The sequence below is a fragment of the Marmota flaviventris genome, chromosome 9 (genome assembly GCF_047511675.1).
Source record: "Marmota flaviventris isolate mMarFla1 chromosome 9, mMarFla1.hap1, whole genome shotgun sequence".
Lineage (NCBI taxonomy): Eukaryota > Metazoa > Chordata > Mammalia > Rodentia > Sciuridae > Marmota > Marmota flaviventris.
Genome location: NC_092506.1, coordinates 109,311,054 through 109,455,232, shown reverse-complemented (window position 1 = coordinate 109,455,232; position 144,179 = coordinate 109,311,054). Strand labels below are relative to the sequence as shown.

The following is a 144,179-nucleotide window of genomic DNA, read 5'->3' as shown; positions in this document are numbered from 1 at the left end:
TAAAAATGCTTACTATAGTTTGTTTAGTATCAGACACTTGTGAGAAGGAAACTGGCAATCACTGGCCTTTTTACCCATCAAATACCAGTTCCTACTGCTAGCAAGTTTCATTGACCACACATGACTTTTTGGATAGCCAGTTAGGTTAGATGTTTAGGTTCTTTTGGATATTGAAAAAAAAAATCTTTGTTTTTTCAGAGGTACAAAAGGACCTGAATGCTTAAGAAAATTTATAAGAACATGTTGGGAGAATAAGCTACCAAGCAAGAGAAACCCAAAATTTCACCACACACACATACATCAATATTTGAACACAATTACCTCCTCCTACTCATTTTTTTGTGATAGAATAAAAGTGATTAAAGGAGTAGGAGTTGGGATATTAGGGGAAATTTGGATGAAACTTCCCCCTGCCCCAGTACTGGGAATTGAACACAGGGATACTTTACCACTTGATGGACATCCCAGCCCGCCCCCCCCCCCCCCCCGCCTTTTTTTAGAAAACATCCACTCTTTTAAAAAAAATTTTTAGTTGTAGACAGACACAATACCTTTATTTTATTTATTTGTTTTTATGTGGTGCTGAGGATGGAACCCAGTGCCTCACACATGCAAGTCAAACGCTCTACCAACTGAGCTACAATGCCAGCCCCTTAAGCCCTTTTTGAAAAATATAAAAATTAAAAAAATATATATCTTTTTTTTTTTGACAGAGTCCAAGTTGCTGAGGCTGACCTAGAACTTGTGATCTTCCTGCCTCAGTCTCTCATGTAGCTGGCATTACAGCCATGAGCCACAGCACCTGTGGTATTCCATCTTTTGAAGATTCAATTTCTTATTACATCTTTTCATTGAGGCAAAGTGGTACACTGAGAAGAACTTGTACTTGGAGTCAGAACCAATTCTGGAACCAATTCAAAACCCTTTGTTAGATTTCCAGACGAAGATGGAATAGATAGATTTCTTCCTATCCTAACTACTTCTCTGAACCTTAGTTCCTTTGTCTATAAAATGCAGATAATAACACGTATCTTGCAAGGTAGCTGTAAGAATGAAAAAATATGCATATAAAAGTATTAATCATGTCGGTTATACTAAATAGGTTTGGTAAGTGAAGCAATTATTATGTGTGAATGAGCTTATATACTGTATTAGGATCAGATAGTGACTACAACTGAGAAAAATCAATGACCATAATAAATGAGAACAAAATAGAGGGATTAAAGTATTGGAGTCTTTAAAAAGATTCAATGATATAACAGAATAGGTTTGACCTGCAAAATACTTAATAACATGTGCTTTATGTGTTAAGTTTATATGTTAAGTTGTACAACTTAAGTCACTGATACTATAAGCATTGTAATAACACATGTTGAATCATTTTGTGTCAATAAGGATATATGTATAGACTGAATATCAGAAAAACAAAAAAGCTATTATTATCTTAAATGTCAGATGCCAAAATCTCATAAGAGTTACTGTTAAATTCTTCCCAGTCAACACAATTAAAAGGTGATCATAAATCCAAAAGGATTTTGTTTCTTAACAAAAGCTAAAGTTCTGGAATGCTTGGCAAAGAAAATGTCAGGCTTGATATAACTAGTCAAAAATAAGGGTTTAAGGGCTGGGGATGTGGCTCAAGCGGTAGCACGCTTGCCTGGCATGCGTGCAGCCCGGGTTCGATCCTCAGCACCACATACAAACAAAGATGTTGTGTCCGCCGAAAACTAAAAAATAAATATTAAAATTCTCTCTCTCTCTCTCTCTTAAAAAAAAAAAAAAAAAAAAAAAGACTGGATCAATGGCTAATGATGACCTGGAGATGGGCTTTGGAGACCTTATCAACCAGTGAACAGGGCAGCCTTGCTCTCAAAGGGTCAGCTCCTTAGGATACCAGTGGCAGCAGCAGGTTTATGAAAGCAGGCAGTCCTTAAGGAAGGAACAGGATGGGGAAATGATTATATTAGTACATTTCTCGAAGTCATTTTGTTTAGAGGAAAAATAACAAAAATGAGTTAGTCTCAGGTAGCCTAGTCATAAAGCTGGGGACAATTTTTGGTTGCTTTAGTAACTAAGAATGATAATTCATTCATTTACTCATTTAATAAACATTTGTTGAGTGTCAACCATGTGCCAGGTACAGTGTTATGTGCTAAGGACACATTGATGAATAAGATAGGCGCAGTCCCTAACCTTAAAGAATTTATAGTTGAGTCAGACAAAATGGCTCACACCTATAATCCCAGCAACTCAGAAGACTGAGGCAGAAGGTTGATCACAAGTTCAAGGCCAGCTTGGGAAATTTAGTTAGACCCTAAGCAACTTAGGGAGACCCTGTTGCAAAATAAAAATAAATAAATTTTAAAAAGGGGGTAGAGATGTAGCTCAGTGGTAAAGTGCCCCTGGGATCAATCCTGGTACCCCCGCCCCCCCCGCAAAAGGACTCATGGTTGTATGGATGAAATCAACACAAACAAGAAGTAAGTTATGGAGGTATGTTCATACTGCTATGGTAGCATTGAGAAAGGATCAAATAGCTCTGGGAGAGTCTCAGTCAGCTTCCCTATTATATAAGAACTAGGTTTGAGAATAGTTAGGTGCCTGCCAAATGAAGAAGAGGAGAAAGGTGGGACCAACAGTGCACATACATCAGTGTGTACAAAACAACCATGGAAAAGCATGGTATTGAAGAAATGGTGCATGGGAAATTCTGTATGGCTGGTTAAGTACATGTACACAGTGGAGAGCTACTGAAAAATATGGCTATTATTTGTGGAGAGAGAGTGAAGGATCCTAATTGTCCACATTAAGAGGTTAGAATTTTATCCTTTGCACAGTGGGGTGCTAGACAAGAAGGTTTTTAAGAAGGGTGGACACATGATCTGATTTATGTTTTCAGAAGAGAATGAACATTCAAAACCCTCTGTCAGATTTCCAGATGAAGATGAAATAGATTTCTTCCTATCCTTCTTGCTATGCACACTAACCCCCCTTGGAATTACATATAACATCAACATAAGAAAACTGAAATGTGAAGAAAAGGCAGACTAGCTAGGGACCTTGAGATCTGAGGAAAGGCACAGCAATTAGTTATCTGGGTGTAATTTTTGTTTCATGTATGTTGAACTGAATGGAGAAATCCACAATCCAGAAGCAGCAAGAGCACAGACCAAGAAAAAGAAAAGAAAAGAAAGAAAGAAAACCACCAGGAGAAGCTGGCTCTATCCAGACAAAGGACTAAGAAATAGGCAGCTTAACAATAACCTGCCTACTCCAACAAATACCACAGAAAACACTACAGCCCCCCACCTACTTCTGTCGGCCAAGGCCAAGTGCAGAACCCAGACCCCTACCTGCACTTGGCTATAATGAAATGTCCCCTGCCCTACCCCTAGGGTAGCATCAGAGAACTCCAAGTGAAAAGCGAGGATTTTCATCCCCTTCTAGCGCTTATGAGCATACTCCCATCACTAAGGTGTTATTGGAGGTCACCTGGGGAGCAATAGGGCACTTTCTCCCTCTCATGTAGGTATCAATAGAGGCCTAGCCAGAAATCCCATCCATCCAAACAGTAATGAGGTGCCCTTGTCTCCACTCTCCTCCAACCATCCAGGGCTTCAATGGAGGCAAAGTGGGAAGCCTACACTGTTACCCACCCCCACACACCTAGCAGAGTGAGTCAAAAATATGATCCAAAGGCATTTGGTCACTTTCCTAAAAAACTAAAATACACTTACCATACCATATCTCCATTCTGGACATTTATCCAGATAATTGAATATTTCTACCCATACAAAAACCAGTATACAAATGTCCACAGTAGCTTTATCTAAATAACAAAAAACTGGAAATGTCCCTCAATAAGTGAATGATTATCTCAAAAGGCCACATATTGTACAATTTCATTCATATAACATCCTCAAAGTGGCAAAATTATAAAAAAATGATTAATGATGGACTAGAGTTAGAGATGGTGGGGTGGGGAAAGGTAACATGAGAAGTTTGTGGCAATGAAACACAGTCCTATATCTGGACTGTGGTGGTGATTATCTGAATCAACACAGGTGATAAACTGCCACACACAATCTATATGTACTTGTTGAACCAATGTCCCCTTTCTGGTTTTGGTATTATACTATAGGTTATATCAGATGTAACGAATAGGAAAAACTGGGTTGAGGGGTGCCCAGACTCTCTAAACTACTTAAAAAATTTTTTTTTCTTTAGTTATAGTTGGACATAATACTTTTATTTATTTTATTTTTATGTGGTGTTGAGGATCGAACCCAGTGCCTCACACATGCTAGGCGAGCACTCTTCCACTGAGCCACAACCCTGGCCCCTCTCTAAACTACTTTTGCAACTCGCCATGAATGTATTCTTATTTTATAAAACATTTTTGTAAAACTCAGGAAAAAAATTTCTCTTTGTCAATTTTTAATTTCCTTCTAGTAAATCTCAATTTGGTAACTTTAGAAACAGCATGGCAGAAAAAAATAGGAGTATGCTATGGCGCAGAGTGGTTAACTCAAGTTAATATCTGACTTCTGTCCTTGACATGGCATTCAGTACTGTGCCTTAAGAAAAGATTCCAAGTTATTACAACTCTATTTTTTAAAAAAATTATTTATTGGTGCATATTACAGAGTAGTGGGTTTCATTGTGTTATATTTATACATGCATATAACACAATTTGGTCAATATTACCCCCCAAACCTCCCCTTACCCTTCCCATTTTCCTCCTACTGTTCCCCTCCAATTCCTCCTTTTTTATTTGATTCCCCTTTACCTTCCACATGGGAGAAAACATATTTGTCTTTTTGGGTTTGGCTTATTTTACTTAACATGATGCTCTCCAGTTCCATTCATTTTTCATTCATTTTCAATTACAAATGGCATAATTTCATTTGTCTTTATGGCTGAATAAGACTACATTGTGTACACATACATTTTCTTTATCCATTCATCTTCGACAGACAACAACTCTATTCTTCTCCAATAGAGTTATACTTTCCCCTTCCTCTGTACCTCTGAGATAATACTCCTCCCCATTCCTCAGATAAGGGAATTTAACTTGCCAGGGAAAAAGGTACGCCAGAATCACACAACCTATGTGATAGAAAGATACTAGCTTTCCCCAGGGGCCACTCCATTTGTAGAATCAGACTTCTTCTGAGCACCTGGGATCAACTTCTGTCACTATGGCCCATTAAGCTTCAGATGTTGTGGGCTTGCTTCTCTGCCTTACACTGCCCCAGTCATGTGTCTACAATAGGGAATACAGTCTGATTGTAATGTTGTGAGGCAAAAAGAAGGCAACAGGGAGAACAGGATGAACAAATGAAAACTGGAAATTGGGTTTAAAACTCAAAAGCATGCATGCGACTCTCTTTCACAAGCAAAAATTGGGAGGTCTTCCAGGGAGAGTTTTACTAGTAAGATTAAAGGTCTGAATAGCAAACCAGCCTTCAAAATAAAAACTGAAAATATTTCTGCTGCCCCTAGATACCTGTGGCAGCAAAGGCAGGCAAGGCAGGATGAAGATCTGGGAAAACTCTGACCCTATCATTTTGTATGGCTCAGCAAAATCTTCATCCCAGAATTGTTCCACAAAACTCTAGCATGGGCTTCAGATACCTGGCTCCTTGCACAATGTTGACAATCCTTGCTGTACACTACATAAAGGTTGCAAGACTTAGGAATTAAGTGCATGACTGAAATTCCTGGATCAAGATTCCTGATTCTAGGTCTACCTTCTTAGAAACTCTTATTTTGGGGCCTAATTATTCCCTTCTTTAGAATTAAATTAAACATTTCAGTGTTTGCGGTATGCTAAAGTGTGCAAAATATGCCCTAGTAATTTCTTTTTTCAGAGCACTTTTATTTGATCCTTTTTCCTGGTTCCTATTAATGAATAGAAACAGATTCTTTCCAGTTTATAACAACAGACTTCAGCCAGAGAGAGACAGATAGGCCTAGGCAACTCTAAAATAACAGAAAATACAACAGTTTCTTTCGAAGTTCTTATCAAGTCATTGTCTATTGCACAGAATGAGATTTAAGGTGCAAAAACATCTCAAGTTTAAAAATCTAGTCAGATTGAAATCATATGAACTATGAGTGAATACAGTCCAATTTACAAGTATATTAAAATCAAAGCTGAAGCCAGGTGTGATGGCACACACCTATAAACCCAGCTACTTCCAACAAAAGACACTTTAACTGCACCTATAGAAATAATCAGGTCCAACCTAAGGAGACCAGCCTTACTTTGTGATTAAGAGTAGTCTCTTCTTTTCTTTTTTTATTGAAACACAGTCTTGCTATGCTGCCCAGGGTCATCTAGAACCCAAGATCCTCCTGCATCAGCCTCCCAAGTAGTTGGGGCTATAAGTGTGTATCACCATACCTGGCTGTAAGAGGAGTAATTATTTTTAATCAAAAAGGGGAGGCTGCAGAAAAGTTTTGTTTCTGTGAAAAATTATGCACTGTCTAGAGGACACTCCTCCAAAGCCATCTGACTTTAGCCTGTATTCTCTTTGAACTATTTTACAAACCTGAAAATTTTAGAAACCTGTAGAAAAGACCAGTTTCGCTTCTAGTTGCACATTCAACATTCCTTTATCCATAAAATTTTTCTTTTTCTTGAAATCAGTTATAATATCTACTTATTGTTTTTCTCATGAACTAAACTCTTTTAACACATGTTCATTTTGTTTGTTTGTTTGGTACTGGAGATTGAACTACTGAGCCACATCCCCAGCCCTTTTTATTTAGAAGCAGGATTTTGCTAAATTGCTTAGAGCCTCACTAAGATGGTGAAGCTGAACTTGAGATCCTCCTGCCTCAGCCTCCAAATCACTGGGAATCCTGGTGTGCACCATCATGCTCAGCTTAATACATGTTCTTTTACTGTGTCGTAATATTTAACCTTTTCCTGAAAATTATCTTCTAACATTTATGATCAATTATCATGTAGGGCAGAAAACCTATGTGCTAAATTATTACAAGTAGAATACTATGATTGGACAGAAATAATTGCTTCTGATCTAGAAAATCCAGGTGAATTTACATAGAGATGGCAGTCGTAGTACTTTGCTTTAAGGGTGAGTAGGCTTTTAAGACTAAGAATTCCAAGGAATTTAAGGCAAATAAAAGCCCTGTTAATCCTAATGGGACACTACTGCCAACTGACCTAAATGCTGTCACCCTGCTCCCTGGCATCCCAAATGAGGCTACAATTCTTTTGTAGGGGCCATACCCAACTGTAGCCAATCAGCTATATGTCTTTCTACCTGGGCTTATGTCCCAACTATCCAGTTGAGTAAAGGCTCCTGGCAAACACAGAAGCATGAGGTGAGACAGTAACTGGGACAAGTGGTTCATCAACTCAAAGCAATATGTCCTGAGATGAGCATCACAATCTACTTCCTGTATATCATATAGCAGAACCGTACCACAGCCTAAACAAATCCCTTCCTCTGCTGCCTCAGTGGGCCAGGTATGTAGTGATATAGATTCAATTGCATCTTACTTTTGGACTCAAACTGAAATTGACAGCTCTTCCTCTATATATTTACATTTCATCAGTGGTCAAGAAGTAGGTAAGGGATTCAGAAAATGGAAAACAGAAAAATACATATTTACAGATCATCAACAAAGTCTCCAGCTATCACTGTTTACCTGTGTCAGACCACATTCCTTAATGAAAAGGATTTTCTATTCTGAGTCACTATACATTAATCTTCTAGACTAATAACAAACACCACCAATGCTTTCAGAGACCCATGCTTAGCTAAACTGCTGATTCTACTTCTTCTTTGATCTTATTTGTTTTTTGTGGGGGGGGGAGGGGGTTAGTCAGGGATTGATCAGGGTTAATCAGTTAATTCAGTGGCACTTTACCACTGAACTATATCCCTGTACCTTTTTTTTTCTTTTTAAGTTTTGAGTTTGTTTGTTTGTTTTTAAGTTTTGTTAAGAATTCTGTGTAGAGTCAAATTGCTAAATTGCTGAGACTGGCCTAGAACCTGCAATCTTCCTGCCTTGTCCTCCCAAGCTTCTAGAATTATAGGCATGAACCACCGTGTCTAGCTTTCCTTTGATTTTCTATTGTTAATCTCAGTCTCAGTTCTGCTCCTTGCCTTGTGTCTGTGTTATCCCCCTCCCAGTCTCAGCTGTTTCTGGTCCCCCTTCACCTACTATTCCTAACCAAAGTTACTTATAAGGTGAGAACAAGGTATTGTAGCTCTGTGGAAAAACACTACCTGGGCACAAGCCCTAAAATACGGCTGTACCATAGTCAAGTTTTATGTGTAGGATATAAAGTCCTAATCAGTGATAGAAAAAATGTACTGGTTAGAGAAAACACTGTGCCCACCTGGGAAAACAGGGCAGGCAGAACTTACCTTTGGGCAATGATAAGGTGGGTGGATCTTACCAGATGAGGGTATCTACAGCGTTGAACCAGGAAGGATTTAAACATAGGCATCATCTAACCCTTAGATTGAGCAACAGAGAAATCATACTGATTTGCAATTTAAGTAGCACACCCATCTATTCCGCAAACTTTCTCTTCCCTTTATCTTCCACCTTCAAAAAAACCTGGTTTTAGTAGTCTAGTGTAGGATGAAACAATGAATAAAATTAATTAACAAAATGCAAATCAAATATGTCATCATAACCTAGGGAAACTAAGAAAACTTCTCTTAGGTAGTACTATGACGAGAGGCCAAATGGTGTCTCTATGCTTACTTGGCTCATTACCAGCAAAAATAACTGAAATGTCAAAAATTCTGTGTAGAGTCAATATAAGGGAAGAAGGCCTTGTCTCTTGAATTCTTAAAGAACAACTAAAAAGAACAAATTATGAATATTCACATGTATATAAAAGAGGATATACAATGTGGTGATGATGATAATGAAGATGGTAATTCTGATGTTAGCATCTAACATTGACTGTACTTACCATGTGCTAGGCACTATGCAAACCACTGTATCCACACTCTCACTGAATTCTTTTTTTTTTTTTTTAATTTTTTATTGTGGGTTGTTCAAAACATTACAAATTTCTTGACATATCATATTCCACACTTTGATTCAAGTGGGTTATGAACTCCCACCTTCACCCCATACACAGATTGCAGAATCACATCAGTTACACATCCATTGATTTACATATTGCCATACTAGTGTCTGTTGTGCTCCGCTGCCTTTCCCATCCTCCCCCCTCCCCCCCTCTCCCCTCCCCTCCCCTCCTCTCTCTCTACCCCCTCCACTGTAAAACCCTGAGGGTCTCCTTCCATTACCATGCAATTTCCCTTCTCTCTCCCTTTCCCTCCCACCTCTCATCCCTGTTAAACGTTAATCTTCTTCTCCTGCTCTTCGTCCCTACTCTGATCTTAGTTACTCTCCTTATATCAAAGAAGACATTTGGCATTTGTTTTTTAGGGATTGGCTAGCTTCACTTAGCATAATCTGCTCTAATGCCATCCATTTCCCTGTAAATTCTATGATTTTGTCATTTTTTAATGCAGAGTAATACTCCATTGTGTATAAATGCCACATTTTTTTATCCATTCGTCTATTGAAGGGCATCTAGGTTGGTTCCACAGTCTTGCTATTGTGAACTGTGCTGCTATGAACATCGATGTAGCAGTGTCCCTGTAGCATGCTCTTTTTAGGTCTTTAGGGAATAGACCAAGAAGGGGAATAGCTGGGTCAAATGGTGGCTCCATTCCCAGCTTTCCAAGAAATCTCCATACTGCTTTCCAAATTGGCTGCACCAATCTGCAGTCCCACCAGCAATGTACAAGTGTACCCTTTTCCCCACATCCTCGCCAGCACTTGTTGTTGTTTGACTTCATAATGGCTGCCAATCTTACTGGAGTGAGATGGTATCTTAGGGTGGTTTTGATTTGCATTTCTCTGACAGCTAGAGATGTTGAGCATTTTTTCATGTACTTGTTGATTGACTGTATGTCCTCCTCTGAGAAGTGTCTGTTCAGGTCCTTGGCCCATTTGTTGATTGGGTTGTTTGTTCTCTTATTGTCTAATTTTTGGAGTTCTTTGTATACTCTGGATATTAGGGCTCTATCTGAAGTGTGAGGAGTAAAGATTTGTTCCCAGGATGTAGGCTCTCTATTTACCTCTCTTATTGTATCTTTTGCTGAGAAAAAACTTTTTAGTTTGAGTAAGTCCCATTTGTTGATTCTAGTTATTAACTTTTGTGCTATGGGTGTCCTATTGAGGAATTTGGAGCCCGACCCCACCGAATGTAGATCGTAGCCAACTTTTTCTTCTATCAGACGGCGTGTCTCTGATTTGATATCAAGCTCCTTGATCCATTTTGAATTCACTTTTGTGCATGGCGAGAGAAAGGGATTCAGTTTCATTTTGTTGCATATGGATTTCCAGTTTTCCCAGCACCATTTGTTGAAGATGCTATCCTTCCTCCATTGCATGCTTTTAGCCCCTTTATCAAATATAAGATAGTTGTAGTTTTGTGGATTGGTTTCTGTGTCCTCTATTCTGTACCATTGGTCCACCCGCCTGTTTTGGTACCAGTACCATGCTGTTTTTATTACTATTGCTCTGTAGTATAGTTTGAAGTCTGGTATCGCTATACCGCCTGATTCACACTTCCTGCTTAGCATTGTTTTTGCTATTCTGGGTCTTTTATTTTTCCATATGAATTTCATGATTGCTTTCTCTATTTCTACAAGAAATGCCGTTGGGATTTTGATTGGCATTGCATTAAACCTATAGAGAACTTTTGGTAATATCGCCAATTTGATGATGTTAGTTCTGCCTATCCATGAACAGGGTATATTTTTCCATCTTCTAAGATCTTCTTCTATTTCTCTCTTTAGGGTTCTGTACTTTTCATTGTATAAGTCTTTCACCTCTTTTGTTAGGTTGATTCCCAAGTATTTTATTTTTTTTGAAGATATTTTGAATGGAGTGGTTGTCCTCATTTCCATTTCAGAGGATTTGTCGCTGATATACAGGAATGCCTTTGATTTATGCGTGTTGATTTTATATCCTGCCACTTTGCTGAATTCATTTATTAGCTCTAATAGTTTCTTTGTAGAGCCTTTTGGGTCTGCTAGGTGTAGAATCATATCATCTGCAAATAGTGATAATTTAAGTTCTTCTTTTCCTATTTTTATGCCTTTAATTTCTTTCGTCTGTCTAATTGCTCTGGCCAGTGTTTCGAGAACTATGTTGAACAGAAGTGGAGAGAGACGGCATCCCTGTCTTGTTCCAGATTTTAGAGGGAATGCCTTCAGTTTTTCTCCATTCAGAATGATGCTAGCCTGAGGCTTAGCATAGACTGCTTTTACAATATTGAGGTATGTTCCTGTTATCCCTAGTTTTTCTAGAGTTTTGAACATAAAGGGATGCTGTACTTTGTCGGATGCTTTTTCCGCATCTATCGAGATGATCATATGGTTCTTATTTTTAAGTCTATTGATGTGGTGAATAACATTTATTGATTTCCGTATATTGAACCAGCCTTGCATCCCAGGGATGAATCCTACTTGATCATGGTGTACAATTTTTTTGATATGTTTTTGTATCCGATTCGCCAGAATTTTGTTGAGGATTTTTCCATCTAGGTTCATTAGAGATATTGGTCTGTAGTTTTCTTTCTTTGAAGTGTCTTTGTCTGGTTTAGGTATCAGGGTGATGTTGGCCTCATAGAATGAATTTGGAAGTTCTCCCTCTTTTTCTATTTCCTGAAGTAGCTTGAAAAGTATTGGTATTAGTTCTTCTTTAAAGGTTTTGTAAAATTCTGCTGTATACCCATCCGGTCCTGGGCTTTTCTTAGTTGGTAGTCTTTTGATGGTTTCTTCTATTTCCTCAATTGATATTGGTCTGTTTAGGTTTTCTATATCCTCCTGACTCAATCTGGGCAGATCATATGACTTAAGAAATTTATCTATGCCTTCACTATCTTCTAATTTATTGGAGTATAAGGATTCAAAATAGTTTTTGATTATCTTCTGTATTTCTGAAGTGTCTGTTGTGATATTGCCTTTTTCATCCCGTATGCTAGTAATTTGAGTTCTCTCTTCTTCTCTTCGCTAGCATCGCTAAGGGTCTGTCGATTTTGTTTATTTTTTCAAAGAACCAACTTTTAGTTTTGTCAATTTTTTCAATTGTTTCTTTTGTTTAGATTTCATTAATTTCAGCTCTGATTTTAATTATTTCTTGCCTTCTACTTCTTTTGCTGTTGTTTTGCTCTTCTTTTTCAAGGATTTTGAGATGAAGTATGAGATCATTTATTTGTTGGTTTTTTCTTTTTTTAAGGAATGAACTCCAAGCAATGAATTTTCCTCTTAGAACTGCTTTCAATGTGTCCCATAGATTCCGATATGTTGTGTCTGTGTTTTCATTTATCTCTAAGAATTTTTTAATTTCCTCCTTGATGTCTTCTATAACCCATTGATCATTCAGTAACCTATTGTTCATTCTCCAAGTGATGTATGCTTTTTCCTTCTTTTATCGTTGATTTTCAGTTTCATTCCATTATGATCAGATAAGATGCATGGTATTATCTCTACTCCTTTATATTGTCTAAGAGTTGCCCTGTGACATAATATATGATCTATTTTTGAGAAGGATCCATGTGCTGCTGAGAAAAAAGTGTAACTGCTTGATGTTGGGTGGTATACTCTATATATGTCAATTAGGTCTAGGTTATTAATTGTGTTATTGAGTTCTATAGTTTCCTTATTCAACTTTTGTTTGGAAGATCTGTCCAGTGGCGAGAGAGGTGTGTTGAAGTCTCCCATGATTATGGTATGGTGGTCTATTAGACTCTTGAACTTGAGAAGAGTTTGTTTGACGAACATAGCTGCACCATTGTTTGGGGCATAAATATTTATGATTGTTATGTCTTGTTAGTGTATGGTTCCCTTAAGCAGTATGTAGTGTCCCTCTTTATCCCTTTTGATTAACTTTGGCTTGAAATCTATTTTATTTGATATGAGTATGGACACTCCTGCTTGTTTCCGAAGTCCATATGAGTGATATGATTTTTCCCAACCTTTCACCTTCAGCCTATGTATGTCTTTTCCTATCAAATGCGTCTCCTGTAGGCAGCATATTGTTGGGTCTTGTTTTGTGATCCATTCTACTAGCCTGTGTCTCTTAATTGGTGAGTTTAAGCCATTAACATTTAGGGTTATTATTGAGATATGGGTTGTTCTTCCAGCCATATTTGTTTATTTCTGTTACTAAACATGGTTTGTTTTCCTCTTTGATTATTTTCTCCCCCTTTACTGTCCTACCTCCCACTGTTGGTTTTCATTGTTATTTTCCATTTCCTCTTCCTGTAATGTTTTGGCGAGGATGTTTTGAAGAGATGGTTTTCTAGCTGCGAATTCTTTAAACTTTTGTTTATCGTGGAAGGTTTTAATTTCATCTTCCATCCTGAAGCTTAATTTCGCTGGATACACAATTCTTGGTTGGAACCCATTTTCTTTCAGTGTTTGAAATATGTTATTCCAGGATCTTCTAGCTTTCATAGTCTGTGTTGAAAGATCAGCTGTTATCCTGATTGGCTTACCCCTAAATGTAATCTGCTTCCTTTCTCTTGTAGCTTTTAAAATTCTCTCCTTATTCTGTATGTTGGGCATCTTCATTATAATGTGTCTAGGTGTGGATCTCTTATGATTTTGCACATTCGGCGTCCTGTAGTCCTTCTAGGATTTGGGATTCTGTCTCATTCTTCAAGTCTGGGAAGTTTTCTTGTATTATTTCATTGAATAGACTGCTCATTCCTTTGGTTTGGAGCTCTGTACCTTCCTGTATCCCAATGACTCTTAAGTTTGGTCTCTTAATGTTATCCCATATTTCTTGGATGTTCTGCTCATGGTTTCTTAACAGTCTTGCTGAGCTGTCTATGTTCTTTTCCAGTTGAAATACTTTGTCTTCATTGTCTGATGTTCTATCTTCTAAGTGTTCTACTCTGCTGGTAGTATTCTCCATTGAGTTTTTAAGTTGGTTTATTGCTTCCTGCATTTCTAGGATTTCTGTTTGTTTTTTATAACCTCTATCTCCCTGTATAGTTGATCCTTTGCTTCCTGGATTTGTTTGCGTAATTCATTGTCGAAGTGATCTTTCATTGTCTGATTTTGCTGTTTAATGTCTTCCTTGATACTCCAGATCGTCTGAAGCATGTATATCCTGAATTCTTTATCTGACATTCCATCTGCTGCAGCTGTTACCTCTTCTAAAGTTGCGTTGACCTGCATTGCTTGTGGTCCTTTCTTTCCTTGTCTTTTCATACTGCTTGCGTATCTTTCCTGCAGGCGCGGGCGGAGGCTCTGCTCTCTCCTTATTCCAATTGGGGTGTCGTGGCTACCACGCCGGCAGGTCACTGGGCCTGTTATGGGCGCTGGCGGCGGCTCTGTTCTGCCCCTACTCCAATTGGGGTGACGAGTGTACCACGCCGGCAGGCCACCTGGCCTGATCCGCCGGTTGGTTGCAGGTTTGCCTACCCTGCAGGCGCGGGCGGCGGCTCTACTCTGCCCCTACTCCAAATGGGGTGACGTGTCTGTCGTACCGGCAGGCCACTGGGCCTGTCCCGCTGGTCGGTCACAGATCTGCCCACCTTTCGGGCACGGGTGGAGGCTCTGCTCTGCCCCTACTCCAATTGGGGTGTCATGACTACCCCGCCTGCAGGACGCTGGGCCTGTTCCTGGCACGGGCGGCGACTCTGCTCTGCCCCTACTCCAATTAGGGTGATGTGTGTACCACGCCGGCAGGCTCCTGGGCCTGATCTGCCGGTCTGTTGCAGGTCTGCCTACCTTGGAGGCGCGGGCGGCGGATCTGCCCTGCCCCTCCTACCACGCCTGCGGACCCCTGGGCCTGATCTGCAGGTTGGTCACAGGTCTGCTCACCCTGCGGGCACGGGTGGCAGTTCCGCTCCGCCCCCACTCCAATTGGGGTCACGTGGCCACCACACCGGCAGGGCCTGATCCGGGCGTGGGAGAAGGATCTGCTCTGCCCCTACTCCAGTTGGGGTGACGTGTGTACCACACTGGCAGGCCACTGGGCGTGACCCGCCAGGCTGTCACAGGTCTGTTTACCTTGCAAGGGCGAACGGCGGCTCTGCCCTGCCCCTCCTACCACGCCCATGTACCACTGGGTCGCGGGTCTGCCCACCTTGCGGGTGCGGGTGGCGGCTCCGCTCTGCCCCCTCTCCAATTGGGGTCACGCGGTCACCACGCTGGCGAGCCGCTGGGCCTGCTCTGGGCGCTGGCGGCGGCCCGGCTCCTCCCCTCTGGCTCAACGACAAATTGAGGAGACTCGGGTGTCTGTGCCTCACCCCCCCTACCAGGAGACCAACTCTCACTGAATTCTTATAATCTATAAAAGACTATTATTTTGCCCATTTTGCAGATGATGTAACTGAGTTGAGAACTTCAATAACTGGCTTAAAGTCGCACAGCTAATATATGGTTGAGACAAGGTTTTAACTGTGACCACTGCATAAAGTAGTGCACATAGCAGTAGAGCCTTTGAAGGCAGAACAAGAAAAAACTTTGATTTGAAAGAACAATTTTTCAATCTCTGGTGACTCTATTCAGAGGGAAGACAGAAATGTAAATGATTTTTACCTCCCCTCAATTGAACCACAAAAATATTCTCTCTTACTTCTATTTCATCCAAATTATTTCAAAGCTGCCTTTACTAAATTATCATGTTATCTTTTTCATCATTTCTCCCTTAATGTTCTCCATGATGTTGCATCTCTTGATTTCTCAACTTTTATAGGCCTGGGAAGTATATCACCAGATATACTTCATAAAACCAGGTGACAGAGTGCCTACCTGATTACTTAGGGTGTGATCTATGACAGGCAGCCTTGGTACAGACCTGATCTCTGGAATGAAACTAATTTCTATTTTTAATTAGTCTATTTCGTAGAAAGGCCACAAAATGTTGTAATCTCTAGATTCTACTTACTGCCTAACTATGTCAGAAGTTCCAGAACAGAGGGAAACTATTTCCCCATCTAAACCTCCTATTTGGGGGAATGGAGAAAGGAACAATCACAATGGTAATTTTAGGCTTAAGGGCTTTAAATTTTTTTTTTTTTTTTTTTAGTTATACATGACAGTAGAATCCATTTTGATATGATTATGTAAGCATGGAACATATCTTAGTCTAATTAAGAACCCATTTTTGTGTATATACAGGATGATGGGATTCACTGTGATGTATTCATATATATGTACATAGGAAACTTATGTCAAATTCATTGAGACCTGGCTTCATTTTTTTTTTTTTTTTTTTAAGGAAATTACTTTAAAAAATTCAAACATGGGGCTGGGGTTGTAGCTCAGTGGTAAAGCACTTGCCTCGAAAGTATGAGGCCCTGGTTCAATCCTCAGCACCACATAAATAAATAAATGAAAAATAAAAATATTGTGCCCATCTACAACTAAAAAATATATATAAAAAAATTCAAACACACACAAAATAAAGTGAATAGTATCCCCACAAAACTTCCATCAGGATTCGTTATTATCAAACCTTGGCTATACTTACTATATATCTTTTTTATTTCATTTTATTGAATTAAAGGAAATCTTAAGACATAATTTTATTGTAGTTCTATATACTGTAATATCTATCTTTATAAAGATCTTTTCTTATACATAACTGTAATGCCATCACCACAACTAACAAAATGAATAATGTAGAGATGCTACTCAAATTTCCCTGATTGCTTCAAAGTTACCTTTTTCAGGCTGCTCACATCAGGATCCAAGCAAGGTCCATATGTTATATTTTCTGGTCATCATCTTTATAAATCTGTTTTATTCTAGAACCATCTACCCATTTTTAAAATTCAAGCCATTAGCTTGCTGAAGAAACTGTCAGTTTTCCTACCGAATGATCCATGTTTTGGATTTCTGTATCCTTATGGTATAAATGGGATCCTCAAGGTGGCTTTTCTCTTTACATATTGTCAACACCCAGACCAGAAAATGATGTGAGTGAATATTTTCTCAATCGACTCAAGGAACGGTACATAACTAGTGCCATTCTAGATGAATAGAAGAAAAGTTAATTTACAACATAAACTGGACTCCCTAGAGCATTAGGGCTTAATTTTCTCCCAGGATCAAGATGAGAAAGGCTCAAAGGCTTGATAACATTTAGTTACAACTTCTTTTTGGCAAAAATATTTCTTCGAAGGAATTGCATGATTGACATTGTGTCATGTCAGCAGGCACACAACATCTGCTTCTCTCTTTAAGTGATGCTATAATGGATTGCTGGGTTCCAATAATTTCTTAGTCTAATAGGTTCATCCATTAATGATCACTGGGGGTGGACCTAGGGCATGAATAACTTCTAGTCAGAGTGATCTCATCCTGAGGCCTGGAAAGGGTGACTTAAGTGGTATAACACTAAACTGCCTTTCAAAAAGAATCGATCTTTCTTCTCCTTGGCATATCCCTCTAAAAATGGTCAGCAATACTGAGCAGACCAGAGTTGAACCATTCATTCCTACTTTAAGTTAGATTTTAAAAATATGAACCAACATATTTAAAGTCTGTGAAAAAGCATAAAGGGTTCAGCATGCCTGGAGAACATTTGTTTTTATCTTCCTTTATAATATTTCCAAATCTCTCAAATCCTTTTTGTCTGAGAACAATGAAAAAAATGCTTATGATCAGACACAAAGCAAATTATGTTTACTATTCTTAAGAGATAAACTACAGGAAATATTCTACTCTAAAAGCAAAATATAAGTAAATATAGAAAAATAACACACACTACTGTATCTTATCTCAACTGGATAGAAAATATGAAAGCAGCAGTTTCTAGACTTAGCATGTAGTCAATAAAGTTGTTGACAATCTTATTCCTGCCCATCATAAAAGAACTAAACAGGTAAGGGTGAGGCCTAGATAATTAAGTAATATACTGAAACAATGCAAGGGAGAGGACATGGAAGTTTCCTAAATCAAAGCAACTAGAACAAGCTCATTCAGGTTGGACTAGCTAGAAGAACATGTCATATATGTATCTGATGGTTGTTATTACAGGAAAATTGGTACATGAATATCCCGTTACTGCTATACTACTGAATTTGCCTCTATCACATATAGAGTTTCATGTCTTAGAATGGAATTTGGAAATTAATTTTCTGGGTAAGAGTTTGAGCTATATTTTCATGGGGTTGTTTCTTTCTTGCTAGCTTCATGCCTATACCCTTCCATACTCTTCTGCTCTGCCTTCCTTTCCACTTTCTCCTATAGAACTTGCATCTACTCTCCACTATCACTGTTGAAGTCACAGTAGAGAAGAATGAACTTTTTCTATTCTTTTTTCACTATCCACAAGTAAAACCTACTAGTAGTCCATACTTTAGAAAAAGCAAATGAACTGAAAACACCTTAGCATGAGGTCAAAAGTATGAAACATAGCTAATAAATTCATAGGATGTTAGAACTTTATGGGAAATGGAGGTTGCTTGGTATAAGCCTCTTATTTAGGAGAAACTGTTGCCCAGAGAAATTATTTGCCCCAAATCACATGGCAATGAGGGAATGAAAAACAAAAGCAAAATTATTTCTAATGACTTTTCAGAGGATCACAAACATTAGGAGAAACTACTAGTCATACAGAATTATTTAGAATTTTTGAAGACAAATTTGTTCATAGTAACCAAAAGAATCATGTAGAATAGTTAACTGTAGAATATTTATTAAATTGTCTTTGTCCTAGACAGATCATGTCTACAGAGTGTTAGAGAAGGCTCTAGGAAAGAGCCTCGTGATCACATTGACCACTGGCACCCCGATTCCATGTATTGATTACTAGGAGGGTCCACAAGCAAGACAGGTCCACTGGAAAGGCAGCTCTGCTATGCAGACCTAGAGTTCAGACCCTGGTGGGAACTGAGTTGTGTTCAAGTATTTACTTAAAACAAAAGAATCATGTCTCCCATTTGTACTTAAGCACTAGCTCCTCTTATCACACAGCTCAATATTTGTAATTATGTTCCACATTGGGCATCATGCTGTAAAAGAATGAAACAAGAAATGGTGGGGGAACAACTTTGTTATTTCAGTTAAGTAAAACAAATAGTACGCTACACAGCTATAAGTATCATGAAAAAAAAAGTAAGAAAAGGAATAGGGAGTACCTGTATAAGGTAGGTGAATGGAAAGACTGCATTTTAAAATAGGATGGTTAAGGGTGCTGGGGGTATAGCTCAGTTGGAAGAGTGCTTGTCTCTCAAGCCCAAGGCCCTGGGTTCAATCCCCAGCACCAAAAAAAAAAAAAAAAAAAAAAAAAAAATAGGATGGTTAGGGAGGCCTTCTGAAGTACATTCAAGCAAAAACTTGGAGGAGGAAGAAGGTCAAATATTATCTCTGGGAGAAACATCTTCAGGCATAGCAAACAGCAAATGGGAAAGCCTTGAGGCAAAAGTGTCCCCAGAATGTGATACAACTGAGCAAGCAAGGAAGAAAGCACTAGGAGACAAGGCCTCAGGAGTAATCAGGATTAGACTTTGTAGGGCATTGTGTGACATTGTAAAGACTACAGCTTTTTCTTAGTAAAATGAGTAGCCAAAGCAGTCTTTGAGCAGAGGAATGCCATAATCTTACTTATTTTGAAAGAACTACTCTGGCTCCTGGGCTTAGAACTATCTATATGGGGCAAGTATAGAAAACAAGAAAATGAACTATGAGGCTCCTGAAATAACTACTCAGGTGAGACACAATGACTTAGACCAAAGCTGTAGATGGGCAAGCACCAAAAAGTTGTATTTTGAGTCTTTTCAAGGTAGAGTCAATAAGGACTGAATAAGAGTTGCATAAGAAAGTCAAGAATGCGGCTTACTTCACATTTTTTTGACCAAAAGAAATAGAGGATAAGGTTGTCATTTACTCAATGGAAAGACTACAGTAAAAAACATGTTTTGTTAATTCATTTGATTGATGCCATGTGTGTAAAGGGTAGAAGTTGTTTTTTGATGTACTAAGTTTAGCTGCTGTATTGAGAAAATGTGCAATATGCAAGCAGGGAGATTACTTAGAAAATTCTTACAATAACGCATGAGAGAAATGATGGTGGTTTGAATGAGGCATCTGTCAGTAGAAATAATATTAATTTCAGATATACTTTGAAGGTATTGCTGACATAATTTGCTGATGGAGTGACGAAGAAAGAAGGAAAGAAAAAGAAGTCAATAATTTCCACAAGGTTTGGGGCCTCAATAACTAGAAAGATAAAGTTGCTATTTACTGATTTAGGGAAGAGCAAATCCGAGGAAAACCAACCATGTGGAAATATCAACTAGGTAGTAAGGATTATGAATCTGGATTTAGGAGAGAAGTTAGAACCACAGAAATAAATTTCAGAGTTATCAGTATGTAGATGATATTTATGATTAAGAATAGAAAAGATGACCAAAAGAGCAAAGGAAAAGGAAAACAGAAAAGAAGTCCAAGGACTGACCCCTGAGACACTCTAATACTGAAAGAGAGGAGACGGAGGGAAAAACACCAAAGGAAACTAAGAAGCAATGCCCAGTTGAATTTGGGGGGAAAAAAAAAAAACCAAAAAAACCAAAGCTTTGGTGGTAGAGAAAACAGGTGAAAAAGGATACATAAAAAAGAAAAGATGGATGAAGTAGGGATGATTCTGTTGAAAGGTCAAGTTATATGAGGCATGAAAAATGACCACTGGATTTAGCAATGTGGAAGTCACTGGTGACTTTGTAAAGAATATTTTCAGTACAGAGATAAAGGTTAATGTCTTAAGAAAATGTATTCATGACAGAACGTAAGGAAAATAGGAGCAGTAAGTATAGACACTCAAGGAGTTTTTTAAAACATTGGATTGGATTTATTTTTATGTGGTGCTGAGGATCAAACTCACACGTGCTAGGCAAGTGCTCTACCACTGAGCCATAACCCCACCCCCAAGAAGTTTTGTTATAACAGGGAGCACAAAAGTTTGGTGGTAGCTGAAAGGGGCTATGGGATAACAAATGGTTGTTGTTGTTTCTTTCTCTCTCTCTCTTTTAGTTGGCTGGTTTTTAAGATGGCAGAAATTACAACAGTCTTATGTACTGATAGGAATATTCTAATGGGGAAAAATTAATGATGCGTAAAAAAGAAAAAATGCTGAGGCAATGTCCTTGAATAGGTAGGAACTAGATCTAGCCACAAGTTAGGGCAGACTTAAGACTGAAGAACAAACAATTCCCCACATTAATAGGAATACATGCAAGTAAGTGGGTAGATAATTATGATGGTGGGAGCTTGTGGAAATTCTTTTTACTACTTGTTTTTTCAGTATAGAGAAAGAATGCATCTTCACCAATTGAGAATGAGGATGAGGGAAAGTCTATGGGAAATTTAAGGAAAATAAAGAAATGAAACAGTTATATAGTGTAAAATGTTCATTCTTATTCAATAATTTTTCAATTGAAATGCCTGCCATCTACTCTATTTTTTTTTTTTTTCATTTATTTACTTTTATGGTTCTGGGATCAAATCCAGAACCTCACACATACTAGGCAAGCACTCTATAGTTGAGTTACATCCCTGGCCCTACTTTATTTTAAATTCTAGGCTCAAGTTTAATCCTCTTCCCCACACCCTCAACCTCTGCCCTAGATATCAAAATCTATCTCTTTATGGCTCTATTCTTTAGGCCTCTTCTTCTTCTTCAGAGGTCCATGTTAATCTAGTAAACTGGTATAATTTGTCCTTCCAATTCTGATTTCATAAACTTATAAATTCAGGAAAACTCTTATTAGATTCCAGGCTCCTTTTCAAAGCATTCATCTAACCCCGATAGGATTCACCATTCTACCATCAACACAGGGCGTCAAGAGGCTTTTCCTCTTTGGTAAATGCTAGCTAACCAGCATTGTTTAACCATATAAAGACAAATCATTAGACACTCTCTATTTATGACCAAATTACAATGCAAGAACACATTCATTCTTAGTTGAAATTTGTATTCACAGGCTGAATCTAGAAAACTTGGAAATTTCTTAATCCTCTCTGATCCCATGATCATTCTACAACTAATTTGACATCAGACAAGTTGATTCACTTGTTTCAGAAAACCAAACAAAACAAGCAAAAAACAAACAAAAAAACAAAACAAGCAAAAAAAGCCAATATAACTCATTCTAGGAGAGCAAAGTTGATTTAACATCTGAAAACCAATTTAATATAATACCTCATATTATGGAAAAAGAGACAAAGAACACACACAATCATAGATGCAGAAAAAGCATTTGGCAAAATCCAACATCTTTCTAAGATAAAAATACAGAATAAACTATGAATAGAAGGGAGCTTCATCAACCTGATAAACAGCATAAAAACTGAATGTTTTCTCCTTAAAATGAGAAATAAGAAAAGCATATTCACCCTATCATTTCTATAAAACTTTGTACTAGATGTTCTAGCCAGGGCAATTAGGTAAGAAAAAGACCTAAAAGGTTGAGTTGAAAGAAAGTTAAATTATCTCTATTTGAAGATAAGATCTTACACAGAAAAACATGCTGTTAATTTATCCTCTACAAAATATTAGAATAAATGAAAGAAATCAACTGTACCTCTATACACTTTTGACAAATCTTCTGATAGTGCAATTAAGAAAACAATTCCATTTCTGACAGTATCAATAAAATTCTTAGGAATGAATGTAGCAATGTGAGAGTTTGTGTTCTGAAAATTGTAAAACATTGTTGAACAAAATTAAAGAAGACTTAGAACAAATGGGATGACATCATATATGTTCATGGATCAAATGGCAGTAGTCCCCAAATTCATCAATAAATTTAATGCATCACCTATCAGAATCCCAGCTGGCTTTCTGGTGTAAAGGTGAACTTAAAATTCATATGAAAATGCAAGAGACTCGGAAGAGTAAAACAATCTTGGAAAAAAACATAACAGAAAAAAAGTTGTAGGACTCAAACTTGCCAATTTCAAAAGTTACCACAAAGCTACAGTGCTCAAGACAGATTTATTAGCATTGGGACAGACATATATATCAGTCAAACAGAACTAAGAGTTCAGAAATAAACACTCATATTTATGGCTACTTCAATGTCTGAACTGAGAATTCAGAAATAAGCTCTTTCATTTGTGGCCAGTTCAATGTCTTTTTAACAAATGATGCTGAGACACTGGTTATCAACATATAAAAGAATGAAGTTGGACCCCTACCTAACACTATACACAAAAATTAGCTCAAAATGGATAACAGGCTAACTATAAGAACTAACTATAAGAACTAACAGTTCTAAGACTCTTAGAACACATAGGAGTAAATCTTTGTGACCCTGGATGATGTAATGGTTTCTTAAGATTAAAACAAAAGCACAAACCACAAAAGAAAAGGTAGATAAATTAGACTGCATCAAACCTAAAAAGTGAATGAAGAAAGGAAACCTCCAAGAAAGTGAAAAGACAGTACCTGGAATGAGAAAAAGCAACCATACATCAGATAAAGAATTTACATGCAGAATATATGAAAAATTTCTATAACTCAACAATAAAAAAACCAACTATGAAATGGGTAAAGGATGTAAAAAAAGTTCTCCAAAAGGGATACGAGAAATGGTCATAAGCACATAAAAAATTAAACAAAATCAACAGCCATCAGGAAAATGCAAATTAAAGTCACAATGAGATACCACTATACAACCAGTAAGATGGTTATAGTCAAAGAAAAAAATAAGGACAAGTGTTGAAGATGTGAAGAAATTTGAGCCCTCATACACTATTGGTGCAGCCACTTTAGAAAAATAGTTTGCATTTCACAAAAGGTTAAACATGGAGCTACCACAGGACCCAGCAATTCTGCTGGGCATATACCCAAGAAAAATATAAGCATGTACTTACAGAAAAACCTGTAAACAACTGTCCATAGCAGTCTTCATAATTAGCCAAGAAGTGGAAAAATCCAAGTGTTCATAAACTGATAAATGGATAAATAAAACGTGGTTTATCCATAGAATGAAATATTATTCAAAAATAAAAAGCAATGAAGTATGCTATATGAACTACAACATGGATAAACCTTGAAAACATTAGCCTAAATGAAAAAACCCAGCCACAAAAGATCACATATCCTATTTATAATAAAGTCAAGAATAGGTCAATCTATAGAAATAGAAAACAGATTAGTGGCTGCCTATGATTTCAGGGAGTTTGGGGGATGGGGCAATGGCAAGTGATTTCTAATGAGTATGGAGGATGCTTTTTCTATTTTTAATTTAAAAGTTTTCAACTGGATGAAAAACACATAATATAAAATTAGCTATTGTAACCGGCTTTTAAAAATATTTATTTTTTAGTTGTAATTGGACACAATACCTTTATTTCACTTTTTTATTTTTATGTGGTGCTGAGGATTGAACCCAGGGTCTCACACATGCAAGGTGAGCACTCTACTGCTGAGCCACAACCCCAGCCCCCATTGTAACCAAATTTTTGTTTTGTTTTTAAATATTTAGTTTTAGATGGACACAGTATCTTTTTTATTTTTATATGGTGCTGAGGATGGAACTCAGTGCCTCATGCATGCTAGGCAAGCACTCTACCACTGAGCCACAGCCCGAGCCCCATTGTAACCATTGTTAAGTGCATGGTTCACTGGTGTTAAGTATGTTCACACTGCTATGAAACAGATTTCTAGAACTTTTTCACCCAGTAATACTGAAACTAAATTACCCACTAAATGATAACTCTTCATTTGCTCCTAACCACAGCTCCTGGCAACCACTATTTTAATTTTTGTCTCTATGAATCTGACTACTTTAGGGATCTCACGTAAGTGGAATCCTATAGTATTTGTCTTTATTACACTTAGTACAATATTGCAGTATGTGAAAAGATCTTCCTTTTTAAGCCTGTTATTAATTAGATGCCACATTTTGTTTATCCATTCATCCATTGATAGACACTTGGGTTGCTTCTACCTATTGGCTATTGTGAATAATGCTACTATTAAGATGGGTGTGCAAATACCTGTTTCAGATATTCCTTTTAATTCTTTTGGACATATACCCAGAAATGGGATTGCAAAATCACAGGGGTTTTTAAGTGATACAAATGCTCTAAAATTTAATACTGTGGTGGTTGTATAGTCCTGTGAATACACTAAAAAATAATGAAGTACACTTTAAATTTGTGAATTATGTATGATATATGAATTATATTTCAACAGTGCTGCTAAAAAATACAACCATTAAAGGCTTAATCAAGCCAGGCTCAATTGCACATACCTGTAATGTGGGGACAGGTGCATGGAGTACTGTGTCTGAGTGACAGGCCACTCCCCTCCTGCTAGGTGCGTGAGCGGCAGGCCACTTACCTGGTAGGTAAGTGTTGCGCACTCTCTTAGATACTTAGATATTCAGGTTTAACCCTGAATAAGAGAGAAGTCTAAAAGTTCTGAAATGCTGTGATTGATACAAGCCCATGGATAAGTGCTACTGCTGTTTCTGATCCTAAGATATGAGATAAGATAATGGCAAATGTGCGCAAGCTGAAGTGAGACAAGGATATAATTTACCGCTACTTTTTTTTCCTATTGTGATAGCTATTCAGCAAAGTTTAGGGGGCCCTACAACAGACCCTTGCCATATAATGATGGCCCTGAGGGAAGATGAGGCTGTGAAAAACAGACAAGCAGAAAAAAGCGGGGGCGACAATCTACCTCAAAGCAAGCAACTGCACTGTAATCCCAGTGGCTTGGGAGACTAAGGCAAGATGATCATAAATTCGAAACCAGCCTCAGAAACTTAGCAAGGCCCTAAGCAACTTAGCAAGATCCTGTCTCAAAATAAAAAAAAAAAAGGTCTGGTTGAGTCCCCCTGGGTTAAATCTCCAGTACTCCAAAAGAAAGGGAAAAAAGGGGCTGGTGTTGTGCCTAACATGGGTAAGGCACTGGGTTCAATCCTCAACACCACATAAAAATAAATAAAAATAAAGGTATTATGTCCACCTATAACTACAACATTTAAAAAAAAAAAAGACTGAATCAAGCATATAATTACTTCAAAGATTCTGACTGAACTGGATAATTAATCTTGTTAAATAAATAACCAGTCAGTCTTGTCATTCAGATAATTTTGACTCTTATTTTCAATGGCCTGGATAGAAGATCAGGCATTTTTAGAGATAAAAAGGATTTCTTCAGCACTGCAAAAAAGAGAAAGCAAGAAAAATAATTTTTTAAATTTAGATCATTAAACATTCTCATATTTTGTGTCAAGAAATAGTATGAAAAAATAACAAATTCATAACAACTATGGCAATTTTTACTTTGTTTGCCTAGGCATATCATTTACCAGATATCTAAAGATAGGAAAATAAGGCAGGATTGAAGTTACTTTGCCTTCAGATTCACATTTTGAAATGTCACTCATAATTATTTCACATAAAAGATATTCAAAAGATAGTTTATTTGACTTCTTTTGCAATACAAAATATAACTAAAAAACACCCATGTCCATTGTCACTGAATGGGGAAAGAGGTAATAATTCAAAACAAAAAACTAGGAGAGAGAAAATTCTGAGAAGAAAACGTGCATAAAATTCAGACTATTCTCATATCTACTTGCTATACACAACTAGAAAAGCCAATGGTATAGATGGCCACTGGTGCTCAGATGCTCATTTCATTCTTTTCTGCCTCATTCAGACATTTGCAATATTGTCAAAACTCAAAGATACATTTTTTGAAAGATCATAAATAAGATAATCTCGAAGATTTCTCACACTCTCGAAGACTCTGCTCTGATCAGAGCAGAGTAAACAAAGAGACCTTCCTTGTCTGATCATTTTTTAAAATCATAGTTTCTCTGGCTCACACCAAAGAAGAGACAAGTTTAGAAGTCAACTTTCAACCTTGGTCCCAAGGCACATATCTAATTATAGAGACAGTTATTATGCAGAATATTATTTCTTTCCAGACAATTCAGCTGATACAATTTAATGGTTTTTCCTAAACAATTTCTCAAGGTTGATTTTAAATGAAGATTCAAATACCACCAGTTGATTCAGCTGATTTCAAATTCATATTACAGATTTTTCAAAGCCCGTCTGTGTGCAGAAGCAAAATTATGAATGGCACTTCGAAGAGTTGAATTTCCCTCGGAGATATCAGAGGAACTGATGACTGAATGCAGTGCCCGATGATATGCTACAATAAAGGTGTGCACAGCAGTGAATAAAGTCAAATTTTAAACAACTCTCCCACTCCCTGTTCTTTTAGTACTGCTTCTCTACCCAGAGTCTCGTAAGTATTAATTTTTTCCACTGAGTAAATATTAACATTAATAATGTATACATATTAATAAAATATTTAAATATGTTTTGAGTATTTAATACATGGTGAGAACAGAAAAAAGAGCAGATGAACACAAAAATAATTAAATAGTAATGTAATATTTCTAAACCAGTGGCTTATATAAAATGTCATCACAGAATGAATAACTTTCTAGGGAGGATCGAAAAGATTTCCAGAGGTTGTACCACTTAAGATGGTCTTAAGGATTAACAGGAGTAAAGAAGAGTGTATGCAATGTAAAAGGTATAAAAAATACGTAATATTGGAAATAGTAAATAGGAGTGTGATCTGAGGCCAGAGAGAAAATATGCAAAATACGCCATGCATTTTCTACTGTCACAGGAGCCCTAGAGGTTTCAGAATAGGAATGCATTATCAGATCTGTTTTTGAAAATATAACAGATTTGATAATAAGCTCTTAACACACATATGAGACACACTAGTATTACAAATACTAGCATATTTTTTAGTGCCTATGTGAGACCTACATAATCTCTATACTATGTAAATCAATATATTTAAGGACAGACAAGAAACAGAAACATTATTGTTACAGGAATGATGCCACTTTATCTAACAGGAACTCTTGTTAGCGTTCATCATTTTCTGAAATTCAACAGGACAGAGTCCTAACTTGGACATAAAACACAAATTCAAATTCTAATAGTCTTCAGTTAAAGAAGGACCTGGAATCCAAGTCCCTTTACAGTGGAATGAACTGGAAATATTTCCCCACCATGACAGAGAGAAAGAAGATAATAAACTTCACAGAGAAATAAAAACTCACTATAATTATTTTCATCACCTTTGTTTTGTAAAGGTGTTATAATGTTTTCAATAAATATTAAATTACTACTATTACTACTTTTATTGGGTTTTTTAAATTGCTAATTGCTACTAGGCCCCATTTAAATATTCCTTTAAGAAACTTACCTCTGTGGTTTTTATAGAAAATACAATTGTTGGCACAGGTATCAGGATGAGCATCCCAAAAATTAGGACCACAACAGCACAAAGGAGGTAAAGTAATATTATACAGCTGCATTTTCTCCTGGACCTGGGCACGTAATGCTTCCACATATCTATAAAACAGTATGATCAGGCAAGGTGAACTACTGAGAAAAAAGTAAGAATGAATCCTGATTTTACAACCAGCTTTAACTGTTAAAATTATTTCATATCTCTATACCTTGATTCTTCATCGTTGTACTGGGAAATAGCACTAGGAAAACTATATGGCTATTCACAAGCGGTATTAGCCAATTAAGATATTTAGTGAAGTTATGTACCCTAAATAGGGACAAGTATTAGAAAACACAGTCCATTTTCTTTAATGAAAAAGAGAACTAACTTCCTACTAAGTCTCCTCTAGAATCAGAATTTCATGCAAAACTTTTCAAATTACCTTATGTGTTCTTTTTCTCTCTGTTGTTGTTTTTCTCTAGTTTCTTTCAGTTCTTCAAGTTGTAACTGGGCTAACATACCACTCATTTTTTCCCCTGAACATGGTTCTTCATTAAAGTTCATTCTTACGATCTTCTGCTCTTCAGCATAACGTTGTTGCTCTTTCTTTTTCTTAATTCTGAGAATAAAATCATAATGTAATTTGGAATTTCATAAATTTGTTATTTAAAGTTAGGTTCCACATCCGAATAACTCAAGAAACTCCCAGAAACAAGAATCAGGAAATCAGTTTAATAATCAGTATCTTCAAGATATTGCTGATTTGAGTTTATCCTACAGTCATCGGTATACACAGCTTTTCAAAGGGAAATGAAAAGTGGCTATTATTAAATTATTTTCTGTAAGAATTATAGCACAAGAGACCTCTCAAGTTAAAACTACAAGTAGACAAGACTTTTGCTTCTGGTTAGAGTGAAGTAATAGGGACTGGATTTCTCTTCCCACCTTAAATGACCAAAGAAACTGAAAAAGCAAAAAAGTAAACAAACCAAAAAAGAGGCCCTGAAAGTAGAAGAGTGACTATTAGGAACTGAGATGGGGGAGTGTAGAGAGGTGAGGGTGAGAAAGGGTAGAGGGATATTGGACATGATCAACGCATAATATATGCATGTATGGAAATGTCATGGTGAAACCCATTAATTTGTATAATTAATGCATGTTAATAAAAATCAATACTGCATTGAGTTGTGAAAATCAAATGACATAACGTTTGTAAAGTCTTTTTGAAGTTGAAAGCTCTGTAAGAATGGTCCATGAGAATGTTACTATTATCAGTATAGCGTAACCATGAAAATTTTGTTATATAAGAATGGGGAGAGGGAGAAAACCAGACAAATACAAGAAACAATGAATTATAAGATTCTAGACATCTGCCGGGCATTTCTGCCTTGAAAGTTTCCAGACAGTGGTACTAGACAGGAGAATTCAAATGGAGCCTCGTAAATTCCCTGAGTTAAGAAGATGGAGCTCAGAATGTAGACAAAGACAACTAGGGCTTACCGGACAAAATACCAGAGGGGACAGAGCTGCTCAGAGAAACCCAGAGATAGTCGCCTAATATATAGCAGAGTACTGGCTAGTGCATGCATGTGAGGAAATGACCTGAGGCTAGGGAAATAACCATTCAAAACAATAAGAGAGAACAGTGCTTAGGGTTTGCACAATGCCTTTTCCTACCAGTCAGACTTGAAAAACTCATAATTCAGGAAGATCTTAATTCAATAATGGGCAATAATATTTAGTCCTAGACTGAGTATTGCTTTAGACCCACTTAACAAATTGTAAAAATGAATCCTCAAAGTACTTTAACTGCCTCTCAAAACAAAACTCAAGAAATTTTATAGGAATAAAAAGATAGCCAGTGCTATTGTCTGGATCTAGAAGGTTCCCCATAGACCCAATGTGTTAAAGGTGAGAAACTGATGTGAATCCCATTTTTGAGAAGCCAGCTTCTACCTCAAGGCCTGTCCAGAGGAGGGGGCATGACCCTTGTCCTTGGAAAAACCCACAGAGCACTCCCAGGCACATAGCCACCCTGCTGAGTTGTTTCTCTGTAAATAACAGAAGAGATCTGTGCGGCCAGGTGTCCCTGACTCAGTTATGCTAGTTCCTGGAAAGACCAAAGAATGGGGCCTAATGCCTGACCGTGACCCATAGCAACCCCCTGGCAACCACCAATCAGCATGAGACAGGGAAAATACCTGAAATGCCAGGGGACCCTCCCAGTTGTTTCGGTGATTGACAACATGTTAGGAAACCATGTAGTTTAGCACATATACCCCTTGTGGCTTAAACCAAACAGTTCAAATGTATCCACCTCTTGAACTAAGCAATCACCCTTACCCAACTTGTTCCTGCCAGTGAATGTGCTAATCAATGTCAGAGTTGTTGTTTGATTTTCCCACGGTGTGGAATGATTTGCTGTGTGATGCTTAGAGTATCCCCCAAAACCTGTAAAAACTCACTGAACAAAGGACGGGGACCCACTCCCGGGACTGCTGCGTCGGAAATGATTGTGAGTCCAGGCTCAAGCTTGCAATAAAGACTCTTGTGTGACTGCATAGGATTCAGCTCCTGGAGGTCTATTGGGGTACCATAAATGTGGTATTACATCTGGGGGCTCATCTGGGATCTCCCAGACCCCAGGACCGCCAAACCAGAGTCTAACACCCGTGAGTCTTATTATTGGTGTGTCTGTTGTCTGCTTTGTTCTGACTACGGCCCATAGAATCTGTATTCTGGGCTGGCAACTGGCCTTGGCAGACTTGCTATAGGGTCGCCAGCTGGGGCTACTGGAAGACATCCAAGGCCCCCATCAGAGAGTCTTCCAACTCAATCAGAGGGGGATATAGAATCCCCAAATCTGTTCCTCTGATTTTAGGGGAAGGCGAGTTGCTCCCGCCACAGTTAGCTTGTGGCCAGCACCCTACTTCCGTATTTGTCTGCAATCTGAAAAGGGAATCTGTGTTTTGGCTTTTTGTCTGTGTCTCTGTTAAGTGTAATGGCATTGTTTTACTTTGGACTGATGCAGTGTCCCGAGTTCTGATCTACTTTAGATGTGTGGAGGTAACTTTAGCCAAATTTTAGCCTAAAAATGTCCCTAGTATGCTTCTCTAGCTTCCCTGTAAATCAAAATGTCAATTTTCTGTTCCCACCTCTTACACCCCTTTGAGTTGTGTTTTAAAGAACTTTGATAAACTTTAACCCCTTTTGTTAAGCGGGATTAGGGAAGCAATGTTTTCTTTTCTTCCCCTAGTTGGCTGCCTTGAGTACACCCACTGCAGAGGGAAATGCCTGCTGGGGATCTAAGAACTGTATATCTTCCAAATTAACAAGTGAAACTCCTTTAAAACTCCCTTGTCCCTCCAGATCAAGAGAGTCACAACCTTTGGGATGGAGTCCCCTGTGTTTCTCCTTTGTTAGCAAAGCAATAAATCTCCCTTTTTCTTTTTCTCAAAATCCTGTCCTCATTATTAAATTGGCATTAATTGGCTTGAGGGCAGGAACCAAACTTTCAGTTACAAATTTTGACACCCCAGGGGGGACTCTAGAGGAGCCCCCGCTCCGCTTTCTTGGGGAAGCCTAGCACTCCAAACAACTGCATGCTGAGGATGTAAGATGAACTTTTTGAGAGCTGACTACTGGAAAGTTAAGAGATATGCGAGTGTACCTGGGGTTGAACCAAACCAGAGGAGCTAATCCTGTAAATAAAAGGAAGGACTGAGGGACTCCCAGCAGCTGCCAAAGCCCCTTTTGCTTCGGGGGAACTCCCACCTTCCTTTCTTGCACTGTAAGGATTACTCCACCTCTGTCTACTTAAAAAAAGGGGGATACTAAATGCAGTAATGTCGTCACACCGAGATCCTTGATTTTACACTTCTGATTGCCCCTCTGTGAGAACATCTATGGTGCCACTGGTGTAGGAGTCATAATTAAATGGGAGTTGGAAACTTGGGGAGATTTTTCTCTTATCTAGTCTGTTTTAAAGGTTCCTATCTATCAGCAATAGTCTGGAGCTCCTTTCTGTCTGTCATTTTGTCTTTGTTTGTATCTGTTTCTGGCCCTTTAAGACATGGGCAATAATGTGTTGATATTATAAATTGTTTCTTGGGAATGATCTTGGCTGAATGGGCTACCTACAAATGTAAATGTGTCTAAAAGATGATGTTTTACTAACAATCTGGTATCTGAATGGGTTTTTGAAGCATTGCAGTTAACAGTTGGGTTGTCAGAGATAAAATAATAAGGAGTGCATGGTAGAAAATAAGGTATCATAGTTTTCAACATCCAAACCTGTCTAATTACGGACTAAAAATGGTTAAAATGCCTTAGGCATGAGGTTTCCCCTCAGAATAGCAGTTTTTCCTGCTCCTTCCAGACCTCAGCCAAGACTTAAATTGAAATGCAAATGGAAGAAGCCTGCAAGCTCAGTAGGAGACTGATCTGAGGCCCAAGGGGAAAAAAAGTGTCTTTTACCTGAACTCAAACTAGACTAAACCAAAAAGTAAATTGTATGCTATATACTAATTACTGGCCAGTCATTTTTTCCAGGACTCTTGCTTTTTCTTAGATTCTGTTTTTTTTTTGAGCTCATGATTTTGATACTACAGACTTAGGTTAATGTTTTTCTGATAAGTTCTATGTTTATTCAAATGTGGAGTTTTTAAACATCGCAATGGAGATTTCACCTGTGAAAAGCTACAAGGCCTTTACTATTGTGTTATGTGTGCACACTTGTGTTATGTGTTATATGTCTGGATGTGCGTATGTCCATATATCATGTACATGATATGAAAATTGGCAGATATATAAGGAATGATCATAAAATTTTTTAAAAAATGGATCCAAATATCTTAATTCACGTGATTTAAACAGTTCGATTTAAATTGGGTGAACAGATAAAAATAAAACGTCTTTAAAATTAAGCTTACAAGTTTTTCTAGGTGTTCAAAAAAAAATTAATAAAATGTTGATGTCTATGAAATTCCTGATATGCCTTGGTTCTAGGACTTTCCTTCAACAAGGAAAAAATGGCTAAAAAACTGTTCAATACACTTGTCTGATATTTTGATAAAATAAGTAAAAGTAGATTTGACATGGGATTATTCATTTATGAGTAATTTTGTTAGATATCTGATTGATTTACAAGGTTAAAATGCTAAATGTTAAATATACCATCGAGTACTCTTAACTCCTTGAATTGCACTGGGTAACGTTATTGATGTTTTCATAGGTTGGTAAATAAGAAAAAAGGTTTAAAGTTGCTTTGTCATCACTGAAAAGATTATTGAAATTTAAAGTCGCAACAGGTTCTATATACTTAGACATTGTGTTTTCATGAAATGGTAAACAGACATGATTTTATATACAAAAGTTTATAGAAGATTTCTATATACAAAGGCCCAAAAGTTAAGTTTTGTTTCTTTTTTTCTAGAGCAAGTAATCTTAAAGAAATTAAACAGCTGGGTAAACAAGAACTGTTATTTTAGAGCATTGTACTGTCATTTCTTTAAAAGCTAAACTTGGTTAATATAAAAACATCAATGTAATTGTGGTGCTATTAATGTGCTCATATATTCCAGGTATACAAGTCTGTAAGGGAGAAGCTTTAAAAGAGCGTTGTATCAAACTGGTGTTCTAAAGTTGTATGGTAATTTTAGGCTTAAAAGAAAAACATATTGGAGATTTACTTATATCATTGAATGTTCTATAACTGGACCTGTTATCAATAAGATATATAAAGTTTTATGTTACTTTTTACACTGAGGTACAATTTATTTGTTTTTTTAAGTTAATTAGAGCCTAATCTATGTAAAGGTTAATATTGTAAAACACAAAAGTACTTTGCTACTTTTCCACAGAAGGTTAAAAGCTTCAGCCTTTCTTTAATTCATGTTTTAAATGTGATATCATATTGTGTTAGCTAATATTCATGTGACCTCAAACAATTTATGTAAACTTTGTAAAATGATATTTAAGAAGCAAAGATCAGCTTCAGAATTAGAGCATTTAAGATTTATGAAGAGCCCCGCCTTACCTGAGATAAGGCTCTGTGTCCCATCTTACTACATGTAAGAATGACTACGAAAGAAGTAGGCCAGATTTCAGTTTATTTAAACTTGTGTTCAAAAGTTGTTTTTTGTCAAGATTACTAGGATATCAAAAAGGGGATATAATGTATAACTCAGCCAAAATTCAAGGTAGCTATTACATGAACTAAATATGTTTTTACTCTTGTTAATTTTATTTTGTAGTTTTCTTATAAACGGTCTAAAGATTGCCTGTTAATATTTACAGAGGTATTGCTTTAAGAACACACAACCTGGGTTAATTTAAGATAATAAGTCATCACCTACAGGATAGAGAGACATTAAAGCCCAGTACTTAATTTAAGACTAGTGAGACTGATTTGCTAGATGTTTAAGATCAAGACTTAAAAATTAAAGTTAAATTAAAAGGGCCAAGAAAATCAATATTTGGCTCTTGCCCTCCGAGTCAGTCTGAATCTAGGGAAGAGAGGAATTCTCTAAAGAGCTTTGCATTTTTGGGCCACATAACCTCCTGATCAGGGAGACTAATGGGATCCTTGGAGAACAGAAAGCCATCAGTACATTTGCTATAAAGAGGAAGGTCATTAGAGAAGGGAGACATCCCTGATGCTTCCAAGGGAAGTCACATGGTCAAGCAAGACCTGGACCCATCCTAGCGCAAATGGCACTAGCAGAACTAAGAAGCTGCTCTAAAGTTCCCCCAGGAATGACTCCCCTGGAAACTCAGCTGACTATTAACAATAGACAGAAACAAAAGTCAGTTTGACTACTTCATCTTAAACACCTAGCAAAAACAGTTAAAACCAAAACACAGCCATTTTTGGGCATTTAAAAATAATAATAGTTAAATGTAACTTAAGGTATATACCTTGTGTTAGCCCCTAAGAAGTAAGACTGGAGGCTACAAAAGAGATTCTTAGGCAGAAATGCCTGATAACTATCAAAAACAAAACAAAACAAAACAAAAAAACTATCAAGAGGAACTGCCAGAGTATTTTTTAGTTTAAGGCTTACAGATATTCCTAACCTATACAGGTAGGCGTGGTGTTTGCTAGTATGATTATCAAGCCCTAAGAAACAGAATTAAAGGTTTCTCTATTAGACACAGAGGTCATACTAGTAAAAGGATTTTGCAAGATCAGATGACATTAAATTATTTAACTATATCTTATGGGGATGGACATCTGTAACACTAAAAGTTAAATGTTAAAGGTCTATTGGGGTCCCATGAATCTGGTATTACAAAAGCTTGGTTCCCAGCTTGGTGCTCTTGGAAGGTGACACTTGAGGAAATGAGGCCTAATAGGAGGTCCTTAGTTCTTTGGGGACTGTGAAATTTTAACCCCTTTCTTATTTTCTCTTTCTACTCTCTAGCCATGAGGTAAGCATTCCACCATAAGCCTTCTGCCATAATGTGGTGCTTTGCCACAAGTCCAAAGTAGCAGGGTCAACCAATCATGGTCTAGAGTTTCTGAAACCATTAGCCAAAATAAACCTTTTCTCTTTGTTAAGTAAATTATCTCAGTTATTTTATACAGCAACAGAAGTTGACCAACACATCTAGCAACCAATAAAATAAAATTCACAATGTCATATATCCCATCAATGATCCACCAGGCACGTAAAACTCATAATGAGGAAAATAATCAATCAATAAAGAGATGCTCAATATCACTAATTATCAAGAAAATGCAAACCAAAGTCACAATGAAATGATCACTGCCTATCTACCAGCATGGCTACTATCAAAACAAATATGGTGGCACACACTTGTAATCCCAGCCATGCAGGAGGCGGGGGCAGGAGAACTGCAAGTTCAAGGCCAAACAGTGAGAACCAGTCTCAAAAAATAAAAGGCTGGGCAAGCTCTAGTGGTAGAGCCCCCTGAGGGTTTAATTCCCAATCCCACCCAAAAAAAAAAAAAAAAAAAAGGAAAAGAAAAGAAACAAACAAACAAATAAAAAAATGAGGATATGAGAGATTAAAACCCTTGTGCATGGTTGGGATTATAAAGTAGTGTACCATTATGAAAAACAACTATATGATCCAGTAACCTCACTTTTATGTACATATCCAAAAGAATTAAAGAATTAAAAGGAATGTCTCAAAAACATGCTTGTACTTTCATTTCCAGAGAAGCACTAATTCATAATAACTAAGAGGTGGACAGAACCCAAATGTAAGTTGACAGATCAATGGATAAACAAATTTTGATATATAGATATAATGGAATATTATTCAGCCTTTAAAAAAAGAAGCAAATCTTATCACATGCAACAACATGGATGAGCTTTAAGGACAGTATGCTAAGTGAAATAAGCCAGGCAAAAAAGACAAATAGTATATGATGTCATTTATAGTAAGGTTTAACGTCAAATTCACAGAGACACAAAGCAGAATGCTGGTTACTGGGGGCTGAGGAAAAGGAGAAAAGAGAAGTTGTTTCAAGAGAACAGATTTCAAATCTTCAGGATCTGCAGATCTGTTTCACCATAGTGTAAGTATACTTAACACTCCTATGTGGTTAAAAATGGTTAAAATGGTAAATTTTATTTTATGTTTTTTTTTACCATAATTTTAAAAACGTGTCACATAAATAAATGAATAAGTTTTAAAAGATTAAAATAAGTAACACTAAAAGTTACTTTTGTATTCAGACATACAAAAGTTGAAATAAATTTCATCTCCAGTAGACTCACAACTTTAAGCAATGTTAAAAGCTATCTTTCAGGAAGAAGAAAACGATACTATGCGTTTATATATTTATGATATTTATCACTATTTAAATCTCTTTAAAATTGGTTGCTTAAGCCAAAAAAAAAATAACAGTGCATTTTATGTGTAAAAAGTAAAATGCATGAAAATATGAATATAAAGGATAGAATGGGAAAAATGGAAAAATATATTATTATATACATGAAGTGGCACAATACCATTTTAAAGCAGACAGTGAAAAGTTGGTGATGTATAGTATAAACTCTAGAATATTCAATGAAATAACATAACAAAGAGTTACAACTACTATAGATTGAGTTACAACAACAAAGGAGATTAAATGGAATCATAAAAATTGAAAAGTAATTCAAAACAAGGCAGAAAAAGAAAACAAAGAACAGGTAAAACAATAGAAAAAAATAGCAAATGATATACTCATTTCTAACACTATCGATAATCCTATTAAATGTAAAATGGTCTGAACAACTTAATTAAAGGCAGAGATTGTCACTTATGGCAAAAATTTGAGACCTGACTACATGTTGTGAACAAAAAATGTATTTTAAATGTAAAGGTACAAATAATTTAAAATAAAAGGGTAGAAGAAAAGATATATTATGCCATACTAGTTAAAAGGCTAGAATCACACACATACACCAGACATATACACACACATCAGACACGTATATATACATACATATATTATGCATATATATGTATATATGTATGTAATATAAAATATGTATGTAATATAAATGTGTACGTATATATGTACGTGTGTGTATGTGTATATATATACATACACACACACACAACACACATACATACACACACACACACCAGAAATGCAGATTTCAACCAGAAACAACTATCAGGGATAAAGAAAAGAGACATAACAACCCCAACACTTATGTACCTGAAAACAGCTTCAAAATAAAGGAAAGACTGAGAGAGCTATAAGGAGATACAAACAAATTCAGTTACAGTCATAACTTTCAATACCTTCCACAAATTACTAAAAGAGTTAAGTAGGCAGAAAATGGTGAGGCTATAATAAAGTTGACTAACATTACCCAACTCAATCTAAGGGACATTTATGTAACACTATATTTATAGAAGAGCAGGATGTACATTATTCTATTGTAACGCTCTTGAACTTGGAACATTTACCAAGATGGACAATATTCTGGGCCATAAATCAAACGTCAATAAATTTGAAAGAATTCAACTCATAGCATAGTACTCTCTAACCACATGGAATTAAATAAGAAATCAATAACAAACAGATACTTGTAAAATTGCCATGTATTTGAAAATTAAATAAAAATCCCCATGTGCTTAGAATCTAAGTAACATACTCTAAATAACCCATGATCAGAGAAGAAATAAAAAGCATAAATTAGAAGAAATTTTGAACTAAATGAAAATGAATTTATTAGATGCTGCTCAAGAATATTTAGTGGAAAATTTATAGTACTAAATGCTTCTGCTAAAAAACATAAAAAGAAGGGTCTCAAATCAAAGATCTTAGTTTTTATCTTAAGAAATTTAAAAGAGGAAGAAATCAAGCCCAAGGTAATCAGAAGAAATAACAGATTTAAAACTGAAATCAGTGAATCAGAAAACAGAAAAATGATACAAGAAAATTAATGAAACCCAAAAAAACATTATAATAAGATTAATAAAATTTATAAATCTTGAGTTAGTTGGACTATGGAAGGATAAAAATTATTAATATAAAAAATAAGAGTTGATATTACTTCAAATTCTATGAATATTAAAAGAAGACTAAGGACATTTTATGATATTAAATTTGTCAATTTAGATGAAATGACAAATTATTTGGAAGACACAAAATACTTAAAAGCTCACTTAAGAAAAAAACTAGTAATACAAATAGCCCTATATTCATGACTATTGAAAATATAGCTAAGAATTTTTCTGGACAATGAGAAGTCCAGAACCAGATGGATTTACTGGCAAATTCTACTAAATACTTAAGCAAAAATTAATACCAATTGTATATAAAGTCTTTCAATAAAATTGGAGATAATAATTCCCAAATCATTCTATAAGGCTAGAATTACCCTGAAGCCAAAACATGACAAAGATATTGAACAGAGTAAAGTACTGGGGTTGGGGCTTTAGCTCAGTGGTAAAGCAAAGGGTTTAATCCTCACTGGGATCCTCACTCAGCACCACATGAAAACAAAGATACTGTGTGTTCCTCTACAACTAAATAAATATTTTTTAAAAAAAGAAAGAAAGAAAAAGTACCAGCTAATATCTCTCAAATCATAGATGTAAAAATTCTATGTTCATATATGACTACACAACCAGTGTGATTCTACATTGTGTACAACCAAACGAATGAGAAGTTATACGCCATTTATGTATGATGTGTCAAAGTACATTCTACTGTCATATATAATTAAAACAAGTAAAAAAAATTTAAAAAGGCAAAAAAATCCTAAACAAAATTTTAGGAAATAAAATCAAACAACATATTAAAAGGATAATATATTATTACCAAGTAGGATAAACTCCAGGAATAGAGTTGGTTTCACATTCAAAAGTCAAACAGCGTAATTCAACATATTAACAAAATACAAAAAGAAAAACTACAATTATCTCAACAGAAAAAGAATTTTACAAAATCCAACAACCTTTTCTCTTTGTTTTTGTATGAGGGATTGAATCCAGGGACATTTTACCATTGAGTTACATCCCCAATGCTTTTTATCTTTTATTTTGAGACAGGACATTGCTAAGTTGCTTAGGGCCTCACTAAGTTGCTGAGGCTGTCCTGAAACTTGCGATTCTCCTGCCTCAGTCACCTGAATCGCTGGAATTACAAGTACGTGCCCCCATGTCTATCTCCAACACCCATTTCTTAAAAAACTAGGAAGAGAAGGGAACTTCCTTAGTTTGATAAAGAGCATTTATTGAAAATCCACAGCTAATGTCATACTTAATGATGAAAGACTAAATGCTTCCTCTCCAAGATCAGGGACTGTCTATTCTCATAGATTCTGTTCAACATTGTACTGAAAGTTGTAGCCAGTGCATTCTGGCAAGAAAGAAGAAATAAAATACATCCAATTTAAAGACAGAGGTAAAACAGTCTTTAATTGAAGTTGATAGCTATGTAAAAATCAAGAGGAATTTATAAATAACTTTAGTAAGGTCACAGGGCCCAAGATTAATATCCAAAAGTCAATTGTGCATTTCTACATAGTACCAACTATCATAACGTGAAATTTTAAAACAGTACCATTTAAAATAGATCAAAAATATGTAATACTTAGGCATAGATCTGACAAAAGACATGAATTACCTATACATGGAAAACTAAAAAACATTGCTGAGGAAAATTAAAGAGTTATATAAACGGAGAGATATGCCTGATCATGGGGTGGAAGACTCAATATTGTTATAAAATCAATATTAAAATTTCCCCTTGAGATTGAACACAATCCCAATTAACCAAGAAGATTTTCTTGTGGAATTTGAAACACTGATCTGATTATTAAATTCACGTGGAAATGCAAAGGGCTTAGAATACCCAAGATAACTGAAAAGAAAAAATTGGAAATCTAATACCGATTTCAAGCATTATTATAAAGCTGCACTAATTGGAATTTCATGGTATTAATATAAAGAGAGACAGACAGATTGATGAAACAGAAGAGAAAGTCAGAAATAATCCCCCTATACACACTCAGACAACTCATTCTCAAACACATTTACAGGAGTTATAATTTACATACCACTAATTTCATCACCACTATAATGTTATTAGAGAACATTTCCATCATTCCAAAAGGAAATATTGTACCAATGAGTAGTCACTCTCTACTTTTCCCACAAACCTAAGCAACCACTAACCTTCCTGTCTCTACAGATCTGCCTTCACTAGACATTTCATATAAATGGGATTATCCAATATGTAGTTAACCTTTTGTGACTGGCTTCTTTCACCTGGCATAATGTTTTCAAAATCTATCCATGTTATAATAGTACTTCTTTTTTACTGCTGATATCCCATTGTATGACTATGCTACATGTATGACTATACTACATGTTATTTTCTCTACTTATCAGTTTTCAGACATTGTGGATGCTAGTTTTCAAAGTGCCTATGTTATTGCAATTTCCCACTAGGGATGTAGGAGGATTACAATTTCTCCACATCCTGACCAATATTTGTGATTATCTTTTATTTATCATGGCTATTCTAATGGTCGTGAACTGGTATCCTGTGGTTCTGATTTCCATTTCCAATAACTAATAATGTTAAGCATATTTTTTCATGTATATATTAGCTATTTTTATGTTTTCCTGGGAGAAATATCAATCTAAATCTTTGTCCACTTTTTTTTTCAGTGCTGGGGATAAAAATAGATGTTAGGTAGGCACTCTACACTAAGCTACATGTCCAGCCTCTTGCCTACTTCTAAGTTAGATTAACTGTCTTTTTTATTATTATTATATTTATTATTATTTTGGTGACACTGGGGATTGAATCCAGGACCTTGTGCATGTAAGGCAAGCACTCTACCAACTGAGCTATACCCCCAGCCTTGTCTTTTTTATTATTGAGTTGCTAGAGTTCTTTATATATTCTAGGTATGTCCTTTATCAAATATAAATTTACAAATACTTTCTGCTATTTCATAGTTGTCTTTTCACTTTATTTTTAAATTTTGATCATGTCCAATTTATCAATCTTCTTTTTTATTGTTTGTTGAACAACTGATTTTTTTAAAAATTTTTTTTAGTTGTTGATGGACCTTTATTTTTATTTCTTTATATGTTCTGCTGAAAATAGAACCCAGTGCCTCACACATGCTAGGCAAGCGTTCTACCACTGAGCCATAACCCCAGCCCCCCCACAACTGATTTTTGACAAACACACAAAAGCAATGCAGTACGAAAAAAAATACAGCCTTTCACCATACAAAAATAGCCCTTCCACCATGTATGAAAATTAACTCAACCTAGATCACAGACCTAAATATAAAACTTAAAAGGATAATCGTTCAAGAGGAAAGCATAGAAGAAAATCTTTGTGACCTTAGGTTAGGCAAGGATTTGTTAAATATGACACAATCTATAAAAGAATAAACTGAAGAACAGGAATTCATCAAAATGTAAAACTTCTCTTTAAAAGACAATGTGAAGATTAAGAAACAAGCCATAGACTGGAAGAAGATCTTCACAAAGCATATATTTGATAAAGGATTTGTATCCACTTTATAGTAAAGGACTCTTGAACCTCAACAGTAAGACAACAATCCAAATTTAAAATTTGATTTTTCAACAGACCACCAAAACCAACACACAGATGGCAAAGAAATACATGGAAATAAGTTCAATGTCATTCATCCCTCGGGAAATGCAAACTAAAACTACAATGAGATATCACTGCACAACCACCTATTCAAATAGCTAAAATAAAAAAGACTGATCATGACAAGAGTTGTGAGAATGTAAGGAAACTTGAACCCTCATATACTGCTATAATATAAAATATAAATATAAAATGCTGAAATGTTAGTATGTTCTTAAGGCCCCCAGAATTTTGGGAATGGTAGATGAGCACTGGTTTCAGCATAAGTCACCAGCTGCATTAGCCATTAACAAGATAAGACAGCCTGTCCTTTGAAGCTTTGAAACCAGGCACTGGCTTTTCTTAGCAATGAAAGTCCTGTGTTCTATAAATGGAACAAAGCTAAGATGATGGCATGTCTGTTTACAATATGGTTTACTAAATAATTTATGCCCACTGTTGATACTACTGATCAAAGAGAAATATTTCTTTCAAAATATTATTGCTGATTGATAATGCACTTGGTTAACCAAGAACTCTGATGGAGACGAACAATAAGAGTAATGCTATTTTAATGCCTACTAACACAACATCCATTCTATGGCAAAGGGAATAATTTCAACTTTTAAGTCTTATTATTTGCAGAATATATTTTTTAAGGCTATGATTGTCATATATACTTATTACTCTAATGCACTGGAGCAAAATAAACTGTAAGCCTTCTTAGATGCCACTAAAAGCATTTATGATTCACAGGAGAGGTCAAAATATCAACAGTAACAGGAACTTGAAGGAAGATAATCACAACTCTTGTGGTAGATATTTAGGGATTTAAGACTTTGTGAAGGAAGTAACTGCAGATATGGTAGAAAGAGTAAGAGGACTAGAATTCAAAATGAAGCCTTGAAGATATGACTGCATTGCTGTAATCTCATGATAAACCTTTAAAAGATGAGGAGTTGCTTCTCATGGATGAGCAAACAAAAATTTTTTTTTTTGAACCAGAATCTACTTTTTTTAGGGGGCAGATACCAAGGATTGAACTCAGGGGCACTCAACTACTGAGCCACATCTCCAAGCTTTTTCTGTATTTTATTTAGAGACAGGGTCCCACTGAGTTGTTTAGAGCCTCGCCATTAATGAGGCTGGTTTTGAACTTGCAATCTTCTTGCTGCAGCCTCTTGAGCCGCTGGGATTACAGGAAGTGTGCCACTGCACCTGGTTGGAATCTACTTTTGTTGAAAATGTTGTTAACAGTGTTGAAAAGACAACAAAGGATTTAGAATATAACACAAATTTAGTTGATAAAGCAGGAGCAGGGTTTAAGAGGATGGACTACAATTTTGAAAAAAGTTCTACTGTGGATAAAATGCTATTAAAAAAAATCACATTGCTACAGGGAAATCTTTCATGAAAGGAAGAGTCACCTGATATGGTAAATTCCATTATGGTCTTATTTTAAGAAATTGCTACAGCCACCCCAACCTTCAGCAACCACCACTCTGATCAGTTAGCAACAATCAACAGTGAGGCAAGATGCTCAACCAGCAAAATTATGACTTGCTAAATGCTCAGATAAACCTTAGCATTTTTTAGCAACAATGAATTTTTAATTACATACATTTTATAGACATAATGCTATTGCACACTTAATAGACTACAGTATTGTATAAACATGGTATTTAAAAAATTTTTTTATTTGTATTTAGTATTGTATCCATTTGTGGTGTGGAAGGATTGAACCCAGTGCTTCACATATATTAGGCAAGTGCTTTACCATTGAGCTACAACCTCAGCCCCTAAACATAGTTTACGTGCACTGGGAAATCAAAAAATTCATGGGACTCTCTGTTACGATATTCACTTTATTGCAGTGGTTTGAAATTGAACTCACAATATCTCCAAGGTATTCCTATACTTAACGTCTAAAAAATGCAAACCAATCTACAGTGACAGAAAGCAAAACAGTTGCCTGCAGAAGACTTAGTAGAGGAGGCAGGAAGGAGGGGTTAGCAAGATGCATGAGAAGACTTTTGGGGATGTTAGATATATTTACTCTCTTGACTTTAGTGGTGGTTTCATGTGTGTATACATATGCCAAAACTTTAAGTATATATAGTTTATTATGTATCTACTCATTATACTCATTAAAAATACCTACTTAGGAGTAGATAGGAAATGAGTAATTCAGAAAAGGCATAAGAAAAGAGCTTTTGTGAAGAAATATGATTTGCTGGAGATGTAATTCAGTAGTGGAGTGCATGCTATAGTACAGAGGCTGTAGCAATTTCTTAAAATACGACAATAATGAAATTTGCCTTATCAGTTGACTCTTCCTTTCACAAAAGATTTCCCTGTGAGCGCTGTGAAGCTGTTTGAGAGCATCCACAAGGCCCTGGGTTCAATTCCTAACACCAAAAAGAAACAGAATTGATTAAAGACTAGAACTTATTAATACATGTTGAAAAGGCCAAGTACTAAAAGTTATTTTGAAACAAATGAGCTACTATTTCCTAAACAATACTATGAGACCAACTCTCATTCATACCTGTTCAATGAAGCATGGACTACTGAGAATTCTGGGTTTTCATCCATTTGTGGCAGGCCATGAACTCCAGGGTAATCAGTCTTCCATTTTGTTAGATTAACAAGGTATAAGTAAAAATCTGGAAGACATCCTACAAAGGCTGAAAGATCAGGTAAGTTATGATAACTGTGGAACCAAATCTGTCCATATTCCAACAGCTAATCACTGGCCACCTCCGGGAGAAACAAGGCCATCTTAAATAAGGATTTTGTTACAACTGCCCTCCCCATACTTGCTAGTATTTCCTAAGCTACAACTATAAACCTAAATTGAGTATTTCTCAAAGAGTATAGAACATAAAAACAGTTTTTATGGCATATTTCAAACTCAAATGTAACATAACATTATAATAGGGTAGAGGGATATCTTTTTATGCTAGTAAAGATCAAGATTTAAAAGCACATAAGGCAGGGTACTAGGAATGTGAGAAGGGGATGTGGAAAAAGGCCAAAATAGGCAGATACATTTTATAATTAACCTTAAAATATATTTTGCCTTGCTTTCTTAAAATAAGCTAGAGAATAAATGGAAAAGTTTAAAAGACTACAGAATTTTAAAGCTGAGCCTAAGATCACAGTTACTCTTTGCTAGGAGTCTGACACACAAAGATCTTATCCCAAAAAGCCAGTAAAGGAAAAATATTTGAGGACGTTCATATTTGTTAAATTTAATAACTCCTGACCTTGTGAAAAAGGTAATGAACTAATTGAGGTTTTCAATAATGAAATATAAATGGAACCCAGTGGATGACAACAGAAAAGATGAACCATCAAATTCAAAATATATTTTAATTTGGACACTACAAGCAAAAGCATAAACAATTTCATATGAAGTTCTTACTTACCAGAATAATTCTCTATACCAATTACTCTCTACATCAGTAAACTAAGAGGATTGTTTTTTTAAGTGTCAACCTTAAATCTTGGTACTGGGACAGTCAGTTACTAGAAATGATGAAATCAAGTCCCTTCCTCTTTTTTTTTTTTAATATTTATTTTTTAGAAGTAGTTGGACACAATACCTTTGTTTATTTATTTTTATGTGGTGCTGAGGATCGAACCCAAGGCCTCACACATGCTAGATGAGCGCTTTACCGCTGAGCCACAATTCCAGGCCCCCTTCCTCTCTTCACAGCTATTCTTCTCCTTGTAGTCAAACATCATGATTGAGTTATCTAGATTTTCTGTCTTTAGTTTCACACTTCCTTACCCATTCCAAAATAGCTCTAAGATCCATTATTTCACCAAACCAGCTCTAAGGTCACTGGTGGACTACAAACATTTAATTCATTTAGTATTTACCTTCTCAACAGGAACAATATTGTTCCCAAGGAGGGGGGAATCTTAGATATGAAAATAGCTTGCTGCCCTCCAAAAAGCCACAGTACATAACCAGAAATGCATTTTATCTGTGTATTAAAATTTTAAGGGGAGCAATGTGAAAAAAAAGTCTTTAAAAAGCTCTGTAAAGGCATCATAATGAAGGTTGAGAAATATTGAGGAAGCATTTTTCAGTCTTCATTTTACTTGCCCTATTAGAAATATTTAATATTAAGCCGGTGCGGTGGTGCACACCTGTAATCCCAGTGGCTCAGGAGGCTGAGGCAGGAGGATCACAAGTTCAAAGCCAGCCTTAGCAATTTAGCAAGGCCCTAAGTAATTCAGTGAGACCCTGTCTCTAAATAAAATATAAAAAAAGGGCTGGGGATGTGCTCAGTGGTTAAGTGCCTCTGGGCTCAATCCCCAGTACCAAAAAAAAAAAAAAAAGAAATATTTAACATTGTTAATTACACCTTCCTTCTTGTAATTTTCCTCTTCCTCAGCCTCTGTGACACAATATTTTCCCCTGGATTTCCTCATATATCCTCTAGACCATCCTTCTCTGTCTCCTTTATAAGCCCATCTAACCAAAGTTTAATTCTAGGCACTCTCCTCTCCTTACCTATACGTTCTCCATAGATGACTTAATATATATACTTTCTGTTCCAGTTCCCACGCATAACCACCTGTAACTAACTTATAAAGCTATACTCCAATCCAGGTCATGAGAGTCAAAACTACTTTTCTACCTGCCAATTTGACATCTCTTTTTTTTTTTTGAATGAAGAAAACATTTTTTTTCTTTTTAAATTTTTTTTAAATAAATGACAGCAGAATGCATTACAATTCTTATTACACATATACAGCACAATTTTTCATATATCTGGTTGTATATAAAGTATGTTGACAACAATTCGTGTCTTCATACATGTACTTTGGATAATGATGTTCATCACATTCCACCATCCTTGGTAATCCCCTGCCCCCTCCCTTTCCCTCCTACCCCTCTGCCCTATCTAGAATTCATCTATTCCTCCTGTGCTCCCTCTCTCTACCCCGCTATGAATCAGCCTCCTTATATCAGGGAAAACATTCAGCATTTGTTTTTGTTCCGATTGGCTAACTTCACTTAGCATTATCTTCTCCAATGCCATCCATTTACCTGCAAATGCCAATGATTTTATTCTCTTTTATTACTGAGTAAAATTCCAATTGTGTGTATATGCCAGATTTTTTTTTTTTATTGATTCATCTACTGAAGGGCATCTAGGTTGGTTTCCCAGTTTAGCTATTGTGAAATGTGCTGTATAAACATTGATGTGGCTTTGTTCTTGCAGTATGCTGTTTTTAAGTCCTTTGGACCAAGAAAAGGAATAACTGGGTCAAATGATGGTCCCATTTCCAGATTTCCAAGGACTTTCCATACTGCTTTCCATATTGGCTGCACCAATTTGCAGTCCCACTAGAAATGTATGAGTGTGCCTTTCCCCTACATTATCGCCTTCACTTATTGTTGTTTGTCTTCATAATAGCTGCCATTCTGACTGGAGTGAGATGATATCTTAGAGTAGTTTTGATTTGCATTTCTCTAATTGCTAGAGATGATGAACATTTTTTCATATATTTGTTGATTGACTGTATATCCTCTTCTGAGAAGTGTCTGTTCAGGTCCTTGGCTCATTTATTGATAATAAAAAAAAAAAAAAAAATTAAAGCAGCAAACAGACACCACAATTGAGATGAAACTAATGTCAAATTACCTAACATGGATATTAATGTTGTTTTCATAAAAATGTTTCAATAAATAATTGTAAGCTTTCTTGAGACAAATAAAAAATGACATCTCAACTTAATGTCTCACAGAAACTTTTTGGGAAAAGAATCCACAGCTTTGGTCATATTCTCAAGTTGTTCTTAACAACTGTCTTTTAGAGTAGTTTCAGAAGGGACGATAAAATCCAAAATGACAGTTCTAACTACAAAAGTTGATACAAATAATTACTCTAAAAACAAGTTTCTATTCTCTTATGTAAATATACCTTCTATTGATACATAATGGAAACCAGCCTAGGTCAGAAATTAACATGTCAATACAACTGTTTCTCTCAGAGTAATGACAGAAATACTATTCTAACTTCTCTAGTTATGCTAAAAGGTATTTTGAAACCAGCACATATTTTTCAATAAAAGAGAGGTAAGAGTGTAAGAGATTGCAAATTGGTTTATAAACTTAGTATTCTAGATATTCACAAACAATAGACATGAATATTTGCATTTTTGAAGAGAATCCTGTAAACAAAATGATATCACTGGGAAATTGTATATAAAAGAATATAAAAATATATTCCTATAATTCTAACAACCTATAAATTCTTCTTATTTTTCAGTCATCTTCCATAGAATGCCATAACACTACCCTTTCCAAAGTTAACTAAAATGGAGACTAGAACCAAAACTGAGGGCTATCTTTTTATTCCATGGATTCTTCCTTTGTGAACAATATAAAACTGATTCATATACATTAGTAGTGAAAGAGGTGCTCTGTCAGAAAATCGACTTCTCAAGGAGGAGGAAGAAATCTGCCTCGTTAACACAATAGGATTAAGGCCTAATCTAGTATAGTCTAAATCTTTGTCTGCTGGTCTTGTTTCTGTCTCCTGATCCCTGATTCTGACAGTATTATTCCTTAGTGATTTCAGAAATCACTACTAAGAATAATTAAACATTTTCTACTGGACTCTCTACTTGGATTTCCTTTAAGTACCTCAAACCCAATGTGCTCCAATCTAAACTTATCCTCTCCACCTCCACCTCCTTCCTAGCAAATCTGTTTAATAGCAGTACCCCATTTATCTGGTGGCAGGAGCCATAAATCTGGGACTTATCCTTAAATTCTCCTCAGACAAAATCCTATTAGCTCTCTTAGCAGTTCTTCTCTTAAAACTGTTTCCCATTCTTTGCCACTTTTGCTTGACTTATGTGACAGGACACATTACAGATTTTAAAAGTTAAGGTGATGGAGTCAAATATGAGATTAAATCCCATTACCTAATTTCTCTGAAGCTCATTTGCGAATTTATAAAATAAAAAAGAACAATAAAATCTTCTAAGGATATTACTTCAATAATCTCCTCACATTTAGTCACATCTATTCCTACAATGCTTTCTAATGGGCTCTGAACCTTTTCTGTATAAAGTCCAACTTCCTTCTTTATACATACTAATCTCTTTATGATCTTTTCTTTCCTTATTTCTTAAGGCTCACTTCTGCCATTTCTTCAGTTCTAATCACATCAAGTTCAGAAGTGTCATTTTCTCTTACAAATCTTTGCTTTTGGCAGGCCTATTTCTTTTGCCTAGAATTTTCTGTTCATTCTTTCTTTAATCTAATCCCTACTTTGTCTTATGCCATTCCTATTAATAGCTCAAAACTCATTTCAGGAAGTCTTGCCTTTCCTTCTGACACTATGTACCTTCAAATTTGGTTTCTAACCACATTCTCCCACATATTCTTGAATTTTTTCTTCTAATGAAAAGAGTAGCAATTAACATTTACTGAACATACACTATGTGCCAGATAAGTTAAGCACATTTACATATTGTATTAACCACATTTACATATTACTTCATTTAATCCTCACAGCAACTTTATGAGGTATGTAGCATTATTACCCTTATTTTACAAAGAGGAAACTGAGGATTGCAGAGTTAGCTTTCCCAAAGTCACATAGCTGTCAGGTAGCAGAGCTAGGACTTTAATATAAAGTATTATAATTATCTATTTATTTATCTTCTTCTCCACTAATCAATCAAATCTATTTAGCCAGTTCCCTGAAGACTGGGATCATGCTTTTTATTTCTTCTACATCCTAAATCTAGTACGTCTACCAAGTAGTAGAAAACCCAATCATAGTTACTTAATAAACTAATGAAACCATGTTGTTTCTTATAATAACTGAAAGAGGTAAAGCAGTTATCATTCCTATTTACTAATATTTTTAAATACTGGTAAAATGAGTTTTGTTTTCAAATTAAATCATATAACCTCCATATAAAGAAGACATAAATGATTTAGTTTCTTCAAGAAGGAAAAAGTAAAAAGTTTAATTATTTGCCAACTATCAAACACAATTTTAAGTCTTCTGATACCATCTGTAATAATCAGAGCCCTTCTGTAATAATCAGACCTTTTTCTGAGGTCAAGAATATAAATCTAAAAAGAAAAATATTATCCAGCAAGAAATGGGAATAAAAAAAAAGCCTTAAGCAAACAAGCTTTCAAAGATCAGTAGTATTGCTAAAGAATCCCCCACTGACTGAGCCATGTGGTAGGCATGTCATGAGAAGATTTAGGTTCGACATAAAATACCCTCAGTAGGGGTGTATTAGCTTCATTTAAATGAACTAAACTAAATTTCCATTCTGTCTTTAACCTGATGAGCTTGAAAATATTTCTATAAAGGGCATAAAGAATTAAAAGAATTTTTAAATGCAGATCAGATCAAAATTATGGCTAAAGGATTTTTAGGTAATAGTAGGATAAATCTGGCCTACATATATTCATTTTTCTATTCTCCCTTGGTGCTCATCCTATTAATCATCACCCCCCTCCACTATCATGGTAGTAATAGTACTTCTTATTGTGATTTTTATTAAATGCAGATACAATGCTAAGAACTTTACATACATTTACTTATTTATTTATTTAAATATTATTAAAAAAATTTTTTTTTGCACTACTGGAGATTGAACCCAAGGGCACTCTACCATTGAGCCATCTCTATCCCTTTTTATTTTATTTTTTTTTTTTAATGCTTTTTTTATTATTTATTTTTATGTGGTGCTGAGGATTGAACCCAGTGCCCAACATGTGCAAGGCAAGCTCTCTAGCATTGAGCCACAGCCCCAGCCCTCCCTTTTTATTTTTTTATTTGAAACAGGGAAATGGTAAATTGCCCAGGCTGCCTGCAAACCTGAGATCTTTCTGCCTTCGCCTCTTGAAGAGCTGGGATTAAGGTATATGCCACCATATCTGGCCCCATTTTATAATTAAGAATATTAAGGTTTAAGGTTGCATAGCCAATAAAGGGTATATCCAAACTTAAGTCGATTTGTCTCTAATCCATGCTATGAACCACTATTTTGCCATGTATGCATGTTTTATTTTCTCAAAATAACAGTAGAGTGTCTGGCATGTAGTAGATTCTCAATTAAAGGTTTTTGCTATTGAAAAGTACAGAATAAGATAACACATAAAGGCCCTTTTAAGTTCCAAAACTGCAGAAATACTCATGTTATTTCCTTTCACCCTGACTCTGCTGGTTTTCTAATCTACTAATCTTATCCTCATCACCAGTAAACATATATTTATCTACTTAGACCCAGCTGAAATATAATTATTTCTCTAACTCCCCAGATAGAATCAGTAATTCCTTCTTTTGTGCTTATGGACCCTGTACCTACTTCTCCAACTGTACAAATTATATTATTTCTTTGCATACATGTTTCTCAGTCATCTTACCAAACTTAAAATTTGAGTGTTTCAAGAAGTGCAAATATATTTTGTTTATCTTTATATCAACTGAGTGTAGTAGAGTGCCTATGATAAGGAAAATGTGAAATTAATGTTTTCTAAATAAATGCAAAATCAGTCTTAGACCTGGATAAGAAAGGAGTACCTGCCTTGGAGCACGTAGTTTTGACAGTCCTGCTTTGGCCTTCCTCTGGCCACACTACTTTACATAGGCCACAGAGACTCATCAGGTAGGGGGAAAAGCTTACCTGAAGCCTATGCCTGCTCTTCTAGACTCTGCTCCAGGTACTGAGGCCCCTGGAGTTCTGTATTTCAACTTTCCATTTTCAAGGCCTAGATAGTCCTGTTCCCCACATAGGTCTTCCTGAGAGCAGACTGCATCTCTGATGTGAATACCTAGGTTCAGTGGAATATTAAGGGATGAATATTTGCAGGACATGTGCTCAGAACTTGGATATGTGGGCTGGGCTTAACATACATGTATTTAAGATTCTTTAAGGTATGAAATAAAGCAATGAGCAGAAAGAAAAATGGGGAGGGCTTGAGGCTGTCTCTTCTTATACTATCATGTTCCTGCATGTAATTCAGAGGCCTTCAATAATTACAAATTAAAACCTGATCTTCCAGGTCATAATTAAATCATATTTGTCAAGGTAGGAAAACATAATTCATTTAACAGTTTATGGCTCGGTTTATGACCTTTAAATACTTAGATGTAATTATGTAAGTTTGCAGTTTGTTTCTAGCCCAGCCCTACAAATGTTAAAAGGAAAGATTGAATGATCATGTAAATAAACTATAAATAAATGAAAATAAAAGTGAAAGTACTTAAAAATAATTCAATAAACATTTCCTTTGCCATGTTGCAACATTAAGGGCAGTACTTCTTTTTTTAAAAAAAATTCTTCTAAATAAAGACTACTTCTATTACAAAAATATTCATCCACTAAGATGAAGAAAAACTTATTAATACTGGAAAAGAAAAAGGTTACTAAATAAAAGGTTAATTTCCTTTCATTGAGTGAAAATAGCATTAAAAAAAATTAGGAAACTTTTAGGTCCAAAGACTACCTATCAGGCTATTTGAATCCATTCTAACACTTCACAAGAAACTGAATAGCAATTTCTATTAAAGATTATATATAATAATATTATTGTCTTATATTTTAAAGCACTTCACAACCTTTGGAGTATTTTCACATACTGGCAATTACTTAATCTCTTATGCATAATAGGTAAATGACATCTGACCACATGAATCTTCACATTCAACCCATGAGATTTTATTATAATGTTGTTTTGGGAGAGGAAGTACTGGGGATTGTGAACCTAGGGGCACTTTACCACTACTTTGCAGCCCTTTAGGTTTACTTAGTTGCTTAGGGCCTCACTATGTTGCTAAGACTGGCCTCAAACTTGCAATCCTCCTGCCTCAGCCTCTAGAGTCAATGGGATTATAGACAGTGTCACTATGCCCAGCTTTATTATAACTTTTTATGCATTGTTTCAAAGTCAAGTTGTCCTATGAAGGCAACTGGGGTTGAGTTCTGAGAGGAATTCAGCAAAAAATCTGTATAATACAAAACACCTGGCTAGGGATGTAGCTCAGTGATAAAGTATAATCAACATGATTAGCATGTGTGAGCCTCTGAGTTTAATCCCCAGCATCAAAACAAAACAAAAATGAAACCAGGGAAAAGAATTTCTTCACCTTAATAAAAAACATCTACAAAAAATTCACAGCTAACATCACACTTAGTGGGGAGAAACTATTAATTTTCCTGCTAGGATCATAAACAACACAGGATGCCACCCCTCATCATTCCTTTTCAACACTGTGCTGAAGACTCAGATAATACAATCGGACAAGAAAAGGATATAGAAGGTATTCAGATTTGGAAGGAAGAAATAAAACTGTCTTTGTTTACAGATGACATGGCCACTTAGAAATTCCAAAAGAATGACTTAAAAAACACAATTAACAATAAGAAGGCTAGGGATATACATCAGTTGGTAGAGTGCTTGCCTTGCATGCACAAAGCCCTGGGGTTCAATCCCCAACACCACAAAAAAAAAAGAAATAAAACAAAAAATCCCACAATAACAGCATGGCTAACATACAAAAAGAGGAGGTGAAATTCAGAATTTAAAAAAATATATCATTTATATTAGTACCCAAAAAAGTGAAAAACTTAGGTATGAATCTATAAAATATGTATCAGATCTATATGAACAATCCTATAAAACTGATGAAAGAAATCACAAGCAAAGAAAACAAATGGAGAGATAGTTCATGATCCCTGATAGGAAGGCTAAAAATTGGTAAGATGTCAGTTCTTCCCAACTTGATCTGATGATTCATGCAATTCCAATAAAAATCCCAGCAATTTGTGGAACAGACAAACTGATTCTCAAGTTGATCTCCAGTGGCAAATGATCCAACATCATATTAAAGGAGAAGAACAAAGAGGACTGAAAGTACCTGAATTAAAGACTTACTACACAGTCACAGTAATCAAGACATTTGGCATTGCAAAAGAATGGTCAAACAGACGAATAGAACAGAAAAGATTTATAAAATAGAAACATGTAAACATAGTCAACTTATCTTTGAAATGGTACTGGAACAACCAGACATAGATATGCAAACAAACAAAATTATAGACACAGACCTTACACTTCTCACAAAAATTAACCCAAAAGGAATAGACAAATGTAATATGCAAAACTATAAAACTTCTAGAATTAATATATGAGGAAAATCTAGGTGATTTGGGTTATGGCAATGATTTTTTAAAGATAACACTTAAGGCACAATCCATGAAAAAGAATTATAAGATGGACTTCATTAAATTAAAAACCTCTGTTCTGCAAAAGATATTTATTGTCAAGAGAATGAAAAGGCATGCCACAGACTGAGAGAAAATATTTTCAAAATATCTGTCTGATAAAGAACTATTATTCAAAATATATAAAGAACTTAAGACTCAAAAATAAGAACACGAATAACACAATTTAAAAACAGGCAAGAGGGAGTTGTGGATGGTAGGGCACTGACTAGCATGTACAAAGCTCTGGGTTCAATCTCCAGTACCACATAATAAATACATACATAATAAATATATACATACAACAAAAATAAGCAAAAGGCCTTACATGTATCACCACAGATATGCAGATAGCAAATAAGCCTATGAAAAGATACTCCATGTCATAGATCCTGAGGCAGGTGAAAATTAAAACAATAATGAGATACCACTATTCTTACACCTATTAGAACAGTCAAATGCTAATGATACCAAATGCTGGCAAGGATGTGGAGCAACAGGAACTCTCTTTCATTGCTGGTGGGAATGCAAAAATGGGCCACATTGGAAGACAGTTGGGCAGTTTCTTACAAAGCTAAAACACATTCTCTCCATAAACATACTCTTTCCATATGATCTAGCAATCATACCCCCTGGAATTTGCCCAGATGAGCTGAAAACATGGCCTCAGAAAAACCTGTACATAGATGTTTATAGTTGCTTTATTCTTAACTGACAATCTTGGGAGCAACCAAGATATTCTTTAGTGGGTGAATGGATAACTGAACTATGATACAACCAGACAATGGGACATTATTTAGTGCTAAAAAGAAATGAGCTAGCAAGCCATAAAAAGGCATGGAAGAATCTTAAATACATATTACCAAGTAGAAAAACCAATCTGAAAATGTTTATATATATTATATGATTCCATTATAACATTCTGATATAACATTTTGGAAAAGGCAAAACCACAGAGACAGTAGAGAGATAAGTTGTTGCTAGGATATAAGAGAAAGACAGGGAGAAACATGCAGAGCACAGAGGAAACTACTCTGTATGATGTATATGGACATAATCATTATATATTTATCAAATATAAAACCAAGAGTGAGGGCTGGGGATGTGGCTCAAGCGGTAGCGCGCTCGCCTGGCATGCGTGCGGCCCAGGTTCGATCCTCAGCACCACATACAAACAAAGATGTTGTGTCCGCCGAGAACTAAAATAAATAAATATTAAAATTCTCTCTCTCTCATCTCTCTCTCTTAAAAAACAAAAACAAAAAAAAAAAACCAAGAGTGAATCCTAATGCTAATATGGACTTTAGGTAATAATAATAATGTGTTGATAAAGGTTCATCAATTGTAACAAACTGTACTAGTGCAGAAAGATGTGCATGTGTGGAAAAAGAAGGTATATGGGAACTCTATTTCTGTTCAATTTTGCTATGAGCTAAAATTGCTCTAAAAAAATAAATCTATCAAAAACTGCAAAGCTGTTAACCATCTTAGGTACTCTACCCAGATCAAAAATCGTCGTTTTCCAGTATGAATCGGAAGGCAATATCATTGCCTAATTTTTTCTATTTTTTCCTTTGGGGTATGTTGCTGGGGATTGAATTTAGGACCTTGTATATGCTAAACACATGCTCCACCACTGAGGTACATCGCTAATCTATACCTGATTATTTCTAAAATAGTCTCCAAAAACATCTTAACAGGTAATTTAAGACTCAGAATGAGGATCAAATCAAAGAACTTACTTTTCAATTTTCTTCTTTTGTTCCTTTTGTCTTTTTTGTTCTTTTACTTGTTCTCTCTCAATATCCATGAAAAGTCTTCTGTGTCTCAGGTACTGCTTTTGACGCTAAAAAGAAGTTGATAGCAACACTAATTTCGTTTGCCACTAGTACAATCACTTGTTAATAGTACTTAATGAAATGATTATATTTAATATAAGCCATATTTACGAAATATTTAATGAAATGATTACATTTAATATATTTAATAGATAGCATATTTACCCTATATTCCCAAGTACTAAGTACCATAAAAGCAGGGCAACAGAAAGAAAGTAGGAGTTATTTTGTAACAGAACAAGGTTCCTTTAACCTTTCAAAATTAGAATCACATCACAAAAACATACTCTAAGCCCAGCGTGACATGGCAGAGAGGGGAATACAAAGGTTGAAGTACATCAGAGTATCACACTCATAAATTGAACAAGTTTAGTAAAGTAAGTGCTACTATACTGTGTGGATCTGTTCATAGCTCTGAATTTATATATTCTCTTTTAAGGACACAGGCTACTCAAATGGCTAAAGCATATCTATGCATATGGTAGGGCAGTGTACAACTTTTTGGTATCAACTATTAAATGTCTAAATAGGCTGGACGTGATGGAGCATGCCTATAATCCCAGCTACTTGGAAGGCTGAGGCAGGAAGATTAAAATTTTGAGGCTATCCTAAGCAACTTAGCAAGATTGTGTCTTGAAATAAAATAAAATGGGCAATAGATGTAGCTCAGAAAGAGACTGCTTCTGGGGTCAATCCTCAGTACCAAAGGGAAGGAAAAAAAAGAAAAAGAAAGAAAGAAAAAATAAAGTTTAAATAGCAATTCTCAAATTGAAGATGCATCAGAATCACCAATGGTATTTTTTTAAAAAGTTTTTTTTAGTTGTAGATAGATTCAATATCTTTATTTTATTTATTTTTATTTATGCAGTGCTGAAGATAGAACCCAGTGTCTCATGCGTGTGAGGCAAGCATTCTACTACTGAGCCACAACCCCAGCCCCACCATTGGTATTTTTTTAAAACACATTAAAAACAAAACCAACAAACAAAAAAACCCCTACCTTTTCAGATACTGATTCTGCATACTACATATCTACATTCTGTATATCTACAAATCCAGGCATATGATTTTTTTTTTTGGGGGGGGGGGCTACTGGAGATTGAACCTAGGGGTGCTTTACCACTGAGATACATTCCCAGCCCTTTTTATTTTTGAAACAGAGTCTCACTAAGCTGCTGAGGCTGACCTTGAACTTGCAATCCTCCCGCTCAGCCTCCCAAGCTGCTGGGGGTCACAGGCACGTGCCACCATGCCCAACAAGCATAAGGATTTGGAAAAAAGGTCCATATCTGGTTCTGGTACAAGGATAGGGTTAAGAACAATTAGTTTAAAATAACTTTAAGTTGAAAGGGGAAAAAAAAAGGAAATCATAAATTTAAAATGTTCATTTAAATAAGTTATAGTGGCAAATATATAATAGCTGGAGAAATTTACTTGGATCAGCTCTTTGACTTCACATCAATGCACCCTAAATCTTAGGAACTTGAAAGACAAGCTTGACATACTCAAGCAACTTCTTTGGAATTGTAGTATTAGCTCTATTAAGACACAGAAACTGTTTCTAATTTCATATATAGCATCACTGAAGAAATAATAATGTTCAAAAGCAACATCGTTACATACCTCTTTCTTGTCTTCCTCTTTATCTACTCCAGACTGAAATGCCAATGGAGTTTGGAATTCATTGTTTAGTCCTGACTGATAATCATTATAAACCTGTTAAAGAATCCAGTCACACAGTGACAAAATTACCAAAAGCTAGCCATATGAACCCTTTTGATATTTTTATCTATTGATTCTTTTCTCCTCAAACTTCCAGCTATAAAAGAGTAAAAGCAAAAAGGATGGAAAGAAAATAGTTTCAGAATGAATTAACCAACCAACCAAAAAATGAAAAAGGGAAAAATAATAGACAAAAGGCTTCAGATAAAAATCATGAATGAACAAATAACAAATCAAAAGGTTCAGAATAGAAGTTCTTTAAAAGTGGTCATTTGAAATCATACTATCATATTATGCTTGGACTTGAATCCAGGTATAAAGCCAGATCCCTTAGTATCTCAAATGTATAATCACATTCAATCTACATAACTCTCTTGATGAGCATGAATTCAGAATAAGAGTCTGGAAACATATCAATTGATTGGGATGGCATGGAGAACACTGGGCCTAATTTCCCATCATATTTACTAGCCAAACTTTATAAGTTAGTATACTTACTTGGACATTATATGTGCCAAACTGTGATCTCTAACCTTTTAGAAATAATGTTTAAAATTTTTATCTCTTTAGTTTAAAAGTTATTTATCTTTCAGCAAGGTTAGAGAGTAAAAGATCAATATGTAAAAATCTATTGAATTTCTATATTTGTGATGAATAATCTGGAAACAAAATTAAGGACACATTCTTGACGATACCATCAAAAAGACTACAACAGGTATAAATTTAACAAGAAAATATAAATTTATACTCTGAAACATACAAAACATTGTTGAAAGAAATTAAAAAGACACCTAAATAAATGGAAAGACATTCCACATTCATAGACTAGAAGACTTAATATTTCTAAGATGGCAGTACTCCCTAAACTGATCAACAAATCTAACATAATTTCCACCAAAATTTCAGCTGCCTTCTTTGCAGAAATTCACAAGGTGATCCTAAAATTTCTATGAAAATGTGAAGGACCCAGAACAGCTGAGACACTCTTGAAAAAGAACAAAACTGGAGGACTCTTCCCAACATCTCATTACAAAGCCACAGTAATCACGACAGATTTCACTGGCATAAGGATAGGCATAGATCAATGGAATACAACTGACAGTTCAAAAGTAAACACGTATATTTACAATCAACTGATTTTTTACAATCTGCCAAGACAATTCAATGGGAACAACAGTCTTTTAAACAAATGTGTTTCAATTATGATGCTGAAACACCAGTTATTCAAATGCCAAAAAATAAAGTTGAACCATTTCCTTATACCACATACAAAAATTAACTCGAAGAATCATAGACCTAAATGTAACACCTAAAACAATTCTTAGAAAAACAAAGAGAAGTACATATTCAAGACCCCAGGTTAAGTTATGGTTTCTTAGATATGAAACCAAAAGTATAAGCTGCCAAAGTAAATAACTTAGACCTAAAAAAGACTTGTGCTATAAAGAAACCATTTTAAAAAGTGAAAAAACAATCTACAAAGTGGTGGAATTTATTGCAAAACTTGAATCTAAAAAGGAAACATATTAAGAACTCTCACTGGGCACAGTGGCACACGCCTGTAATCCCAGCAACTCAGGAGGCTGAGGCAGGAAGATCACGAATTCAAAGCCAGCCTCAGCAATGGTGAGATGCTAAGCAAGTCAGTGAGGCCCTGTCTCTAAATAAAATATAAAATAGGGTTGGGGATGTGGCTCAGTGGTCGAGTGCCCCCGAGTTCAATCTCCAATACCAAAAATAAAATAACTCTCATGAGTGTAGAATAAAATAAAGAGATGGAGGGGCAGGAAAGGGGAGGCACTGGGAAATGAAACCAACCAAATTATGCATGTATAAATATATCACAATGAATCCCACTTTTATGTATAATTATAATATGCCAATTAAAAAATAAGCAGGAAAGAGATGAGTAGAGGAAGAGGAATTGAGGGAGGGAAGTGGGAAGGAAAGGGAAGGTACTGGGGATAGAAATGGAGAAAACTAGCCCCACTATTATGTATAGTTATAATGCATTAATAAAACATTTTTTTAAAACTCTCATATCTCAATGATCAGAACTCAAATAACCCAATTACAAAATGGATATAGTATCTAATAACAGTACTCCAAAAATATACAAATGGTCAATAAGTACATGAAAAGGTGCTCAATGCCATTAGCCATCAGGAAGATGTAAACTGAAAGGACAGTGAGACAGCACTTCACACCCATATGAATGAAAAATAATTTAAAATGAAGACATGGAGGGCTGGGGTTGTGGCTGAGTGGTAGAGTGCTCACCTAATATGTGCAAGGTACTGGGTTTGATCCTCAGTACCACAAAAAAATAAAATAAATAAAGGTACTGTGTCTAACAAATTTATATATATATATATATATATATATATATATATATATATATATATATATATATATATATATAATTTGTTTTTAAATGAAGATATGGGGACTGGGGGTATAAATCAGTGGTAGAGTGTTTGCCTGGCAGCAAGACTTCCTGAGTTCAGTTCTCTGCAACCAGAAACAAAAAAATAAACAAGTGCTGGTGAGGATGCAGAAAAATGTGAACCTTCATTCACTGCTAATGGAAACAAAAAATGTTGCAGCCACTTTGGAAATAAGTTTGCTAGTTCTTCAAAAGGTTAATAAACACAGAATTATCATTTGCCCCAGCAATTCTACTATTAAGTATATACTCAAGAAAAATGAAACATAAGTCCATAGAAAAACAGGTATGCAAATGGTTCACAGCAACATTATTCATAAGAGAAACAAGCCAAATGTAATCAATGAATGAATAGTAAAATGTGCTATATAAACAAAATGGAATTATTCAGCAATTAATAGGAATAAAGTCTTGCTATGTGCTATAACATCAATGAAATTTGAAAACATTATGTTAAGTGAAAGAAGTCAGTCACGAAAGACCAAATATTACATGTTCTCATTTAAATGGAATGACCAGATTAAGGAAATTTATGGAAAAAGAATAGCTTAGTAGTTGTGAGGGCTAGAGGTGGGGCTAAGGGAAACTTGTAATAGCTGATACTGGGAATTGGACTCTCTGGAGATGATAAAAACTCAAGTTACACATCTGTAGTCCCAGCAACTCAGGAGAATGAGGCAGGAGGACTGCAAGTTGGAAATCAGCCTCAGCAACTTATTAGGACCCTCTCTCAAAATAAAAAAAAAATTTAAAAACCTGGGGATATAGCTCAGGGGTAAAGCACTCCTAGTTCAATGCCCACTATCAAAAAAATAAAATAAAATATAAAATGTTCCCAAATTGATTGTGGAGATATTTACATAACCCTGTGGATATACTAAAAACACTGAATTGTATGCTTTAAATAGGTCAGTTGTATGGTTTATGAATTGCAGTTAATCATCATTTTTTGCATATTTGCTAACTTTTCCTATTCATTAAAATTTATATGTAATACCAGTACTCAGAATGCTAGGCAAACCTTTGCAGACATGAATAGCCAGGAAAATCTGAGTAATCCAACAAGCATGTTGACAACTGAAGTCCAATAGGAGATTCTGTTTTCATATTGTAAAAAAAAAAAAATGTGTCTTTTCTTGTTTGTTTTTGCTAGGGATCAAACCTGGGGCTTTGCCCATGCTAGGTAAGCACTCTACCACTGAGCTACATGCCCAGGCCACAAGTATCCTTTTTTACATTCTACTTAGTGCCATGTTTTTTGTATTTTTTGCTTTTTATGGGTGATTCCACTGTTTTAAGAAGGTCCCAGAAATAGTGCTGACATACTAATATTCCTAAGCACAAAAGGCTGTGATGTAGTTTAAATTCACAGCACCCAACAAAGGCTCTGATGTGCTTACACAGAATATGTGTGTTAGATAAGCTGCATTCAGGCATGAGTAATAGTGCTACTAGCTGAGATCAAACTTAATGGATCAACGGTATGTATTAAGTAAGGTGTCTTTAAACAGAGATATCTGTAAAACAAAGTTATGTATATTAATCATTTGACAAAAAGGTTAGGGGTTGATAAAAATGTGCCTATAAAAGCCCTAAAGATTTCACAAAAGAACTGTTAGAAGTAGTACACAAGTTCAGCAAAGTTGCAGGATTACAAAATCACCATAAAAATCAGTTATATTGGTGTTAGGGATCTAGCTCAGTGTAAAGTGAGACCCTATATTTGATACCCAGTACCACAAAAATTTAAAAAATTAGTTGTTTCTATACAGTAACAATGAAGGGTCCAAAACAAAATTTAAGAAGATAAGAACATTTATAATAGTACTAAAGAGAAAAAAAAATTTAGGAAATTAATCTCTGGGACATTCTGATATTAGGAGGTTAAGCAGAGAAGGAGGAGCTCAAGAGAAACAGAACAGACTCCAGAGTAAGGTAGAAGAGGACCAGGAAGAGAAGGAGTCAAGAAGCCAAGGTAAGGACCCAAGCATCTACATTATCTATAATCTCTCCTGGTATTAATTATGTACACTTGTCCATTTAGAGTTCTCTCTACTGGACTGTTCTCATCATTCATTCATTCATTCAGCTAATATTTTTTTCAATCCCCACCAACAGACCAAGTAAGGTAAGATGTTCTAGGGCTGGGAACACAGAAATAATGATCATTTAACTCTGTGCCACACAGTCAGTAAATAATTCAATTCTCACAATAGCCCTTCATATTTACAGTGTTGTTACAAGCACTCAGTAGATGAAATAAAGGCATGGGAGGTTAAATAATTTTTACAAAGAAAGGGATGGAGCCTGGATTTGGACCTGGCCCTGAGTCTCAGACCATCAACATTTTGCTATAAACAAAACAAAAGCTTTGCCCTTTTGTCAGCCCATTCATGAGTCCTCCAAGCAGAAGTCAGTTCTCTAAAGAAAAAAAATAAAATAACAGCAAATCTCTACTCAGGGGGCTGAGGCAGGAGGAGCACTAGTTTGAGGCCAGCCTCTGCAAGACATTAGCAAGACCCTGTCTCTAAAACTGAAAAGGGCTAGAAGTGTAGCTCAGTGATAGAGCACCCCATGTTCTCCCCAAAAGACTTTTTACACTGAAAACTAGAAAACATTGCTGAAAGAAGAAGACTTGTTTTCACAGATTAGAAGACTTACTACTATTGTTATGATGTCATATGGAAATGATGGGAGGAAAGTGGTAATATCTTTTCTCACCTGTCATAGGATCATGGCCAATGCCTCTATAAAAAAAAAAAATGGGTTAACAAGAGAAAGGCATAACAAATTTATTTAATCAAAGTTTTATGTGCACAAGAACCTTCAGAATGAAGACTCAAAGACCTAGGGTGAACCATCAATTTTTATGCTTAGGTTCAATGAAGTATGGAAATGACTAGACAAAGAATATGACCTAAAATTAACAGACTGAGTGGGGAAACCCAGAAAGGCCTATCTGCTCAGATTCTTCCTGGTCACTGTGTAGGATTTCATTCTCCTAAGTATAGGGCAGAACCCCTTCTGAAATGGAAGTCTTATGATTTTACTGTAAGACACGGGAGGTCATCAGCTCAATGACAGAAAGGCAGGCAAAGATTAGAGTAATAATTTTAGGCTTTCTGGCTTGCTTTTGGGAAAGGTAGTTCTAGTTTCTGTGACCTGCATTAGGGAACAGAAATTCTAGTTTCTATGGTTTGCCTGGGGGAACAGAAAGGGCAAACTGGAGACAGAAAAAATTAAAGACTTGCTTTGCAGGGCTTGGCTTGCTTCTGAGGCCTGAAATGTCATATTATGGCATATAATTTTCTGAGCACTCTACAGATTTAATGCAATCCCTAATAAAATTCCAATGTGTTTTTTTTTCTTGTAAATTGGAAAATCCTTCCTCAAATTAATATAGAATCTCAACAGTCTACCAATAGCCAAATAATCTTGAAAAAGAAAGCTACAAATCCACAACCTCTTATTTCCAAACTTATTACAAAGATACAGTAATAAAAACAGGGTGGTACTGATATGATACAGATGGACAAACCAATGGTATAGAATTGAAAGTCCATAAATAAACACTGGCATACACGGTCAAATGTTCTAGACAAGGAAGCCAAGAACATTCAGTGGGGGAAAAGACAGTCTACTAAGAGTGATATCGGGAAAAATGATATTCATGTGCAAAAGAGCGAAGTTAGGTATTTATCATATACCATATACAAAAATTAGCTCAAAGTAGATCAAAGACACAAACATAAGAGCTGAAACTATAAAATTCTCAAAAGGAAACACAGGAGAAAAGTTTTATGACACTGAATTTGGCAATTTCTTGAATAAGACATCAAAAACACAGATAACAAAAGAAAAAGTAGATAAACTGGGTTACACTAAAATTGAAATCTTTTGTACATTAAAACAGAGTGAAAAGGCCACACAGGAAATGGGAGAAAATATTTGTAAATCATACTTCTCATAAAGGGTTAATATACAGAATACATATAGAACTCCTATATGTCAACAACCAACCAACCTGACTTAAAAATAAGACAAGGCTCTGAGCATGGTGGCAAACACCTGTAGGCCCTCATGAGCTAAGGCAGGAAGATGACAAGTTTTAGGCCAGCCTGGGCAAAGCCAGACCCTGTCTCAAAATAAAAAATAAAAAGGGATAGAGATGTAGCTCAGTGGTATAATAACCTGGGTTAAATCCCCAGTACTGGAAAATGAATAAATAAGCAAGTAAGCAAAGAACTTGAATAGAAATTCTCTAAAGAAAATGTACAAAGCCAATAACATTGAAAAGATGTTCAACTTTCCCAACCACTAGAAAAACACAAATCAAAATCACAGTAAAAAAATCACTTTTCTGTTGGGATGGCTATTATGTGAGAAAAGGAAAAAAATCTCAGAAAATAACAAGTTTGTGAAAATGTAAAGAAATTTTAAAAAAAAAAAAAAACATTGTACATGCTAGTGGAAATGTAAAATGATACAGTCATGATGCAAAACAGCATGGTAATTCCTCAAAAAATTAAAAACAATTCCTATCTGATCTAATAATTCATATATGGTTGGTTATATACTCAAAAAGAATTTAAAGCAGTGACTCGAACAGGTATTTGTAAACCTAAAGCCAGTAAATGGATTAACTTGCTCTTAGCACTAATGAGTCTATTTTTCACTATTTCTGTTTTTCTTCACTCCTCTATGCCTTATTTACGAGATAATTAACCAATAAAGTCAACTTTGCAGCCAAGTGTGGTAGCACACTCCTGTAATCCCAGCAGCTTTCGAGGCTGAGGCAGGAGGATTGAGAGTTCAAGCCAGCCTCAGCAAAAGTGAGGCACTAAGTAACTCAGCAAGACCCTGTCTCTAAATAAAATATAAAAAAGGGCTGGGGATATGGTTCAGTGTTAAGCACCCCTGGGTTCAATCCCTGGTACAACCCTCCCCCGCAAGAAAAAAAAGGTTTAAGATGAGACACTGCCAGAACCTGGTATAATCACAGGACCTTAAGGCTGAGGCAGAGAGGATGTAAAGATAATGCCTAGGATTCTGGCTTGTGTGATTAAATGGGCAGAGAAACTCCTTTGGAATAGGTGATATGTTCAGTTTTGAACACCTTCAGTTTGACAAATTTGTGGTGTTTAGAGAAGCAACAGGTAGCAGGAAGCCTAGAGTTGTAAAGAAAGATCTATCCAAAAGACAGGTTTCAAAATCACCATAATAAGGAGTAGCGGAAGCCAAAGAAAATATCACTGAAAAAGAGAAAATGTTAGAAGAGATGGGAAGAACAAAACAGTCTAAAGAACACCAACAAGAAAGAAACTTAGGCAGAGAAGGCTAAGAAAGAATATCTAGAATTTATTTGGAGACTGGTGTTACAAAAAGGAAAGGAGGAAACATTTCAAGAAGAAATAAGCAGTCAACAGTTTCAAATAATATAGAGAAGTCACTAACATAAAAAGTGAAAATTCTCATTTTATTAATGAGGAAGACCCTGTGGTAACCTTGTAAAGAACAGTTCACACACCCAATCCCTCACCTGTGCAATGTTGGACAGTCAAGGGAAAAAAAAGAACAGTTCAAGAGTCTTGGTGGGGATAGATGTCAGATTATAGTAAAGTGAGAAACCAGTGGATAGTTAAGTGGGGATAGTAAACAGGGTTTATTCTTTCAAGAAATTGGCAGTGGTCACATAAAATTTTATTTATAACATGATCACATTTGTATCAAAAACAGAATAATTATGGGTGGGAGGTGTATTTAGCTCAGTAGTACAGTGCTGCCTAGCAATTGTGTAGCTCCAAATTTGATTCTCAGCACCAGAAAAAAGCAAAAAATGGAAGAGTCATGAAGAAATTATACATGTTCAAAATCACCGTCTATAAAACTTTTTTCTTTTTCTTTTCTTTTTTTTTTTTTTTTTTTTTTTTTAGTGGAGCAGACACTTAATGGAGCAAGGCTCTAAGAATAAAAGCAAGAGAATCCAGGATAAGAATTTTAAGAGACAATTCTTCCTTTGAGATGGTTAAGAATAGGTAATAATGGAAATGAAAAAAAGAAAGTAAGGGAGGGAGGGAGGAAAAGAAAAAAGAAAAGGAAGGGAGGAAGGAGGGAAGGAAAGAAGGAAAGAAAATGGTTGAAGCATTTATGATATGAATGCTTCTATTTTCTTTAGAAAGTCTGAGAATATGAAAGTGCAGCAGAAGTTTCAGGAGTGTTTAAGGTTTAGAATAGACAATGTGGTGCTGGAAAGAAAGCTGGCAGGGAAGAAGTAAGAAAAATGCTAAGCAGTACTGAGAATCCAGCTATGGAAAACGCTACGAATGAACACAATATTAATCTACACTCTTAAAATGTATTCTCCAATAACGTTGGATTATTTGGGAATGCAAAAGGGGAAAGACTGTTCCAGAGTTGGCAATTTTCAGGGCTTATATGGCAGGACAAGAGGAGGAGGTTCAGACCATCAAAGCAGTACAATGAATTGAATGGTCACAAGTTGGAACCCCTCTCACATGTTTTGTGAATACTCTATGCATGTATCCTCTATCACTATTATGTTGCCTCATAACTATTTGCTTATGTGTCAGTCTCTCTTCTTCAGATTGTCTTAGATCTGAGTGCTGGCTGTGTCTTCTTCCCAGCTGCATCTTTGCTAGTTAGTACTTAGCTAATGGCTAACACCTAATGATGATTAACAAATATTTGACTGACTGGCTAATTCAGTTGAAACATATTTACTACTAGGTACCAAGCACTATGCCAAATGCTATTTATACAACAGTTTAAAAAAAAAAAAAAAGATGCGGCACGTCTTCCATGAAGTCTATGGACCAGTGGAAAATATCTAGACAATAAGAACATATATAAATAAATAAACAAATAATTACAAGTTTTTCTGCATTGAGAAGAAAACAAACAATGGAAAGACAGAGAAGAAGAGGGAATCTATTTTTGAGAAGGTGTTCAGGCCAGCCTCTTCTAAGGAGGTACCTTTAAACTGAAACTGAAGGACAGGAAGAGATCAGATTTGTGAAGGAAAAAGGGAAGGCTATCCAGGCAAAGGAAAAAAATATATGCAAAGGATATAAAGATAATAGGTAGACAAGACGCTGGCACAGTTCAGGTTATACAAATGACAATGTTGAATAAACATGACAGTATACCTTTAGGCCAACTTTATAAACCCAAACTAAAAGTCACAAAAGAGCAGCAATTCAGTCCTGAAACCTCAGCCCAAATTTTACTTTCTGCCTTTTCTTTTCATTCTGTTTTTTCTTTTTTTTTTTTTTTTTTTGGGGGGGGGGGTGCATAACTAGATATTGAACCTAGGGGCACTCCACCAGAGTTACATTCCCAGTCCTTTTTATTTTTATTTTGAGGCAGGGTCTTGCCAAATTTCCCAGGCTGACCTAAAACTTGTTGTGATTCTTTTGCCTCAGGCTTCAGTAAGGATTACAGGCTTGTGCTTCATTTTTGCTATCTTAAAAGGCCAAGAGGAAATTTCTCTGTACCTCTTTAGGCCTAACAGTGCTAGTTACCTGAAGCCTTTGTTTTTAAAATAATATGAAAGCACAAAACAGAAATTATGCAGAGTGGTAAAATTTTAATTGGAATGAACTAGACTTCAGTTAAGTCATGAAGAAATCTTAGCAGAACGCTAGAAGAGTAAAAGACTTGAATAACTAGAATTCTTAATTTGAGACTCTGAAACCTTAGACAACATAACCCTAACAAGTTCCAGCCCAAACTTCACAAGTTTATTTCTTGATGATATTTGCTCTTCCAACTTACTGACAGAGATCTAGACCTGGTCATTGTGTGGAAATGCTGGACAGCAACCCTCTCAAAAAACTACTCATTTCTTCCCTTTTCAAACAAAGACAATGGCCACCTGAAATGGACTTTTATAAATATCAATATAAAATATAGTTTTTCCAAACAGGCACAAAATGCTCCTAACTATCTCCTAGATTTCAGTAAAAGCTCTAAAATAATCTTAAGGTTGGGTTTGTACACTATGAAATAAAACAGAAATCTGCCTTTTTATCAACCTTTATCATCCCAGCCTAGGAGGTATGGATAATGGTGCCTGAATTCCATAGTTCATACTCTATGGTCTCCTCTACCTGTCGTCTGCTGCAAGTGTCTCTCTGATGCTTGGGTGGAAGATGCTGATGGTGATTCAGAAGCAAGTCCTCTTGGCATCTTTCAGCTGTTCCAACAGATGGCTGCTGCCTAAAGTATAAGCTCTAAAAGATAATAATACATATCAAATTATGTGAGCAGTGATATAATAATAGTGATAGTACTGTAGGCTTTAGGAATAGCCCTAAAGTAATCTAAGTAGTTCAAAATGTTCTCATATATTATGGCATAAAAGTAGATATTATATTTCTTTGCGCTCTTAAGGGTCTTAACTATCCACAAAGCAATCTTATATCGCATCTATAGAACAAGGACAATCTTAGTATCTATCTCCCAGAGACATCGTGAATAATGCATACAAACTTCTAAAACCATTTTGGCTATGATAAATGCTCTGTGAATACAAGCTGTTACTTATAATAATGTTTCTAATATTAATAAAAAATAACACTATCATCATCTTCATTAGTGATATACCTCTGACAAGTCCAAACAAAACTCTAATTTGCTTTCTGCTGCTTACTCTTTACAGTACTGTGTTCTACCTGATCTCTGGCAGAGCCAGGATCCTGGATTTTATGTAAACCATATCTGTGGTACTCTGGAAGCAACTCTCTTCTCCATTTCTCATCTGTCATATCATGTGATGCTTGCCCATAGTTACTGTGCTAAAAGACAACATAAACATTGACATAAATTACCCAAGGATGAGCACCATGCCTGTGGCAAAAGTAAAAGCTTCAGTGAAAAAGCCTAAAGTAAACCAATGAGAATGGCGTGTGTGATACACCTAAGAACAAGAGTACATTATATTCTTTGCCCATTATTACCAACCTTAACACTAAATCCTTGAAGCAATTATACATTGCCCTGTCAATTTTGAGTCCAAATCTAAACAATTTACTCTCGCTACCTACTCTCACTGTATTTCGTACTACTTGAAAGGCTTGGTCTCTATCACTAGGTAAAATATACTGATGAGACTCCAATAGCAATTCCTCTCCCAATCTCCATTTTCTCCAAAGACGCAGGTTATTTGATATACTTTTTCTAAATGAACAATCAAAGAAAAAAGTGATTATCCAAACAGAATCAAGGGTTAGTTACATTACAGACTTCAGTAACAATCCCAGAGTATGATACTAAGTAAGGATAACAGAACAGTTAGGGGGTCTATGTGTGCATGCATTTAGCATAAAATTTTCAAAACACCAAAGTAAGGAAAAAAATGAGGTACCCATCACTCAACTTTAACAATCAGTAACATTTTGCTTTTTCATCTATCTCTTCTCCAGCTTTTTTTAGGAGTATTTTAAAGCAAATTAAGAATTATTCTGGGACTGGGGTTGTGGCTCAGTGATAGAGTGCTTGCCTTGCACATGTGAGGCACTGGGTTCGATCCTCAGCACCACATATAAATAAATAGTCCATTTACAACTAAAAATTTAAAAAAAAAGAATTATTCTGGTACATTTTGAAATAACTAGAGACATTTTACTCTTAGCCTAACTCTGGAGACCTTAAGTCTATGTATCCCCCACACAAGTTAGCTTGCTAAACCTCAGTCCAATCTTAAGTAACTGGTCTTCTCTTTTAGAAAGTGATAGCCCTTTTTTTGTATGCGGCTCCACCTGTTCTCCAGGGGAGGCTTGGTCCTGGATCTTAGGTGGAACATACTAATGATACTCAGAGGCAACTCCTCCCTTACCCTCTCTCTTCTGTCCTAAAAGGTGAGGGTTACTTGAGAAACATGTTCTGAAGAAACAACAAAAACAGAAAAAAATTATCTAAAACAGAATGATATGTTAGTGATAATCCTTCAGGCTTCATGAGAACTCTAAGAAAACAGCATCAAGTAAGAATATCCTAATTATGTTTTGGTAAGAATAAGGATGCTACACTTCTAATGCAACTCTATAAACTTTAATTCTTAATCCCAAACCACAGAAAAAAAAGAGTCTTGAGAAATTCATCAAATCTTTTATAGTAATTTAGGATCTGCTACTTCTTCCGACATTGTTTATGTAGGGGCAGTACACTTGTGATAATACTGTGGGATTCAGCAAGAGTTAGAGAATAATCCTGATAAATTAAGAGTCTAACTGATGTATTAATCTTTTGAATGAAAGAACTGATTTGATCAGTGTAGACAAAGGTATTTTCTATCATTAGCTTCAAGGCAGAAAAGAAAAAAAGAAACCAAACTGTTTGGGCTTTAACACTCTATGCCTATCCTTCTTGAAGCAGAAGTATTGTTCTGATAGGACTTAGAACTATAATCCCACTAATGTAAGAAGGAAGCAAAGATATTATATCCTTACAGCTCCAAAGTCTCTGATTCTATATTTTAAGTTACCAGTTGTTCAGCATTTGTAAAACCCAGTTACTTGTATGAATTGCCAAGATCATTGTAATGTCATGTGTAGCTAATAAAAAAAAAATTTTTTTTTTAAATGAACAGCAGGGAGAAAAAAAAAAACAGCTACTTTATCTCCCAATTCTTTCTTTCTCTTTCATTTTGTTCTACCTGCTCTCTGATGAGGTCCTGGAATTGGGTTTGGGGAGGCAGACACTGATAACCCACCAGAGAAAAGTCTTCTCTCCCTTCCTCATCAGAAAATGGCTCCAGAAAATGTACTTTCTAAAAGAGAAAAAACACAAACTATAAACTGTCCAGTAAGAGTAATATGAAATATTATGAAATAAAACCCAAAACCAGGCTTTTTTCAGTTCTACAGTTTAGCTGAGGATAAAATCTGAAGCTCCAAATTAATCCCTAAACATTCAGTTCCTGCTGGTCTCTGTCCTTTTCTCCATTCTACCTTGGCCCTGATGGAGGACTGATGATGACTGCATAGAAGATCCTGATATACAACATCCACAGGAAACTCTTCTCTTCCTTGCCTACCTATCAAAAGTGATGCTGGCTGCTTCAAATTTGATTTCTTAAAAAAACAAACAAAAAAAAACAACAACAAAAACAGAAAATATCAGTTAAAAATGACAGGTTAACTTAGATTTTATGCTTCAATGAGAACTCTGGATTTCACGGAGGTCAGAATATGACTAGGCATCTTAGAGAATAAAATAAAAAACTACTCTATTACATAAAAGCCCAACCACAACCCTAAGTAATTTACTTCCTGTTGATCCTCTTCCTCCTTTTGCTCTGACTGATCCCCAGTAGAGGGCTGGCCTTGGAACCTATGTGAAAGATATGGTTCTGTTCTTGTGGGCCACTCCTTTTTCCATCTTTCAACTGTCAAAGCCAATGATGGCTGCCAGATATACTTTTCCTAGTGAAGATTAAAAATAAAAAAGTAAATTGTCCAGATAGGGAAAATATGCTGATAATATTTTAATGCTTAGTATGAACACTGGAGCTTTGAAAAAAAACAAGAAAGAAAGTATATTCTCCAACTATGGACCTCCAAATCAGTTGCAATATAATCCTTATAAATCCCAATCCAAACTCTAAATAGCTTATTTATTCTTATTATCTCTCTTTTTCATTCCATTTTACCTGATCTTTGAGTGGAAAATCCTGCTCCTGACATTTGTATAGAAGATTCTCATCTGAGAGGAGAATGTACTGATCTTTAGGGAGAAAATCCTGGTCCTGGCATTTGAGAAGAATATTCTGGTCTTTGGGAAGAACACACTGGTCTCTACATAGAAAATCCTGGTCATCATGTAGAAAATCTTGGTCCTGATATTTGTATAGAATATTCTGGTCTTCAGGGAACACATGCTGGTTTCTAGATAGAAAATCCTGGTCTTTATCAGGTAGAAAGTCTTGGTCCTGACATTTGGGTAGAATATCCTGGTCTCTGGGTAGAAAATCCTGGTCTTTATGCAGAAAATTCTGGTCCTGATATTTGGGTAGAATATTCTGGTCTTTAGGGAGAACATAGGGGTTTTGGGGTAGAGAATCTTGGTCCTCACATTTGGGCAGAAAGGCCTGGTTTTCGGATAGAAAATCCTGTGCTTTCAACTCAGTATTCCTATCTTCTATCTCAGTGCTACTACTGGCTTTTATCATAATACTCCAAGTTTCTGTCTTAAAAGCCTGGACTTCTGGTTCAATGGCTTGGCATTCTGGCTCAATAGCTTGAACCTCCAGATCAACAGCCTGGACATCTGGCTCAATACTCTTTTCAGGCTCAATACTCTGAACTTCTATCAAATCACCTTTGGTTTCCAGAGGATAATCCTGGGCTTCAAGGCCCTGAAAATGTGACTGCTTTTGTTCTTTCTCTTCTATGACAACAAATAATGGATTTTTGAATTTTACTTTCTAAAAGTGAACATAAACAACAAATATAGAATGTTATAAAACAGTAACACTTAGTTTTCCATGAGATTCCTAAAATGATCTTAAAATGGCAAGAGTATTCAACAAATTACTAAAATAAAATGTGAAATCACAGTCGCCCAACTTGAAAGAATCTAACTCTACAATTCTAAACCAGTATAACAATACTGGTAATCCCTATTCCAAATCACAATTATTTCACTTACTCTTATTGCTTTACCTGAACTCTGCTAAAAGGCTTATCATTGTCTTCAGAAAAGAGACTCTGCTTGTCTCCCCAAAATAAATCGTCTCTCCCTTTCTCATTTGTTATAATAGATAATACTTCCTCACTGTCAGATTCCTAAAAGGAAACAAAACAAAATAAATAAAAAAATAATACCAAATGTAGCTATTACATATAGAAAAAATGTGACTGCAATGAAATCCTAGGCTTGAAGACAGCATATTCAAACAGTATTAAATGATTGCGATAAATGTACACAGAAACTATAAAACATTGTTGGAAAAAAAAAAGAAAGATCCAAATATGTGAAAAGACATCTCACATTCATGGATCAGAAGAAAATACTGTTATGATGGCAGGGTGTAGTAATGCACACTTTTAGTCCCTATACTGGGAAGGCTGAGGAGTCACCCCAGGAGTTTGAAACCAGCAAGGTAACAGAGTAAGACCCCATCTCAATTTTTTTTTTTAAAAATGGACATATTTCCCAAATTGTTCTAGAGAGCCAAAAATCTTTACCAAAATACTTTTTTTCTTTTATAGAAATTAACATGAAAAAATTCATGTGGAAATGCAAGAGATCCATAATAACAAAATATTCTTGAAAAATATATTAAGAAGTTGGGGATTTCATTCTTCCTAATAAATTGCACTACACCAAAATTAAAAATTTTGTGCTGCAAATGACACCATTAATAAAATGAAATGTCAACCTACAGAATAGGAGAAATATACATAAGACCACTCTCTAATAAGGGATTTATATCCAGAATATATAATGAACACATAAAGCTTGACAATAAAAAGACAACCCAATTTAAATATAGGCAACGCAATTGAATAGACATTTTTCTCAACAGAAGGTCAAATGGGCAATAAGGGTTTGTACCTCATCTCCCTATCTGATTTTCCATAAAGTTCTAGTAATATACAGTAGTTTAAAAAAACTTTGATGGATCTTAAGAGGGTACTTTTCTCTTGTTTCTATATTTATCATGATGGATGCTGGTTTCCTACAAAGTACTCCCTGGGAGTTGGTGGGTGAGAATCCATACAAATATAAATGGTCTAGGGAAGGCAACATCCTCACAATACTAATTGAGTTTTTTGTGAAAGATTTGGAATGATCTTGAGTAAATTAAAATAATCCTATATAGAATTAAGAAAAAAAATAGTTATTTCAATTTCAAATATACAAACAAATCACAGATGAAATGACTGGTAGGGGAACATAAAAACTTCGTAAATGACAACTTTCCACCATCCTAACCACTAACAATTTCAAAACACTCATGATTTCAGTCCTGGAAACCTGACAGAAGTCAATCAAATATATGTTCTACATGGATCTCTGCACCTTGAACAATTACAACCAGAAAGAATCTAATTGCTAAAAACTAACAAAGAAATGAAAGCAGAGCTCAATTGGATTACAGATTGTTTTTTCCAACGGGCAGATTCCCACTTCATGCAGCTGAGAGAATAGAAAACTGTTCAGATTTGAGGTAAAGATTTGATATAAGTGATCAGAATATTTCTCTGAATATTAGATCTTTCCCAATTATACAGAAGAATCTGTTTTGCTATTTTACCTCTTGTCCCCCAAATGCATTCATTGGAAGCAAATGGCCAGCTTGAATTCATTATCATCATCATAACAATAATGAATTACACTTAAATGGCACCTCTGACGTATAAACCTGGTTTATACAAGGATCTTATCTCAGAATTAATCCTCCCTTATAACTATTTCAGTCAGATCTATGAACAGCATTCTTTGTGGAAAAATACCAACTTCATAAGATCTGATCATATTCCAGACAATATAAAATATCACTCTCTAGGACCTGATAACCCTTTCTTCTCTGGTTTATTAGAAAGTGTCCAATCACCACTTTTCAACAGTTTCCTGGAATCAATTTTATAATACCCCATAATAGGTATGAAAATTGTCAAAAAAAACACCCAAGCTTCTAAGAATAACTGAGGTACAAAAGAAACTGTATTTCAAAAAGTCACAACAAGACAATGCTAGAAAAAGTCAACCAAACTGACTGCATGTAGGATGGATTTTCATATTTAGATATATCTACCTTTTGTTTTTTAAAGTTAGTTTATAAATTTTAAAATTATTACTGAAGAGGGAGACATTTATAGTTTAGTATTCAACCATATAAAGTTGCAAACATATAAAGGCAAATGTTTTAATGGTTTGTTGAGTTATTTAAGGGAAAAACATAAAAATAAAACGTGCTACACAATGACATTTATCAACAATGAACAACATATTTGATGATGGTCCCTTAAGACTGTCACGTAAGGATTTTATAACCCTCTCTAGTTTGTGTAAATACACTATGATTTTTACACAGTGAAATCAACTAAGGACATACTTCTCTGAAAGTATCCCTGTTATTAACACATGAATGTATATGATCCATGAAAATATAAAACAATATATCATAAGAAAATAAAACTGGGAAAGACCTAAATAAGAGACAGTTGATGGTAGCAAAAAAAAAAAAAAAAAAGGACTAATGGGGCTATTTTATTAGATGCTGACCAACAAAACTTGAAATTAATGCCAAAATTAAGTAAACACAGGAAGATACACAAACTGAGCATCCAAATTTGTGAATTCTAAAATAAGTAGACACCAAAAAAAGTCATTTTACAACTATAGGCTTAAATATCCTTTTAGGTCTAGTTCTACATTTAGAACAATTTTTCACTCTAACTTTATGTTAAGAAACAATTTTCTTTTTAAAAAAATAATAGTAATACACACACAATAGGAAATTTTTAAAATAAGGAAAACAGAAAAATCGCCTGTAATAATACTGTCCAGAAATAATCAACATTAGCCTCTCAAGCCATTTTTATATAGGGGTTCATTCAAGCACAAAGCATTCTCTGCCATTTCTTTTTATTTTGCTTTACTTTTCTTTATAGCACTTTTTATTTGAAATTATATTCTATAATTATTTACTTATTATATACTTCCCTACCAGAACAGAAACTCCTTGAAGGCTTATTGTCTTTATTTTACCACTGTAAGTCCTGTTTTTAGAACCATATCTACCAATTATAGACATTCCATAAACATTTGTTGAACAAATACATACATTTTTAAATTGAGATCATATTGTAATCAATCAAAATTAGGTTAGCTGCAGAGTGACTAAAGGGGTCAAGACAGAGTTATTCACAATGCAAAATTTTGTATCCTACTTCTTTCACTTAACTTTACCTCACGTTTTCTCTTGTCTTCAGATATTCTTTGAAAACATAATTATATTTTAGAATGGCTGTATATGGATGCATCACAATTTACTCAAGCATTCCCTACTGTGGGATATTTCAGGTTATTTCCAATATTTTACAGTTCTAAGCTATGCTGAGATATAAGTAAATTTTTTATTTGTATTTTTAAAAACCACATAATGGAAATTAATTTACCTGTTGGGTAGAAAAGCTTTTCCTCATACCATCTGGAAACAGTGATGACTTTTTTTTACTCACAGTTTTATGGGATGCCAGCCGGTGACGTACTTGTTTCATGGTTTGACTAAGCTGCCAGGGAATGGAGGAAAAAAAGAAAGCAAAAACAAGTTAAAGTCTTGATACCAAATACACTAAGTGTTCCAAAAGGAAAACAGATACCCATTATTAAAAATACGGACCTAATATAAGAGGATTACTTAAAAAGGAAATTTTGATCTGTATAGTATTTTATGATATTATTATCATTATTCTAAAAAGACTGAACTTTATAATGTAGGGGCTGTGATTCACATAATTTTTTAATCAATATATACATTATATTAAGTGTGAATGCCAAAATCAGAACTTAAATGTCTGAATCAATATACTTAGAAATTGTTGCACAAACACATTCTTAACTCCCTTCTATTCCATCTTTTCAATAAGGAGTTATTTCTTCAACTGGTCTTTGCATGCCTAATTGCTTTCATCATTCCTTGCTAGAAGACTCTATTCCTAGTTGCCCTAAGACTCTTAGTTGTTTCCTATTGATACGAATCCCTTCTGTACACCCAACATTTGAAGACCAAGTTAAAGTATTTTCTCAGATATCCTTTCCTTAAAGATGCCTTCCTAAATTAACTTAGAACACATCTCAAAAGAATCAATTTGTTTCAACTGCACTAAATAATCTCTGATAAATGACTATTAATATTAAATACATTGACTTTATTTTCATTCCTTGTCTCTAACTAGTAATTTCAGCATATACCTATTTTGATATCTTTTTCAGAGGAGCACAGCCTATTTACCTCTCTCAAATCTGCAAGGTATGCCCCATTAGGGAAAAGAAACAAATGAACCATGTACTATTTTTTAGGATGAGCGCTGCAACTCATGGTGAACAAGCAAATCTACATATTCTTAGGGACATTTTGGCAAAGTCAGGACCATTTGTAAGCCATTCATTGAAAGATCAATGCTATCTATACTCCCTTGAGGGGAAATTATGGCTAAGACTTAACAGATGTCAGTAACAAATACTTAATGTATTTTTAACTAAAAGTGAGCTAAGAAGGAAAAACTCTCATTACTAGCCCAGTTTTTCTAACAATTATATCATCTCTGCTTAGTCCTTGCTTCTAGAAATCCATACTGCTAACCAGAGAAATCATCTTGAAACATTACTCCTTATTTTACCAAGGGCAGGACTTCTAAATTAGGTTAGCTGCAGAATGACTAAAGGGGTTAAGACAGAGTTATTCACAATGCAAAAAGAGACATACATGCAGCTGAAGTTATTAAAAAAAAAAAAATACAGGGTCTGGGATTGTAGCTCAGCAATAGAGCACTCGCCTAGCATGTGCAAGGCCTTGGGTTCGATCCTCAGCACCACATAGAAATAAACTGAATAAAAGTATGTGTCCAACCACACCTAAAAAATAAATATTAAAAAAAAATACAAAGCCATGAATTGCCTGCTTCTTTCTCCACCACGTATGGTAGGTTTTATTGTCCCACATTTTGTAAACAGGATTCAAAAGTTCCAATGTAATAAATTTAAAATAGGGCTTCAGAATCTTCATTTCCTATCAAAGTCCTAATCTCCATTAGATTCAGATTGATTACAATTCCTTAAGTAGGATATTTCAACTGGCCAGGCAATAAAAATATACTTTATGCTTTTCTATTTCTTTTTCCACCATAATTCTTCACCGAACCTCAGTCTTTTACAGGTCTTTCCAATGACTACTATGAGAACTACAGAAGGATGAACAATGGCCATCCAAAGAAATCAGGTCTCAAATCTCAATCCCCAGAACCTATATATGTTACTTTGTAGAGGAAAAGGGCCTTTGTAAAGTTGTGGTTAAGTAAAAGATCTTTAATGATCCTCATTTATCCAGATATGCATTAAATGCCATCCCAAGTGTCCTTATAAGAGAGTAGTAGAGGGATATTCAATCTACAGCAGAGAAAGCAATACAAAGATTCAGGCAAACATTGACATGACGTGGCCACAAGTAAAGGAATGCCAGCAGAATTAAAGGTGGAAAAGACAAAAGAAACAAATTTTCCCCTAAAGCCTATACAGGGAGCATGGCCCTATTGATGCCTTGACTTTGGTTCAGTGAACCTGATTTTCAACTTCTGGCCTCCAGAACTGTAAGAAAATGCATTTCCATCATTTTAAGCCATTACATTTATGGTGATTTTATTACAGAAGCTACCAGAAATGTAACTAATATAGCAAGAATCAAAATTAATATTAATAAGAATTAATAAAAAGCTATTCCACTCCTTGGCATTTGTCCAAAAGAACTAAAATCAGTATACTATAGTGATACATGTTTGTAGCAATGCAATTTACAATAGCCAAGTTACAGAACCAAAAGTGTCCATCAATAAATGAATGGATAAAGAAAATGTGGTACAATACACCATGGAGTTCTGCTCAACCATAAAGAATACATTATATCAATTTCCAGAATTTGGATAAAGTTGGAGAACATCATGCTCAGTGAAATAAGTCAGATTCAAAGTTTAGGGTCAAAATTTTTGTCTTCTATGTGGAAGCTAAAAAGAAAAAAGAAATTAAAAAAGGGATCTCTCAAAAATAGATGGGAGACCAGTAGAGTAAAGGAAGGGGATTGAAGGAGGAGGGAAGAAAGGAAGAAAAGGGAAGGTACTGGGGAAATAAACTGACCAAATTAGCTATGTATATATGTGAATATATCATAATGAATCATACTTTTATTTATAATGATAATGTATCAATTTAAAAAAATAAACAAATAGAAGGGAGACAAGTAGAGTATATAAAGGGGATCAGGGGAGAGAGGAGGAGAAGGAAAGGGGAAGTATTAGAAAATGAAATGGAACAAATTATGTGCATGTATGAATGTCACAATGAATCTCACCATTATGTAAAATTATAATGAAACAATAAAGAGATATTACTATAAAATTATGCAAAATTATGTGCTAAATAAAATGAACAAGAAAATAAGTGTACCTCTCTCACTGCAAGATGCTAATCATTATATGCTTAAGTGTTTGTGTGGTTTATATATTAATTCATGCAACATATATTTATAAGTGTATGTTTAAAAATACATGTGTATTATGGGCACATGCTATGGGTGTATGAACACTCAAAAAATAAAATTTAATTAAGTCTTTTTAATACTAGAACCTCAGACACACTATTCATTCTCTTATAGCCATTGTTATTAACCCACTAAGTCACAAGTTTTCAGTTTTGCAACTATTCCAATGAATCTGACACAAGTACATTAAAATAGACTGGAAGGGGCTGGGGTTGTAGCTCAGTGGTAGAGCATTCATATAGCACGTGTGAGGCCCTAGGTTCCATCTTCAACATCATATAAAAATAAGTAAATAAATAAAGGTATTGTGTCCAACTACAACTAAAAAATATATTTTAAAAAATAGACTGGAAATCCATATCTAGAGCTTATATTGATGTGTGTGTGTATATACACATAAATATATTTCATATACCTATTTTTCAAACGTGGTAGTCATTCATTTATTACTTTTCTCAAAATAATAGAACTCTAAATTCATAATTTGTATTTCAAAAGTTACCATAAGTGATACATTTGTTGCTCAATTTAAGTTTTTATAGGTATCCCACATCTGCGACAGTGGAATTTAATGGTTTAACAAAGATTGGCACTAAATCGGACCAAAATTTAAAGATTCCCTTATGGAGATAAGTCATTCAAAACTGCATAGAAAATCTAGCAAATCAAAAATCAATATAACTCCAAATAAAACAAAAAGCCATACACAGAAGGAAAAGTAATCACAGTTTACTACCTAGCTCAACTGTACTGTTTACATAGTCATAACAATGCAAATGTGGAATATCAATCTAAGCAAAATTACTACATAACTATAAAGAGAGGGTGAAGGTGGAAAAGGTATATGTGTAATAACAAGAGGGGATAGAAAGAGCCAAATCCTCATGTTTCAGAGGCACCAATAAAAATGCCTGAACTGTTTTTAAAAATCAAGAAAGAACACCACAAGCATCTTACTTAGAAATATCAAAGTTAATACTAAATGATACGACAACAACAACATTCCCTTTTGAGGAAGGAATGATAAAATGTGAAAGACATTTGTTTTTAAACTGTAAACATTGTACATATCTACTTCTTTTACTTGCTTAAACTATATGCATATATAATTTTAACAAAACATAAAATGTAAAAAAAAGATTCCTTTAACACAAAAAGCTACCTCTCCATGAACAACATAAGCATGTAGAATCATTTTGGGTTTTCATAATGCATATATAAATGCAATTATTTCAGACCTCAGGAATATTCTAGAGAACACACGCCTATATTTTCTTCCATCCAGTAGGAAGAATCACTGCCAACAAAACTTGGCTCACACTGACCCTTAAAGACAATATCCCAGATATATTAGATAATTAATCATAGTACCTTCTAAGGAAAACTGTCACCCCCACAAACCCTAATAGAGGGACAGCCTTTGGCAACATCATCCCTAGATTTTTCTGATTAGATTAGCAACAACATCAGTGATGTTAGCAAATAAATACAGGTCTTGAGGCAATGTCTTATACATTTACAACAAAAGGTCTGAACCACTCACAGAAACATAATTTCAACAATGAGCAAAGGGACTTTTATCTGATAAACAAAAATTTTACTATATAAGCAAATTTCAAGATTTAAATCTTAAAATCTAAAGCAAATAAAATTTTATGTTAAAATTTAAAATATCAGGCAAGTACATAAGATAAAATTTGACAGATAATCTACTATGACTCTTTTCATTGTTCTTATTTTTTCAGTTCTTTTTATTCATGCTTTTTTTTAGCCAAATAAGATTTAGAAAGGTGGAATTTATGTAACTACATAAACAAAACGATAATACTACATAGATCATGGGAATAAAGCACAGCTAAGATCTACCCAAAATTGAATTCTATTCAACTACAATGTAGCTTTTTTGCAAATTATATCATACTGATTTTTAAATGTTCAGACTTTTCAGTGCTGGCACAGTGGTGCATGCCTATAATCCCAGCAGCTTGGGAGGCTGAGGCAGAAGGATTTCAAGTTCAAAGCCAGCCTCAGCAAAAAAAAAAAAAAAAAAGCAAGGTGCTAAGCAACTCAGTGAGACCCTGTCTCTAAATAAAAAATATAAAAATCAGGCTGGGGATGTGGCTCAGTAATTGAATGCCCCTGAGTTCAATCCCTGTTTTTTTTTTTTTTTTTTTAAAAAAAAAAAATTTACAGTGGTCAAAAATACTAGAGTTAAAACTTACAAAAGCCCTTTATTATAGTCCATAAACCCCCATGCAATGCATCAGTTGCATTAGCTTTCTTTTGTAATTGTCACTAACAATCTACAGGATGGCCAGTAACCTAGATCTAATGCAAAAAAGGCAAACTGGACAATAAAGATACCTTATCAGAGATAATGAACTAGCAAATATTCTCAGAAAAATCAGAGATAGGACCTGAGCCTAAAAGGCCCTAAATCCTATACTGGAGAAAAGACATGAAAGTAGCCTCAAGTGTGCCAAAATTACAAAGCTGTAATAAGTGAACACCAGTTAGTAGTAGAAAAATAAGTTAATAAGAGAAGCACAAGTGTAGAAATAAGATGACCCAGGTTTGCCTATCCTGGTTTGCCTGGAACTGTTCCAATTTTAGCACTGGAAACCCCATGTCCTGGGAAAAACCCTCAATACTGAAAAAAGAAGGAAGGATAGGATCAACTGATTCAAGTTAACAATTAAATACTAGTGTGAAGCTCAAAGATTCCACACTCTTGGGGTCATTGGAACTACCTTAGATCCAGAAAAACTTTCAAGTTATACATTCTTGAAAGGACTAGGGATAGGTGTAAGATTTGGATTCTGACTTTATTAACCCCTGATGCTTGAAATAAACTTCCCCTTGCTTGGTTAGCCTAAATTCTTGCAGCCAAAAGAGTGTAACTGAAAAACGACTTTTTTCAATAATAAAAGAGAGGAAAATTTAGCTGGTTGTTTCATGTCATTTAAACTTTAACTTCACAAAAAATAATTTTCCCAAGGTATTTTTAAAAAGTTGGAAAACTAGCACTGTAATGAGAGAATAAAAATAAAAACAAGAGCATAAAAGGTTCAATGAGAAACAAATAAAAAGCTGAGTTAACCTTACAAGGAAAGAAACAGTGGCGAACTTAATAGTCTATAAATTTAAAAAATATTATATAGCAAGAATGAAACTGGTAAGTTATTCTTCACTTCCCCACCAAAATGAAGTAATCAAGGGACACCATAGAAACTCAATTCATAAGGATAGATATCAGTTCTAACAAAAGAAATGGCTGGTTCTATTTTATGTGATGGGCTGAAATTTCTTCCAGTTCTATGACTCTAGCTCTTAATTTTAGGGGCCTAATTGTATCTGATCTTTGAATAAGTAGGTAATAGTAAGTATTAAGAGATTCTGGCCAAACCACATCTGAAATAATAAGACTATGTTCAGATTTGGGGGCCATATTTGAAAAGAACATTAGAAAACTAAGCAGCATTTAGAAAAAAAAATCAAAAGGCTTTAAGAATGTAGAAATCCAAAAGAAGAAAAATGATAACTATAATTAAATACTTGAAGTCCTTTTAGAAAGTATTTTATTTTTTATTATTTGAGAGGGCAAAACTAAGACCAACAAATAAAAGTGATACAAAGGGCTGAGGTTGTACCTCAGTGGCAGAGTGCTTGCTTAGCATGTATGAGGCACTGGGTTCAATTCTTAGCACCACATATAAATAAATAAAATACAGGTCCATCAACAACTTAAAAATTTTTTTTTATTTAAAAAAAGTGATAGGAAATTTTTGACCATTATATTGAAAAAACAGCTATAATAATTCCAAGTCTTCTAAAAATGAAGTGAACATTCTGAAAAAGTAGTAAGATATCCAATATAAGTGTTTTAGCAGAAATTAAATTGATATATATCACCCATATAAATATAAATACACACACACACACACACACACACACACACATGATGATATAAAAGAACTCTTTACAGAGAGAAAAACTGAATCAGATATCTTTTTGGGGGGCAGGGGAATAATAAAGAATGAACTCAGGAACACTTTACCAATTAGCTATATCCCCATCCCTTTTTATTCTTTGAACACACTCTTGATAAGTTGCTAAGACTGCCCCTGAACTGGCAATATTTCTGCCTCAGCCTCCCAAGTCACTAGGATTATAGATGTGTGCCACCACACCCAGCCCAATATCTTTTTTTAACATTTAATTAAAAGCTTAAATAACTTTAAACATATAGAAAACTTTAAACAGAAATAAACAGAAGACTATATTACCCAGTTTTAATACTATTTATCCATAAACTTCCTTCTCTGGCTCACTCTTATATTATTCTGAAGTATACTTATTTCATATGTCATACTTCATATGTCAGATGAACTTTAAAACACTTCCAGGGCTGGGGTTGTGGTTCAGCGGTAGAGTGCTCGCCTGGCACGCACAAGGCCCTGGGTTCGATCCTCAGCACCACATACAAATAATAAATAAATAATAAAGTTTAAAAAAAAAAAGCCACTTCCAATTCAATATTCTGCTTCTGTAGTTCCAAGATATTAATAAACTGAAAAGTCCACTAACATTTAGAAAATGAATTATGTTCACCATGCGCTCAATCAGTTCTAGTTAACTAGGGATTTAGAGCCTGACAGTTTTATTGCCTAGCTTCATAGTGACATCTAGTGGATTAAAACTGCAACAAAAAAAGCAAGATTAAAAAGCATCTATTGTTAAATTGTATGGGTAAAAGTTCACATGCCCAAAATAGTTAAGTCACTAAATATTCTTTAGAAAATTCATCTTCTTCCAAGAAAAAAAAATTAAAACAAGGCATAAAAAGTTTTTAAAATTTTGTAATATTTAGTGCTTTTTATTACCTGATTTTTCTTACTCATCTAACTTCATTTTCTGGTTCTTTATAAACTATCAATTAGAAAGCCTTTTTCTTTTCTTCACAAATATACCAACCACACTGCAGATTCTAAGTCTTTAACTGTTTCTCTCATTTCAAAATTCTCTTATCAATTCAGCTTACCAATTCAAAATATACAACCCCATCCATTTCTTTCATGAATTCTTCCCCTATTATTTCCTCAGAATTTAAATATTTCTTAACTCCCATGGCAAAACTTAATTGCCAGATACAGGAAATGGGTCCATAATATTATTTAATAGACTAGGGACTATTAGCTTTGTATACCTACCTGGAAATATAAGTCCATGGAAGGTTCCATTTCACATTTCATTAGTATCCCCACAATGCTTAATAAGTATAATGCATTCAAATACATGCTGACTAATGTGTTCAATCCATGCTTTAAACAAATGAAGTCCATAGCCATAAGTACCACAAAAGCAAAGACTGAAGGTGTCTGAGTAAATGTTCTATCCCTGTATCTTATACAGTGCCTGGCACAATAAATTTTTGCCAAATTGTTCATAATATTAAAAGAGAAAAAATGAGGCGCTGAGAATCGAACCCAGTGCCTCATGCATGCTAGGCAAGCACGCTACCACTTGAGCCACATCCCCAGTCCCAGGAAAGTACTTTTTTAATAAGATGAAGAACAACTTCCAAAGTAGAGGTGAAGAACAAACCAAATGAACAAAAGCTCAGGTACACTAAGGAAGGAGCTGTCTAGGAGTCAAGTATTTGAATACATGAATCTATTCATAATTCTTAATTAGGTATATAAAATGAGTTATTAAATAAAAGTACATATTTTACAAAAATTCTGGATATGTTTAGGCACTCCTATATTATTACTTTACCTACAACCATAGATCCATTTATTATGATAACAAGATTAAGACAGAAAAGAAAAAACATATAAAGATAAATACTAAATGAAATACTCTTTAGAAGAACTGAATATCTTTGCAACAAAGGTAAGAATCACTTCTGTCTGTATGCTACAATGTAATAGTAACTTACACAGAATAATTTCATTATAATTGAGAAAATCTATGTTCTTTGGCCTGAAGCTCTTTCTAATAAATTTTGAATTCTAATACTTGAGCACCTTTCTTTAGATGATTCTAAGTCATTCAAAAATAAACTAAAATGTAAATTAGAAAAATACATGTAAAAATAAGCATTATTCCACTGGTCTCCATTTTTACAAAGAGTAAAAAAAAGTGATAAAAAGTAAAGTTGAATATATCCCTATTTCATATTCTATCAATGTCATATTTTTAGTTTAGAGGATGGGGAAAAATCAGATATAAGATAAAATGAGTATGCACTTACAGCTTGGGCTTGTTGTTGGAATAATTCATTCTGATTCTCTCCATCTTTTATTGCACTCCCAAACATCTGGGAAGCAGGTAACCCAGAACTTCCAACTGCAGCATTCAAATTGCTTGGAAAAATACTTGTCCCTTTAGGAGTGAAGTGTGCTGGATCTGAAGATTGCATGGCTATAGAGCCTTCTTTTTCTGCCTACACAAAAGAAAAAGGAGGGATATGAGATGCCACTCCAATCCAGTGTAATCAAATAATGGTTGGGAGAAATTATCTGGCAAAGGAACTAACTTTTACCAGTTACCTGTTTGTATTAATAACATTTATATTATTTCACTTAATTCTCACACAATCTTGTAAGAGAAGGATCATATCCATATTTTATAGATATGTACAACCATAAAAGTTAAGTAACCCAAGGTCACATAGCTAAAAGTAAAATAGCCAGAATTCAAACTCAAGTATGAACCCAAAAATCTTGGTGTTTTTTTGTTTGTTTGGTTGGTTTTTTTTTAGTTGTAGATGGACATGATACCTTTATTTTATTTGCTTATTTTTTATGTGGTACCGGGGATCAAACTCAGTGCCTCACACATGATAGGCAAGTGCTCTACCACTGAGCCAAAACTCCGGCCCCATTGACATTGTTTTTAACTATTTGATGAAAACAAAGAACACATCAGAACACACAGCAATAAAACATGATTTCTCTATATAAAAATCTTGTGCACTCACTAGAAAATCAGATTATATAAAGCATGAAATTAAAAGAAAGTGATACTGTTACTGCCTAATAGTTTATCTTACAGTATACATACTTTGCACTCAATTATTACTCAGGTTCACTTTTTTTTAAAATTTTTTTTATCAGTTACACATGACAGTTCAATGATCTTGACAATTCATACATTTGAATCAAATGGGGTATAATTTCTTATTTTTCTGATTGTACAGGTTGCAGAATCACTTTGGTCATACAGTCACCCATATACATACAGCAATAATAATGTCTATTTTATTCTGCTGCCCTTTCTATCCCCCTTCTCCTCCCTTCCCCTCCCATCCACTTTTTTTTTTTAATATTTATTTTTCAGTTGTAGTTGGACACAATATCTTTATTTATTCATTTTTATGTGGTGCTGAGGATAGAACTCAGGGCCTCCCTCATGCTAGGCAAATGCTCTAACACTGAGCCACAACCCCAGCCCCCAGGTTCACTTTTGAACTTACTGCTTCAAAAGACTTCTGAAGCTGTTGCTGTTTTTTCAGTCTAATTTGTTGATTGACTCGGTGTTTGACTTGTCTCTGAAAATGTTTCAAAGCTTCTTGTTTTTTTCTTAGTTGTTCCTTTAGTTCTTCTTCAATCATATGTGCTGAAGTCTTCAAAGATAAAAGAATTAATTTGCCTATCAGAAGTTTTGTCCATTAGGGCTGTTGCAAACACAAAAAAGTCAGGATATAATCATGGAAAAAATAATTCAGTTCTATAACCCAAAATTGCCAGAAGAGTAAGGAAATTATGAGTGTTCAGAGACAATGATCTACATAGTGAATACCAGGTACTTAAACCAAATCATAAACTAAAAATTAGAATTCGTAAGTACTCAAATTTTATTTATTTATTAAACTGAAAATAAAGATGTCCACTTTCTATTTTCCCCACATTTTATTGATTCTTAAAGAACCAATTTAAACCCACTCCTGTTACACATTTTCTAAATGGAGTAAATGGTACTGATACACCAGACTGCTCAGATCTCACCAGATATATCCTACTGTAAAACTCCTTCATACTCGGAATTATTCTCCATTTTTAACACAGTATGTTCTTACTTTCATACCCACCTAGTAAAGGGCCTGCTCAATCTTGAAGACCATCTAAAATCCATCCCTAGTACCTCCCATAACACACTGAGCTCTTATGCTATGGCATCTCTCATTTTACTAATTTTACTGAGTTCAACATTTATGGACTCATCCATCAGATTATGAGCTCTTTAAGGACAGGAAATGCATTTAATATCTACTTGTTTTCCCTACAATATAGTATAGAGCCCTGATTATAAAGGTACTGAATAAATATTTATAAAAAGCTTTATCCCTCAACAATTCTAAGCAATCTAGAATATTTCATCACATTTGAGTTCCTGATTTGCATTCACTTCCTCTAAGTGCTCTGAATAACCACAGGAACGAAAATAACAGCCATTCTCATTTTTAAGGATCTATTATATGCAAGCACTTTATATTATATCACTCTATCCTCAACACTACCTTCAGTAATAAGGTAATTCTTTGGTACAAACGAGGACACTGGTGTTCAGAAAGATTAATCTTCAGCAGAAGCCCAAGATTCTATAGCTGGCTACTAGCAGAGCTAGAAGTTTCTGTTACTCTTAAAACTTTTATTATCTATCCTATATTGCTTTTCTCCTGACTATATGGTCTTCCTTCATAAGGAATTTTCAAATTAAATTAAATCGTCATGATACCTGCTTCCTATTGTTTCTTATACCACAGTGATTTCAATCTGAAGAGTATCTCAAGGGTTGGGGTTACGGCTCAGTGGTAGAGCACTGGCCTGGCATGTGTGAGGCACTGGGTTCGATCCTCAGCACCGCGTATAAATAAACCAATATCCATCAACAACTAATAAAATATTTTTTTAAAAAAGAGTATCTCAGTTTATATTATAAGCTCCTATTAAATTCTCAAAAATAAAATGAATTTTAATAAAATTAAGGTTTTCAAGAAACCTATCCCATAAACTATTCTACAAGAATATGGTCAACTAGAGTGGAATGTACAATGCAAGTAGCAAGAAACAACGGAGTAAAATAATTCCAAGAGAGAATTATTTACATAATAAAGTCTGAACTGACGCAGATTAGACCAAGTCTAGACAAATTTAAGCCTCAATAAATCAAGCCTCCTAGTATTTATGCTCATGTTTAGTATGTTCCCACACCAAATTTGATCCAGCCCTGAACATATGATAGAATGAAGTAGAAGCGTTGGCTTTGTGACTTCCCAAGCAAGGTCATAAAGCAACTTCTACCTGAAGCTCTTGGAGTGCTCGCTCACTCTGGGAGAAACCAGCACCATAAGAATTCTCACTACTCTGAGAGTACCATGTCATGAGGAAATACAAACCGGCCAAATAGGCTTTCTGAAAAAAGAAAGATATACAACCAGCCCCCAGCCATTTTAGTCATCCTAGCCTAAGTGCCAGAATGTGAGCAAGAAAGCCATCTTAGATATTACAGCTTATTATCAAGCATCATAAGAAGAAGCACCAAAGAATCCAACCAACAACCAGAACCTAGTCAAGCTGTCCCAGACAAATTAAGCTACCTCTGATGAGGCCCCAGACACTTGAAAAGCAGAGACAAGCCATCCCACTGTATTCTGCCTAAATTCCTGACACAATATTTTTGCTTTGTCAATAGATTCTCAGCAAAAGATAACTAGAAAATATATTAATGTAAATAGCCATACATGATAATAGGACAGCAGTGTCACTTAATGCTAATTTAATTATTGGGAGGGAATGGAGATCTAAGCTCTGACATTTTTAGGAACCCTGATGACTCCTTGAAATTTAGGGGGCGGGGAATGAATAGGAGTTCCCCTTTAGAGTAGACATGATGTTAGTGTAACAAGTTTTAGAAGTAACTACTTTCATCTACTCTGAACCAACAGTGCTATTCTGTAAATAAGAGTGGATTCCCAAACTAGACAGGCTAAAGTAATAAACAGTTGTATTAGATACTTGACCAAACTTCCTTCAGCTAAAATTGATTCGAATTTTTTAAATGAGGGAAAGAAGACATGTTTATACATGTTCCAGTCTTAAAATTTTGAATTAATGTGTAGGAACTTAAGATTCAATTTTTTTTTTCCAATACTGGAGATCAAACCCAGGGCCTAACACATACTAGGCAAGCCCTCTACCACTGAACTACATCCCCAGCCCCTCATTTATTTTGTATTTTATTTTGTTTATTATTATTTTTATTTGGGGGAGTTCTGTGGATTGTACCCAGTGGTGCTTTATTCCTGAGCTATATCCCCAGTCCCCCCACCTTTTTTTATTTTTTTTATTTTTTAAGTCAGGGTCTAAGTTGCTGAGGCTATCCTTGGCCTTCTGTCTCCTCCTTTAGCCTCCTGCCTTACATCCTGAATCACTAGGACTGCAGGCATGTGCTGCAGCACCTAGCTCTTTTTTTAATTTTTAAGACAGGGTGTCATCATGTTACCCAGGCTGGTCTTGAACTGGCAATCTTCCTGCCTCAGTCTCCCAAATAGCTGGGATTACAGGTGTGCACTACCACACCCAGGATAAGATATAACTCTTCTTAAAATACAAAAAGAAGCCAGACACAGCGGCACACAACTATGATCCCAGGAGCTTGGGAGGCTGAGGCAGGAGGATCACAAGTTCAAAGCTGGGCTTAACAATTTAGCAAGATCCTATCTCAAAATAAAAAGGACTGCAGACATTGCTTAGCAGTTAAGTGCCCCTGGGTTCAATCCCTGGTACAAAAAAAAAAGGCTAGAAAAGAGCTTAATGGTGTCAAACTTTAGGCAGTTTGATAATGCTGACATGTGACATGACAAAGATGTCATAATCTAAGCCATTAAAAAGCTGTATTAATAACTTAAATAATGAAGGACACTTGCACCAAAACTGATTCTTCTGGGATATTTTTTATATATCTTTTTTCATCCCCACTTCAACCATCCTTTTTTGAGGCTTTTCCTTTTTATTTCTTAGCACTATAAAAGTTTTGATGGGGACTGGGGTTGTGGTTCAAAGGTAGAGCACTCGCTTAGCATGTGTGAGGCACTGGGTTCAATCCTCAGCACCACATAAAAATAAAGATATTGTATCCACGTATAACTAAAAAATAAATATTTAAAAAATATTTTTAAAAAGTTTTGATGGTATACTTCATGCTTAAGTTGTTACAATTATATCCTAACCTGTCCCCCTGGATCCAATCTCTCCCTAATCTTTAAAAAGTTTGAAGCAATTAATTTAACCAAAACACAGATAATGAAATTCATTTGTAAATATTAAACAATAAAGTCAATCCCTTCTCCAAAATGTCCTATAGTTCCTTACCACCCTTATTTTCCATAGTCCTCCCAACCACCATTCCCCTAACTTTCCATGTCAATCCATAGAATCAACTCTTAGAATCCTGAACACACCTTGTTTACTTCCATCTCTCCCAATTTCCCTTAGGAGAATCATCCCACTCTCTTCCCAGATTATCCAAAGTCTTTTTAAACTTTCCTGGTTCACATAAACCCAATCATCTCTTAGCACTTAATCATGGACTAGTGAGACTCTTAAAAATTCTTTCAGAAAATACATAGGGTAGAAATAAATCAGTTAATGTATACATATACATATGAATATTAATTTAGTAAATATACTACATTGCTACATTGCTTTGTCATTTAACATTTACTTCAAAATGTCTCATTTCTCCTCTAGGATAAAGTGCACATACTTTAGTGAAAAGGGAAAATACTTTTCCTGCCCTCCTGCCTCATTACTCTGGTACATGTTCAGTACCCAATCTATTTATACAGAAGATCATTACACATTTTGTGCATTCCATAAATATTTACTGAATGCCTATACTTATTAGGCAATATTTATTTAAGATAAAAGTGAGGTAATGATAAACAAGATTTCCTACCTATAAACAAGGAGCTTATACTCCATCAGGAAAAGTAGATACATAACGATTTACTATAATACAACTTCATATTTACCTTAATAAAATTTTAACAAAAAGCTAAGGCGCACAGTTTGGGGAACCACTATCAAAAACCTTCTTAGGGGGCTGGAGTTGAAGCTCAGTGGTAGAGCACTTGCCTACTAGCACATGTGAGGTACTAGGTCCAATCCTCAGCGACGCATAAAAAATAAAAAAATAAAGGTATTATGTCCATCTACAACTAAAAAACGATTTTTTAAAAAAACCTTCTTATAAAATTGTCCTTATGCCAGTTCATATGAGAACCATCATGTAAACATGGACATGTAAATTTTACAAAAGTTTTCCTTCATCTGAAATGCACCTCCTTTCAGGGCTAATAGACCATATTTCCTCACTCATGATCTACTATGTGCAAGAGCAGGAAGGAACAAGAAATAAAGGTTCCTGTTCTCAGGGAATTTATAGTTAAAACTGTCTCAAAATCCCAATCAATTAATTTCTTTCTCCTTTTTGCTTGAATCTCCATTTTAAAACATAGGTTACTGTATTGCAAGCAATCAAGTTTGTAAAGTAAACTGATACACATCCTGTCCCATGTATTACCACCTGCACAGTAGGTCTGACTTAAATAGTATTTTGATTGTACCAACTAAAGCTCCAGCAAGTTTTGGCAAAAAACATACTTGATCTATAATCCTAAAGCAAAAATATAATCTATTTACAACAAAACAGAAACAACATCCTCCAACTGTTCGTCTTTAAGCACCAAAAACTAGAAAAGACTAATAAAAACAAAGGGGGAATCATGTTTGGATCAAACTATCACTCACAGATGCTGGGATTTCCAAATTATTTGGGGAGGCAGGTTCCACCCATACCCCAACTGGGATTACAGCTTGATTCCTCTCGGCCAGCACTGCTAACACGTCCTTGCTCTTCGTGGGGTTTAAAGCCAGGGGTAACTTTGTGGAATTTTGAGATTTCTTGAGGGGAGCCATACGTCCTTGCATCTGTGACTTCTGATGAGAAAAAAGAAACGCGTCAAAAGCTCAAACCTCCTAATACATGAGTCACAGATCTCTGGGGAAGAGAGAAGCCCTAGGAAGCAGAAACCTGGCATGGAGCAGAAAACTAGGGATTCTAGAGAAATCTGAAAGAAAAAGAGCCGAAGGAAAAAGTAAAGACGCAAGGAAAGGTTTTAAAACTGCCTTCTGGAAGAAATGGGGATGAGCGGAAAGAGAAACAAGGTTCGAAAACGGAGAACTTAAGACTGTGCCTAGGGGTAAACACAGCGCGGGGAGTTGGAAGGGCAGAACCTGGGTCTGAGGCAGAGTCCAAATACCGTAATCGGTATCCGGATATGGAGAGAAACGTTGAACCCGCAAGTTCTGGGCCAGATAAAAGCCTGCTTCAGAGGACGCGGGAGCCCACTCCAGCCCAGATAGCACTGGTGCAGTACGAGTCCTGAGCTCGGCCGGAGAGTCAAACTATGCTGGACACTAAGGAAACCACCTCAAGTAAACCGCCACTTTCGGCGGACGCCCCTCCCCACCGCTCCACAGCCTTGTGCCCGCCCCTTCCGGGCTTCCCGTCACCGCCCAGAGGATGGGGAGGTGTGAGGGGCGGGTTTTCATGTGCCGGTGTCCGTCACTTCCGCTTCCTGTCCTGCTGACTAGCACGACTAGTAGATGTGTGGGGTTGCTGGGTAACGCGCGAGATAACGCGCGCGGATCAGTGGACCTAAGACCGTTCCAAAACCTTCAGGAAAGGGCAGCTTTGAGCTGGTGATCTGACCGACTGGGTTGGCCACAGTTGCAGTTGAGGAAAGTACAGGAAAAGAATGGAAGGGCCCGGCGGGATTTCCTAGAGAAACAGACTAGTCAACAATAATTCATACTATTATTTTATATAATTCATTATGTTTGCAGCTGTTTCATACTTCTTGTATTTGAACATCGCAGCCTCATGAGTCGTCTCCCTCTCTGCTCCACACTAACGTAATGCAGTATAATATATACACTTCATTAACCCTGTGGGACACCCATTCACATTCAAAATATTGCATGCTTTTTATATACCACTGCTACTCTCAGCACTGAAGATAAATAGCGAGCAAAACAAGCAAATATCCTTTGTTAGGGGATTTACAATAAAGTGAAGTAACCGAATAAACATGAAAAGTTAATAAATGTGTCAAGATTCTAGTGAGTGCTTTGGAGTGAAAGGAGACAGGATAGGGAATGTTTTAGGGGAGGACGGGAGATGAAATATTACATAGGATGTCTAGAGAAGGTTTCACTAAGGTGCTTTTGAGTGAAGAATTAAATGATATGATAGAACAAACCACTGTGGTATTTAAGGGAGGATTTTACAGTGTTCCAGGTAAAGGAACAGCAAATACAAATGCCCCAAAGTGGGAGCATTGCCTGGTTGAGGAGCAACAAGGAGGTTAGCATGACTGAAGCAGAGTGAAAGGAGAAGAGCTGAGACAAGAGGTAAAATTTGAGGCCTGGGCTAAGGAACATATTAGAACACTATAAGCCACCATAAAGTTCTGAGACAGGGATTCATTTGGAAGGTTTTGAGCAGAGGAATGCCATAATGTGAGTTGCATTTAAAAAAAAATATTCTAGATGCTGTATTGAGAAAAGAAGAGGTATGGATAGAAGAAAAACCAATTAGGAGGCTATGGCCAATAATCCAGAGATTATGAAGTGTTGGATCAGCAAGTAGTAATGAAGATGGTGAGAAGAGGTTGGATTCTGGATATATTTGGGAGGCAAGATTTTCAGGATCTTCTGAATGTGTGGATATGGACTGTGTATTGTGTGCATGTGATAGGACTTAAGGGAAATTCTAGTGGTTTCATTTTAAGCAACCAAGAGGATGGAATACTATTTACTACTGAGATGGTAGAGATGCTAAAGGCTAGGTTTGAGCTGCTTTCTGGTGTGATGTCTTGAGCCACTTTTCTACACCACAGTCTCCTGCCATGATGTTCTGCCTTACCTCAAGCCTTGAGGAATGATGTTGGCTATCTATGGACAGAGACCTCTGAAACCAGTCTGAAGTAGATGTTCACTTGTTGAGCCAGATGTTTCTTCCCAGAGACTCCAGAAAGGAAAAGCAGAGAAGCAGAGTATGAGGTGAAGTGGGAGCAGAGACTAACAGAGAAACCTAGAACATAGTTGAACCTCTAGAGAGCAGGAAACAGCCCACTTGTCCTGGTCACACATTTCCTACCTTCTATCTGTCGCCCATAGACAATGTCCCAGTTAATAGTTCTGCACACTTTTAACCTCCACTGGAGAGAATGTTGGAAATTAGGACACCCAGGTGGGATTGGGAATCACAAATTGCCCCTGACCAGGATAGAACTGAACTGAAACTCCTTGTTCATGAATGGGATTCCTCTATACACAGACAACAGGGCTCCTCTGTCACTACTGCAGAAGAAGGGAGAACCCTAATGAGGGAAGAGAGATGATTCTACTGGGAAAAAAATTGACCAGGAATTATGGCTCTGAAAAGAAAAAGCCAACTAGGAGTTCAAGGAAATTAACAGTACTCATTTCCTGACAAAGAAAACAATTCCAACAAAGGAATTCTCAGATTGACCAAAGGGTATTTGCCGCAGTTTGTTTGGCTGCAGCAAAATAACGGGGGGGGTGACAACTTGTGTAGATTGATACAGCAGGAGTAGGAGCCATTTATTGTAGGACAACAGAGGTATTTATACATTCCACACAGCTTATCTAATTAACATAAACTAGATACAGCAGTCAACCAATAAGAAATGTCCACACTTAATGGCTCGCTGGCGCCACCTCACAAACCACTCCCCCTGGCAAAATACCAGGCGCCATCCAGACTTGTTTACAAACCCTAACATTTCTCTGGCAAAATGCCAGGTGCCATCCTGACTTGTTTACAGACTCTAAAAGGTATTGGTAAGTTTAATCAGTACTTTCATTATAAAATAATGGAAAATAAAATAGACCAGAGGATCTTCAAGTGTGGTCCCATAACTGCAGCATAAATATCATCCGGGAACTATTAAAAATGCAAATCGCTGAATCAGAAACTGAGATAGGGACCCACCAGTAGTTTAACAAGCTCTACAGGTGTTTCTAATGCAAACTAAAGTTAGAAATCCACTGGTATGAGCACTGGAAGCAAATTAATCACAGCTGTGAAGAACACAAACTTTAACATAAACCTTGTTGTGGAACAAATGAAAAATTGAGAAACTATCAATTTAAATATCAGAGGTTGACCATCGTTGAGAAGTAAGGATGTAGCTGGATGTAAAATACTTTTTTAACCTAAATACAAAATGGGAATATGTTGACTCATATTTGTGATGGTTCATTGTTTTTATTCAGCTTTATTAAGGTATGATTAGCCAAAAAACTGTATATTTACAGTGTGCATGTTTTGGTATACATATATATTATGAAATGAGCATGACAATCAAGCTTACATATCACTTCACCTACCATTTATGTGAGTGATGAGAACCCATGAAATCCATTCAGCAAATTTCAAGTATATAATGTTATTATAACTAGCCAACATGCTAAACATTAGGTCTCCAGAGCCTATTCATCTTGTAACTAAAATTTTCTAGCCATTGACCAACAGCTCCCATTTTCCCCAACCCCTGATAGCCCATCCTTCTATTTCCTGTTACCATGAGTTCACCTTTCTTAGATTCCACATATAAGTGAGATAACACAATATCTATCTTTCTGTTCCTGGCTTAATTAACTTAGTATAATGTCCTACAGGTTCATCCATGTTGTCTCAAGTAGCAAGATTTTTTTATAGAATGAAAACCAGACTAAAGTATATGTTTCTTCCTTCATCCCAATTTTTATTTTTATTTTTTTATGTTTGTTTGTTGTATCAGGGATTGAATCCAGGGGCTCTTGACCACTTAGCCACATCCCCAGCCTTTTTTTATATTTTATTTAGAGACAGGGTCTTGAGGAGTTGCTAAGGGTCTCGCTATGTTGCTGAGACTGGCTCTGAACTCACCATCCTCCTGGCTCAGCCTCCCAAGCCTCCAGGAATACAGGCATGTTCCACAGCACTTGGCCTTCATCCCAACTTTTGATATCTGAAAAAGATAATCTCCAGGTCTAGGCTAGAGCATCACCCCTCACTTGAAGGTAAAAATACCACAAGTAGGCATAGTTACTTGGTAGGGGGGTCAACTCATAGCCTATAAAGAGGTGTGGCTCTGAACTCCTTTTCAGTGATATATTCCAAAGGCTTCACTTAGTGGAATTACATAGTATTTTTTTTTTCATGTTCAACTAGCTTCCCATTGGCACCTTACCCTTCTTGGCCTACTTTTACTGGATATTCATTGTTAAAACTCAGCATATGCCATCAATTGATATTGTTTTGTCAAAGCATATTCAAACCAATAGTAAAACATAAAATAAATAACACATGAGCAAGCTCTATACCACCTGCTACTTGCCTATGCCAACCCAGCCTTTAACATCATGAGAATCAAAGTCCATTATAAAACAGTCCACACAATGCTCTATAAAAATAAAACATAAAAATAGACCTAGACACTTCCTGACAGGTTAACAACACATCTAGCCCAGCAAAGGAAGAGAAGTGGCTGAAGCTACCTGGGGTATCTGAACTAAAACCACACAGGAAGTCTCAGACTGAGAGCTCACTTACTGTATACCACAAGACCCAGCAGAGAACATTACACTGTGTGAGGCACGGTCACTCTGACAAGGATCTTCTCTTTCTCTTCCCTTTCATCCAGGGGCCAGGAATGAGGCAAAGTTTGATTTTTAAAAATAACATTAGTTCAAGACTTACCTTTAAATTTTTGGTTTACTTCAAATTTGACTTCCTGAATATGGACTGTCCAGTATGTTTACTCTAACATTTCACATGAGAATGTAATATTGCATTAAAGAGTCTGATGATTTAAAATATAATGCTTTGCCCCAGAACTTGTTCTGTTTTGTTTAAGGCAGTGGGAGTTTATTTTCTTTTATTTTTGTATTTTTTACAATCTCTCATAGTCACAGAAACTTTAGGTTCTATATTTTTGTGAAGTATTTACTGGTTTTATTTACTGAAAGTGAGAAAGTAACTGACTCTTTTTTTTTTTTTACTCTCTTCAAAAATGAGTGCAGGCCAAGGAATGAAATTGACCAAATTATATTGTGTGCATGTATGAATATGTAATAATGAATTTTACTATTATGTATAATTATAATTCAATAATAAAGAGAATTTTAAATATTTTTTTAAAAAGAACTAGGTTTTAGAAGACCAGGAGTTCAGTTGGGACAGAGTAAGTTTTATTTATTCAACCAACTTCCAAGAAACTAGTAAGAGAAAAGTGTCTGGAAGAAAGGTCTGGGCCAAAGTATAAATCTGAGAGTTATTAACCAATAGATTGGATGGAATTATCAATAAGCTGAGTATAGATAAGAAAATAGGTTCTTACGCCTAGTCCAACATTACATAGACCACGAGGAGAATGCCGAGAGATTGGAAAGGATCAGTCAGTAATCCAAGGAAGAAAACCAAGAGTTTATTGACTTTCAAAACTAAGTGGGGGGAAAAAAGATTCCATTAAGGAAGACAGACCATCTGTGTTAAATCCATTTGAAAGGTCAAATAAGATGATGGAATTGACTATTGGATTCACCAATATGGAGGTCATACTCTTTAAAAAGAGTAGTATCTTTGGAGCAATTAGAGCAAAAGCCTGATGGGATAGACGTAAGAGAGAATGGGAGAAATAATTGAAGACAATGATTTTATACAACTCCTTCAGTGAGTTTTTGTTGTTATTGTTGTTGTTTGTTTGTTTGTTTTTTGGTTGTAGTCGGACACAATACCTTTATTTATTTTTATGTGGTGCTGAGGATTGAACCCAGGGTGAGCACTCAACCGCTGAGCCACAATCCCAGCCCCTCAATAAGTTTTATTTAAGAGACAGAATTACACTGAAGTTCCATCTCACTCAAAATGGCAATTATCAAGAATACAAAGTAACAATAAATGCTGGTAAGATGTGTGGCAAAAGGTATACTCATACACTGCTGGTGAGACTGAATATTGGTACAACCATTCTGGAAAACAATATGGAGAGGCCTCAGAAAACTTGGAATGGAACCACCATTTGACCAGTTGTCCCACTCCTTGGTCTATACCCAAAGGACTTAAAATCAGCATACTGCAATGACATAGCCACATCAGTGTTTACAGCAGTTTAATACATACTAATAATTGAACAAATACACCTCCTGGTATTTGTATTATTCCTTCCTACATTGGGCCTGGGTAGATATGTATAGAAAAGAATAGAATGTGATGGCATATCACTTTGAGGGTTAGTCACTTTGAAAGAAGCTGTGTATTCCATGAACAGTTCTATAAAGAGAGCCACCTGGCAAGGAACTGAAGTCTCCTGCCAACATCCCTATGAATTCGCTTGGAACTAGATCATCCAGCATAACCTAATCAAATCTTCAGTGCCGCAGTCTGGCTGGGCACAAAATCACGAGCCACCACACAGCTTGTAGATTCAAACAGCAACTCTTTATTCCCGAACTCACACCAGCCGTCTACAATCACGTTCTGGGGAAATCCACGTTCTCTGCCCAAATCCACCCCCACTGGGCTTCTGTCTCCCAAAAAAATACTGCCTGAATCCCGTGAGAACTCAAGGGGAACTCAGGCAGCAGGATACGCTCTATTCCCAGCAGGAATAACCTTAAACCTGGAACCTAAACCGGGAACACCCTAAACCCGGATTATAAACCGGGAACACCCTAAACCCGGATCCGCCCTGGTCCTTGAGCAAGGTCACCTACATGCAATGTCACTGCAAAATGTCCTATTTCCACGAGTCCTTCCACTAAGCAACATGGGGTACGCTGGCAAGGAAATTGTCATACCTACTTGGCTAATGGCTCCCAGCACTTCAGGAACTGTACTCTTGACTAACAACTTGGCTGCAATCTCATAAAAGACTCTAAGTCAGTCCACTGAATTAGAAGGTGTGTGAGATAATACTTATCATTTTAAGATGTTAAATTCGGGGGTGATTTGTTACACAGCAAGACATAAGAATAAAGTTCACCAGCTAATAAAACAGAGGAAGAGATATTGGAGACTTGAGTAAGGAAGAGAAGGTATAATACAGTTTTCCATAAAACAGGATTATGAACTAGAGACATGTACAATGGCTGGCTGGCATTTGGACCCATGCAAAATTCATAATTACAAATTAAAATGAGACCAGTTGTGTTAGCTTTTTATTGCTGATACAAAATACCTGAGAGAATCAACTTAAAAGGAGGAAGGATTTTCTGGGTGTGTTGGCACAAGTCTGTAATCCCAGTGACTCAAGAGGCTGAGGCAGGAGGATCACAAGTTTGAGACCAGGCTCAGCAACTTAATGAGGTCCTCAGCAACTTAGTGAAACCTCATCTTAAAAAATAAAAAGGGTTGGGGATATAGTTTAATAGTATAGCACCCCTGTGTTCAATCTCCATATTACAGGGCTGGAGCCTTCTGAGAAATTGAGGCAGCATGAAGATGTCTTTTCAAATCCCAATTCTTGCAATCAAGTCAGAAATATTTCAGACATGTCACTCAGAGTAACAGGCAATGAATTTATTAGAAGAAATGGGAAAGGGGAAAAAGGAACAGTGTCAAGGGAGAGAGTGGGTCCTTTCAGAGAGGAAAGGAACAGTGTATCTTTCCTACATTCTAGTTTTATTGGGGAATCCCAGAGAAATTTCCAGAGAGTCCTGCTCAGGTCCACTTCTTAACTTTTGACTAATAGCAGGATGACATGAGACTTTCAAGTCCCCACTACCATGAAATTCTAGGTCACTTTGGCCCATGCTGACTGGTTCTATTTGGATTCTTAACCATAGTTCTTACCAGATTTTATGGTTAGAAAGGATTATCATTATCTCCCTGGATTCTGAGATCTGGTCTGTGTAGGTATCACAAAAGTCCCCCCTCTGTCACTCCAGCCTTTAGGGTAACTTGTGTTCCTCTTCTCAGAAGTATTTCAGCCTGCATTTCTTCTGCAAGTAACAGGTGAACCTTTGGAGAACAAATTGTTTCTCCTGCATTCCACATGTTGAGGAATGTGACATATTCTGTCCACCTGAGTCAGTCAGGACTGCAGATAAATTACTTTTTTTAGAAAAAAAAATGGCGTAGGTCAGCACAGTAAGCCCAGTTTATAAATTACTACCTTGCAGGTTGGGGTTGTGGCTTAGTGGAATAGGACTTGCCTAGCATGTGTGAGGCCCTAGGTTCAATTCTCAGCACCACATATAAATAAATAAATTAAAGGTCCATTGACAACAATAAAATATTAATAAAAATACATTGCTACCTTAACCTTGTGTTCCCACCACTTGTATCTTTTCCCTATCATCTGGTACACACACAAAAAAAATTATCTTGGCTCATGGTTTCAGCAGTTTCATAGTCATTTGGCCCCTTTGCTTTTGGAGTTATAGTGAGGGAGTACATTATGGTGGAAGCACCTGGTGGAGCAAATGGCTGCCTCATGGCAGCTAAGACACAAGGAGAGGAAGGATCCAGTGTCCCAATATATCTTTCAACTGCTTCCCATTAAACCACATCTCTTAAAGGCTCTTCCATCTCTTAACATCACCACACTGGGGACCAAGATTTCAATACATGAACTCTTGGAGGACAAACCATAGCAGTAGGTAATGATGGAAGAGAAGACAAGTGGGAGGTAAAAAACAGTTGGTAGGATCAAGATATTGTAGGTTCAATGTAGTGTATATATACAATGGATTTTTATTAAGATACAAAGAAGGATGAAGTTATGTCATTTGCAGGAAAATGGATGGAACTTGAGAGCATTATGTTAAGCAAAATAAGGCACACTCAGAAAGTCATGTTTAGAAACTAGAGAGGAAAAGAGCATGTGGTAGGACCAATGAAGACAGTGCTGAGGTAGGTTAAAGACCAAGGTCACTGGAGAAAAAGAGATCATAGAAATAAAGGATCAGAGCATCAGCTGGGTTATCCATAAAGATAATACTGATATCAACTGATTTTGGGAAAGAATATTTTTGGTGACAGCCAAGGACAACAATCTTCAAGGAATTTCAGGAAAAGATTTGGAGGTTGGTAGATGAGTATAACTTGGAAAGCAGTGAATGATATAGTCTGATGATGTAAGATTCAAAATTACAGGTGAGATTAAGGAAAAGGGAGGAGATGGTTTAGAAATAGCACTGAGCAACTGAGTAGCAAGAAGGAAACCTATCCCACTCCACCCAGGGAGGCAATGAACAGAAAAGAGCCATCATTTGAGGACCAGAGGGAGGTTGAATTGCAAACCTCACAATACTTTGAAAAATTGTTATTATGTAGCTCTTTGCTCTCTCCCACCCTTCCTCTCCAGATCTGTTTCCCAGTAGTAGCTGGGCCAGTGGTTTTGTAAGAATCTATACTCTCTATAAATCCATAGAATTCATATCTAAGGCCCTACTCTCATTTTCTGATATCTTCAACAAGGTTTGTATTCTATATGACCCAAGTTGGTTTCTCAGCAAGGGAACTGTTTGCTTAGAAATGTCTGTCTTCTTCAGAAAGTTAAACTAATGAGTGTTGTTGGCACCCTAGTGTAGAGGCCCTGCTCCTAAGCTGTCCTCACTGAAGTTGGATAAGCCTTTTTCTGTGGCTGGGGATCCCTGGTCATGTTTGCACAAAGCCCCAAGTCACTGGATCCTTGGCAGCAGTCCACTCCACACAGAACTGATTGTAAAGCACTAGGGAGCAATTTGCTGTTTGGTCACAACTCTTCTATTTGTGGGTGTCACACCTGTGACAAATTAGAAAACTTGGTCGCATGTCAGTCCTCAGAGCCTGTCCTAAGGAGATCCTGTATAAAAGTGAGAAACCTGCCTATCCCTACTCTCAGGGGTACTGGATGTTGAAAACAACAACAGGCACTGAGTCAGACCCACTTTTACCCCTTCTCCAAGTTAGAACAGGGTTTTCCAGGGCTAAACAATATTCTGGGCTATCTCCAAAAAGAAGATCACAGTACTTTGATCTTCCTCTTCCTTGTTTACCTCCAAAATCACCTTCCTAACTGGAATATCTAAAGGGCTCCTTCAACTTGCCTATGCAGACCAGCTTTCCATGGTAGCATTTCACTGTAAATGACACCAATAAAAGATTGTTCCCAGGGCTGGGGATATAGATCAGTTGGTAGAGTACTTTCCTTGCATACACAAGGCCCTGGGTTCAGTCCCCAGCAAAACACACACATACACACACACACACACACACACACACACACATTGTTCCTTTCAAGCCTAGTTTCTCAAGGGCATCTGCTATGGTTCATTTTGCACAAGATTGTCTAATTTTATCATGGACACAGAAGTCTTTTTTTCTCACTTGGTGTATGATTAAAAAAAAATAACATGGGTCTCAGTGTATCTCCACATTACCAAATATTTATCTAGAAATGAAAGATTTGTTGCCTAGATCCTCCTTCAAGGAAGGCCTTTGACCCACCTTTGGGGAGAATTATAGTCCCTTCAGCTGTCAACTCCTTTAGGGACTCTCTCAGCTTTACTTTATTGCCTCACCATTCCTTTGAGGAGTAGCTACATCCAGTGATTAGTGAGTAAGGGGGTGTAAAGACCTGGGCTCAGCTTGGAATTGCCCTTATGTGCCATCATTTTCAACCCCTGAGCTCACTGGGAGTGAGACTGTCAGGCTTCCATCATAGCTCAATTTCTTCCTTCTGTCTACTCCTGCATCCTCCACCTTCTTTCCATAGCAACACTCCCTTATAAAAATCCTGAACATGAAATTCTGTCACAGAGTCTACTGCCGGGAAAATCCAGCTACGACACCATCTGAGTGTTTGTAGGTCCCAGACACTGAGGCACTGGCAGTTTTCAAGCCATGTAACTTTCAGGGTAGAAATCTTTTTTTATCATGATTCTTCTTCATCAGAGAGATCTTCAATATTTCAAGGAGATGGTATAACTAATTTAAACTCCTTCTTAACCAGGTACAGTGATGTACAACTGTAATCCCAGTTACTTGGGAAGCTGAGATAGGAGGATCACAAATTCAAAAACAGCCTAGGCAACTTATTGAGATACTGTCTCAAATAAATAAATAAATAAATAAGTCTGAGGATGTTGGCTAGTGTGCTTTTCTAGCACATGAGAGGCCTAGGTTCAATTTCCAATACTGCAAAGATGAAGGAAGGAAGGAAGGAAGGAAGGAAGGAAGGAAGGAAGGAAGGAAGGAAAAAAGAAAGAAAGATGGTTCTTCATGTTCTCTATTGATGATAGGAGTCTCTAGATTGAACTTGCTCTAATTCCCTCCTCTAGACTTTCTAAATATAGAGTCAATAAAGTTATTTATTATTAATGCTAATTTGTATTTGTTTTTAAGTTACTTGTAACATAGACCTGAGATGAGCAAGACAGAGGAAGTCACTCAGTAAATATAGAAGAATGAAGGAGATGAGGAAAAAGTATCAGAACTACCCACAAAAATTAATTCCAAGAGCTGTTTCAGTGTTTGGGTTTTCCAATTCCAGATCTAGGTCTTATGTATCCTATGTATCCAGGCAATATGCCTTTCCTCTGATGGGTGTTCACTGGCATAATCTGTTCTTTGAAGCCAAAAGTTTGACTAAGGTAGGAAACAGCCTTTAGTTTGGGTAAAAATGATTTTATTTAGCCTTATTGCTTATGTTATTTGCCATAATTTTGACTTTAAATAATGTACTCTTAAAGTATAAAAATTGCAATCATCAAAGGTACTTTAAAAATACATTGCAGACTCTAACAGCAATGTCAAAAGAGGAATTTTTAAAATGTTTTCTAGAATATGTATCAAGGCTTTCTAGATAACTATTTGAAAATTTTCAAGTGCATGTTCAGTTATGGTTGTTAGAATTATCTACTATGAACAGTAATTTTCTTTTTTTTAAAATCACTAGAGACAGCATATTACAGTGGAGAAAACAGAGGCTTCGAAACAAACGTGGGGGGCTGGAGTTGTGGCTCAGTGGTAGAGCGGTCGCCTGGCACGTTCAATCCTCAGTACCACATAAAAATAAATAGGTAAACAAAAGGTATTGTGTCCAACTACAACTTAAAAATAAATATTTTAAAAAATGTGGATTTATACTCTTGACTTTACTATCTGTGATCAAGTCACATTTTTTGAGTCTTTGCATCTATATGGCAATACGGGAGCTAATAACTGACTTTTCAAGGTTTATTTGTTTGTTGTGAAAGTTAAGGTACATATCTAAATAGCAAAACACATAATAGATTTTCAGTAAATGCTTACTTATGTTATTTTTAGGACGCAAAATAGAAGTCATTGACTGGAGATATATCTCAGTGGTAGAGGACTTGCCTAGCAATAGTGAGCCCCTGGATTTGATCTTCAACACTGCAAAAAAAAAAAAGTAATTTATATATATATATATATATATATATATATATATATATATATATATATATATATATATATATAAAACAAACATATTATTTTGTATATAAATATATTAATTATGAAATAATATACAAATATGCATTGATATGTTTATACATATATTTATGTGCTTATGCAAATCTAAATATAACATTTATAAATATACTTGATATACTGATCTATGTTTATACATTTTATATGTATATAGATGTATATATGTGTATATGTATAAACCCTTTAATCACCTAGTATTGCTTCTCCCGTATCTTATAGTAATGGCTGTACGTGTACTGTGGAGTTAGGCACAGGATGCAGTATTCTATTCTCCTGGCTACAGTGATTGATATGAAACTATACTTATAACCCAAGCTAAGCCAATCACAGTCCTTCACCTCCCCTGCAAAAAAAAAAAAAAAATTAACTAGCTACATCAGGAGTCTTCTCCTCCTCCTGGATAACAAGTTTCACTCTTTCATAAATTAACCACCAGCTATATGTGGCTACTTAAATTTTAATTCTTTAAAACAAAGCAACATTTATCATTTATTTCCTCAGTCCCACTAGCCACATGGGGCTAACAACTACCAAATTTGACAGCACAGATATAGAATATTCCCATTATCTCAGGAATCTATATTAAATAGCACTGATACCATAGTGTCTAGCAACCATGACCTGCTGAGGTCCTGCCCCAGCAAGAGCCAGGGAGTCCTGAAGGAAGAATGGCGTCAGCAAAAGAAGCAAGACAAAACACTGTGGTGGTTGCAACTTCAGGCAGTCTTCAGAAAGATCTGCTGCTCCCTGTGGAGACTTTTATTCTTAAATACACTTTTTCAGATGGTTAACAGGTGGCCTTATGGCCTGATTTTCCTGATTTACATATTTTCCTTATGAGTTACACAACCTTTTAGCATGCATTCTACTTTTACATGGAACATAGACCACGCTTCTATTTTTGCTTTTCCTTTTGATCTTTTAAAAAGATCTTTTAAACTGCTAAAGAGTGTCTTTGTTCCTTTGTCAAGGTACACCAATTTTTGAACCTTTGTAACCTCTGACTAAAGGGCAGATTCTGCATGTCAGTCCATTTTCCATTTACATTAACTATATGTCTTCCATTTTCATCATACATCCCTGTAAATGGCAAGAGAGGGTCTGTTGATGAAGGGAACATATTCTTATTAGCTTCCCTGGCCCTATGAGGGTACCACAGTCTTCCTTTAATTAAATGAGATATAAATAGTGGGCCTTGCACTGTTGGCACAACAATTCTTTTCCTGTAATTAGCCTTACTCACAGGTTGCGCTTCTGGATCAAGAGACCTAGTAGAAAATGTCAACTGTGGAGCAAAGAGTTCTTGTAATCTAAGATTTTCCCCAAAATCCTGGTCTGGGACTATGTATTTGTGTTTACTTATATTCTTGGTAATATTGGTCTTAAATCTCAGGACATTTTTTTGTCATATTCTTAGTCTCATTCTGGGAAATTTCCCATACAACATGTTTTTAGTTTGTATTGACATGCTTCCTGCTACCACATTAATATTCCCAGGATCAGAGCAGCCATAGCACCCCATGGTTTTGGTTTCCAGATGTGTTGGCCCTGCCGCAACATCCCCCACACTATGACCCTGTCAGACAGCAAGCAGGGGCATGAACACCTTCACCAATGACCCCCATCACAAATGTGTAAGAAAGTTTGAGAAATAAGCTGACACCAAGATCAAAAAATGAGTGATAGCCATGATGGCACTTAAGTATCTTATTTCCAATTATTCCTGCTCTCACCAAAATGTTGTTGAGCAAGGCAAGAAATTCCTCTGTTTTTGTTTCAAATAGTTCAAGTTAAATTTCTATCACTTGCAACCAAAGGCTCTTGATAAATTGTGTTCCTTAGCTTCTTGCATAGCACATTAGTGGCAGAATCTTAGAGGTCTGACTGTGACCAGAACCGAAGGCAAGTCAAAGCAGAATCCTGTAAGTTCTGCCACAGGAGTGAAAATTTAGGACTTGTCTGCAAGGGAACCTCCCTTACCAACTTAGCTGGGTTCTTCATAGAAACATTGTTTTCCTTTACATTGACTCTAGGTATCCAAATCTTAGTGTCCTGGCCTCACTATTAGAATCTGATCATTCTCTTACTGATTAAGCTTTGTTTGTTAAGATCTTGTTACCTACCTTTTTCTTTTTTCTGTCACATTTTGTCTCAGGCCTTCTTTTTCCCACTTGCCTTCTTCTGGGCCTGGTTAAAGTTGTCAACTTACAAAACATGTGACTTTGAGTAGGTTGCTTAAACTCTCTGAGCCTCATGTGTATTCATGAAAAATGAAGGAAAATCCTCCCACACAGAGTAGTTAGAAGACTAAATAAAATAATATTTAAAAAAATAATTTGCCGGGCTGGGATGGCGGCTCAGCGGTAGAGTGCTTGCCTAGCACAGGCGGGACCCAGGTTCGATCCTCAGCACCACATAAAAATAAAGGCAGTGTGTTGTGTCCATCTACACCTAAAAAATAAATATTTTAAAAATAATAATAATAATTTGCAAAGGATAATGCAAATGTACTATCAATAATACTTGCTTATACATTTGCTTATAGATGCAGCTTTCCTGACTCTATTTAAGCACATAGACCAAATGGAGTTAACTATTAACTTTTTTGTTTTTTGATGCTGGGGATTGAACCCAGGGACTTGCGCATGCTAAGCAGGTGCTTTACCCCTGAGCTGCAGCCCCAGCCCTGCCATTGCTTTTGAACATACCGCTTTCCCCCTTTTTCCACATGCCACCATTCTTAATGTCTGGAACATAGAGTGCTCTTCACACAGTAGGCAATTATTGGGTGCTGCCCAGCTGATTTCCATTTCTGTGCCTCCCTCTTTGGGAAGAGGGTGGGGGCAGGGGGACCAGAGCAAATCCCTCTCTGGGACATAGCTGGTGGGTGGACACCATCTGAGAAACTAGGAGGAGGGAAACAATGGAGCCTTTCAAGATTAGGTCATTTGTGGCTTCCCTGTGATTTCCCAACCTGTTTGTATTTGAGCACTGAAGCTTTATAAGAACAGAACTTCAGATATGCTCTCTAGAATGCCTTCATGGCATCTTAAATAGGCCAGTAAAAGCAGGATCTTTCCAACCTTTTGAGGCCAATTAATCTCTCCTCTTTTTTCCTCTGGAGAGTTGCTGAATAGGGCACATTTAACAACCATGGACACAGCCTGAGTTCCTCTCAGTTTCTGAGGGGGCGAGAATTCTATTTAGAAATCAAATATTTACTCTCGGCATAAAAGGCTTTGATAGTTTTTCATTGAACAGTATGGAAATGGGAGCCCTTCCTCCCTGCCCCCTCAGAATTTACCCAGGACCCCACACCATCCCAGGGACCACAGATTTCTTCCAATAAACCTCACATTTTGGGGACACACATCTTCACGGAACTCTCTTCCTCTTAGTGAATCTCCAGGTAGCAAAACCAAGTTCAGTTTGAAGTCTCTGGAAATGTAGTAGGTGCCATTTGACCCCTATCTTCGCTTTTTCTACTTGATGTTTCTTATAAGCAACTCAAGTAGGGCCACCTATAAGAATTTTAGAAAGAAAAAGAAAAGAAAAAATGTCCCCAACAAGGGCTATTTCTCACTGTCAGGCCCACAAAATAGCTTGTTTTGTTCCAGAGGGAGCTAGCTAATCTGCCTCTTGTTCAGAATTGCTGCAGGAATTGTGCCCTGCCTCCTCACAACACAAAGCTTCATACAAATTCCTCGTTTCCCAGGCAATGGTCCACAGCTCAACAAATCCTCTGACTGGTTTTTACCTCTCTCCATTAGGGCCAGTTGGACTCATGGTAGGGACAGCTCCAGCATCTTTATATACAGGTTTTAGAACAAAAACAAAAAAACAAAAAAAGGCAAAAATACCTTCCGCAATAGCAGGCACACAAGGAGTGGACAGAGAGGGCCACCTTACATCCTGAGTTTAGTCAGAGTAGGTGCTGGAGGTAAAAGACTGGACCAGGGCTGAGGCTCAAGCACACAGGAGGAGGACTTCCTGTACAGGGTGAGTTAGGGGGTGGTCAAAAATTTGTTGTTAATCAGCTTGTGTTCCAGGAATTAACCTGCCATTTAGTAGCTCTGTGATCTTAGTAAATAGCTAACCTCCTGAAAGCTTAGATTTTCTTGTTTATATAATGGGGCTATAATCTCTACCTAAAATGGATATTGGAAGAATTAAGTGGACAAATATATGTAAAATGCCTGACAAAGTCAAGTAAGGAGTATCTTACCAACAGGCCTGGGGACACATATCTGTAATCCCTGCAATTTAGGAGGCTAAGGCAGGAGGATCCCAAGTACAAGGCTAGCATGGCCAATTAAACAGGACCCTCAGCAATTTAGCAAGAACCTCTCTCAAAACAGAAAAAAAATGGGGGGTGAGGGTGGCTGGAGATGTAGCCTAGTGGTAAAGTATCTCTAGGTTCAATCCCCAATACCATCCCTCACACACACACACACACACACACAAAGACTAGCTTACACCCACAGAAATACATATCAATTAGACAAAGGTTTGGGCAGGATACCTCCATGTGAGGGTCAGGTTACAGGTCTGGGATACAAACCTCCCCATACTCCTTGAAAAAAGCTTATAGTCCATATCTGAGGGAAGTTCATAGATAAGTATCCCAGCAACCATGACCCAGATGGGATACTCTGAGGCATATTCTTTACCACCTCTCAGAGTTCTCAAAAAGATTAAGTTCTAAGCTATCCATGATAATAATTTGTTTGATATACTATCTTTTTTTTTTGAGACAGGGTCTTGCTAAGTTACCTAGGCTATCCTTGAATTTATGATCCTCTGCCTCTGACACCATACTGCTGCTTCAGCTAAATACATTTTAGAGATCATTTACTGTACTACATGTTATCATTTTAGAGATCATTTACTGTACTACATGTTATCCCTTTTACTACATGTTATCCCTTTTTCGTACCATGTTGAACCAGACTCTTAAAACTGTCCTTTGTCTCAGTATAAATGTGCATGAGCACATGCATCACACACACATGCACACTACTCTGTATTAATTTTCTATGCTGCATAACAAATTATTGCAAATTTAGCAACTTAAAACCTCATATATTTATTATCTTACATTTTCTCCAGGTTAGAAGCCCAGGACAGCTTAGATCTATCCTCTACTCAGGGGTTTCACCAGACTCCAAATAAATTGTCAGCTGGCTCCATGTTCTTGTCTGGAGCTCAGGGTTATCCTCTAAGCTCATATGGTTGTTTGGAAGAATTCAATTCCTGTGGGTGTGGGACTGAGATCCCTCTTCTATTTCTGGCTATAGGTTGCTTTCAACCTAGAGGCAGCCACAAGTTCCTTGCTATGTGGCCCTCACCACCATGCAATGTACTTCTTCAAAACCAGCAGGACAATTTCTCTCTGGTCTGATCTTCTATAACATGATGCAATCAAGGAGTGTCTAGCCTGTTACTGTGGTCATATTCTATTGGCCAGAAGCATGCACACCTACTGCATTTGAGTGTAATAAACTTATCTGAAAGTTTTGAACAAGATGGAAACTGTTCTTAAATTTTCTTCAGCTCCTTACCTTGTTGCTCTCTCATCAAATGTCTTCATTTCTCTCCTCTCTGCTCTTTCCCCAACCCCAAATCATTTATTTCTAATGCAGAACAATTTGTCTCCCTTTACTTCCTTTACTTTATCCCTTTACTCCTTACGCTCAAGGCCTCACCTTTTCCATCTGGCATATCAAGATTTTTTTTCTTTTTTTCTAAAGAAAATTTCCTTTCTTGGGAATTTCGGTGTCACTTTTTGGAAGATTGTTTTTTCTCTGTCTTTTTTTTTTTTAACCAAAGATTATTTACAATTTAGTGAAAGAGACAGATATGACTCAAATAATAGCAGGAAGTAACTGAAGGGGAGGAAGGGGAGAGTGCTAAATATAAAAATAACTACTGATGTGATGGTGTTAGTAAGTGCAATTCTAAAACCTCTCTAGTAGTATTATCATTCTTCCCAGGGCCTAGATTTGGACAAACAGACTTTGCTGGGGATGCTCTTACATCTGAGGGTAGTTATTAGAAATTGGTGTGTGTTGACCAGTGTAACTTCACATCATGTACAACAGTAAGAATGGGATCCTAATTAGAATAAATTATGTTCCGTGTATGTATAATATGTCAAAATACACTTTTCTGTCATGTATATCTAAAAAGAACAAATAAAAAAATTTAAAAAAGAAATTGGTGTGGTGTTTCACCTTTTCTTGCTTTCTACTTTTAAGTAACTTTATCTTTTCTTTTATAGTTTTGTTTGTTTTTAAGTAACTTGAGAGTCTAGATCCATCTATAGACAGCAGATCAACTCTGGGCGCATTACTTAGACTGCCCGTCCCCTGTCCTTCTTTACAAAAATGGATAAATTGGACAAGGCCATCTCTTGCTGTAGAGTGAGTCTACTGCTCTGTGATTTTCCTACCACTCCTACCAGACCTTCAGCTTGTAGAAGACAGATCTTGCTTTTATAATTCCCCAGCCTGCTTTTCAGTTTGTTTGTTTGTTTTCCAATTCCCAAAACAGCCATTTAGAATGGTGACTCAGTTCTCCTATTCTTGAAACACACACTTGTGAGTTTTAGCTGGTGGGTGTGTACATATTGCAGGGGCTCCACGTAGGAGTACAGGGCAGAGCTTTATCTGAGGCAGGCCTGGGCAGCCATTGGTACAGAGTGAGGAATCCGGATCCCAGGACCCCAGAGGTGGTGCCAAATGAGGAGGGGCCTGAAGCAACCCCATTCAGCACAGGAGCCAAGAAAACTGGGCCACACTGCTCAGAAGAGGACAATGCCATCGGAAATGAATCTGCCGAAATGCTTACAGGAAGCAGGGGCCATGGCCTTGGCTAAGTAAGGGTCTGACTGCCATCAGCAAGACAGGCAGTCTACTCCATTGTTGGAAGCCACATTATTCAGAGCTCAAAATTGGGCCCTGTGAGGAGACCCAGAGGAAGAATTACAATCCCTACCTGGGAGAACCACCCAGCCTGAGGAGACAGCCACATGATCTGCAATACCTGACCCGAGAATTGGACAAGCAGACTAACAAGTGTAAGCATATTTTTGAGGTTAAAGACATGGTAATATTGAGGCTGGGGATAGAGCTCAATAATAAGAGTGTTTGCCTTACTTACTTGCATGAGTAAGGCCCTAGGTGTGATCCTCAACAGTGCCAAAAAGAGGGAGAAAAAAATACATACATAATATTTATAATCAAGATATCCCTTTAAAAAAAAATAGCCAGCATCATCAACATCAACAACAGACACACAGAGGGAAAAACCCAAAGAACACACAGAAGGATAATACAAGGTAAGTCAGGACAGCTGACATAAACATTGTCCTTAAATCAAAGAGCCCTCTCTTTATTAAGAGAGACAGGCACATAGCTGATGATTATAAGCTTCTACAAGTCTACCAATCTCAAAACCAACCAGAAAAGGGGTCGTAAAATTTTCATTCTATGCTCAGACTTAACCAAGGAAAGGTAGTACCTTTCTGTTTTTATTCACTTTCCTGTGAGAGAAACTCAAAGTCAATCCAACCTGCTAAGTCCAACCATATTTGCATTCCTCTAGGTGGCTCAGTCTCTACTAGGACAGCTTAAGCTAACTTCCCAATTTCTACCTCCAACCCCAGTTCTGTGAGAATAGGTGGGTGAGTATAGGTGGCATGACTAAGAAGACCTTGTAACAAGAAGAACAGACAGTGTCCACAGACCTATGTGGCATTATCAGGATTCCCACCAGGTTGCTCCCTGCTGCCTCCCAGCCATCACCACTGGCATCTAAATCCCTGGATACTGTGGCCCTTTGCTCCACCTTCTGCTTTCTGCTCTTTACCCTCTCAGCACCTCTGAGTCTCTCAAGGGCTTGTGGGCACATGAGGATACTTGCAAATTCTGTGCAGGCATAAGGAGCCTAAGTATCACTCATAGGATGAGGAAAAACGATGTTGAGAACTTAGATCCTTCTTGGTTTCCCTCTATCACATTAATTTTCCACAGCTCTTCAGGCTAAAACAGGTATACTTCAGGCTTTCTACTTCCTGAAGATCATATCTACCTTTTACCCCCATTCAATAATTCTCAAGGCCAACCTATTACAGGCAAGTGTCCATTTGTCTATACCATAGAAGAACTCTGATTTAATTCACAGGCTGCTCCTCAATATGTCAAAGAGAAAGACAGAAGAAATTAGAATACCCTTTTGTCCTTTACAAAGACTGTCTCTTAAGCCTTTCATCTTGCTACTCTCTCTAAAATATGATTTTAAAGGTCAGAAGCTAAATGCTGACTTTTTCTTTTGCTCTATGTACCTGCTGTAACAATAGTCTTCCAGAGGCAGACAGGTGCCTTGAGTTGTCTAGGGGAAAGTCATAGACAAGGAAATTCAAAATGAAAAGAAAAATCTTATTGGTGGATTTTAGAATACTTTTTGGAGTTCTTCCATGAAGTTCAAAATCAACACTTCCCAAATCTTCTCCCCCGGCTTGGGCACAGATGGTTTATGCAATGATGCTTCAGTCCCAAAAACTTGGAATAGTCAAGCTTTGTCTGATGCATAAAAAGAATAGGTAGAGGTGAACACCTGTAATTCCAATTACTTGGGAGGCTGAGGCAGGAGGATCACAAGTTCAAACCCAGACTAGGCAACTAATTGAGAGCCTGAGTCAAAATAAAATAAAAAGGTCTAGGGGTGTAGCTCAGTAATAGACAGCTTGCCTAACAAGCATGAGGTTCTGAGTTCAATCCTCAATACTGCTAAATGAATAAATAAATAAATTTAAAAGTATTTAAATGTTTTTTCTATAAAACAAAAACAAACAAACAAAAAAAAACTTGCCAGGCATTCTTCAGTACAAATATTCACCAATCCAACAATTCCTCCAAGGAGGCTATTGATTCCCCCATTTTATACATGTGAAATCAAAGGCTCAAAAAGGCATAAGCCCATCTCCAGATTGCACAGTTTATTAAGCATCTGTTTCACTGGAAGCCCTCAGGAGAAGGTGTGGCCACATGAGTGGGGTTAAGACAGAGCTAGGGTGTACAGCTCTGTGAAAGAAGGGCATGGAGAGGCGGCTGCACTGCTAACAGATGCCCAGGAAGCAGGCTGTAGGGTTATTACCTTCATCTCTGCTCTGACATGTTCTAGAACACTGGCTGAAGGCAGAGGAATAAACAGAGAAGCTTCTGGAAAGGTTTCCCCAGAATCTATGTGATTCTATGATAGAGAGAATCCTAAGCAGGACGAGGACAGGGGTGAAAGTAACAGAATTCAAGCTATATTCCAATCTTCCTTTGGGGCAGAACAGGGCTTTTCCATTTCTTCAGCAATCTGGTGGAGTATTTCATTTCGCAGCATTGTAAACTCCTCTCCCTCCCTTTTCAGAGCTTATTGGAGGTCTGTCCTCCATGGACCCTCCTCCTCAGGAACAAGAAGTACGAGGTGGAGACAGGCTAGGTTGGGACACAAGGTCCAGCTGAGTTTGTGTTCCAGCCCAGTGCTCTCACAGAGCTCAGATCCTCATCTGCCCTGGGAGAGGGGCTCAGTGCAGACAAGCAAAAATACTGCTGCCCCCCCACCCAGCGCGCCCCCCACAATGGAACCTGCGCTGGAGATTATGTCCTAAGTAGAAACCCCCATCCAAACTGGGGATGTAGGGCCTGGAAACTAGAAAATGCCAGGTCTGAGAGAGAGGAAAGAACAAGCCCAGCAATACACAGAGCTCTGTGTATTCAGAGGGAAGTTGGCAGGGTTGTGTTCGGGCAGAGAAACTCCGAGTGGTACAAAGGGACGTGCCCAGAGTGGAGAAATCATGCTAATTGTCTGCACCAGAGCTGAAGAACGCCACCCAAAATGAAGAGAGAAAGGGGAGCCCTGTCCAGCGCCTCCAGGGCCCTGCACCTCGCTCCTCTTGTCTGCCTACTTCTGATTCAGCCAGGTAGGAGACCCAAAGGGTAAGAAGGTCTGGAGAAGGGACCCTGGGGCTTTCAAAGGAGAGGGAGGGGAGAGTGAAGGGCCTGAATGTCTTTGGGGTGGGAGGAGGGGAGAGAGCTCAGCGGTCGTGGGAAGCATCCCAGTGAATTCAGGCATTAGTGTTGAATGTATTTCTTCACTCCCTGTGCCTCCTGCACAGCCTCGCTGGCCCGCTACCCCCAAAGGCTGCATGACTTTGAAGCTCCCACGGCATTAGATGGAGGGCACTCTGCCACTTCTTATGGGATGACTTTCTGGCGTGGGCCAGTCCAACATTCTTTCCAAGGGATTATGGTGGGGCTTGGAGGGAGGGGCAGGGGAAATCTTGGTTTTGAGCCTCCTGAAACCCCTACTCCAGCTTCTGAGTATAAAACAGCATGGAAGATGAAAGAAGCTTTGGAGATAATAAGCCTCCTGCTTCAGGATAGAAATACCAGTCTATCCATAATTCACTCCTGGCCAGACACTTACTTCCTGTTGTGCCCCCTACCATCTCCTTGGAGAATTGATCTTATTTTAAATACCGTAGATATATTTATGTGTACACACGCACACATGCACAATTCCAAAGAGCCGAGAAATGCACAACTTAGTGGAGCGAACAGATGCAAAGATCGTTTTAATCAAATGCAGGCAACACTGTGAGTCAGATATACAGATGATGCACAGGAATCAGAAAGGTCAGTCACTCCCATCCAGGAAGCTGGTGCTGGTGGCGCAGGATGAGGGTGGGGGAATATCATGGTGGTTTCCTGGTAGAAGGAATGTCTGCACTGAATTTTAAAGGATGAGAAAAATGGGTGGGAGTGGGAGTGGATATTATTGTAGGGAAAATGGGCAAAGGGCAATAGCTTGAAATAGCATCATGTGTTTAGGCACAGACTAGAAGTTCATCATGCTGGAGAGAAAAGTGTGAAATTAGTTAGAAAAAAAAATCTTTGTACCATATTCAGAAGCCTAGAATATAATCTACAAATGATGGATTGGGCAGGGGAATTAAGTGGCTTTTAATTAAAAGATGGGTTGGGTCGTATATACCTTTCAGGTATATTACCTGATCTTCAGGGGGCATTGGAGGGGAAACTAGAAGCAAATAAGAAAGAAAGCTTATTACTAGCTTTCTATGGCAGCTATAATAAGTGCCATAAACTGAATAGATTAAACATCAGAAATTCATTGTCTCAGAGTTCTGAAAACCAGAAATCGAAGATCAAGGTATTGATGGGGTGATGCTCCCACTGAATGTTATTCCACTGTAAAAGTATACCACAATTTGTTTATTTATCTGTTCAGTTTGGGTTTTTAGGGTTTTTGTTTTATTTTGTTTTGGTGCCAGGGATTGAACCCAGGGGCACTTAACCACTAAGCCACATCCCCAGCCTTTTTTTTTTTTTTTTTTTTTTAATTTTGAGTCAGGGTCTCACTAAGTTGCTTAGGTCCTTGCAAAATTGCCGAGACTGGCTTTGAACTTGCAATTATCCTGCTTCAGCTTCCTGAGCTGCTGGGATTACATGTGTGTACCACCATGCTCAGCTATCTATTCAATTTTAATAAACACTTTGGTTGTTTCTAAACCAACCCAACCAACTCAGTCCCGTTGGACTTATGAATACAGTTGTTAAAACATTCTTGTATATGTCTTTTGGTATACACATATCTTCTAGGGATATACCTTAGAGTAGAATTATTGACTTCTAGGGTATATTAGTACATTTTCCATTACTATGACAAGATACTTGAGGCTGGGTAACTTTATAAAATGAATAGGTTGGTTTAGCTCATAGTTCCGGAATCAGTTCAGCCCTGATGAGGGCATCATTGAGTATGGGAGGATAAAGAGGGAGAGATTACATGGTGAGACAGAAAGCCAAAAAAATGACTGGAGGTCCCATGGGAATCATGTTAATTCCTTTCAAGGGCACACCCCCAATTCCTAAGGATCTCCCAAAGGCTTCAATACTGCTTTAACATCACCACACTGAGGAACAAGCCTCCAAAACATGCACCTTTGAGGGAATGCTCTTCAACTATATCCAAATCATAACATAGAGTATATATAAATTTAGCTTTAGTAGATACAGCACATTTTCAAAAGTGGTGGTATCAATTTACACTTCCTCTACATGCATGAGAGTTTAGGTGACCCATATCTTCACTAACAATAGTATTTACTCTTTTTCATTTTGACCATCCTAGTGAGTATGTTAATGGTACTTTTATGGCTTAAAATTGCGTTTCCATAATAATTAATCAGGTTGAGATTTTTTTCATATTTTTATTACCATTTAGATATCCTTTTTGTGAGTGTCTATTTCAAGTCTTTTGCACATTTTTCTATGGATTTATCTGAATTTAAAAATATCATTGATTTGTAGGAGTTTTAAAATACAGTTTTAGTATGAGTCCTTTTATAAGATTAATGTATTGGAAATAACTTCTGTGGTATGGCTTGATTTTTCACTTCCTAAATGGTGAAATTATGTCTTTTAATGAACAAATGCTCTTAATTATATGTGCCCAGTCTATCATTTGCTTCTTTTACTTTTGTGTCTTAAGAGATCTGAGTCTTCCCTCAAATCATGGAGATATTCTCCTATTTTTTCTTTTTTAAATGTTGTTTTCCCTTTCACATTTAGATCTACATTCCATCTAGAATTGATATTTGTATAAGACGTGATGTGATGATCAAGTTCATTTTTTTTCTACATGGCCCAGAACTATTTATTGGAGAGGGAGGGGCTTTTCCTACTCCACAACACTCATAAATTGAGAGAGAAATTGCCATAAGTTGAGAAATAATATTTAAGTCTGTTCTCTATTCTGTTCTGTTATCTGTCTTGATGCCATATTACCAAGTAAACCTCATGGGTTTTGATTAGTATTGTATTAAATCATAGAACAGTTTGGGAGACAACTTAACAATAGTGATTGTTTTAATCCACAAACATAGTAAACCTCCATGTGTTATCTTAGTACATATCAGCCAGGTACATACTCCTGGACAACTACTTTTCTTGAGGAATAGATTTAAAAAACCGTGGCCTTTCTCTTTCTGGATCTCAAAGTCCTTCTTCATAGTTTCTGTTCCCTGTATTTCTCCTACATCCCTCAGTGATTGACACGTTAAATGATTTCACATTCTTGTGGTCCCTTGTAGGCTGCAACAGGATAGTGACCTAAGAATAACACAAACATTTACAAAATAAGTGATGTACCTATACAGTAATAATAGAGGAGGGAGGTTGTTTTCTCAGGTCATCATTAATTAGTGAGGATATTAAAAACCAAAAGCAGAGCCTGGTACAGTGCATACACCTGTAATCCCAGCTACTGAGGGATACAGCTACATGTAATCCCAAAGCCTGAGGCAGGAGGACGGTAAGTTCAAAGACAGACTGGACAACTTAGAGAAACTCTGTCACAAAATAAAAAAATACAAAGAACTGGGCATGTAGCTCAGTGGCAGAGTGTCCCTGGATTCAATCCCTAGTACTGAGAGAGAGAGAGAGAGAAACAAAAAACAACATATTTTTCCTTTTAGAAGACAGAGCCATGTGCTGCCTTAGATTATTATGTGCAGTTTTGGCCCAGAACTACTACACTTTAAAAGGAAGATAATATAGTTGGCAAGAGCCCAAGCAGGAGTATCTATGATGGCTAAAGGGTTTGAGGGACTTTGTCATGGAGAATAGACCCAAACAAAAAATCCTTCCGATAAAAAGGACGTAACTGCTGTCGTCAGTGTTAGTATGGATGAGGTGTATAGAGAACAAATCCCCACTGGCACTTTTCTTAAAAGTTAAATTTAAGAGAAACGCTGGTAAAAGGAAACGAAGGGAGTCCATAAAACAGAGGAGATGTTGATTCCCATAGGGGAAGAAGCTAAAATGGGAACTCTGTGCAGGTACATACTTTTTTTTATATTTTGAAGCTTGGCACTCCTCCGTGTCACAGCAGGTCAAAATCCTACTTGAGGGGATGCCTCTGACCTAAGCCAACACAGCATTGTTTATGTTGATTGGAACAGCTTGCTGAGATGTTAATTTCCCTTTGTTCAGCCTCTGGTGGGAACGGGAGACTTTCTACATAATGATGCCTCAGAGACAATGATTGAAAGTTAATTGCTTCTACAGGTTGAATAGTTCTTGTCTCTTTTATTTCCACTCTGGATGGGAGTTGTTAGCCATTTCCTCATTTCTGTGTCCTGCTTTGGCTCTTGTCCCAGTTCTCTGTGTCCCTTGAAAGTTGTGGAACCCTGAACTTAGCAGAATTTTGATTCTGGCTAGAGTTTTTGGAAAACAGTGTTTGTTCAGCAAAACAGTGTTTGTCAGCGTCTGAGAAAGACTGCTCCATTCACTTACAAATGTGTGCATGCATCCCTTTGACTCAAGGGTACCCCCATGTTCGCAGGCATATGGAGGACCCCACCTAGATGAGGGTAAGGTCTAAGGCAATCCTTAGGCTGCAGCTCCCCCTATTTTTCCCCGCCGAGAGTAAATCAAGTATAAATTGGGGGGGAAATCAGAATTGAGGGGGGAAAAACATCACAAAAGGGTTCCTGGAACTTTGAAATGGGATAGAAAAATGTAGAAGCCAGGGAAACTCAAGGGAGGCCAGAGATTACAGAAGAGAGAGAAAAGTCCCTTCCAATTGTCCTTGAGACCTGGAATGTCATTGCCCGGCCTCCTGGAAGAAGGAAATAAGAAACATCAAAGTTTGGTGCTTGAGATCTGTATTAGTCAGTTTTCTATTGCTATAATAAAATAAGTGAGGCTATGTATTTTACAAAGTTCATGACTTTGGAGACAGAAAGTATAAACAGCAAGGTGCCAGCTCTGGTAGCTGCCCCTCCCCAACTATATCATATATCATAACATATCAAATCAGAGAGTATATGCAAGAGGGAGAGATCACATGGTAAGAAGAGAAGCCAGAAAGTGAGGAGGAGTTAGCTTTATTCTTTTGTAACAACTATTCAGAATTAACTCAGGGTCCCACAATACCTACTTTAATCCTTTCCAAGGTCTGTACCACCAAAGAGCTATCCAACTCCCACCTATTAAAGGTTCACCACCTCTTAATACTGCCACACTGATGATGAAGTATCCAATGCATATACCCTTGTAGGACAAACTACATCCAGACCACAATGGGATCATTACACAGATTTGCTGAACTCTGGGAGGTCTCTGCATGTATAAGCCTGATGTATATACCACAATGTTTTGGACAGGGTCTTGAGTAAGGCAGGGATAGGTGCTCCTCAGCCATTTGATCACCAACCACCACTGTGGCATTTAGTGAAGCTCCACGATTTTTCTCAGGACCACCTCAAGTCAAAAGCCTGCATACTAGAGCCTATTTGCCTACTCAGGGAAATATTAAAGCTTGCTTTTCCAAATCAAGCAGATCTGGGACCTCACAGTTGCTAGGCAGGGAATACCATTTAAACAATCACAGAAACTAGAAGTTGGAAGAAACATTATGGATCATGTGACCAAATATATTTCAGTCTGAGACACAGAGACCCAGGACTTCCTACTAGCTTCCCAAGTTATCAGGGAAGACAGAGGTCAGAGCTTCACCACCCCTTCTACCAAAGTAGGTGAACTTGAACCATATTTCATTTATTTTCATTTTTATGTGAGATTTTGTAGGAACTTTTACAAAAAAATACTTGAAAATAGTTAATTTTGTTCATTCTACTGTCCCCAAATTAAGACTTCCATTCAATAACAAGTATACAACATTCAGATACTCACATCTATGGGAGCTGTAGTCATTAGAACCTGTGAGACTATCTAGCTTACTACTCATATTACCTCTGGGGAATCTGATCCCCAAAGAGAAAGTCCCGTAGGTCAATAAGCCTCAATCACTGAGGCTCAATCTTGTGTTCTCTCTATATAACGATAAATGATACACATATTGTACTTTTATAATCTTAAGAATATGATAAGGGAATTATTGTTATTCTTATTTTATAGAAGAGAAGAATGGAGGCTTAGAAAGATTGCTTGCCCAAATCCACACAGCCAATAAGTGATTAGGGCCTAGTCTTCCAAGGTCCTTCTGATTCCAAACTCTTTGTTCTATCCAGCCAAATCCCTCCTATGTAGGGAATACAGATTGGGCCAGAGTTTGGGTGAATTCCCCAAACTACTGACCCAGTTGCAGGATTGTTCTGCACTAGAAGGTCTAGGAAGATACTCCATGTGTCTGGAGTAAGGATAGGGGAAGTTTTGGTATGACTAGGAAATGGTAATGTTGTCTTCAGGCCCTTAAGCCCCCTCTTTATTGACACTGTCTTAGGATAAACTCCGTTCCTTATGAATCTATGTTCCCATGATACCTCCATCTCCCTCTCCCACCATCCCCCTCCCCGATCAAGAAGATCTGACAAATTCACCTTGATGTCTAATGAACTACAAACCTCATGGGGTAGGGATTTCTGTCTGTCTTGCTCTTGGCTTATCCTAAAGTCATAGGAGGTGCTCAATAAAGATTTCCTCAAATGAAGCAAATGGAGTGTGAACTAGGTGGAATCTTCTTGAAGAGGGAGGCAATAAGGAAAAGTGTCAGAGAGGCAGAGGGCCAGATGAAAGAAGAATGAAGGGCCTTGGGAGGAGCAGAGGGACACAAGAGTTCCTGCGGGAGAAGAGATGATAGTAAGAAGCAAGGACTAGCAGCGAGTGACAGTCCCAAAGGGGTGAGGCTTTGGGAGATCAGAGAGCTTAAAGGTGGGAGTGGGCTAAGTAGCTGAGAGCCTTACTCTGTATTCTTCACTGTGGCCTCTGTTCACAGACCCCCTGGAGGGGGTGAACATCACCAGCCCCGTGCGGCTGATCCATGGCACAGTGGGGAAGTCAGCGCTGCTTTCCGTGCAATACAGCAGCACCAGCAGCGACAAGCCTGTAGTGAAGTGGCAACTGAAGCGGGACAAGCCTGTGACCGTGGTGCAGTCCATTGGCACAGAGGTCATTGGTACCCTACGGCCCGACTATCGAGACCGGATCCGGCTCTTTGAAAATGGCTCCCTGCTTCTCAGCGACCTGCAGCTGGCTGACGAGGGCACCTATGAAGTGGAGATCTCCATCACTGATGACACCTTCACCGGGGAGAAGACCATCAACCTCACTGTCGACGGTAAAGCATTCTGGCAGGGAAGGAGGCAGGGCAGGAGACTGGGACTGGGGCAGCACACTAGCTAGACCCAGCAAAAACCAACACAAAAGGTCTTGAGGAGCTGAGAGAGAGCCACTGGTTGTTACAAGTTAAACACAGGCACAGCTAACATGGATAGAATCCTTCTATGTGCCAGAAACTATATTAAGTGTTTTGCATGTGTCAACTCATTTAATGCTTATAAAAATATAAGGATAGTTAATGTCATTCTCCCAGATGGAGGAAACTGAGACACAGAAGGGTTGAATAACTTGCCCAAGTTAACAAAACTAATAGAGCCAAAATTTGAACCCAGTTAGTTGGGCCTCAGTTATTCTAATAAAATATTTTCCAGGTGGAGTCAGTTGAAGACATGAAAACCCAGTGGTTGCTAGATGCAGTGGCACACATCTAGCAACCACTGGGTTTTAATCACAGCTTCTTGGGAGGCTGACATGGGAAGATGGCAAGTTCAAGGCCAGCCTTGGCAATTTAGCAAGACCCTGTCTCAAAACAATAATATAAAGGTCTGGGGACATAGTTCAGTGGTAGAGTGCCCTTGGGCTCAATCTCAAGTATCTAAAAAGAAAAGCCAAAAACAAATACACACAAAATACCAGTGGTGATGGAAATGTATTTGGAAACAGGGATAAAAGCAGACACCATGGCTACCTCATTTAGCATTGTTTTCGCCTGGTCCTACTAGGTATCTAATAGTGAATGAATGAATGAATGAATGAATGATGGAAGAGAACTTGCTGATGATTCCTGAAAGGTCTACTTAGCCCACAGAATGAGTTATGGTATGGTGTGTTGGAAGACAGAGAGTATAGAAGGAAAACGGAAAAACTTTTTAACCCATTACTGTTTCCTCCACCTTTTGGGGCTCAGTGCCCATTTCAAGGCCACAGGTGTTAGTGGCTTCAACCACTGTGCTGGAGCTTAGTGAGGCCTTCACCCTGAACTGCTCCCATGAGAATGGCACCAAGCCCAGCTACACGTGGCTGAAGGATGGCAAGCCTCTCCTCAATGACTCGAGAATGCTCCTGTCCCCCGATCAGAAGGTGCTCACTATCACCCGCGTGCTCATGGAGGATGACGACCTGTACAGCTGTGTGGTGGAGAACCCCATCAGCCAGGTCCGCAGTCTGCCTGTCAAGATCACCGTGTACAGTGAGTCTCTCTGCCCCCCAGAGGCAGGTGCCCACTGACAAAGAACATCCTAGAGAGTGATCCTGGAGGGAGAGGGAACAGAGATTGGGTCAGCTATCCATGGAGAACAACAACAGGTGGGAAGAGGGCTCTATGCAAGTACCACTACCAACTAACCATGCTACCTGAGGGTCCGTCTCTTTTCCTTCCACTGCTCTCTGTACCACATCTGCTGCCCCTCTGAAGTCTCTCCTCTTCTGTCCACACATAGGAAGAAGCTCCCTGTATATCATCTTGTCTACAGGCGGCATCTTCCTCCTTGTGACATTGGTGACAGTCTGTGCCTGCTGGAAACCCTCCAAAAAGTCTAGGTAACTCTTCAAGTTCCACACCATGAGCTCCCTGGTCCATTAGTCCATTCCAACCTCAAGCTCTATTATTTATGTAATAATAATAATTATTATTGGGTGAATTTCCCAAACTACTGACCCAATTGCAGGACTGTTCTGCACTGGAAGGTCTAGGAAGATACTCCATACGTCTGGGGTAAGGATAGGGGAGGTTTTGATATGACTAGGAAATGGTAATGTATAATAATAATAATAGTAATTTATTATTATTATTATTATTGAGATTGAACCCAGTGGCACTGAACCATTGAGCCACTTCCCCAGCCCTACTTTTATTTTTTATTCTGGAGAGGCCATTGCTCCCTGCCTATTTTCTTAAGTCTCTCTACATGACTTGCCTACCAGGATTGTGCACCTCTTCCCAGGAGATGTGCTCTTCTATTATGCATGAATCTGCATCTTGTGCTCACCACTTCTGACCACCCAGCACTATTCACAATAATTTCACTTGCTGAGCATCTTCTTTGGGCCAGGCATTATGGCTGGTATTAGCAAGCTACCTTTTAAGTTTAATTACCTACAGTTTACAGATAAAGACACTAAGACTCAGACTGGACTAATGGCTTGCCTGGTCAGAATGCTAGTGACAGCCTCAAGATGCAAATCTAGCTGTGACCCATTTAAAAGCTCATGGACTGCCTCCTATTCCCACCACACCCATCTTCCTTTCATAAGGTTTCTTTCATGGCCTTCAGAACCATCTTTTGGTACTCCCCATATTTTCCTGCTCCTATTCAATACCTCTGTTTTTGGTGGGGGTTGGACTGCTTCATAGGAAGAAGAGGAAGTTGGAAAAGGAAAACTCCCTGGAATACATGGATCAGAATGATGACCGCCTAAAACCAGAAGGTGAGTTCCTAGCCACTCACTCACCAATGCCATTGACACTCAGAGCAGTAGGGTGCTGGGAAAAGGCAGAAATGGGCAACAAGAAGCCAGCTCTGCACAACTTCCTCCACCAACTGCTCCAAGACTTCAGAGTAGGGAGAGGCACAGCCAAGGTAGGACCTTAAGTATTCAGATGTGTTGGTGGAGGTTGTGGTGGGTCTTGACTAGCCACAAGGAAAAAAGAGCATAGGTGCAGGCTGGTGGAGAGGGTCTGTACCTGGACAGCCACCCCATTCTTTCCCCTGTGCAGCAGACACCCTCCCACGAAGTGGAGAACAGGAACGGAAAAACCCCATGGCCCTCTATATTCTGAAAGACAAGGTGAGCAGCTCTGGGGTGGTTGCCCCATCCCATGCAGTGAACTCCTACCACATTCTCGAGATCCTTACCATATTCGTATACCTTTATAGTACTTGGAATACTTGTGAAATCTTTGTGTCATGCCTGTTCCAGAGATTGAAAAATAAGGCTGAACTGGGTGAAATGATGTACACAGTATTAAACAAGTAAATTAAGTAGGAGCTATCGATTTCAAACGTAGGTCTTTGGACACCACTTCTGGAGATTTCCCCATTATTCCATGACTACGCCCCAGGCTGTCCAAGACAGATGGAAAGGGGAAAATAAAGGGACAAAGCATTCATGCACGTCAACATTTCTTGAGCACCTATGATGTGCCAGATCCCATGCTAAGTGTGAAGTGTTCCAAGAAAAACCAAATCATGTATGCCGCCTTCCAGGGATTAGGGGTGTGGAGGAAACTGAGACTCCATCTTGGTAGCCCCAAGCCCTCTTAACTCCCAGATTGGGCCAGCTGTCCTCTGACTCCTGCAGCGCGTGTCCTTGCAGGACTCCCCGGAGCCCGAGGAGACTCCCTCTCCAGAGCCTCGGAGCGCGACAGAACCCGGCCCTCCGGGTTACTCGGTGTCGCCTCCCGTGCCGGGCCGCTCGCCAGGGATGCCCATCCGCTCAGCCCGCCGCTACCCGCGCTCCCCAGCGCGCTCCCCGGCCGCGGGCCGAACACACTCGTCGCCACCGCGGGCTCCGAGCTCGCCTGGCCGCTCGCGCAGCGCCTCGCGCACTCTAAGGACTGCGGGAGTGCACATAATCCGCGAGCAAGACGAGGCCGGCCAGGTGGAGATCAGCGCCTGAGCCCCGCAGGGACCTCGGCAACGCGTCCTGCCCCTGAAGCTTACTGCCTGGGGTGCGGGGCCGGGAAGCCCAGGTGCCCTGGGCCAGGGCAAAAGGGAAGGCTGGGCGGGGAGGCAGGTGTACTGGGTGCGGAGGTACGTGAGCATGCGCAGATGGGGGTTGGTCGGCGCAGAACGGTGAAGGTTGATCTGAGGGTAAAACTCGGTTGCGTTTGCTCTGGATTTACTGGCTGTGTTCTCAGTGGGTGTGAGTCGTGCCCTCTTAGGACCATATAGATAATTACATTTCTGGCCCAATTCCCGAAAGGGTCTTATGAAAACTAACAATAGTAACCTATCCCTCATGACTGTCCTGTGCTGTTTCTTGGGAGATCTTTTGATTTCCACCCACCTCCCTTTCCTCCAAAAGAGCGCCTGATGGCGCGCTTTTTTTTTTTTTTACCAGCCCAGATTGGAGAGGCAATTTGCCCAAAACGCACGACAGTCCTTAATTAAGAAGTCCGATGGGGGGCAGGGAGTCTGATGATGGTTCCTGGTGTGTACAAGGGCAACTCTGAGCACGGAGGAAGCATTGCAAAGGTAGCATCTTAGAGCACGGCCTCTGGGTGCCTGATTCCTGGGTCCCTGAAGTTGGTGAGGAAGAGTGGAGGCGCCCAAGTACACTCCTTTGACCCCGGACCTGAGGCTTAGTAAAGGCAAAGCACTCAAGCCTCGCGTGCTTGGCCTCTTTCCAAACCTCCCTCAGCAGAATGCCATGCCAAACATTCTTTCTGTTCTTGTTCATGAAAATAGGAGACGGGTGGGTTCATTCCTATAGATAAGTACATGCTCACTCCTCTGACCCAGTAGCTATACGAAGTGGGGTTTTTAACACTTCACACTCGGCCTTCTGCCTGACTTCCTTACAAAACAAGCCTTTCAAACAATCATCATCCAGGAAGGTTCTTGAGCTCCCTCCAACTATTAGAGAATAAGATTCTTATCTACAGAAAAAACAGGGCAGGGAGGAGGTGAGGAGGGGTGAAGAGGAGAAGCTTGTTGCTTCCCACCATGTCACAGCAACAGCGATCCAAGTCTTGTCCTCCTGCCCCGCCTACCTGGCTCCCAGATGCTCAGATCCCAGTCACTGGACAAGGTAAACTCCTTAATCATACTAACATCTGAATATAGAGAAGCTGAGCCACTGTGTAGCCAGGCCGTGCCCAGGCCACTGCCTCTTAGAACAGTTTGAGAGAGAGAGAGAGAGACAATAATAATCTACTGTGTGAGGAGAGAAGACAGTGAAAAAGATGAAAGAGAAGGAGGCATTCTCCTGGGTATTCTGCCTTCTCCTCCCTAATGATCTGAGGGGCTCTAGCATCCTCTGCCCCTTCCAACTCCTAAAATCCAGCTCTGACTCTCCACCATCCCAGTCCCAAGATCCCTATACCCACGACCTTCACCCAGGGGCACACTTTGCCCTAGCCCCAAGGGCAATAAGATTTCTTGCTCCTCACTTCTCACCTCAGCAAGGTTCCTCTTAGTTTCCTGTATCTGTGCACTTCCCCAGGCTCATGTGAGCAGGTGTGTCTTTGCAGCTTCCCTTAGCCAGAACCCATCTCTTTACCTTCCCCAGTGCCTCATCCATCATGAGATAATGCATGTAGAGGAAAATTGCTTAGGTAGGTGGGAAATGCAAGACTTGAAGAAGGGGGTACCTGCTGGTCAGCCTTGAGACACAGGGATGGAGGTTAGGATGGGATGAGAGCACACCACACCCTGGTGCTGAATCCTTGAGGGGCCGGCTTGCCAGGTTCAAGCCAAATCTGCCTTAAATTGGGAGGGGGATAAGTAAGGAAGTATTTTTTTGTTTGTTTGTTTTTGTGTTTGTGTTTTGTTTTGATCTTCATCTTTGTATTACTAGCATCTAGCAGAGTGCCTAGCACATACTGGATGCTCAATAAACTTTTGATGAAATGACTTTATTCTGCGTAATCAAGGAGAACAAAATGAATAACATATATTTCCTTTTTCTCTTTTCTTCTCTTTCATCATTCTTTACCCTCTTTACAAATCCCAAATTATCTACTTCAAAATTATCACTCATTCTTTCATTCATGTGTTTTTCATTTATTCAACAAATATTTATTTATCTAGCATGGACTAGACCCTGTACTACAGAATAGGGCAAAATGGCATAACTATGCCATGGCCTTTACCCATAAGAAAATCTCATGGAGAAAGACAGATAAGAAAGTAGATTATTATAATAAAGTGTGTAAGATGCAATGACACAAGGAGATCCAAGTTGCTCTGGAAACGTGGGAAGGTCATCCTACCCACATTAGGTGTTGTCAGCAAAGATATCTTGGAGAAAAACAAGTCTGAGCTTAGTCTTAAAAGGATTAGTTAGCCAGTCAGGTTAATAAAAAGGATGAGAGGACACATTTCAAACAAAGGGGGAAGCAAATATAAAAGCTTGGGAAACTGTCTGGTTGTGCATACCTGTAATCACAGTGACATAGGAGGCTGAGGCAGGAAGATCTAAATTTGAGGCCAATCTCAACTTAGTGAGACTCAGTCTCAAAATAAAAAATAAAAAGGACTAGTACCAAAAAAGGGTAAAAAGTTGTGGGGGGTGGGAATAAGACACATAGAGAATTTAGGGTACTAAGCCATGGCAGTGGATAAGATTCTTTTATGAGGCTGTATAAAGTGGAAAGTGAAGAAGGCTGAATATATTCCTCTAAAGACATCATATGTGAAGATGTTAAAAGGACCTCACCAATAAGGCTAAAAAGACATAGCCCCTGAGATAAGAGGAAATATAGGAGATAGTGGCACCACACAATCAAAGAAGAGGGTTTCCAGAAAGAAGGAGCATCCAGGACTGCAGAGTGGGGGGAGGAGGGTCACATATGAACAGGAATTAAAAGTGTTCATATTAGGAGGAAGGGATATAGCTAACCGGTAGAGTGCTTGCCCGGCAGGCAGGAGGCCCCTAGTTTGGTTCCCATCACCACAGACATACACATTAAAATTACCACATTAAATTTGTCAGCAAGGGGATCATTGATCAATTTAGCAGTTTGATCAATTGATCAATAAGTAGTTTCAGTCATGTAGTGGGAGTTAGAACTAGATTGCAATAGATAAGAAGTGATCCATATGCGGTTCTGCTAAATACCTGAGAGGTCTTTCTGTTTCAAGGTCTTGATTAAACTAAATTTGTTTTTTTTTTTAAAGAAACATTTTAATGTATAATTCATTTTCTTATCCCAAATAGAACTGGCAAGTATATGTATTCATAGGTATTTTCAATTTTAATCTTTTTTTTTTTTTTAGTACTGGGGATTGAACCCAGAGATGCTTTACCAATGAGCTACGACGTCTCTAGCCCTTTTTGTTTTGAGATAGGGTCTCACAAAGGTGCTTAGGGCATTTCTAAATTACTGTTGCTGCTTAGAACTTGTGAGCCTCTTGCCTCAGCCTCCTGAGTTGCAGGAATTACAGGTGTGCACCACTACACTTGGCTCAATTTTAGTCTTTAGGTAATTTGTTTTTCCTCTTACCTGGAGGGAGGCAGGATAAAAAGTATAAAAGCAGATGTTCTTGCCCTGTATTGCCACTCTTGCCCAGAATGCTTCCAAGACTAAATTTGTTTTGTATTATTGACCTTTGAGAGATGGGGGAAATTTCCCAGAGGCCAGAAACAAAACAAAATTAAGAAGTACAGCAAGTTCAGAGTACTTTGTATTTATAAAATGTGGGATTCAGGGGCTGGAATTGTGGCTCAGTGGTAGAACGCTTGCCTCTCAGCACCACATAAAAATAAATGAATAAAATAAAGGTCTATTAACAACTAAAAAATAAGATAAATAAATATTTTTTTAAATGAGGGATTCACCTGGGGAATATGTTCATATTGTCATTGGAATGGAAGACTAGACTTTAGCAATAGCAAGATGGCAAAGCAGTTGGGTTTTTAAAATTTTTTTTTTTATGGTAGTGGTGGTGCTGGGAATTGAGCATAGCACCTCAAACATGCCAGATAAATGCTCTACCACTTAGCCACATTCCCTGCAGTATAATGGCAAGGTGGGAGAATCAAACTAAGTCTCCTAGATTAAGATGGAATCCAAAAAGGGGTCCCTAGTTGGCATCATCTCACATTCTTAACAAATAAAAATACACACCCTCCCTGAAGAAAAACTCGTAAAATTTTCACAGATTAAGACCAACCAAAAATAAATTACAAGTAAAGGTCATTAAACACACAAGGAAACAAATCACTATGAATGAGCATCAGAAGATATAAGAGGCAATAGATTTAAATGGCTGAAGCCTTGAGATATTGAAATTATCAGAGAAACTAATTATGGAATACTTAAAGAAATAGAAGACAAAATTACAAAAAAAAATGAACAAGCAATGAGATACTATAAAAAGTGATCAAATTTGAAAAGGAATAATAATGAACCTTTATAAATTAAAATATAAATAATGAAATACGAATGTAACTGAAAAGGTTATATAGCACATTTAGTTATATTTTATAAATATGACTAAAGAGAGGTCAGTTAACTAGAATGAGTCTGAAGAAATTATTCAGAATAAGGCACACAGAGACAAGGAAATAAAAAATACTTTTAGAAAGGGGTTAAGGGTATTGTATGTATAATGAAAATTTAATCAAGACCTCCAAGGAGGAAACAGAAATAATGAAAGGAAGGCTATATTTTAAATTTAGTGAATGAAAATTTGCTAGAACTCATAACAAACAAAAATACCTACACAGGAAGGTTAACAAACAAGAAATATAAAATGATGTCTACATCTACACAACATGTACTAAAACTAGGTTATATTAGACACAAAAAGAAAAATCTTAAACAGAAAAGTGGATCTTGTACATTTAGAGGACAATAATGGTGAAAATCATCAGGAAGTAAAATAGTCATCAGGAAGAATAATATCTTCAAAGCAAAAATAACTGGTATTGTACTAACAAAACAAATTTTCAAATGTGAGAATAAAATAAAGATAATATTTTAAAAATAGGAGTTTATATTAACAGTATAGGAACTTCTAATAGACATATATGACAAGAACAATAAAAAATATTACAAAAGAAAGGTTTGGGCCCGCCACACTGAGGCCAGGAGTTCTGGAAGAGAGGCCTGCCCACTACACCAGCTGCCCAGAGATCCAGAGAAGAGGCCCACCTTCCCCCCAGAGATATTTGGTGAGCCACCTCACCCTGTGATTCCTTATTCACCACAGCATGGCTCCACAGCCCAACATCAAGGTATGTATAGGCTTGAGGCTGCCACTGCCACGAAACGGGGATATCGCTGCTTCTATTAAGGGACAACAATAAAGATGTGGTAAGATGTCACCAAGGTACCTATGGGCCTGGATGCACCAGAGGTTTCTCTACTAGAGGTACTAACAGTTATTCTGTTGCTGAGGAAACAGGGAGTCTTGCATGAGGTTCCCTATCTCTTGTTTCTCCCACTAACAGCCAACTTCTTATGCTTACCCTCTCACTACTCGTATAATCTAATACCTCCGTGTTCTCACATCCTACCTCATAAACATCTCAGCCAACCCTCCAGAGCCCCTTCTACCATTAGAAACTGTACCATTACACAAACCTATTAACTATATGGTAGAAGATAACTGAACTCATCATTTCTGATTATAGTGACGAAACTGTAAATGTAAAAATAGAAGCTAACTGATATATGGCTGCACACTGGGTACATTGAATGCTGTAATATTGATCTCTCCCTTAAAAGTGAGGTATTGGTAACTTATAGGGACACCATAAGACAATAGAGCAGAAGCTGTAATACCTTGGATCTACAAGGCAAGAGAGAAAGACTCATAGACATCATGAAAAAACAAGGGAGAAAAGTGCCCCAAACAAACCAAGATACTACAATAATAGAATCCATAGATAGCTCAGTAGGTTAAATAGAAAAGGAGTTCAGAATATACATAATTAAAATGATTTGGGAATTAAAGAACAACCTAAGTGAGCAGATACAGGCAAAAATCAATCATTCTAACAAAGAGATAAGAGAACAAATACAGGTTGCAAGAGATTACTTCAAGAAAGAGATAGACATACTGGGCAAACAAACAAACAAAAAATCCAGAAATTCTTGAAATGAAAGAAACAATAAGACAATTTAAAAACTCAACAGATAGCATCACCAACAGACTAGATCACTTGGAAGTCAGGACCTTAGACAATGAAGACAAAATATACAATCTTGAAAATAAAGTTGACCTCACAGTGAAGATGGTAAGAAACCATGAACGGAACATCCAAGAATTATGGGATACCATCAAAAGACCATATTTAAGATTTATTGGGATAGAGGAAGGTTCATAGATTCAAACAAAAGGAATGCACAATCTCTTCAATGAAATAATAGCAAAAATTTCCCAAGCATGAAGAATGAACTGGAAAATCAAATAGAAGAGGCCTATAGGACACCAAATGTACAAAATTACAACAGATCTACATCAAGACATATTATAATGAAAATGCCTAGCGTACAGAATAAGGATAGAATTTTAAAGGCCGTAAGAGAGAAAAATCACATTACCTGTAAGGGAAGACGAAGTTGAATCACAGCAGATTTTTCAACCTAGACTCTCAAAGCTAGGAGATCCTGGAACAACATACACCAACCTCTAAAAGATAATGGATGCCAACTAAGAATCTTACATCCAGCAAAATTAAGCTTCAAATTTGATGATGAAATAAAAACCTTCCATGACAAACAAAAGCTAAAAGAATTTACAGCAAGAAAGCCTGCACTACAGAACATTCTTGGCAAAATATTCCACGAGGAGGAAATGAAAAACAACAATGAAAAGCTGCAAAGGGAAGAACTTCAATAAATGAAAACCCAATCAAAGGAGAAACCAAGTCAAGCTAAATGCCAAAAATAAACAAAAATGACTGGTAACACAATTCATGTCTCTTTCAACTCTTTTGGATAAAATTTTACACATAAAAATTTTAACTACAATATCATCTAATTTTTTTAGGTTTTTGTTTATTTTGTATTTTTTTGTTTTCTATTTCTCTTCACAAAGTTACACAAATATTTTCTTTAAAAGTTGTAGCATTTTATACATTATATTTTAATACATAATTAATCTGATATGTATACATATATTGCCTGTGATATGAGATGAGGTATATCTTACTTTCTTATAATTAAAAATCCTTTATTCAAGATTCAAAGATTAAAAAAGATCAATCAGAGTAAAAATTGTTTAATAAGGTATTTATAAAGGTAAGGGCAAGGTTGAGGGAAACTAACAAATTTTGTGAAGTACCTTTCCTCTGTAAACTTGGAGAGGTAGGAGGTGAAAGAAGAGAGAGCCATTATGAAAAATTTGTAGGACAAGGTGATCTAACTGAAATTATTCCCACCAAAAGCATGTAGAAACCAACTCATAGACAATCTCAATCACACAAAATGGGATATTGTGTATATATTCATACAACCTAGAGGAACATGTCCAAACTAAGCTTCTTGTGACTGGATGACTTTGTTCTTTGCTTGTGTTTTTTTTTTTTTTTTCCTTTAATGTACAATTTACTTTTTAAAAATAAAAATTATTTTAAAAACAAACAAACAAACAAAAAGAAACCAACTCACAGTCTAATAAAGTCTTATAGGGAGGAATAAAACACCTCGCTCTACTCTTGTATATTCTAAGTCCATCTCTATGGTGTCCCTTTCTGATGGAACTCAATGAGAAACCACATAACAAGGGGATTTATCATGCAGCCTACAGCATATTTCTCACCAAAAGGTGAAAGATGAAGAAAGGAGCCAATATGGCAGCCATTGGTTACATGAGACTACTGAGTATTTGAAATGTGTCTAGCCTGAATTGGGGTGTATTATGTGTTAAATAGACAGTAGATCCCAAAGAATTACTAGGACAAAGAAAATGAACATATCTTACTAACAATTATTTTCTTTGCAAATTATGTTGGCAATCCATTGGGTTTAAAGAAAAAAAAATATATATTTTATTTATTTACTTTTTTTAAAGTCTGTACATCTTAAATACAGACACACTTTGTCCCCCAAATATTTTCTTTTTCTTTTTCTTTTTTTTAGAGAGAGAGAGAGAGAGAGAGAGAGAATTTTTTTAATATTTATTCTTTTTAGTTTTCGGCAGACACAACATCTTTGTTTGTATGTGGTGCTGAGGATCGAACCCAGGCTGCACGCATGCCAGGCGAGCGTGCTACCTCTTGAGCCACATCCCCAGCCCAGAAAATATATTAAAATTAATTTGTCTATTTATTTAAAAAAAAGAAGTAAAGGAGAACAAAGTAACATATTCTGTATCTTCGCTGTAGTACTATATATCCATATTTATATGTTGTCATTTTTTATATTTGTGTTATCAAAATCATATAACTGTAAAACTAAATAGGGCAAATTGTACCATATATAAATTATATCTCAATAAACATGACTTTAAAAAGAAATCTAGTTTATGAAGTGTTTTAACTGTATTAGGCACATACTAACCACCTGATAAATAATGGCTATTATTATGATTTATCAAAATAACCAGCATTAAGCTGTTTCATAGTGGGGTAGGGAGGGGGAGAATGGGAGGAATAGACAAACTCTAGTTAGAGCAAAGGGGTGGGAGGGAAAAGGAGGGAGCATGGATTTAGAAATGATGGTGGAGTGTGATGGACATCATTATCCAAAGTACATGTATGAAGACACAAATGGTGTGAACATACTTTGTATACAACCAGAGATATGAAAAATTGTGCTCTATATATGTAATATGAATTGTAATACATTCTGTTGTACTGCCCATTTTAAGATGAGGAGACAGAATATCATGCTGGATGAAGGAATGCTGCAGTCGTTAATGGAGCTTCCAGAGCAGTACAATTACGGCATGTACGCCAAGTTCATCAATGACTATGGCACCCACTACATCACATCTGGATCCATGGGTGGCACTTATGAATATATCCTGGTGCTCAACAAAGAAAAAATGGAATTGCTTGGTACTACCAGCAAAGACATTGAGACACGCATTGGAGGTGGCCTCGGCTTGGAATATGATGATTTTATCAAAATTGAAGGAAGTTTATCTGGAAAATATTGTGAAAGATCTGGAACTGGCAAAACTGGCAAGTGTTTAGCAATGAGTCTCCCTAAAAGAGAAGCCAGCCTTTCCTTGAAACCATCAAGGAATGAAAGTGATTGGTTTCATTTTAGTCAATAGTCACAGTGCAGATGCTAAACACCCCACCCCATGCATGTAGGGCTCTATTTTGAATCCCCACGCCCTGTAACCACCTAGGAAATATCTGAGTTTGTATGGAGAGATCCCTCCACCCCCATCCTCAGATTTCTAGTACTAGACAAAGATCCATCCAAGCAAGAGCTGGGATGAAGGGAATGTGTTGGCAGAATTTGACGAATGGTCTGTTGGAATGAAGACTCATCAGATAACAGTCCTGAGGGAAGAAATGAGGCTGTAGGGAGAAGGGGAATGTGATTACCAGGTCCAAGCTCACAAGAATATTTGGTGGCATTTCCTTAACAAAAAAAAAAAAAAAAATACATTCTGTTGTCATATATAACAAATCAGAATAAAAAAATAAATTAAAAAAAAGAAAGGTTTGGTGTGTAAGAAAGAATTATAACCAAATAAATTAGTAAGTAGATAGGCAAATCTAAATAATACCTTATAAAATGATAATAACATCTAATTTGTGATTTTTCAAAACCTGTGAAATAAAAGGCAGGAAAATAATAGGACTTATATTGGGAGGGGAACTATCAGGTCCTTGAATTCTATGGGAAGGAAGAAAGTAGTTAAGATGTTAACTTCATATTTTATTAAATATTCAGGGGGAAATTAGTACAGTAACCACTAAAAGAATAGAATGAAAATATATAGGTCCCAAACCAATAGAGGAAAATAGATAAAGGAAACAAACACAAACTCAATCCATTTATCTTCAAGTCAAGAAAAAGGAAAGACATAGAAAAAGTGGGGCAATACAAAGCCAAAAATGAAATGGTAGAAACAAGGCTAAATTACAACTGGCTTAAATTTGCCAATCAAAATGCAGAGATCTGTCAGATTATATTTATTAAAATCTAGCCGTATGTTATTTGAATGACATACATCTAAAATAATGATTTGGAAAAGTTGAAAATAAAGTAATGGACAAAGATATGCCAGGAAAATACTAAACAAAAGGAAGCTCAGATAACCATTAACATAAGACAAAAAGGCTTTAGGATAAGAAGCAGCATGACCTTATTTCTTTTTTTGTCTGAGAAAGTGCTGGCTTACTCCTATCATTCTACCATTATTATTACTAACATGCCTTTTGCATTAGTTTGCTTTTGTTACTATAATAAAACACCTGAGGAAGGCTTTATAAAGAAAAGAGGTTATTCAGCTTCCAGTTCTTGAGGTTCAAGGGCATGTCACTAACATCCACTCAGCACTGGCGAGAACTTCATGATGGATGGCATCACAATGGTGACAGTGCTTGCAGGAGTGAGAGAGTATATCACCAAACAGGAAGCCAGAAAGAGACTCAGAGGTCAGGCTCAGGTTTTTGTAACAACTTGCTCTCAGGAGAACTCAGTCCAGGAGATCAGCATTCCCATGTGAAAGCAATAACTCTAAAGACTTAAGGATCTTCCATTAGGTTCCACCTCTTAAAAGATCTCACCTGCCAACATTACCACACTGAGGACTAAACCTCCAACACATAAGCCCTCTGCATTCATGGGTTCCACAACCAGCAGATTCAACCAACTGCAGATTCAAAATATTCAGAAAAAAGATTACATCTGTACTAAATATGTATATACTTTTTCCTTGTTATCATTCTCCAAGCAATACAGCATAAAAACTATTTGCATAGCATTTACATTGCATTAACTATCAGGAAATAATTTTAAGCATATAGGAGGATGTGTGTAGGTTATATGCAAATATTATACCATTTTTTATAAGGGACTTGAGCAGTCTCAGAGTTTCTTAACCCAAAGGGTTCTTGGACTCAGTTTCCCATAGATACTTAGAGGCAACTGTAATTAGCCTCAAAAAAAAAAGAAAAGAAAAAAGAAAAAATTTAGGTAGCATTGTAGAAGAAAATCTACAAACCTACTTTTACAGTGAAAGGTTTTAGTGTCTCTCTCTCAATTACCAATTTGTCAAAGAGACTTAAAAAGATAGTAAAGACTAACCAGATTTTAATAGTTCAAAGTACAAGCTTGGTTTTCTAAAAATATGTAAAAATCAATATCAATTAAAGAATATATATTCTTCTGAAAAACGTATAAAACATTTTCCAAAACTAGATCATTTGTTAGGACACAAATTAAGGCTCAATATTGAAGAACTAAGATCATAAGACTATATTCTCTGACTACAAATTAAATTAGAAATCAATAACTAAAAATTCATATAAAATTCAATTAAATTTACTTGTATTTAAGAATATGTGTCTTTGGGGCTGGGATTATAGCTCAGCGGTAGAGCGCTTGCCTCACACGTGTGAGGCACTGGGTTCAATCCTCAGTACCACATAAAAATAAATAAATGAAGTAAAGATATAGATATAGATATACACACATATATATATGAGAACACATGTCTTAATAATTTATATGTCAAAGAAGAAATCACAACAGAAAATTTTAAATTTAAATAAACCATAATAAAATACTATGTATTATAACATAAGATTAAAAAATTTGTAAGATGCAGCAAAAATGTCATTAAGAGGAAAGTTTGGGGCCTTATATGCTTATGTTAACAAAGAAAAAAGGCTGCAAATTTAAAAGTAAGGCATCCAACATAGTGTTACAACAACCAAACAAAGCCAAAGGAAGTAGAATAGAAAAAAAAATAGAGATAAAAGTAGAAATTAGTAAAATTAGAAAAAGCAGTGGTAGAGAGGATCAACAAAACCAAATGTTATTTATTTGACAAGACTATTTAAAACATTAATCTCTGGCAATATTGATGTAAGAAAAGAAGGAACAAATATAAATAATATTCTGAATAAAAAGCAGGACTAGGATTGTGGCTCACTGGTAGAGTGCTCACCTGGCATGCATGGGTTCCATCCTCAGCATAAAAATTAAAAAATAAAAATATTATGCCCACCTAAAACTAAAAAATAAATATTAAAAAATAAAAAGGAGGAAAATGATCCAATGCATATGAAAAAGAGAATAGAGGACAATGTGAACAAAATTAATTTGAAATTTAGAAAAAATGGAAAAATTCCTAAAAAAAAAATTATCTTACCAAAACTGATTCAAAAAGAATTAGAAATCCTGAATGATCTTCTATCAAAGAAACTGAATCAGAAACAGAAATTAAAATCAGCTGTGAGGACTGTACAAACATAAAGAAAGATGTGCTATAAAACTTCAAGTTTAAACTGTTCAAAGCATTATAAACATTCATTTCACTACTAGATTGTATAAAGATATTGTGATGAGACTCACTGCATTTTTTTTTCAGTAGTGAACTTTATGCAACCCCCTTTGCATTCAAGAGACACATGTTAAAAGAGCATTGTCATTGGTGTGAATGGGAGAATGTGTTCCTTCATTGTATTTGGGCCTAATGTATTACACTCTTGAATTAAATTAAATGTTCCTTGAAAAAATAGAAAGAAAGGAAACATCAGCTTAAATGGTTATATAGATGAGTTTTACCAAACATCCTAGGAATGGAAAATTTCCATTTTATACATACTTTTCTAGGAAATATAAAAAGAGCATATTCTGGAATTCATTCAATGAGGCCAGCAAAACTCTTGACATCAACATAAGACAAGCAAAGAGAAAAAACATTGCAAGTCAATCTCATCAACAGAAGATATAAAACATCTCAACAAGATATAAATAAATTGTGCTGGGGGTATAGCTCAGTTGGTAAAGTGCTTGCCTTGTATGCACAAGGCCCTGGGTTCAATCCTCGGCACACACACACACACACACACACAATATATATATATAATATATATATATATATATATATATATATATATATATATATATATATATATATGAATCCAAAAATGTATTAAAAGGGTATCTATCATGACCAAGCTCTGTGCTAGGGATGCAAAAATAATTAAAATAATTTTACACTAGAAAATTCATAAATTTTAACAAAATTTAAAAAGAGACAAACTTTCTCAATAGATGCCAAAAAAAAAAAAATCATTTGTAAAATCAAATGCTTAATTGTGATTAAGAGCTCTTACCAAACTAGAGTAAAAGGAAATAAAAAAAGAAAATTTTAAAGCCTGATAAATAGTGTCTACAAAAATAACAGATACTTAATGGTGAAAGGTTAGCAGTATTCCTTTTAAAATGAAGAAATAAATAAAGATGCAATCACTCCTGTATTCAACATCATATTGGTAAAGCAAGAGAAACAGTAGTATAAATATAGGAAACAAAAGCCCAAAGTGTCTTTATATTTTATTATGTGATCTTCACATGGCAAATTTAAAACAATCAACAAATTATTAGGCATATCAAGATATCTCAGTTCTCTATTTATGTATAACGAACCACCTCAAAATTAAATTGAGTGACTTAAAACAATGACAATTTTATTTGCTTGCAGTTCTTAGTATCAGCAATTTGGCCTGGACTCAAGCAACTCACTTGCTATTGTTGCCTGAGGTCACTTATGAGACTGTATCATCATCTAACAGTTGAACTGGAGCCAGAAGCTTACATGGCCTCCCTCACATGTCTGGTGACGCTGCAGGCTGGCAAGTTTAGGAGTCCCCAGCTACAAGTTGTCTCTGCTTTCTGTGACTAGCCCAAGCTTTTACACATGGAAGTCTCAGAGTTGTGTATCAAGAGGCAAAAGCAGAAGCCTCCAGGCCTCTTAAGGTTTGGTTTTGGAAGTTCTGCAACATCATTTTATTATTTTCTGTCAGTCAAAGCAATTCACAAGGCCAGCCCCGCTTCAAGGGGTTGAGAAAACCATTTTCTTCTTGATAAGAGGAAAAATAAACATTGTAAAGGGACAAGCATAAAGGACAGTAGGAATTATTACAGCTATCTTTGCAACTAATCTGCAGCACAGGTTTAACAAGTTAACTACGAATATGTATAAGATCTATATAGAACAAATCACATAACTTTACTGAAAGACTTTGAAAAAGTTCTACATTAAAAAAAAGAAGCATACATGTTCATGAAGAAGAAGACTATGTTATAAAATGTTGATTCTTTCTACATCTTCAATCAATGCTAGTAAAAATTTTACAAGGTTTTCAAGGAATTTGATAAGCAGAAGACCCAAAACTATCCAAGACCCCCCTGAAAAAGAAAACAGGGAAATAGCTTGAAGAGAGGATTTTGACTGGTCTTATCACAAAGAAATGATTAATATAATGGAAACCTACATATCCTGAGTTGATTATTGCACCATGTATAAACACATAAAACCTCATACTATTCCTCCTGAAGATGTACAATTATTATTTGACAAATTAAAAGCACATTTTTTAAAAGAATGAAAGAAAAAATGACATTTTAAAAATAAAAAGGAAAGAAAGGAGAGAAGAAGATCATCCTACCAGATATAAAAGCTTATTATACAGCTTCAAAATTTGAGATACTGCAGTATTCATGAATATATATATATTTTTTTGATGTGTGATGAAGGAATCATAACAGGTCACAGAGACTAAGCAATAAATTGTGTTGGAATAATTGCCACCTTAAAAAGTGTATTCCTATTCAAGCCATATAAAATAATCCATTAGTGATATACTGAAGACTCAAATGTGAACATTTTAAACTTCTAGAAGAAAATATAGGAGAAGCTTATTTTTACTTTCATGTAGAGGAGGTTTTTAAAAATAGAAATAGTGTACTAAATGTAAAAATAAATATTAGTAAATTTATCTGGAGGAAAATCAAGAATTTTTAAAATATTGTACAGAAAGAAAATATCAAGTCAAACTTGTTTTTGCAACAGTTCTCTAATCCAGAGAATTATTATCCAGAATATAAAAACTCCTGAGAGTTACTGAGATAAAGACTTATAAGCAATAGAAAAATGGTCAAAAAGTAGAAATAGGTACCAAAAGAGAAAACACAAATGGTAAATAAATACTTGGAAAGACACTCAGTCATTACTTTTTAACCAGACAATGCAAATAGGACAACTGTAAAATACTATTTTATTAGACTGGCAAAAAAAAAGTCCCCCAACTGTTCTGAGGATGTGCTTTAAGGTCTCATACAACTGCTTTGGAAAACAATCGGTCAGTATTGTCTAAAGTTGAATATCAGATGCCCCAAGACCCAGAAATTCTACTCCTATATTTATTTTCTAAAGAAACACTTAATATTATACTAGAAGATTATTTTAGTTAATTTTATGCTGCTAAATCAGAATACCTAAGGCTAAATAATTTATAAAAAATAAATAAAGATTCATTTCTTACAGTTTGGGAAGTTGGAAAGTCCAAGGTCCAGGGGTCTATATCTGGTCAGGTCTTCTTGCTGCATAGTAACAGTAGTATAAGGACAAGAGAGAACATGAGAGATGGACTCACAGTCTCAAGCCCTTTTTTAATTGGCATTAGGCCCCACCTTCCAATACTTGCATTGAGAATTAACTTTCTAACACATGCTTCTGAGGGGAATATGTTCAAACCAAAACAGAGATGTGTAAAATAAAGATGCAGGGCAGCACTGTTCATAATAGAAAAAAAAAAAACTACTTGATTAGACACTACATTGCAAAGAAATTATTAAAGACACTCTTCTGCAAAGAATCACAGAATATACTTTTTTCCTTATAGCATCCAATTCAGGGCAAAGTCTTAACTTCCTTAGATCCTTCTCAAAATTATCCAGTCATAGCCCCCATCCAATAAGTTTCTTTCTAACAACCCTCTTACTGAGACACTCCACAGTTCCGCATGGAATGCACTTTCTCTAGGTAAGAAACAATAAACCCAACTTGTTCAACACCAGGTGTGTTTTGGTGGTCTTTGGCTGGGGGGTATGACAAGATGAACAAAGTACTCTAACTGATTTCCCTTCTTTCTAGACATGTGAGCAGATGGTTAAATATTGATGTTGGCTGCCTTTGAAATCTTCAAATGCATGTGTTCCATGTAGGTGGGACCCATAATCATTGGTGTGGAGAAAGTGCAGAAAGTGTGGGGTTTAGGGTATTAAATGTGATTTCAGGTCCCAGGAATGGGACCAGGCACTAGGGAATAAAAGTTGTGCCAGTGAAGTGCCATCAGGGCAACTTTTTCCAGCCAGCAAAGAGGAAGTAATTACTATGTCCTCTCTTGACTCAATTTTCCTCCACTTTTTGGCAACTTGGAAGAAAGATGAGAATATAGAGATTGGAACCAAGCTGGCTCAAGCCCAAAGGAAAGAAAAGAAATAAAAAGGTAAAAAAGGATTAGATCTCAAGGTTCCAAAATGGCTAGGTATGGTTGAGACTGGCTGTGGTTGTGCTGGTCAGGGAGGTGGGTATGCTGTTCCCAGAACACTTAAGGACAATTCAACCAGATTTAGTGTTTCCAACACACTTTCATATCCACTATCCATAAGCTTCATGCAGACATTTTATAGATGACAAAATGGGTTCAGAGAGGTTATACAAATTATTCAGAATCTTTTGGTCCATAAGATGTACGAGCAAGGCTTCATCTCCCTTGAGCTCATTCCTTTTACCCAAACAGCTTGGCCAGCAGGAGCCCCCAGCTGCATCTTCAGAAAACACACTACAGGAAGCCAGAGTAGCCAGGAACCGGATGAAGAAGAATTTCCTCTGAAGGGTCACTCAGAAGAGCTCCTGACCCTTCTTCTCTCTCATCCTTCTTATAAACAACTAAGGAGTTATTCACAAAAATACAAAACACTACAACAAGGAGTGACACAAGGTAGTATTTAAACTGGCCACTGGGCCTGCATAACCCCAGAATGGTTTCCCTGAAATAACAAGAGGAAGCGGCTCCCATCCATCCACATCATCCCCATGACTCATGCATTTAGCTCTTCCTTAGTTTGTGGAAATGAGACAATCGTGGTGCTGATGTGACAGGTTGCTGGAAATGGGCATTGTGACCTCTGAGAGCCATCCAGACAAATCTCCCTGTTGGGAAGTTCCATTGGCAATCACTCCATGTATCCCTGAGTGCCCCGGATGCTTGGACTGACTGAGAAGGATCCTTAATGCCTAACAGGAAGGGCTCAGAGTGATTGGTCCCTCCATCATCCTCTTTAGTTCTTAGCACTTGGCTCTTCAGAGTCTGGGAGCAGGGAGTGGTTGTTCAGAAGGTGACCTCCAGACATGGGACAAGTGACTATTGGGATAGGGACCATTCCTCAGCTGCCACAACCTCTGGGGTTTCATCCCTGTGGTATATCACCAGCACTTCTCCTTGTCTCACCTGTTCATTCTCACTTGGCTGAGGATAGGGCTAGTGGTGGACTTGAATTCCTTTAAGACCTGTCTTCTTTTTCCTCGGGGGCAACACATAGCATCTTTCTGGATTATAGAAACTTGAGTAAAATCAAATTGGCATTAAAACATTAGCAGAGAACTTGGTTGGTCTCCCCCAAGTACAATGTAGGAACAGGAGTGACTTTAAGGAGTGACTCTTTGTTCACAGCAAAATTCTTACAGGGAGCAGCAAGGTTCTCAATAACTCTTGGAGGCTCCCTGGCTGGGAAATTTCAAGTTGGCCCTAGTGAAGTAAGCCCATCTGCTCCCCCTGACATCCTTTCTTGTCTTTTCCAT

The 144,179-nt window shown here is 36.8% G+C and overlaps 2 protein-coding genes and 1 non-coding gene across 19 annotated transcripts; 1 reads left to right on the top strand and 2 right to left on the bottom strand.

The window, feature by feature from the left end:
• Positions 1 to 23,015: 23,015 nt before the first annotated feature.
• On the bottom strand, positions 23,016 to 93,518 carry Ccdc15 (coiled-coil domain containing 15). 15 transcript variants are annotated; one of them, XM_071616827.1, is made up of 16 exons: positions 93,289 to 93,518; positions 92,803 to 92,991; positions 87,465 to 87,614; positions 86,241 to 86,432; positions 76,851 to 76,964; positions 73,386 to 73,508; positions 72,374 to 73,147; positions 71,991 to 72,146; positions 71,378 to 71,491; positions 69,396 to 69,518; positions 68,832 to 68,954; positions 58,158 to 58,250; positions 56,439 to 56,542; positions 28,775 to 28,951; positions 28,303 to 28,451; positions 23,016 to 27,222 (listed from the first exon to the last, which is right to left on the bottom strand). In XM_071616827.1, the coding sequence occupies exons 2-16, from the start codon at positions 92,980 to 92,982 to the stop codon at positions 27,101 to 27,103; spliced, it is 2,694 nt and encodes an 897-aa protein (XP_071472928.1). In that variant the 5' UTR covers positions 92,983 to 92,991; positions 93,289 to 93,518; the 3' UTR covers positions 23,016 to 27,100. The 15 variants fall into 15 exon arrangements, 12 of the variants coding, with proteins under 12 accessions (XP_071472928.1, XP_071472927.1, XP_071472929.1 ...); XM_071616826.1 differs by having other exon boundaries at positions 93,315 to 93,518; XM_071616828.1 differs by having other exon boundaries at positions 71,435 to 71,491; positions 93,315 to 93,518.
• Trnav-uac (transfer RNA valine (anticodon UAC)) lies at positions 41,604 to 41,676 on the bottom strand. The gene has a single exon. It is a non-coding gene; the product is annotated as a tRNA-Val (tRNA).
• Positions 93,519 to 115,453: 21,935 nt separating the features above from the next.
• Positions 115,454 to 126,339, top strand: Hepacam (hepatic and glial cell adhesion molecule). Of its 3 annotated transcripts, none has more exons than XM_027945547.2 (7): positions 115,454 to 115,538; positions 122,378 to 122,719; positions 123,629 to 123,910; positions 124,161 to 124,254; positions 125,075 to 125,148; positions 125,438 to 125,508; positions 126,037 to 126,339. In XM_027945547.2, exons 1-7 carry the CDS (start codon positions 115,454 to 115,456, stop codon positions 126,337 to 126,339), a joined length of 1,251 nt encoding a protein of 416 aa, XP_027801348.1. The 3 variants fall into 3 exon arrangements, with proteins under 3 accessions (XP_027801348.1, XP_071473292.1, XP_027801347.1); XM_071617191.1 differs by having other exon boundaries at positions 124,161 to 124,260; positions 125,441 to 125,508; XM_027945546.2 differs by having other exon boundaries at positions 124,161 to 124,260.
• Positions 126,340 to 144,179: the final 17,840 nt, after the last annotated feature.

Bases quoted from the DNA above. Each gene is read 5' to 3' on its own strand.
- Ccdc15 (XM_071616827.1), bottom strand. From the start codon at position 92,982: ATGCAAGGACGTATGGCTCCCCTCAAGAAATCTCAAAATTCCACAAAG. The intron at 73,509-76,850 runs GTAAATTAATTT...GTTTCCTTTTAG, and splicing joins AAAGCTTTTCTACCCAACAG to GAATCTGACAGTGAGGAAGT. The intron at 27,223-28,302 runs GTAAGTTTCTTA...CCTTTATTGTAG, and splicing joins TTTCTATAAAAACCACAGAG to CATATCATCGGGCACTGCAT.
- Hepacam (XM_027945546.2), top strand. From the start codon at position 115,454: ATGAAGAGAGAAAGGGGAGCCCTGTCCAGCGCCTCCAGGGCCCTGCAC. The intron at 122,720-123,628 runs GTAAAGCATTCT...TTTGGGGCTCAG, and splicing joins CATCAACCTCACTGTCGACG to TGCCCATTTCAAGGCCACAG. The intron at 124,261-125,074 runs GTAACTCTTCAA...ACTGCTTCATAG, and splicing joins AAACCCTCCAAAAAGTCTAG to GAAGAAGAGGAAGTTGGAAA.